General features: G+C 38.0%; 5 protein-coding genes and 2 long non-coding RNA genes across 22 annotated transcripts in view; 3 read left to right on the plus strand and 4 right to left on the minus strand.

Annotated features, from left to right (window-relative positions):
• The first annotated feature begins 427 nt into the window (after positions 1-427).
• Positions 428-70,394, plus strand: LOC129721545 (protein sprouty). Of its 3 annotated transcripts, XR_008727426.1 has the most exons (4): positions 428-1,022; positions 62,768-62,924; positions 67,838-67,864; positions 70,114-70,394. XR_008727426.1 is itself a non-coding variant. In XM_055674247.1 (2 exons), exon 2 carries the CDS (start codon positions 32,471-32,473, stop codon positions 34,223-34,225), a length of 1,755 nt encoding a protein of 584 aa, XP_055530222.1. In that variant the 5' UTR covers positions 432-1,022; positions 32,392-32,470; the 3' UTR covers positions 34,226-40,113. The 3 variants fall into 3 exon arrangements, 2 of the variants coding, with proteins under 2 accessions (XP_055530222.1, XP_055530221.1); XM_055674247.1 differs by lacking the exons at positions 62,768-62,924; positions 67,838-67,864; positions 70,114-70,394 and adding an exon at positions 32,392-40,113 and having other exon boundaries at positions 432-1,022; XM_055674246.1 differs by lacking the exons at positions 428-1,022; positions 62,768-62,924; positions 67,838-67,864; positions 70,114-70,394 and adding exons at positions 8,752-10,347; positions 32,392-40,113.
• Positions 58,842-76,588, minus strand: LOC129721551 (uncharacterized). Of its 3 annotated transcripts, none has more exons than XR_008727428.1 (7): positions 63,292-76,588; positions 61,786-63,205; positions 60,695-61,720; positions 60,477-60,628; positions 60,044-60,182; positions 59,909-59,988; positions 58,842-59,853 (listed from the first exon to the last, which is right to left on the minus strand). It is a non-coding gene; the product is annotated as an uncharacterized LOC129721551 (long non-coding RNA). The 3 variants fall into 3 exon arrangements; XR_008727429.1 differs by having other exon boundaries at positions 61,786-62,141; positions 62,741-76,588; XR_008727427.1 differs by having other exon boundaries at positions 61,786-76,588.
• A 6,337-nt stretch (positions 76,589-82,925) lies between these two features.
• On the minus strand, positions 82,926-84,566 carry LOC129721549 (RNA 3'-terminal phosphate cyclase). The gene is made up of 5 exons (XM_055674252.1): positions 84,408-84,566; positions 83,780-84,349; positions 83,598-83,719; positions 83,143-83,401; positions 82,926-83,092 (listed from the first exon to the last, which is right to left on the minus strand). Exons 1-5 carry the CDS (start codon positions 84,447-84,449, stop codon positions 83,009-83,011), a joined length of 1,077 nt encoding a protein of 358 aa, XP_055530227.1. The 5' UTR covers positions 84,450-84,566; the 3' UTR covers positions 82,926-83,008.
• Positions 84,567-90,062: 5,496 nt separating this feature from the next.
• On the plus strand, positions 90,063-126,089 carry LOC129721725 (receptor expression-enhancing protein 5). 4 transcript variants are annotated; one of them, XR_008727453.1, is made up of 5 exons: positions 90,063-90,224; positions 90,491-90,659; positions 124,993-125,225; positions 125,289-125,446; positions 125,548-125,707. XR_008727453.1 is itself a non-coding variant. In XM_055674632.1 (5 exons), the coding sequence occupies exons 2-5, from the start codon at positions 90,530-90,532 to the stop codon at positions 125,625-125,627; spliced, it is 543 nt and encodes a 180-aa protein (XP_055530607.1). In that variant the 5' UTR covers positions 90,063-90,224; positions 90,491-90,529; the 3' UTR covers positions 125,628-126,089. The 4 variants fall into 4 exon arrangements, 3 of the variants coding, with proteins under 3 accessions (XP_055530607.1, XP_055530608.1, XP_055530609.1); XM_055674632.1 differs by having other exon boundaries at positions 125,289-125,388; positions 125,548-126,089; XM_055674633.1 differs by having other exon boundaries at positions 90,182-90,313; positions 125,289-125,388; positions 125,548-126,089.
• Positions 111,187-123,932, minus strand: LOC129721727 (uncharacterized). 2 transcript variants are annotated; one of them, XR_008727455.1, is made up of 8 exons: positions 123,837-123,932; positions 114,796-114,980; positions 112,577-112,725; positions 112,409-112,508; positions 111,853-112,189; positions 111,684-111,798; positions 111,502-111,626; positions 111,187-111,446 (listed from the first exon to the last, which is right to left on the minus strand). It is a non-coding gene; the product is annotated as an uncharacterized LOC129721727 (long non-coding RNA). The 2 variants fall into 2 exon arrangements; XR_008727454.1 differs by lacking the exon at positions 123,837-123,932 and having other exon boundaries at positions 114,796-115,508.
• A 7,696-nt stretch (positions 126,090-133,785) lies between the features above and the next one.
• Positions 133,786-134,734, minus strand: LOC129723310 (probable 28S ribosomal protein S16, mitochondrial). 2 transcript variants are annotated; one of them, XM_055677454.1, is made up of 4 exons: positions 134,501-134,734; positions 134,292-134,441; positions 134,081-134,240; positions 133,786-134,016 (listed from the first exon to the last, which is right to left on the minus strand). In XM_055677454.1, the coding sequence occupies exons 2-4, from the start codon at positions 134,406-134,408 to the stop codon at positions 133,883-133,885; spliced, it is 411 nt and encodes a 136-aa protein (XP_055533429.1). In that variant the 5' UTR covers positions 134,409-134,441; positions 134,501-134,734; the 3' UTR covers positions 133,786-133,882. The 2 variants fall into 2 exon arrangements, with proteins under 2 accessions (XP_055533429.1, XP_055533427.1); XM_055677452.1 differs by having other exon boundaries at positions 134,292-134,733.
• Positions 134,735-140,268: 5,534 nt separating this feature from the next.
• LOC129725165 (protein lingerer) overlaps positions 140,269-144,179 on the plus strand; it is an 11,702-nt gene continuing 7,791 nt past the window's right edge. For 5 of the 7 annotated variants that reach the window (XM_055680667.1, XM_055680670.1, XM_055680671.1 and 2 more), the window contains exon 1: positions 143,223-144,179. This exon is cut by the window's right edge and continues 314 nt beyond it. In XM_055680667.1, coding sequence (XP_055536642.1) covers positions 143,257-144,179 — 923 coding nt within the window. In that variant the 5' untranslated portion in view covers positions 143,223-143,256. Of the gene's footprint in view, positions 140,292-140,460; positions 141,215-143,222 lie in introns of those variants that run through there. The other 2 variants (XM_055680669.1, XM_055680668.1) reach the window with 2 other exon arrangements.

The raw sequence follows: 144,179 nt of genomic DNA on the forward strand, positions 1-144,179 counted from the left end.
TAATCGGAACTACTACAAAATTTTAATGCTGTTATTCCCACTGTTCAATGACCGCAATGGGCATGCCGAGATTGATTGCTAGTGCAGTCCGCGTCAGTCTTTCTCTGTCCCGCGTTAGGAAGTCCAGCCCATCAAAAGGGTTTTTGGCACTGACGATATCCGCGGCGTTTGCCTCGGTTAGTTCGTCGATCGGTTAGACTGTCATCAGTGCTACGACTGCTATATTGTAGGCCAGCCAAATGGAAGCGCGTTTGCACTACATAACACTCAATACACTCAGCAGCAGCTACGCTATGCTTAAACTGCGGATGGACGGAGATGAACAGCATGAATGAAACGAAGCTAAATTGGAAAATTACTCCTCATCTTGCGCTTGCGGGGTTGGCTCTATTTGCGCGACCGGTTGTGTCACTTTAGGGCAGCTGCACATTCGATGCAGCAGGTTGACTTGACCGAGCTCAAAACAGAAAAAAAAATATCACGAAACTTGCGTTTCACGATATAAACAGTTATTCAATGGTTGAGAGTTTTCAGAACTGTTCCCACAATATCCTGTAAATGAAGGAAGTGCGAAGAAAGTAATTGACGCTGGGATAATTGCATCACGAACCTTTTTTTTGGAACATCCATGGTGTAATTCGAACGACAAAGAACTGGAAACAATATAATAATAGAACTGTTGAAATCTATTTGGTCCAGTGACCTCCAAAAGCGGACAGTTTCTTATATAGCAATTGACACAATTCTACAAACTAAATGAACATATGTGAAGTTGTATAGTTTTCACAATTTAATAGATTTAAGTAATAGGTAAACAGTAAAAAGTAAAAAAATAAAAAGTAAAAAGCAAAAAGTGGACAGCAAAAAATAAACAGTGAAAAGGAAAAAATTATAACAAGGTAAAAAGTGAAAGGTAAAAGCTAAAAAGTTAAAAGTATAAAGTATAAAGTGAAAAACAAAAAGTAACAAGTGAAAAGTAAAAAGTAAAAAGTAAATGTAACGCCAAAAGTAAAAAATAAAAAGTGAGTATCGTGTAAAAAATAAAAAGCATGTAAAAAGTAGAATATAAGCAACAGAAGGATAGCGTAAGCTTCAATCTATAATCTATAAATATCTGCAACACTCGAAAAAGAACACATGACTGTTTTGCAATCTGAGCGGATATGATAAATCGTTTCAAACCGAAATTGTATACGTGCGCAATCACATTTATCTGGGTGTTGAAACAAAAATATAATTGTTTTACTGGCAACGCGCTGATAAGACAAAAATAAACTTTTAATTAGAGCATTTTATCGGTGTCTAGGCAAGGTGTATAATATTTACAAGTAAACGCAGGTCTCTCGCTAATGGAACAGAATGAGCTGTCACACGTAAGAGGGACGCAAATTGAAATGAAGGTGTTGTCTTATCGATTTCGGCAGACAAAATGATAAGGAGAGAAGCTGATTACTGTCACTTTATTGTTTTTGTGACAATAAAAATTTTCATTCATAAAATAAAACCAACTCTGTTATCAACAAAGTGATAAGGAAAAAACATTCATTAAGAGTCTGCTTCCGTTTAGGGACAAGGATATGATAAAATTGTTAGCTCTCTGGCTCGATATCTCACCATGAATATAGTAATTCTCGCGGTGGTTCAGGTATGACCGGATGCAGATTACGAGTCTCGTATCAAACACGAAAGATGCTAGTCATTGCTTATGTTCAGGTAGATATTTTGTCAGACATCAATATTTTTTTTTTGAAGTAAATGTGATGTGGATTTAACAGCAGTAAAAATTTTAAATTCAAATTTCTTAGACCTGGTCAGCATCACTGATATAATAGTTTGGATATTATTTCTTTCGAATGGTAGTATTTTTACTCGATTTGGCATAGCATAAAATCAAATTTTTTTTATTGAGCTTCTTAGTAGAATGGTTTCCATTGATTTCTTCTACTTTTGTATTGAAATTAAATGTAAACCTTGCCTATTTTAAATATGTAGCAATACATCGCCCAGATGCTAACTGCCATTTATAAAGTTACGTCTTCTGCACAGCATCATTTATTATGTTATTTCTAGCGAATGGGCAAAGTCGATACGTTACTGCACATTGCAAATCTTAGAATTCAATGTCTTATTCTTCCATGTGTTTTGTGTTTTTGTATATACTCTTAGCTTTTCATTTTGATCCTCATTTGTAAATAAATTATAACTTTGCAAGGCATTATTACCATATTGAAAAACCTGATCACTAGCTTTCTAAATTATCGTATTTCATCAAACCTCTTAGTAAGAAGCAGAAAATACGACACATTTATTAGGCTAACAAAAAAAAGTTAAGGTGATGAAATTCGAATAACGCGTTGTACAGAATATGAGTATGAACAACAGGTACTCTTTATGTTGTTTTCAAAGGCCTTTAATATGGGAATGACTTTATTGCTAATTGTACTAAATGCTTCAGACAATCGCACGCAACATTATTCGATTCTGTCACTTACCACGGTGATACAACCTTTCCTTCCCGTCGCAGTCGTGGAGATGCAGAGGTAAACTCGGTCTCCGACATCAACGGCTGTTACACCTCCTTTCGATCCGTTGTCGATCTTTATGAAGCGGTAGCGGTACTGAATTGTTGTACACTGAAGATAACAAACTAATCACAAGTAGCCATATACGCGGTTCCTTGTGTAACTTCACTAGCTCAGATCGATGACGGAGGAGAAACTACAAAATATGCTGTCGTCAAACTTAAGTTCAATTGTACTTAATGCTTCAGACAACTCAATTCACCAAGCAGTAGAGTGCTTCAAATTATAAATAAGATTATTTAGGGCAAAAACTGAATAGGCGTGATCGCACCACTAAGTGGATTAAATAATCTTTTTTCAGTTATTCATCTATCTATCTATTTATTTATTATATTTCAAGATCATGTCACCGAATTGATGAACAGAATATGACTATAAATAACAAGTGCTCTTTATGCTGTCTTGAAGGGGATGACTTTCTTGCTAATTGTACTGAATGTTTCAGAAAACTCATTTTACCAAAAATTGAATAGAAAGAGTAGAAATATAATGTGATAAATATCACACCGATACTTGAATATGTTCATGACAACCGATTTCCTTACTCTAAAAACTGTTCCGACTCTGAGTAATGTTTCGAGAGTTAGAGTGTAAATAGTTTTCAGTTTACCACTGACTAATATAAATATTGTCTATTCTTCTATTATCTAAGTCATTGTGTTAGGATATATTGAAATATTTTTTCTGAATAACAACATGTTATAAAAAATGGATAAAAGCAAAGCCTTGGTGCTACATCCCGTATCGGAACTTGACCTTCTGTTTATTCTACACAGACTTCGCAGCCAACTGTTTAATGTACATGACAATTGCGGGGCTAGCGCTACGATCCTACTGACACCAACAGTCTCTCCCGAGCCGGGACTCGAACCCACGACGACTGGCTTGTTAGGCCAGCATCGTATCTCAAGACCAGATGGAAGGTTAAAAAATGAATACAACTCAAAAAATATTTGTGAAAAAATACATATATGTACGGCATGCGGTAACTAAAATTGGATTCTCCGTACACATGACCGATGCGGCGCTTTGCACATTTATATCAAATCTCATAAGGGAACATACTTAAATGACGTAGCATTTTTTTCATGATTTTCAAACCCACTACCCCTCCCCCCTCGTAGCATTTGGTCACAAAACTTCAACTCCCCCCATGAAAAAAAAACGTAGCATTCGATTGCCCCCTCCCCCTTTCCCGGTTTTGAGAAAAACATACAAAAATTCTTGAAAAAAAATCACTGTGTCTAATTCAATCTATTTATCACTTATACACTGGAGACAACATTCCTTTGGATGTTAACTTCGCTATGGATTGATGTTGCTTCGAAGAGATTGTGCTTTGGTACGAGGTGGAAAGATGTTTATACAACTCACTCCGTATGATCTATGTCTGTACAAAACACAGAAAATATTCCGAATTTCGCAAAAAAACTAATCGCTGCACTTACCAGTTTTGAACAGAAATGAGTATCTTGTAATTTAAACTATTGAAAACCACAATGAAACAACGATTTTTGTTTTCAAAACAGATTGTGTGTTTACACAAAATTCCAGAATAGAAAGATTAGACAGATAGAAAGATTTCGACAGCTCTCGCTGCAAAACTTTGTGTAATGTTGTAGTGTATTTTTTGTATGCATTTTTCGTACGAAAAAACCGGTCTTTCAAAATAAATGCTACGTCGATTTCAATCCAACCACCTCCCTTGTCAAAGCTTGTCACAAAACGACGATATCCCCCCCACCCCCTCTTATGCTACGTCATTTAAATATGGTCCCTAACATAAAAAACAGCTCAGTAACCACTTGTATACCGAGCGCTGCAATTATACCAATTACAAACCATAACCAACACATTAGAATTTATTCATTTGAGTTGAAAACAGTTAAACCAAAAGTGTTAAATCGTCTCCTGTTCACTACTTCGCAATTATTTTCTCCTCAAGCAACTGAAGAGTGTTTCATTCGGAACCTATCCGTTCTATTTATTCATAAATTACAATATTAACATGGAAATCGTTTCTTTAGTCGTTAAAAGCAAAAAGACACGTTCGGGCTCTCCTTTTCAAATAAACCGAATGCGCCTAGAAGGCAAAAAAAACTGTAAAACCAACCAACTTATGAATCGTGTAGTCTCCGAATATAGTCAACATATTTATTCCATATTATTTTTCGTCTTCTTGCTCGAAGTCTTGACCGTATCCATCGTTATCGTCATCGTCGTTGTCGTCGTCGTCGATTTCAACGTACGGTCCTATAGAGTGTTTCTAGTGGGGAAAAACAAGCCAGCGACTCTCAATCGAATCAATTCAATTCAGCTTTTCTGCAATACGACGGCTGCAGCAGCCGTACCCCACAATCCCCGTTACCGCATGTTTCATTATACTCGTGCCCACTTCAGGCCCTTACGGGTACCGATCGAATCATGCCAGCAAGTTCTTTTCCTCCAACGCGTGCGATTTGCTTCTTCTCGAGTATATGTCCCCTGTGCCCACCAGAGTCCTCGGGACCTACACTGCACACACCCGTACTCCCGCCAGTTGTTCGCTTAACCCGTCATTCCCCATTAGTTCACCGCTACATACGTCTTGTCCACACCATTGCTTCCGTTGAGCGAAAACAGCTTCACTGCGTCCGAGAGAGAAAAACAAAAACAAGTTGAAGATCAATCCCACTAATAGGATTTTCGTAGCAGAGAACTCAAGACCTTTGCATAGCACATATCAACAAGGCTGCAGTTACATTAAATGTTGTTGGTTTGTTTGGTGTCATAGTTTTATTTTTTTTCGCCTATGCTGCGCTTACGTAACGTTAACCGTGTAGGGCCAAAATTTAAGAATAAAACGGATGTATTGATTAACCCGGTAAGACCCGAGACGGAACTTTTTTTTTGAAAATCGTCGTTCTCAGCACTGCCGCGGTCGATTTGGGAAAACTTGAAATGTTATTCAAGGGGAATAGTTTGGCAAAGATACCACCCTTCTGGTCCCCACCCTATTTCCGTGAGACGCGAATATGTCTGTGTGTTTTTTTCTACTTCATCAACCAGATTGAGTACAGTATGTCCCATAAAAAATGGGAAAATCCATACCTCAGTTTCAAATAAGTTTTTTCAAAGAAAATGATAACAAAATCATAATTTTATTTGAGAATCGTTTATTAAGCCTAGTCAATAGGTCAACCATTTTTCGCGATCACCCTTTCCAAACGAGGACGGAAGCGAGAGTCAGTCAGTCATCGAGCTTTCAGAGCCCCAACACTGGGATGAGAACGTTCACAGGCCTCAGCCTGGATATATGCCAATATTGAGTAATCCAAAGTATTCATGTCCAGGCTGCTAGGAACCCAATTGTCATTTGGTCGAAATTCCATGTTTTCGTTCAGCCACGCTTGAGTCCTTTTTGAGGTATGACACGCTGCTTCGTCCTGTTGGAAAATGAAGAATTGGCTGTCATCCATGGCAGAACGTGGTCCGTCAAAATGTTCCTGTAAACCTCGGTGTTCTTAAAAATCCAGCTTTAATAATTACTGGAGGCATTTTCAAGCCATTGGAAGCAACTGCCTCGAAAATCATGACTCCGGCCGGATGTTTGGTTGTAAACTTATATTTCACGTTCTCTGGAACATCCTCAATCTTCTTCGGCAAAATAAACCTATCTATACGCGTGTTAAATTCGGGATCGATGGTGAACATTTTCTCATCGGAGAATACGATTATGGTATGCTTCTCTCTAATGCAAACACCAAACATTTCGAGCGCTCCAGCCGTAGTTTTTGATTCGATCTGTTAAAAGGTGGTGCTTTATTCTTGTCCTAGCCGAACATTTCAACTCATCTTTGACCAACCGTTGCATGGTAAGTTTTTGAAATATCGATTTCCTTAACCAATTTTCGAATCGATCTGATAGGATTTTGCCTCACTTTGTCTCTCACTGATCTGATGACCTTCGGTATGCGAGCGAAACGTGGACGGCCACTTCCCGGCTTCCGTGGATGGGTCCATCATAGAGTGCACGTTGGATACGCTAAAAGGTAGCCAGGTGGCATCCCACAATCGTTGCAATTTGTTTTACGGGCTCTTGATGAGCAGCAAACTAGTCACAACCTGGCTAAAAAAGGACGTGAAAACTTAAAATATGATTTAACAAGACCGTTCGTTTTGTGCGTTTGTATCAGTGAATGCATTTTATGAGACGGGTCTTTTAAAAGATGTTCCCTAAAACGTTACGTCCTAAAAAGGTATAGCAATCGCTGGCAAAACCGAAAGTATAAAAGTGCTCCAAAGGGCCGAATGGCATATATCATACGACTCAGTTGCAAATTGCAAATGACAGGTCTTGTGTCCCATAAGACCCTATTCCCTATTTTATTGTAATCGGATTTTTAGTTTAGAGATTATGTATCAAAATGCAAAAATCATAAAACATCATTAACTCAGAAAATACACAACCGATTTGAGCAAAATTGGTTTCAAATGAACGGGCTACCTGAAATACCCTTAACTTTTGAATTTTATAAAAATTGAAATTGTGGTTCAAAAGTTATGAAAAGAAACGTGTTTTGAAGACTGGTTAATGTCACTCATGTTTCTCAGAGATGGCTGAACCGATTTTCATAAAATCAGTGTCAAATGGAAGATCTAGTTGCCCCATAAGACCCTATTGATTTGTTTTGCAATCGGACTATTACTTTACCTGTTATGTTTAAAAATGTGAAATCAGCTATGAAAAAGGAACATATTCCGAAGAATACTTGAATTCACTCACTTTTCTCAGAGATGGCTGGCCCGATTTCCACAAAATTAGTGTAAAATGAAAAGTCTAGCTGACTCTTGAAACCCTATCGAATTTTACTGTAATCGGACTGTAACTTAGTCTGTAATGTATCAAAATGTGAAAATCACCTTCATATCGCTCTAACTTTCTTCCTATTGCTCAAATCTCCATGAAAATTTGGGGAAATGTTCACAAGAGATTGTTCTTTCAAATAGAGCAATATTTTTTTTCGATTTTCGAAAACTTGAAAGGTATCTGGTAGTACATCACAAAAGGCAAACAGAAGAACACACCTACAATTCATCAAGGATACCGCCAACGGGAAAAATGCATTTGGCTATTTTTTTTCTGAAACGAAAATGATTCTATAGGCATTCGCGGAATGTTGAATGAGATAATTATTTCCAAAGACTACAAGGCCTGTCTTGTTGTAGCAACAGTAACGCTCAGTCCGTACATGATCGACTGTGAAACCGTGGCAGTAGCAGCAGCAGCGGCAGCAGCCTTGCACATAAAAAGCAAACGCAAAGAACACACACTGGCAAACTGTCTATCCCTCGTTGTGGCACTTTTCCGCTGCTGGCCGATCCCCCGGTCCGTTGATGTCGTAAGCGCTTAGCTGTAATGTGTAGCACGGAGCACAGAGCCAAGCAATAAGCCAGACAACCATCTCCGGGTCGGAGCATAGAGAATGGCAACCAGCGACAGCTTATACCATGAGTGGGAAAGAGATCGAAAAATACAAATATCATGCGCGCGCAAAAATTTCACTCGTGCCAAGCACTAGTTGAGTGAATGAAACGGAGCATTGAATGGTAGGCCGAATGAATTAAAATAAAAATGTGGCTGTGTGGCGAGTCGGGCAGGTCTAGAAATGGTCACGGCAGCGTCAGCTTTAGGTGGAAAGAAACAGCGAGTAGTGAAGTGAAGGAGAGCTGTGTGCACGACGATGTGGCGACGGCTATATCATCGAGCTTGAGTGAGCGCAAGCGAGATAGGATATAGTCACATTTGGGTTTCGTTCGATACTCCATTCATTATGGCCGTGGTTTTCATTCATAAAAACCTTTTCAGTAGTAACGAATTTGCCCGCTGCGTGGCATTGTTGTATCGAGTTGGGCTGCCGAAGTCAACTTCGTGAAGGAGCTGAGAAGGTATGAGTACGGAATCCGAACAAAACCGAGTGTACCACACTCACCTCCGATTGAATGAAATCACGCATACACACATAAGTTGCCTACTAACACTACTCAATGCTTGTGTAGGACAGCGTATATGGATATGGTTTCCTGTCATGCACACAGCGCCAATCTGATGAAGCCGAACACAAAACGAACGAAAGGCCTCGGAAACGCCCTCCCCTCTGACTGCGCATGACGTTTTCTAAATATACGAATTGAAACGAAATTATTTATCAGTCGTTAAAGAGCTTTGATCGTAGATGGACTGTATTCATAGCGACGAATAGTAGGTTTTTTTTGTGAATTAAAGAAAAATTACTATAATTATCATTGTGTATACGTATAGCACACACACGGTAAACACAAGAAAAGGTAAAAACACACGGTCAAATAACGAGAAAGAGTGTAAGATGCGAGTAATTGTGTCCGCTGGTGAACGAATTTCGGGCGAAGTAAATTCTATGAAGTGAGTAGAGAGAAAATTAACCTCCACCGAATGTAACGAAACGGGATGTAACATAACGGAAGCTGCGGTAGGAAGTGATAAGTTCAAGTTTTGTACGAACCAAAAAAGTAAGAACAGACGTACAGCAGATAGTTAAAACCTGAGCAGTGAATTGTGAATAGTTCTTCTTTTCGGATAATATTCTCACAGTTGAATAAAATGTGACAGTATAATATTGGCAATTAAAAAGTTCACCAAGTTGGCTGTCGAGCAAAGGAAAGGAGAGAGCTCGGCAGTAATCTCAGCGGTTGCGACGCGGCAGCATTTTCATGCAGAATAGTACGCGCCGCGATACGCACACTGCTGCAAAGCAATCCATAGCCACAGACACCACAGCACGGCAGATGTACCACAGAGAACAACGTCGCGGCCGTCTTCTTGTTGGTCGTCATCGCCATTGCCGTCAGATCAGCGGCAGCGGTAAAAAAACAACACCGTCGACAACGTCGTCGTCGCCGTCGTTGCGGTCGTCAGCAGTAATAGCAGCGATATTAGAAGCCGCAGTACCAACGACATACCAGCAAAAGCATGAAAAGTGCTCCGAAAATACGCAAACGGCCACAGTATGCAGCAATTGAAGCAAATGTTTTGAAAAGTGATTTATTTTTGTTCATATTTTTTTTTGGTTACCAAAAAAGAGGATGAAGAAAAAGTAAGCTGTAATGCGAAAGTTTACAAGTTCAAAATACAACAGAAAGCTACGCAAACAAAGCGCAACGAAACTGTCGTTGCCGGAGTTCCGAATGAAAAGATTTTTTCTTCACAGTGATTAAATGATTTCATGAATGAAAACATCAGTATAAAAAAGAAAAAAAAAATCGTGAGAAATGTTCTTTGTTTTACTGAAGAGTGGATACATGTAAAAGAGTGGAATTTGATGCTCAACAGTAAAAGTAAGTGAAAGCAAAAAAGGCAATAAAAAGTGATGTGAAACGAGTGAAATGCAAATGTCAAAGTCGCCCTGAGAAAGCCGAAAAGTGAAACAACATAAAAATTTGCAATAGCAGCTGCAACAACAGGGAATGAAGCAGAAATAGTGCAAGTGTGAACGTGCGAAAAAAGTAACGAAAATTCGATTGCCGTGTCTTGTGGCAAATCATGTATCTTTCGTTTTTGAGCAAAACTTGGATAAATATTGGATGCAACGCGGTAAAATTTGCGATAGCCTGTCAAGCAACACTGTCACCGGAACTACGATCAGCATTAGAAGCACCATCATTTCCATCTACCCCAATATTACCATTAATGGTAGTGACGTGGATTACGAACCCGAATCTAAACCCGATTTAATTGCTTATTGATAATGTAAGTTCATTCAGATTTGTAGGGAGAAAGTATATATGTTTACAATAAATGGTTTAATAATTTTGTCAGTATTGACGGTACCAATGAATTGGTAATTTAGTATTTCATGTTTTATGAAATCTGAACGATTGAAAAGTGATTTGATTTTTTAACTGACTGTTTAATAGCTATTATGATTAGTTGTTGCTTATCAAAAACGATAATAACTTTGAAAGAATGCAATGTTGATGCTTGAACCGTTTGTGAATTCACGAAAAATACATATGTGTATAATACTTTTTAGTTTTGATGGTTAAATATTTGACAACAGAATAAACAACAATTAAATAATATAGCTCGAAACAACATTACCTCGAGCCTTATTTTACTAAAGATAACATCATTAATGTGATAACGAAATAATTAATAATTTATTTTTACTCAGTTTTTGTCTGCTGCTCAAATCTTTCGTTCCTTCAACGGAATAAAACATATGACCAAGATGAAGTTTAGATTTGTTTTGGTAAACGTAAAATATCATTAATTCTACTGAAATAAGCCCAAATTGCATTTTGTTACAAAATCGCCGAATATATGTTGCAGATGATATTGTCTCTCCTATTTTTGCTCGAGATTCGGTTATCTATTACTTGGGGTCATTATTAAAACAATATTGTATTAACATGCAATACGAAGATTTTCGATTTCTATTAATTTTTGGGTAATTGGGAAAAACACTGTAGTAAAAATCATTAGTAAATAATCACTCAAATGTCAGCACCATATGAGAACCATATGAGTTGTCATTTTGATACTATACTGCCGGTAACCGGATAACTGTCCCATAATGAAAAACAACATGTTGAGAAAACGGCGATTTAATATTATCCGTGAATTTTTAAATTTCAGCAATTACATCCAGAACCAACGACCATAACAGTTTCATGGCACCACAAGTTTATCGTTGAGAACAAAAAACCATGGATGGAATTGGTTTTACGTTATATAACTTGAAAATAAGACAAAATGAAACAAAATATGCGGGTACATTTCAAAAGTACTCGCATATTTTGTCCCATCACATATAAATTCAACCAGCAACCGGTAGTATCATTGGCAACGTAGATTGTACTACAGAAAAACAACATTAGTCTAGGTAATTAAATGACATACTTCTATATGCCTAAAATAATCCGATATACACTAATCTGGAGCAAAATGATATGTTTGCAGTTTGCACCACTATGCAGTGGAACTGTAATGCGGGTACTTTCAATATGGGACAAAAACAACTTGGCATTTTTCCATGTTTTTCCATACAAAAGTATCAATTTTTTTTTTCCAGAAAATATGACAACATTTAAGTCGATTCCCGATGATAACTCAAAAGTGACCAAAATCAGTATGGGACAGTTATGCGGGTACCGGCAGTTATAGCTTTTGTGTCTTCTCCCCAGCTGGTCTCGAGGTACGATGCTGGCCTAACAAGCCATTCGTCGTAGGTTCGAGTCTTGACTCGGGAGAGACTGTTAGTGTCAGTAGGATCGTAGCGCTAGCCCCGCAATTGTCCTGTACACTTAACGGTTGGCTGCGAAGTCTGTGTATAGTAAACAGAAGGTCAAGTTCCGAATCGGAATGTAGCACCAAGGCTTTGCTTTGCTTTGTCTTCTAATGATCACATGATAGCAAACTTTCTGCAGAACCACATCTCGAATTTTGCAGAGTTTGCGAAAACTATTCGTTCAAAATTCACTGGTACCTAAGATTAAAGCCATACTATCGAAACGACCAAGCGTAACCGGTATATTAGATCAGTTTCATTTCGCGTAAATATTTGCCAAGCTAAATGTATGACATATGTATACGGTATAAAGGAATAGCATCAATAATATTGAACAGAGTCAGTACCAGTTACATGCATCGGTGACATTTAAAGTCTTTGTTCTGATCGAACGAAATGTTTTACACCTCTGCAGAGGTATAAACTGCATAGCACAGCAAATGGACGGAGGTACACTGTTGCTACTACTACCGCTAAAACATATCAAACACCAACTATCTAACACACAGGACTTATGAGCTCTTGTTACACCTTTTGTCGATTCTATTCACGGACAACACGAATCGAGCTAACGTCATCGATCCACACTAGAGTGCTGTTGCTTACGAAAAGGACACTCCTTAGTTTGCAACTTATTCAGTGGCTACCGTGCTAAGGGGTATCCGCAAAACTGCAATTCTCCAAAACAGTGTTCATACGATCGTTTTTAGTGATGTAAACAGAGATCGGAAATTAAAAGCGACAATATCGAACGGTTCTCTACGGCAATACCCGTTCTATTAATCACAGTTACTTTATCTCACATTTATTATTATCCGAGCCTAATGGAAGGAGAACTATGCGCAGTTGATGAAGTGTATGATTATTATTATTATTTTTATTATGTATTAACCAGCGCAGGCCTTACAATCTTCACTATTACATAGCAGGAGTGTTGAAGTGATGATAGTCTATTGTGGAATTTTAACTCCAACGTCGAGACGGGTGTTCGTTCAAAACCTTTATGCTAGGAGGTTTTTTTGCATTTTATGACTTGCCGCTTGTTTGAAACTAATATGGAACTAGGTAAACGTGACAGATAATCGGATTCCGGCGGTATATTCGTTATAATCTTTTACGTTAGTCAAACATAACAGCCAACAAAAATCATTTATTTATCAGCTGATTTTTAGAAAACAGGAAACACGTGTTCATCCAGAATCAACTTTTATTTATACAAGGCCGACGGTAACAACAGCCAGAAAAAAAAACAACAAGATGCAAAAAGTTATTATTATAAGCGCTTGTACTACAGAAATCAAACGCTCGCTTCATTGTTGATAAGAGCAAACATGTCGAGCGAGCTGAGACTGAGGGAGGAAAATACCACTCGCTCCCGATAGCTGAAATCGAGAGTTGAGAAACGTAAGATGAACTTCCAGTAACGCGGCTTGGAAGATGATTACGAAGATGACCGGAAGTAGTTGCTTCCGTTCTAATGACGTGATGCGGAAAAAATGTAATGTATGCCATGCTGGATGCCATTATCAGCGGACAGTATGGAACATACGGTTTGTCGGTTGTTAAAAAAGAAGAAAAATAATTTGTTTTCGCTTCAGACAATTTGTCCCACATGCGAATAATTTTGTTGCAATTGGATATTGGTATTTCCAAGTATGACCAAATCTGCAGTTGAGATTTTTTAGAATTACCGAGAAGGCTTCATTCTAAAAATATTGTTTGTGGTGTCTTTCAATACCTATTATGCTAAAATTTTATTTTACATATAACACTGGTTAAGGCGAGGGCCTAGCGTAGTTGTTAACGTCTCCGCCAACCATGCTCGACGCCTGGGTTCGAACGAACACCTGTCTGGTTGTGGGGTGGCGAGATCCACTCAAAACCAACCCAACTGGTCTAGATTCAATTCTAGCCGACACCGGGATATTTTCTGAGGCGAGAAATCTCTGGGATCACGCCTTCCATCGCATGAGAAAGTCACTCTGTTGGCGCCGGTTCGTTAATCAACGGGTCGTAAGTTAGGGTCCTGGGTAGAGTCGCCTCCCTGTGCGTCGGTGATTAGCACAAACAACAGTGGCCGAACTAGACCGACGGAAAATAAGCGAGAATAAAAAAAATGTAACATTGGTCGAGAGTGGGAGTTCCCATGGTGGTGGTGCTGAGGTGGAGATAGATGGAGAACGATTTGAAGTGGTTGACGAATTCGTTTGTATAGGACGCTGATACTCCCGGTGGCCCTTTACGGACATGAAGCATGGACGCTGAAGGAAGCTGATCGACGAGTGCTCGGAGTTTTTGAGTGTAAAGTTCTGCGATCGATACTTGGCGGTAAACTGGAAGATGGAGTGTGGCGCAGACGCATGAATAACGAGTTGTACCAGGTATACAAACATGCTGATATAGTGAAGGTAATACAGCGGGGCAGGCTTCAGTAGGCTGGCCATGTAGCCAGAATGCCTGACGAGAGAGCCGCCAAACTATCTTCAGTAGAGAACCAGGAAGAGGCCGTCGACTCTGTGATAGGCCTCGCACGCGGTGGATGTGCGCGGTGGGAGAAGATGCACGATCTGCTGGTGTACGAGGAGACTGGAGAAGGGCTGCCCAGGACAGAAGAAGCTGGACATCTTTAATTCGTTCGAGCTTAGACCGGTGAACGGTCCGTTAGCCAAAAAAGTAAAGTAAAGTAAGTAACACTGGTCGACAAAAACGAAAAAAGATGCCCCAAGACTCAAAACAGTTACTCTAGAAAGATAAAAGCCGCTAGTGCCCATAGTGAATGCAAAAGTGCGTCAAGAGGCTGCTGAGTAAGTGCTCGCCAGGTACGTCGCTCCTATGTTGGCTTACGGGAAACCCCGTTTAAATCTCTGAAAAAGTTATCTTTGCTAGGGGCACCAAAATTCCCAGGAACGGCCAAAAAGCTATAATCTTACTTTCTTTTACTTTTAGCTCTAGGAAAAAAACCTGTGTTTGCCAATGTTATTAAGCATATCAGTAATATTCACCTGTTTTTATATCTTAAGTTCAAATAAATTGAATCTATGTATCACAACATTGTTTTTTTCTTATAAACACTATTTGAGAAAACTACAGTAACACGGAAAATTCAACTTTAAATCAACCGTAGTAGCTCTCGTTTACTAACAATACAATTACCGTTCGACCAAATTAACAGTAAGTTTGGTTGAGTAGGTATGTAATCGCTAAAAATCGATTCGACAAAAGGGGGGGGTTGATATATAATAGTATATAGGGACTGTGGACAGCTTGGGGGGGGGTTCATAATCGTTAAAAATCTGTCCACGTGGTATGTGGATGGTCAAATATAACAAGCATAAAAATTTATATGGAGTAAAGCAAAATCCCAGTGCTACACTCTGTTTTGACCTTTTGTTTATTCGAAACATCCTTCGCTATGATCCTACTGACACCAACCATCCCCATCGAACCGAAACTCGAACATACGACGAATGGCTCGTCAAGCTCTAAACCAGCATCGAAACTCGAGACCAACTGGGAGGCAGGGTGGCGAAACCCCGGAAAATCAGGGAACGTCAGGGGTTTCCTTTTTCGATCAGGCAAATCAGGGAATATCAGGGAAAAATGAAAAATAATCAGGGAAAAATTTTTAACCCATACGCGATCCTTTTTAAAACGGCTTTTCAGTACAAAAACTTATTTTTTAGCATAAAAGGCAGATTCGGGACCGCTACCCTTCGGTTCCATATCTAATCGAAGACTTTTTCCTCTGAGATTTCAGAGTTGCGTTCATCTACGTTGCACTTTTTGTGCCAAATTCTGAAAAATATTAGGGAAATCAATGGTATTTCAGGGAATAGCAGAGAAAATCAGAGAATTTGATAAGCAAAAAATACCCCCTGGGAAGGCTGAAACCCACCTACTGCATTTGGATTAGTGAGGGACGAGCTTAATGTCAAGTATTTGATTGAACTACAAAACCTCGGTTAACAGACTTAAAGTTGCATGACGCGTATATGTCAAAAATATTCACAATCTAATAAGGTATTCTAGTGTGTCACGTTTTCACGAATCGTTCATAAGGTGTCAATTTGAACAGTTTTATTGCCAGTTTTATCGTGTAGTTACATTTACATAATTATTATATTCTAGAGTAATGTGGTTCTCAACACAACAGGTGCTTTCAAAAATTCTTATAGATAAATCAATCATGCAACGGTAATGTCATATTTTGGATGTCCTTTACTGGATTTTCGTTTCAATTCAGAATAAATCATCAGATTAAACCCAAATCGATTAGTTTAGGCAATTATTTATGTTTTATACACTACTTTTTCTTTATGGAGTATGGAATACAATAATATATAAACATCATTATATACCGCCCTTCAGTGACTTTATACTATTATGTATATTTCTCAAACCTATACTGTATTGCTCAAAGTGCATATTTTCGCCGTCCTTTCTGCTATTTGTTTCCGGATAATCTAAACAATCAGCCCGATAAAGTGTTTTGTGCAAGGTCCACGTGGAATATCACTCTCGAATCCAGCGTCAAATTCGGTCAACCGGTGAGAAGTACAAAAACCGTCTCGCCGTACCAGTTTAGTTTGTCTGCCTGCCGCCACCACCGTTACCCGAGGGCCAGCCTCGGTAAGCACAATGATTATGTTTACTTTTTCGTCGCTATCACCCCAAGCTACGGGTTGTTTCAACGAGCTCAAAATCCCGCAATGCTAAACTGCTCTCTGCTGAGCGCAGTCTCGCGCCATCTACCCGCGCCAAAGTAGGTAGGATTGAGATGAAGTTAAAAATAAATCGTTTCATCGCACACGAGATCTTTCACTCACTGCCTCTGTGCTTACCCCCGTAGATGGCGTGCGACGTCTTACCGGTTGCAAACGGCACAGGATAAGAGCGTACTTTTGCTCCAACATCATCAAAATTATAAAGTGCAGCAGCTTGCCACCACCCCTAGCAGCTATAGCAGAAGGAGCGTGAGCTGGAGTGACTAGGTAAGAAAGCGCATCTAGTGGAAAATGCAAAATCTTGTGCTGCTCTGCGTAAAAATTATCGCGAGGGCGGTTGATTTGACGTGGTTTAGATTTTTAGGATTGAAGAAGACATAGACTGGGTCAGTTTGCACCCAGTGTCAGTGTAGTTTCCCATTCAGTACTGCCAACGATTTCTCAAAGTCATTCACTACATGTGTTTGTATGATTCAATAAAAATCATCTCTACAGCAGTAACTGTATGCATATATGGAAGCGCATATTGATGCACAAAAAATGACTATCTCTGCTGACTATTACACTTAGATAAAATTCATCAAACTATTGTTATTCTAGAACATCTCGCCAGCCACAGCCCTTCCGGCAATAGAGTTGCAAACTTTTACCTAGACTCTGAAGTTCTTCGCTAACAGAGTTATGCGAATTTAAATTCCTCTTACCCAACACACCGTCTTGGTCTTACCTAGCCATCGTTGTGTTGGTGACCGATCTGTGATATTCCGTTGAATGAATTAATGTTTCCGTTCAAACGGCAAAGGCCTACAACTACAGGACCAGCAACAAATCCGCATAGCGCCCACTCGTATGCGAGCTCATGATTGTGGTGGTAACGGAGTGGAGTTCTCTTTCCCTTGGAACCCGCTCGACAAACTCGTGGTTGCCGCCAGTCAACACAGCAATGCATACACACTAGTCGACGATTTCCTCCTGTGTCGGTATTGTGTAAAGATATGCTCGCCATGCAGCAACGCAGAGACAGTCAACAGCAACATATGTGCTCATCCTACATTTCGTGTTGACTTCCATCGATGAAAGGTCAACGCTGCTGCTGCCTGCTGCTACCTCCGCTGAATAAATGATTATCTCGCTCCGTTTGTTGGGTTAGGCGGATGTTGTGATTTACGACGAATTTTTCAACGTTCGTAAATACACAGCGGTAGACTCCGGGATTCCAAGCAATCGTTTGTCTATTGAAACTTCCGGTTTGCGAGTTAAGATGCTCGATTTATATTGGCAATATTTCGGAACATTTAGTTCAATGTGAAAGGAAATATCTGATACTAAATGCACAATTTAGTAATTCAATGTTTGACTCTGACTTTAATAAACTTCCCAAAACGTTCAGCACAGGTTAATGGGAGGTCTATCGTAAGTGCACAATAAATGAATTTGATCGGGAAGTCAGTATAAACTCTCCCACCAAATAAGTACTTATTCGCATCCGCAATCACAGATCCCATAAGGCCGTTCGCCGTCCTCCTCACAGGAAATAGACATAAATGCAACGCTGCAGTCGAAATCGCGAAAGCAAGTAATTCTGCACACAAATCTAGATTGATACGCAAACGAAGACGAGTAAAAGAGAGGCCAATGTGAGGCAAGCGAAACTCCGAGAGCGGATCATTCCAGGAAAAAGGAGGTTCTCAAAAGCGACTTGTGTGCATGATTGCAAATGGGTGGCGATGCGACTGTGTGCGAGTGTGGGTGTCTATTTTTGTGAAGTGCGTCTTTTTCCCGTTCTATAATATCGATGGTGTCGCTTTTCAGTTGAAAGATTCGGATTCCAGCGTTGAGTAGGAACCTGACTTCCGGTCTTTTGTTGATCGAGCGTGGGAGTTTCCTGCCTACACATTAGCATGGCTGTCTGCCTGTGCTTGTAGGATATCATCTGTCGAGAGGGATTGTTTTTGCAGCTGTAAATCCCGAATCGGGCGCAAATCGAAAGGTACCGTGGGAATACGAGTACACTTCCTGACTTGTGCATTCGTATTATGTCTGCAGTAATTTGTGTTCAGGATATCCGGAACAATCGTAGCAGGTGTTTTTGGTTATGGGTACATGTTGCTATATCTCTGTAATACAAATAACTGTTAAGCATTGAATATGTAGGATTTTGTTATGATAAAAATACATTTACAAAAGAATCCCAAGCACGGCTCAGAACAATCCCTTATTTTTAAAAATAAAATCAACTTCAATCGTATCGCACAGAAAGCACTTCCTCATATGCAGTACCAATAAGTGAGTAACTATGCGATACATCATTTATTTTTCGCTTATATTCAGATACTCCACTCTGCAAAAATCGAAATAGCTTTTACTGTGGCTATATTTGCTACAGCATTTAAAAAAACAGTACTCTGCCACAAAAGGGCAACATAACCAGTGATTTTCATGATAATTGATTATTGAACGAGCTGCAAATGAAATCCATCCATCTTAGACAAGCGATGAATGAAGGCATAGCTTTTCTTTATCTCATGTTTTACAATATTTCTAAATTTGTAACTCAATTAGGTACAGCCTTTATTTCAATAACATACTTCTCATCCAAAAAAGATTTTATTTCCAGTTCGTAATGAGGAATTTGATACAATGAACAATCATTCAAACCGATTCTCTGGAAGAGTATCGTAGTTATACTGTCGATTGCCTATTACGAATAGATTAGGGTCACAGAATCAGGAGTATCAAAATTTCCCGGTTGCAAACATTTGCTCACTTGTGGTAACAAAGTTTTAGTTCTTCTCGTAACAAAAATAAGTTTATTTTAGCTTCGGATATTTTAGTAACAATGTCGGTAAAAAGATTTATATTGTTTACGGTTGCTTCTTGAAATAACTACAATGTTTTACCTAAGCTATCCGTAATACTGAATTTGCATTGAAAAAAAAAGCGGGAAAAACTGGATAAAATTACAAGTTGGAATATATTTTTGCATGTCGGTTGAGAAATACTGACTTTTGCGCATAAGCACTGCTTTTAAAATACTACATGTTCATGAGCGTCGGGTCCACCTGTGCAACATGTGCACTGCACAGGTTTTCTATTCCCAAATATCCGAGCACATGCAATTGTCGCTATATTATAACCAGGGCCAATGTTTGATGTGGGTAGTATGGGTAGTAGTACACACTCAGAAAATATCCCTGTGGGTACTTACCCACACGAAATTATTAGACAAAGTTGCTCTTCTTTCGCTCCAGACTGGCCGTGAACTAGCTGGATCTGTCGTCGACCCACTAGCAATCGTTGGACGAGATGGAGCGTCCCCTAGCTGGCTCCATCGAGAGTTTCATGGTAAAACTGAAGAAAAAGATCTACTCCAACAATTTTGTCGCAAAAATTGATAAATAAAACGAAGAAAGAACTCGAAATATGCCTACACGCATGTTCTCATCCGCCATGGCGATTGTTCTGGTTAACTACCGGAAGGCCACCCATTAACCTTCTCCATTCTTAACTACTACCCATTCGGAAAAACAGTGTGACACCGTCCCTAATTATAGTCTATAAAAACAAGTAGGCATACTAGCGAAACCCTTAAATTTGGTTTGATTTTCTTATTTTGTTTAAGAAAAAAGAACTTCAATAAATGTTTGGTGCACATGTGACGAAATCAGCCACGCGACGCCTCATTACTTGCTAGCAAAAAAAAATGTTGAAGTGCCTATCCAACTAACAAAGAAAAACATCTTAAAGGTATAGGTCAGTGGAAAAACCATTCAACTATTTTGAAAAAGGATAATAGTGTCATACTATGCTTTTTATTTATACCGATACTTATGTTCAAAAGTTTTCGTAAGATTCAAATTGCCAGCTTAGACTGAAACCGATTGAAGATGCCCATTTTTCGAACCAGTATGTCAAACTTGAGTTTTACAAATATTTTAGCAATTTGAATTTAAAAATGAAACAAAAGAAGCATAAAAAATCATGCCAATATACAATACAGTATAACTTTGTACAACGCAATTTTGTGAATAAAATCATTCGTTTTGGTTGTAAAATAAAAAAGAAATCTAATCCGAGATACAAAACTATATATATCGCCAGTTGTGAATCGTTGGACTGTGAATAGCTACTGTAGTCAGTAGGATCCTAACTGAGACTATATATTCAATAAAAATTCTATAAGTCCTGTAAGTTTGCAAAAACTCACTTTTACCTTAGGGGCCATCCACATACCACGTGGACAGCTTGGGGGAAAGGGGGGGTTTGTGTGATGTCCACGGTCCTTACAAAAAAAAAAGAATTTATATGGGCATTTGTCTAGGGGGGGGGGGTCAAAATCGTAAGGGGCCATCCGCGTGGTATGTGGATGGCCCCTTACAGTTAACAATACAAGGTTACTAATGTAACTACATCAAGCTATAAAACTTAGTAGGGAAACTGTATTGTGCATAATACTCATTTTGGTCTAATCTAAAGCAAAGCGCAACTATATACTACACGGGCTAACACAGGTTTGGCCTTGAAGCTCAAACTAGGAAAAAATGAAAGATTATAGGTTTCTAGTGAATTTTGGAGACCTCAGCCACTAAATTTTTTTCAGAGACTTAAATGAGTTCTCTCGTAAACATAACGTTGAAGCAACTAATCAAAACTAAGGTAATCTGAATTTTTCGAAATATCTTAACTCATAAAGTATTACAAAATAATAAATTTCTATAAACAACTATTAAACTACACATCTAATAGAAAAAGCTGTGCCCAACAGAAATTTACTCAACAAAATATAGTCAAACTAAACGATTAAAGCGTTGCTGAAGAACCAAGAAAAGTGGTTGATTATTATACATTTGAACGGCATTTTTATCCATTACTATACTAGAACTTGCATAGTTGTCGCAGTTTGTAGGGAGTTTTTTTATAAACATGGGACAAATATCAGTAGAACGATAGTATCCCTATGGTAAAAAGGTGTTACATCTATGCAATAAAATGTTCTTAATACAATATATGGGATTCCTTTGCTAATTATAAATGGGATTTTTCCTAATTAAAAAGGAATTAAAATATCGAATTTATGAGTTGTATTACAGGAGATTCGACGAGCAACTCATTTCATTTGAAATATATGGGCGAATCGAATCGATTCGACTTCTGGAATGGGGCCTCAATTTGTTGGATCCAAGTAAACATTTAACATCTATGAATAAATTAGTTCTATGCATTTCATAAACCATACATAATTACAACCATTCCAATGTGAACGGTAGAGATTTTACTCCGATTTATTTCTACGAGAACCAATCATTTCGCATCCCATGTTCTAAACACAATAAGGTTAAGGTTCAATATTGAATTTTAAAGCTCTATATTATTTACTTTCTGGTCGCTACTTGGTCACTATTTAAATGTCACTCCCAGTCTTCCTCCAGTTGATTCATTGTGCATCTTGAGTGGGTCGGACCCATCACGGAGTAGCAACCATTGATATATACAGTCAGAGCTATGCTAAGTTGAGCTATTTGGTCACCATCTAAATGAAAAAAGTAGCTAAAGTCACTTTTATTTTTTTCCAAGTCCGCTGAATATGGAATATGAATATCGATAGTTTCAAGCACTTCCCCAAAAGGTTTTGGGATGCTCTCTACCATATTCTACAAATGTTGTGGAATAATGTCCTCTCAGTTTCTCGATAATGCTGCGAAGCACATGTCCTTGTCCGTCACACTGTCGCATTATTAATAATTGCCCATCTAATATTCAAATACTTTTACTATTTTTTTGATCAAAAGACGTTATGTTTCGATAAAACTAGACCATAATATCTGTAAACATCTGCTAACATCTTTGACCTAAATTATTTGTAGTAAAATTACCCTTTTCATTTATTACTTAGATTGTGTAAATCGGCTTTGAAATTAATTAATGGGTCGCATGAGTAAAGAAATTTGAAGTGAATGCCTCCGTATGGCCCTTAGCTATACTTCCTACACTATACTTGCTTCCTGAACTATTTAGAAAGTTTGAAAAATGCACACTCCCGAAATACCCGAGTACTAAAAAAAATAATCGGATTGATTGATTGATTCAGTATGAGACTGAATAAGCCAAGTCGGCATTTCCTTTTAAAGCGAAATGAAGTCCTGAAATTGCCAAATTATTCATGTTTACTAACTAAATTGAATCTCATTACAATTCTTGAAAACCCTTGGGACATAATTATCAAAAGGAAAACTTACTAGTGTTGAGTTAGAAGCTATTTGCAATCCGCGTATACCTAAATTGAATCCATTGATAATTTAATAGTACGGGTGAGTCAGTTTTTTCCATTTCTGTGTCGCACATCAACACATTATTATGATAAACAAATTATATAATGGTAAATATAATGCAAATCTGCATCAAACTTCGAAACCCCCTTAAAAAGGCAGCGAACGCAAAACCATGCGAGTCAGAGGTCAACAACCTTGGCGTGGCGAAGAAGCCCCTCGAGCCACCGCCACTTACAGCGCGAGTGGAACCATCCGATACGGGCACGAACGTGCTGCCCGCCGATTTGTTGTTGTTGTTGTTGTCGTGGGTTATTTCTCTTCTCGCCTTATTTCGTTATGTTATTTGTTGTTTTCTTTAGCTTTCGCTTCCCAACCCCGTCAATCCGTCTTTTCGCTAAAAGTGGTTTCCTTGCTTATCTGCAGACCATAGGTTCACTGTCGACCTGTTTCTAGAAACCCGGGCACTCGTCATGATGGAGAGCGTAATAACAACCTTTATTCCTTCGCTGGTAGTTTCATACAAAAGTTTTCTTCTTCGCTGCTAAATGCGTTTGAGATTGAGCATCGGCGGTCATTCCGGCAGAGTTACTCCATGTATTACACAGAGCACGTCCGAGAGGAAATCAGCTTCTGTAGTTACGTCCACGTCTCCCGCGATCGGATGATCCTCAACACCGAACAACGAATGAGGAGGCTTTGGAAGAAACACGCACGCGTTGTTTGCGCTTTTCTTCTGATACGTTGCCCCATGCACTGGTTCCGTCCCACGACCTATATGTTCACCAGCTGCGTACCAGCTGTAGCGTGCGGACATAATTACGAATGATGATGATCGAGATGAGATTTCATTCTTCTTTCTGTCCTAAGGCATCGAGTATGGTCAAACTGAAGGAGCAATGCCGATGTATGGGTACGTTTAAGTTGTTACGGATGACAACAAAACATAACTTGTAACACAAGCGTCTCATTTCAACCATCCTAAGCAAAGGTTTGGCTGCGGGAATCTAATTTAATTTGATGATAGACAGATTTCAATCGGATTAAAAATCTCAAATTTGGAAACCTTTGCTGCCACTTATATGATCTGCTTTAAAGACCATTCACTGCGACGGTCGGTTATGTTCAAACCCTGACACTTGGGCTTGTTTAGATTTTAGTTAGTAACGTCCACTAATGCTTCACTGTAATTCAAAACTTGTCACAAAAGCAGCGTTTTTCAATTTTTGGATCGCGCTCGAAAATCAAGTTGTAATCAATACATTTTACCTAGGCACACCAGTTGCCAGTGGTGGTGATTGGGACAGGCGATCTTTTTTTTTCAAACCAGTTAACCCGCGCCATCCCTCCTTTCCCACACGCAGAATTTGGATTCAGTTTCACCGCATAGGCAGCTGAGGGCATGCTGAATCAGGTGTAGTATAACCTGCAAGCTATTCAGATATCGTATGGCGTGACCTGAGAAGGTACGGATGAGGTCACTTTTCAGGAAATTCGAAAACTGGCTTTAGAAGAGAAGACCTACTGTGTGTCAAGTCGTAAAATTTAATCCATCCCTGGCCTGGCGGATGGCAACCGGTACTTTGTCGTGGCAAGTTGGGCGAATCGGACAACGGGGGGTAGTATTTCAAGTATCTTTGTTTTATGACACATTGTTTCGTTCACAAAAATGCAAATTTCTTTGCTTATGCAGCATGAACTACCGAGCAAAGTTTCAAGAGTTTAAACACCCAATGGGATTTATTTGCTCAATAATAATCATAATTACACCTCTCCAGAAGGTATCATTTTAAGTTGTTGGCTTTGTTCAACTGCGAGGAGGAAATATATTCTTGGCATGAAACGAAAATATGTATAAGAAAACGAGAGAAGGGTCGGTCAGCGGTATCTTCCAGCTGTGGGCGAGTAGCTGAAACAATGACCCGAGTACTTGAAGTAGAACAAAAGGATCAATAAAACCGGTACCAGTCGGTTACGATACAATTTTCAATGCGTCACGCAGTGGAAAAAAAAACTGGCGCAGAAAGCAACAGAAGTGCATTGAAGAGGTGCCAAAATATACCTGTCCATGGATGAAGAAGTATCATCTAGCTTCGTTGGTGCTCACTCCATCACTCAAACACAGCTTAGGGTGACTGGATATGTGAAACAGTTCTAAGGACTGTTTCTACAAATTGTCGAAATTGGGGCATGTTACGCATTAAAAATTAAAAGGCATCATTTGCAATTGAATGTAGTCATATGTTGGCCACCCTACGATTACCGGTAATCTGTCAGACTAGCCTACACGGTGTACAGACTCACCCTGAGATCTCATTCTGTACATCGAATACGGGTGTGTATGTGTGCCTGTCTGCCTGTTAACGGTGTTTTATTATTCTATTTTTTCGATGAATGCAAAGATTTTGTGTTTGCCAACCAACAAGATCAATGAAATTCCGGTGAAGAAGAGGATTTTTACGATCGGGTGGAGAAGAGGAAAATCCCTAGAAATCAAGAATGAAGTATTCATCTTATTTCCTTAAAAAGACTAGTCATTTTCGAGTATTGTCTTTTTTGTTACCCCTTATGTAGTGTGTCTCGAGAAAATGATCATACTTTTTCGGCATGAATATGCAGTTTTGCTGTGTTTTGGCAATGCATTGGTTTAGAGTTTTTTAGAAACACAACAAATCTCCATAAGCGATTATTGTTTTATATCGCGTTACTTGCGAACTCAACTGTTATACTGTTGAAAATGTGTTCACTATTAAAAATTAATGAAAAGTTCTACTGATATACAAGGTGAATAAAACGAGAATGTGTAACTAGGTTTATTTCGTTTTATGGTTTATTTCGAAAATGTTATTACACGTGACTCAAAGTATTGTCATCGTTCTCACTAGTTTTTGCCATCCATTTAGATTTGTTTAGACAAGCCATGTTCCATGGACAAGAACGAGCGAAAGTTAATTGGAGCGATGTCAGATGAATAAGGCGGCTAGAGAAGAATATCCCATTTCAGCATTCCTGAATAAGTTTTCGCATTTTGCTTAGTAACACACTTTCAGCTCACTTAACATGGAACACATATTTTGTGCAAATATAGTTTCAATGCTATTTTTGTGCATGATTTCTCAAAATAACACAAATTTTATACAACTTCGTTCACACTGTGGTGAGAACATTGACTACTGAACCAACATTTTTCTTACCAATTCTTTATTGGTTGTAACGTTTTATAGCAAAATAAAATAGCTTAAACGAACAGACAATTAATAAAGTTTCTACTTTTCTGCAGTTGAACATAACTGAGAGTGTCATAAATATGACTCTCGTTGATTGACGGGGGACGCCTTGCCAAATTCCTACTGATTTTGAAAGTAGCTAAAATGTTGTTGAAATTAAAATTTGCATAAGTTACTCTGAAGTTTTCCTCTAAAGAATCGCATATTTTCTATTAAATTCCGTTGTGTCATAAATTTAAATACAGCAATGCATACTGTATCAAAATAAAAACTGAATGAAAAAATATAATAGTCAATATTTGGTGAGTGAAGGTTATTTCTAAGTAATCAAATTTCGGGTAAAAACGGTAAATGTTTACAACAAAAGTAGCGAAAGCATAAAAATTCAAAACTCTTGAAACAATGCAAGAAAAATTTGTTTTTTTTTTCACTAAAACTCCTGCATAATAATGTTGTAACCACTTCACTCAATGTTGACCACTAAGCAGAGCGTTAACCTCACTTCCATTTGTCTCCTTACTATTTGACCTCCCTCAATAGACACTTTCTCCTTCCGCGAGCTTTTAGAGTACTGTGAAGAAACAAGCCGGCCAGACCTGAACACGTGCGCGATCTTTCGATTACATCCCTGCTGCCAATGGATAGCAACAGGTAAACCTGAACGAAATAGTGGTCGCGCATGGTCGTGGGCGTTGAAGTGTGTTCGTCAAATATTTACTCACTCATCCTGTTTACCACCATCGAATACCCACGCATAATGAATCCAATTCGTCGTCTTCGACCCGAAGTAAAATCGCGTGGATCAGTAACACAATCGAGAAACGGAGATCGAAAGAAATGCCAAAACGCGGACATGCGGGGGCCGATAAATGGAGCCAGTACTTGTTGTATTATTTCACTCCGGTGTTTTTGTATGACACGCTCGTAGGGAAAGCTAATGCGTTTGCCAGCATCCACCAACCGAGATAGTCACCAAAGAAAAGTGGGGTATCTGTGCTTGGCGACCGCATACGCCTCTACAAAGTTTCAATGTAACAAAGACATGTCAGTTTCCCAGGTGAACATCATCATATACACCTCATTGATAACGATACCCCCCTGTCTGGCTATTCTCTGTTTTGTTAGTTTACTCCTAGTAAGTTTTAGTAAGATATATTTACATAAACACTTGATGTCGGCGCAGAAATACAAAAAATAATCTGGTTCGGGTTTATTTTCGGCTGTAATGAAATGTGTATTCTCTGGCAGACGCTGAAACAAACTTTTCTCTCTTGTGTGAAAATGACCAAACATTTGTTCATTGACGTAGGTTGGTATATGTCGCATGGCAAATCCGCCCTGCTCTTCTCGAGATCCAGCACCCACAGTGCGCGATTTGTTTGGACAGCGTTGACACCGGCTACTAGCGGATGCCGAACAGAAAAGACAAGCGACAGGATTACCCCGTATTCATATATTTTTTGCACTATTCAGAGAAAATTTAGCGCCCTGTGTATATAAAAATCTTTGAAATGACGGCTATGGCTATTTAACGCATGTAGTTACGTCAGCGTTTTGACAAACCCAACACATTTTAAATATTTTCATTTATACCAATTTTTACGTTACACTATTTTTTGATTATATATATAAGTAATTGCGATGGAACCAGTTTCTTTCTCACTTAGCTTCAACAGTGCATATATTTTTCTATGTTGGTGCACAAATTATATTGAACTACATATTAGAATACACAAATATTACAAATAGCTTGATCTGTGTGCTATCCTGCTGCAGATAATTTCTTATGCGAAAAGCATCCGCGCAATGAATAGCAGAAATTGCAATAACTATCCGAGACCGTGGCCTACCTACATACAGATTTACCACTAACCTGCCTATAAGAAAATATAGAAAACAATTTTCTTTCAGCCACATCTTGTTACAGTCAGGCAAACAACCAAAGGCCGGCTGTAAACAGGCGGAAATATTCATTCATTTATGCAAAAAAATATCATCACCGCACGTGCCCAAATCCGCGACCTTCGCCTCCCTATCGAATTCGTTCGGACTCAGTTTTAAGCCTGCCAAACTATGAAACTATTAAAATTTGTATGGTCCTCTTTTAACTGAAATTGACACGGAAACAGACGGACGTATGTTTTTTTCCCTCCATGATTGTGTTGTACCGTCACGTTGAGTCTTGGCAGGATAGATTCCTGCAATTTTTCTACCCTACACAGGCGATCGAAAACTGGTTTCAAAGAACATTTGTCGCCGGCGACAACAGTGGCATTCGATAGTGTCAATTCACATTCACAACGATATAACACAACGCAAACGACGATCGTAGCTACTTCTGACCATCGCCCTGTCACCGAACGTCTCACATAGATCTACGTCTGTATATCTGTGTCGCAGACGTCCGTCACTTCTCATTGTCGTGTGCAATTCCCGATGGCAGCACAGCACACACTTCGGTCGTAATTTTCTTATTAAGGTGGCGTCAGTAATATTTCATTAAATTTTAATCTGTTTAGCAGATTCTGTGATTCCGCTCACGTTCGCCAGTGGAATCTTAAATAAAGAAATGAATGAAGGAGAGGTGCGTGATGACCATCTCACTGTCTTATTATATTGGCCTAGAATTTGTGCTTTCTGTCCACGGACAGGCAAAAATAACGGATCGATTAGATCTCTTGTGTAAAAATGACCAAAAATTTGTTCATTGACGTAGCAATGCATCGAAATTTGGACTGATTATTGAAATTAACAAAAAAGCTAAATACATATTTTGGACAGAATTAATCTAGTTTTGATGGTATAATTGAGGATTATCCCACTTCTGAAGATATGAGGAGGGAATTTAGTCACAGGCTCAAAACTTGTGATAAACGTGGTTCGCGCTTGTCGTGAACAAATAAATTATAAAATTAAATATAGCTAATGATATTTAACGTTGAGTTTTAAGCACCACTAAACACGGATGCTTTAAGTAGAAGTTTGATAAATTCACACAAAATCCCATGGCTTTGAGTAGAAGTTTTATAATTTTCATTTTATTTCATAAATACGAGCATTTTAAATGATATATGCATTAACATATTTTTCATGTTTTGATTTTTCATGGATTGCGCGATAAAAAATTTGCTTCTTAGTTTATGAGATACTTTCAGAGAGTAAGTCACTAGATATAATTGGCTCCAAAAACCTTATTATGTATTGTGCCGTGTCAAATAAATGTTGTTAACAAAAAAACTTCATGGCAAGTTATTCCACAACCTGAAACGATTTTTAAATATATTTCCATGTAGAAACTTTTATATTTTTTAAGAAATATTTATTGATTTTTTAGCGAGCATTAACAATAACAATTGGTCGGCATGCGACCAGACCGAACCAAGTAGAATAACACTGGTAAACAAAGATTTTGCTTTAGAAGTCAAACTGGAAAAAACGAAAGAATGAAAAAAAAAGTTGCCCTAAAGCTCAAAATTGTTGTCCTAGAAAGATAAGAGCTTTTCAATCATTTCTGTGAGTTTTGGTGCCTTTTGAAGACTTGGGCAAGAAAAGAAGTACATGCTTCTAAGAAAATGGCAAGAAAACACATATTTTTTCTAGCACATCTAACACATTTTTTTCTAACAAAATTCTAATAGAATTTGAAAGAAGCAATTCGATGTCGAAAAGAACTTAAGCATGGGTTTATTCTTAGGCTGCTTCACAACTTACCCTTCCTTAACGCTGAGTTTTCTATAATCCTTTAGTGTGACTTCCTCTTAACAAAATAAGTATCTTTTATATTAAATTTGGCCAGAAGGATGCCCAACGAAACTTCTCCAGGGAATTATAATTGTCGATGTTTGGCGGAAGGAACGAGGCTCGGTATAGTAGATCAGCAAGCGTGTAAAAGTAAGGGTAAAATCATATTACACACAAGCACGGATGAATGATAAGCATACCAGTGCTCAAGCGGTATATTGCTAATAATAGAAATGCGGGATATAGCAAATACCAGGGCATATCTCACAAGAGATTGACGATACTGAGCGCAGTGAGCAAGTCCATTCTGGAAAAAACTATAGTCTTTAAAAAACATGCAACTTTATCGGATAAAATAATCGGAAAATACCGAACTGTGTTCAAGAAAATTATTTAATGAAAGTCAATTGAAGATTAATTTATTGAAAACTGGTTCGCCACCCTTATTGAAAACTAATTTTGTAGTATGATAATTTAGTCAAGAAATACAGCACGCACCCGAGGTTGGAAATTTTGAACAGAGTTGCTCTAGAAACGTAGGCTTTAAGGGGTTATATACCTTTTTAGTTTTCAAAAAACCGAAAAAAAATTATTGTATTATCTTCAAATACAACACCTTGAGAACATTTTCACAAATTTTCATAAAGATCTGAGCAATAGGAAGAAAGTTAGAGCGATTTGCAGCGCGCCTCGCCACGGCCCCATAAGCTAAACTTGAAACTTTACACGCGATTATCTCGGAATAGTGTTTTCCGAAAAATGACTTTGCCGTGATCCTGATTGCGGGAAAACTACTGAACCGATTTCCTTCATCTTTTTTTTCAAATTTCGTTATTAAATTCGCCGGTCCTTGAACGATCGCTTTTTGAAACATACAGTTACATTTTGCCGCAAAAAAAAAATTAATGCAATTTTTAGCGCTCAAAACGTGCATTTTTTGGGAAAAACGTTCCCATTTGCAATGAAAACAAAATACTCATAAAAGCGATCGTTCAAGGACCCGGCACACTTCTAAACTAATGAAATAATATGAGTTTTTTGATTTCGGTTGACCCGCTGAGTCTCTATCAGGATCACCGCAAGCTTCTGCAAAAAAAATAGCGTTTCGGGAAAACGGCCATTACTCCAGTAATAATTGGTATATCTCAAAATCAAACGTATTTTGTTGTTGTTGATAAACTGTACTTTCAGAAAAATACCCCTTTGATGCAATGAAAATGGTGCTATGCACTTAAAAATAGATTCAAACTTCCCTCATTTTTCTCGACAAAAAAGGTATATAACCCCTTAAAATAGATACATAGCATTTATTACGATGCTCCCGCGTTGCTTAAAGTTCAACTCAAAGAGTTCAATGAAGTGTAAATTTATTTTACCATTTTAATTATCTATCTCGTTTGCTTGCCAGTATGGGCAAACATTAACTCTCAAGAAAATCAAACCTACTACTAAAAATGTAGTGTTTTTCAGCTGAAAAAGGTTACTATTAAAAAAATCAATGAAAAAGCAACAGTTTAAAATTTTAATTTTAAGGAAGTCATGCTTCTTTTGTGTTATCCTTCTAATCCGATGTTTTGGGATTTAAACTCTTACTTTTATATTAGCACTAGGAGCAGTTGATGAAAAGCATCCTAAAACAACAATATTTGGCTTGGTTTAAAGCTATTGCCAAAACAAATGTGTAAATGTTCAATTTTGTTGAATTCATTATTTGCCAGTCTGTGCAATCCTATCACGCAAAAAAAAGAAATAAGTATGCCCCTCATGATATATGACAAAAACTCCATAAAAACCGGCTGTGAAATTGCTAAAATTGGCAAAAACCTGTACCGGCGTGGTGCTAAGTCAATAATGTTCCTGACGCCAGTCGGAATAGCTTATAATTAACCGGACTCGTTATCCATTCGGCAAACGAACTTACGCGCTCTTTCTCTCGTATGCCCACAGACACGCGCGCGCATTTCCACGGTGTTATATACAGACTAGACATTCAACATTCCATTCTTATACGAATAACTGAAAGAAAAGAAATCAAAAAATTAGCAGCCGGAATTAAAGATTCGATTTTTATTCCCTCTTTCCTCCGTCTCCATTCATCTCGGTCATCATTAATCTATGAATACGGCGTGTTTTTTGCTTGGAATATATATGGCAATTATATACCTATAACATTTATATATAGGCTTTGTATATAAAAATGTCTGCTTTAAATACTAAAAGTTACATTTTTAATATGACTTCCACGCTGAAAATCACCCCATCAATTCAGTCCTAACTGTCGCTAACGATCGTAAAATATGTTGCTGGCCTGCAGGGGGTCGGACAACTGTGAATGAAACCCAATATCTGACTGCTCAAATCACGCTTCACTGTCTGGCAACCAAAAGTGGCCTGGCGATATCAGTAATCAATTTCGTCTCTGTTTATTTGTCTTGGATTCTATAAATATTTGACATCGACAACAAGAACAACAAGCAGCACTCTGGCGACACCGTTATCGGTCACACGACATAACTAAAACTTTCTTTTCTCTCATTTTCTCGTAGATGGCGATTGAAACGATGACGGATCTTGGTGGACCACGGCTGGAAAAGACGCTTCGAAGCCGTTAGTGTATCGAGCTACATGGATCGCAGAAATGGCGGCGATCCTTTGGCGCCTCCTCGGCCCCCTAAGTCTTTACCCCGTGTTCATCGTCCTCGGGCTCCAGAGCCGACCATAATGAGCGCCACTGTCGCTGCTAGCAACAATCACAGTAATCAATCCACAGCAAATAGCTCAAAAACGACGATCAGCACGACTACGAACCGAAGTCTTAACAACGTACCGCAACTGTCACCAAAACCTAGAAATCTAAGCTTGTCTCCTGCACGTAACATTAGTAGCAATATTAGTTTATCAAACCCTCCACCGCTGCCACCTGCCCCACAAATAGCACCATTGACACCGCTACATACCCGAAGCAACAGTAGCAGTCATCGTCATCCTCACCACAATCATCTTTCTAGTAGTAATACCAGTAATAATAGTCTAGCCCAGCCAGCAAGTACCTTCTCACGACAACGTCCACCGGCAGCTTTACCATCAGTTTCGATACCGAGCATTTTAAACCCTAGCATAGACACGACCGGATCGAATACCACGACCGCGTCCGCCACATCCCCGGTCACCCTGGCTGCACCTAGACCAGAGAACGAAAGGCTTACTAACGAGTATGTCGATACACCGTTTAGTAGACTCTCGCCTGCAACGAACCACCAGCGACAACAGCAACATGCTATTGGATCCACGACGCCCACCAGGACGGCGACGTCTCCGGTGCTGTCCTCGTCCGTCAACTCACCCGCAACCCAACATCGACAACTATCAGTATCGCAAACAAATAATAATCGGTTACGTACGCCTAGCACTAACAGTAGTAGCAATAGTACAACAGTGTCGACACTTGGCAAGCCAATTGGATCCACGGCAACGGCTACAACGTTGCATGGCAGCAGTAGGAATTTTAACAATAATACTATCAACCCTAGGCCAAATCTATTACCACTGGGACATACGACGACTACGACGACGACGACAGCGAGCACAACACCACTGTCCGCTGGTGGGTCTCCAACAATACAGTCAACATTGCCAATTACCAAACAACCAGTATCAAATGCGTTCAGTAAAGACCCACCGGCAGCCGGACTGCACGAGCTGGACATCGATTTGCACCCGGCAAACGGTGATCTACTTAATTCCATCACCTGTCCGCAGTGTAAAAAGTGTCGATGTGAAGAATGCCAACGGCCCCGACAGCTTCCCTCACGATGGCTCTGCGACAATACATGTCTCTGCAGTGCAGAGACCGTCATCGACTACGCTTCTTGCTTCTGTTGTGTTAAGGCACTGTACTATCATTGTTCCAAGGATCATGAATTGGAACGAGAAGGTGATACTATATCCTGTGCTGATGATCCCTGTTCGTGTCTACCGCACAAACGAACTACTCGATGGGGTTGGCTTGGTGCTTTATCCCTGGCTTTACCCTGTCTCTGGTGTTACTGGCCCATGCGGGGCTGCGTTGCCCTTAGTGCCAAATGCTACGCTAAACATTCCCGACACGGTTGCCGATGTCAGTCACAGAGTGGAGGCAGTCTCGCTGGAAGTATACTGGGTGGAACTGCTTACGGTGGCGGCGGTGGCAATGGTCATAATGGACCGCAATCTGATAGCAACGATAGTGCGAACCATCATCATAGCAACACCATCAGTAACAAATTCTCGACAGTTAACAGTACCAGCCCCTTCGGGAAAGGACACCATCACCACCATCATCATCACCATAGCGATCTTACACCCGAAAAGCGTCTACTCGATTCCAGCCCGGAATACTGATATATGCTGTATCTGTAAGCGGGTAGCCGGAATCCCAGAAACGACACCGTTTCTGACCAAATGGCGTAGCGGCAACAGCGTCTATGAAGCTGCGGTTGCTTTCGAAAAACTTCACCCGCTGGCAGAGATCACTATCGCATCCGGCGTTCAACGGTAAACAATAGTGGTAATAATAATAAACTCGGGCGCGAGCAGCACAGTAAGCAGCTCACGCGTTTCTAAAGTATAGAGACACAGTACAGCCAGACAGCACGAGAGAAAAGAAGAACGAATTGAAAAAGGGCGAAAATGTTTTTTAATTATAATTTAACCAAAGACTGCAGACTATTATTGAGTTATGTTTTTTGATATAAATAATAATTATTTTTTGTGTTACGCAAGCAAGCAAACGGAGAATAAAAAAAAACAAGAAATTGCTCTTTTCAATTTCGGTAAATCACTCGCTAATGCATCAGCCTGAAAGGTAACAAAAATTACCGATATCATCGAGAACAAAGGTAGAACTAGAATATCGGATGTAAACTAGTGTTCCAATGCGCAGAAAGGTATAGGGATGAGAAAGACGAATAAGTTCGGTCAAAACAAACGCTAATTTATTATAACTATAATGTTTAAGGGTGGGAATCTCTCAATTTTCCGTAGAGATTGAGTTTTTTTTATTAAAGGTGTATTCTAACGCTTTCGCTACTGGAAGCAATAGTTCGCCTGAAAAGTAAGAACGTAAACTAAAATGAGAGAATGAGTGTTTAGGTGACAGCTCACGGGTAGACCACCGGCAGATTTGCTACTTGTTATCCGCCGTCGTATCAACTAGGTCAAGGACTATAGATAGGGCATTTCCGAAAATTGTAAATCAAGAAATACTTCTAATATAGCTTTGGTTCGTACAAGTATCTTCTTTTTCTTAACGATACGAAAAAAAAAACAGAATTATCATGACTGTTTTCTTGATATTTTAAAAATATCCAGGAAATCTAAAAGATATTCTGTGTGTAGAAAGGTTAGGTGCTAGATTCTGGTTAAAATAGTTACTCCCAAGAGTGGTAGCAGTCTTTTACATAGGCCGGAGAACATATAAGTCGAAGCTAGTAAGCGGGACTGGAACAGAGAGCTGAACAAATCCTTGTAGATACATATTTATCCAAATGACTAATTTAATGTAGCGACCTCAAGAAGAGAAAAAACCGGAGGGAAATATTTTCTTAAATTGTACGATATGGACGCATTTTTGCGAGATATGTATATATTAACTATCAGGTGGAATGACTGAGCAGAAAATTCATACACATATTTATATTTAACTGCACGCGAAACAACAACTGAAAAATTGTAATATATTTTCAGGAGCGTTCAAAGTCAGTGCGTTTAACGTGAATGCTTGAATGAATGTGTATGTGTGTTAAAGAGAGAAAGAGAAATGCGATAGCTAGTGAACAAGTAAAACAAGCGCGAGTTTTAAAGAATGTGTAATTATATTGCTGTATAAATATTTACCACGCAGGAAAGAATGCAAGAATAAAAACAAATCAGCATTATCCGGTATGAGCAAATTGTATTTCAGACCGGTAAAAACCCCAAAATATTCAGCTAAGGAAGAAAAGAGGACGACATGCAGATTTGAACTATAGTACTAATCAAAAAGCTTCATGTTGCAGCAATTTCGATACGATGGAAAACCGAAATAACAAATATTCAATAATTCATTTTCGATACATGTGGCCGTCACATCAACCGTTAAAACATTCAAAATATAACTTAAAAGATCTGTTTGCCCCCAATTGACCTGGCCATTGTACAACAAATAATGAAAAAATACTTGGTAAAACATTAAAAGCAACGTCACAGCATATTTAGGGTTGCTAGCGCTTGATAACAAATTGTTTCCCACCACGCAAATTATTTCACAATCGAACGTAGATTGGAATGCGAGCGCTACAAGACGACGTCTTATTATTATTGCTGCTAATGTTGTTGTTATTGTTAGTGTACAGACTGGCATGGGCTGCGATTTATGGCATGAAAAATATGCGAAAATCATCACGTTTCCAATCAGGCAAAAACCGATGGCGAGTGTGAATGTACTTTTCGTCGCTCAACGGCCGGCGACCGATCGAAGCGCACTAGTGGTCGGTAAAAACGTTGTACATGTTGCTGTCTGATGTGAAAAAAATCAGTTCATTGTTATTTAAATTGATAAAAGCGCTGATTGAAGTGGTACATTCACCACATCGCGCAAAAGAAAAGCTGATTACCGCTGACAGTAAGGCAAGCAATCATACTGTGTGACAACCTAGGGGCACTCCAATGTGTTGCTGTGGTTCTAGCAATCGGACATTCTTTCGTTAATGGCTAATAATCAAAGCACGCGAATAATCGAGCATCGGGATTCCTTCATAAGGGGCTTGACCGATCAGACGGAATGTGTAAAACAAATTCAAGCCACGCAGTGCTAGCAGACTGAGAGAGAACACATAGTGTATAGACATAAAATATTTATTTGGCAGTGATAACCTACATGTACGCTTCAAAAATATACAAAGCAGATAATATTTTAGCTGGTATGGGAAGCAATGTGCGTGAAAAGAATTTGTTAAAAACAAAAAAATGAAACGCTACCTTCCAGTTATGTGAATTATTTGTTTATTTTGCTGTGTTGACTCGACCTTACAATTTAATACAATAAAATTACTATCAAATCAATCGCTGTTCGCAGTGATGGAGTAATTTTCAGAAAAGTAACATTTATGTGCATCGATACACTTCCTGATAAATATATATATACATATATAGCGTGGCTATGAATCGATAAAAACTGGCAAAGTACTTTGAAATCTGAAATGAAAATTTTAACCATCTGCTGCCTCTCAAAAATACGAAGGTCGCGGAAAGAAGACCGTGATCCACAGTTCGTTCATTCGTTTTCCTTATCTTCGCTTGCATCTTTAGTCAGCAGCAATGGTCGATTTTTGGAAGGAAAACATTTTCTGCTGTTTGTGTCTTTCTTCGTTAGCTGGAATTCGAGTCAAAATACTTTCAAGGGTCGCGCAAAGCATCGAACGATGGAATCGACCGTATAGCAATAACAACAATCCGTTGTTTGGGACCCCGTATATTAGAAATTTAGGGTACCGGTTTCAGATCTCTACGTGCCTTGTACGCACGATCGTACAGTTTTTTTTAAAGAATTTCCTGTCTAATCTATCAAAGCATGAAAGTCTGCCTCTTTTCACTTCGGTCTGTGGCGGCCTGATGTTTCGTAGTCTCATAGTACCTACATTCTATGGCACGACATCGAAAGATCTAGTGCGCAGAAAGAAAGAAGGAAATCTTAACTCAAGTAGAACATTTATCTTTGGAGATTTCCTCTTACGAAAGAGAGCATATTCACCCAGCAGCATTACGACTTTTTCAGAAACAGGAAACGACTGCCATTTTCGTTCATTAAGTCTCGTTTCTGGATGGAATGTCCGAGATGACTGTATGTGAGGAAGACTTAAGTGCACGTAGCGAATTATATGATGGATCACATACTGGACAGAACTTGTAACAGCACCAGTTTTCGTTGCGCGGTCGATATTCAATAATTACTACTTGAACCGTCCGAGGTAGATTTCCAAATGAGCACAGCCAGAAGTTCGCAAATGCTCACATCGCAATTCCCCCGAACCTGTTTCTCGCCAATGCTTACGCCACTCGCATGTGACAGTCAAAACACAGCGCATTCTCCTATTCGGCCGCCTCACACACAACACTAGGCCCCTACAGACCCTCTCGTATATTTCTGCACTTTTTCTTTCTACATGTATTGCTGCCCGCATCCGCTTTCGCGGACCAAAAAAAAAAACAACGTGGTCGACGACTGCCTCAATGGTTTCTCCCTGACCGATCTGAGCATGCTCTGTGTTTTTATTTCTCGCCTTTTTATAAATAAAATTCATTCACAAGACTTGAATATGAGTTTGATGAGAAAAAAGCGGATGTTGTAAATTCTCGTGCTAAATTTAAATGAAAAAGCGCCCATATCATGCTAAGTTTGACACAATGCAGCAAAAATTTATAGAACACAATGAATGTTTATTGGTCTCATGTTATCGTATCACTTGAATATAACGAAGTTGCTGCAGCAAATGTTTACGCTAGAACACATGCTTCACGTCAACCATGAACTAGAATGTACAGTATACAAATATTATAACAGAAAGTCGAAAATGAAGAAACGTACCTAATTAACCCGTTATGAAATCCTTAAAAGCAAATGATACACCAGGAAATACTTATAGTACTTTTAAAAAAAAAATTGGAACATTTGATTCTATTTCAATGATACGCAAAGTGAACATTGTGTAAAGAGAAGAAACAATTGAATTGCCTTAGAAACAAAATTGCAAGATGGAGACAAACCAAAACTTATGACTTTTTGTACGCTTGTCTAAGTGAAGTAAAATGTGAACAGTTAAAAAAAAAAGATTTTCCTCGCATTTTTTCTCTTCTTTTCCTTATTATTGAAGAATGCTTTTGTTGACATTTATATACAAGTAACAGGAAACAAAGAAGCGCAGGAATGTAATGTTTTTAATTTAGGATTCAAATGAAAATTCGCATAGAAAAGTCTCTCGAGTAAGTAGTGAAGAAAATGAAACAGAAAATGATTTCGTATAGGATTTAATTTCCAGTATTATCTAGTCGTGCATTATAATGTAGCAGAAAAAGAAATATAAATAAAACAACATTGAAAACACTATAAGAAGAATGAATATTATCGAATAAGTGAGTAACTGGAATGCGAACAGGAGAACAAACTTAACTGAAACAATTTAAATTTTTAGAATCTAGAGTGATTGTATCCTTTGGCGTACAACCTATTTGTTGAATATTTATCTGCTAATCTTTTTGAGAAAACTTTGCTGTTGAAACTAAAAATTACCAAGCAAAACAAAAAACATTCTAAATTTAACAGTTAAAAACAAATTCAAGAATAAGATACACTATATGGAAAAAATGTGTCCAAAATCTCGATGTCAGACAGCAAACGAAGCACATATAGAATCTTATCAGCATTAATACAAACTATGAAGTAAAGATAACGATAAATAAAGAAAAAAAGAAGCGCTATATAAACATTAACTAAAGTGGAATCATTACATTGTCAACTGTACCTAAGCTGTTATTTTTTTAATAAATGGATGAAATAAAACAAAAAAGCAAGGATGATGTCAAGTATATTCAAATTCCTAACACAAGCCTCTTATATGCCTCCCTAAATCCAAGGGTAAATGTTGTAAACATTTGAAAGTAACAGTATGAATATTCAAAAACAATACTCCAATAATCCTTACATTGCTTCATTTAACAATTGCACCAACAACACCCAGTCTAAGGTACCACTTCAATTTTCTCGTAATGAACAATAAACAAATAAACAAAAATAAACAATTGAATAGACAAGAGATCAAGACATACCGAAAGAAAGTAAAAAATATTGCCCAATATATAGAAATCAGTTGACGTAAGAAGGCTTACTACTACTAAAAACCGCAAAAAAAAACAGTTAAGGAAGAAACAGGCAAGCATGAAACCGCTATACCAGAACAGTTAGAGAATCAAAATAAATAAAACCGAACTATATCATCGTTATTCGAATGACAAAAAAACGAAGTTCAACATACGATTTTTCCCTAGGCGATAGTATATTACGTATGTGCATGCAAACCAAATGCGCTGAGATGAGATGGGCAAAACCGTATAGCAATATGGAAGGGAAAATAAAGGTGAAAATTCTTCTGCATAAACGCTGTGTAAATTTCTGTATATAATTATATTATTTTCTTTTTTTTTTTTTGAAAATTATTATCTAATGTTAAAAATAATAACAATACGACCAATTCAAATCACATTTGCTTCATTGTTTTATCACAAGTCCATTCTATCATTAGTAATTGAGAGGGGTTTTTGGAATTCGTAAGTATCTAAGCATTTTGAAAGAGAACTGCATCTACTTAAATAAAAAATCTCAGTTACACGAAGAATATGATGATGGTAACACATTAGCGGTTCTAAAGAAGATTAAAAAACTCTTAGAGACCTAAATGAGTTTTCTCGTAAAAATAACGTTGAAGCGATGAATCCGGCGAACAATTACTATAGACACTTTGACGTAAACTGACGCATTTCTACTCTGGCTAGAGACCCCAAATTTCACAGGAATAGTTAAAAAACTCAAATCTTCCTAGGGCAGCTATTTTCAGCTTTAGGGCAACACTTTTTTCGCTTTTGTCGACCAGTGTTATTAAGGCTCTAGAAAACGTGTCCAATTATTATTATAGCGCATTTACGCCATAATTATTACCATTTGAATGAGGAGGAACTGGGAAGGTGATTACACTCTATCATCCTGAAAGTATCCAATGAACCTTTGTTCCAGGTGATGTAGGATGATATAGGATGAGATTTCATATATCTAGTTTAGATATTCCGCTGAACTCCGCAGCACTCGATCTTAACTGTTGGATACTCTCAAGGCCCGAGGATCAACCCCAGTTCGTTAAGCCAGACACATCATATAGGATGCCAAGCTACAGCAGCCTATTACTAGGAAATTGAACCGCTGATAAACACACAATAGCTTTAGATTGAAATTTAGTGTTATCTCGTAGTTGGAAAAAGTACCCGTAGTTCATAAGATATCCTAGACAATATGAAACATGAAATATTGAATTCGTTTAATATTAAATTGTTTGGTAACGTATCAAATAAATGTTTCAGGAAAAACAAATTTAATTTCAATGACAGCGATAAAAAGAAAACTTGGTCTTTTACGAAATTTTAATAATAATCACAAAAATTCTATTCATAAAGTGATAGTTTCATACATCTCACCAGAAGTGCAAATGTACCTGTATGAGCTATGTTCTGACAAGAAGCTTGGCACTTTCGGTCCCAGTGTATTACGCAGCAAGTAATAAAGTGAACGGACAAGATGTTTATTTATATTTTCTAAAAATACCTCAACTTATAATAAGCAACAGAAAGACGAAAGACGCTCTGTGTACCGGGAAAGAGTGAACATAAGAGAGGGGACCGATGCAAATAAGAATAAGGCAAACAAAATATAAATGAAAGTTGAGGAAAAATCTACTTTAGCGATCACCGAGTATATTTTGACTCTTGCCAATTCGTTCGAACCAGAAGATTTTCACTGCAAAACGACAATTATTGCAGCAAGGGAATACTTTATCTCCATTCCATCACACGCAATGCATACTCTCAGTATCGGTCGCAATAAATCGAGACCATTTAGGCCTTCGAACATCCCAATATGTTTTTGATGTAAACAATCTATTATTCATGCATGCTCAGTAATGACCTGACTGAAAAGATAGACAGACACTTTGCGGCATGATAAACCATAGCCGTCACAGGTACTTGAACTCAAAAGACAGAGGAACGCCAAAAATGTAATTTGGTAATTAAATTTAATCTTAAAAATATATAGATTATAGGTAGTTGACGTGGGCACCGGCCAACCCTGAGAAAATATGAAAAAGCGGTGGAAAAATAATGAACTAGATGGACATATTTGAATTGCATACTTAAGACAAACGTAACACTGTCTCAGAAATCTTCCAAAAATTATGGCTCAGAATAAAAAACTTGAATGGTCCCTACCTAATTAAAAAAAAAACTCTTGTTTTAGTAATTTATGGACGGTGTGCAATTAAATGAAGAAATGAAGATTTATCGAGTAATTTTTTTAATGTGTGTACTAATTTTTTTTTTAATCAAGAATAACGAAACAGTTTGAAAAAAATTTAAAGAGCGTAATTCCTAATCATTTTAATTGCTTTGTTTTATATTTCTAATTTAATCAAATTTGAGATAAGTTATACTAAAACAAATGCAAACATTCGTAATATTCTGATTTTTTTTTTTTCAATAGAAAAATAAATCTTGAATGTGACCTAAAATATTAGTTTTGGGAAAACAGATAATTTTTTTCTGATAAATACAATTTCATTCCACAAATGCCTACATGCCGGCAAAGATTTATTCAAATCAGTCTTAGTCACGTTTTTATTCGACGCTGAATAAAATTTTTATCAATTTTTACTCGCAGCTTTCGTGTTGACGATTAAAAAAAAACATTTTAGATCTAAGACAATAATCCACTTCCTTCGTGTGTGTGAAATAATACTAAATTTTTATATCAGTCTTAAACCAACTTGAAAGTTAAACATCTTCTCGTGGTCCTAACTACGCTACTGATCAGAACTGTGGAGTAAGAAAATTACGCGCGTACATACATTTCGGAGAGGATATGCGAAAATGTAATCCATTGGTACATTGCGAGCACGTTTTTCCTGTGCGATGAGTAGCATAAATGTGACATGAACGATATGCAGTACGTATCCCGGCACCAGGTCCCTCCTACTCGCAAGCCGCTTACATTCATACATCGTGTAGGTTCCCTGCGGTTCGAGAAAGTCTTGGTGCATTTCCAACGCTTCAATTTAAATAGGTGCGATTGAGGAAATTGGGGTTAGGTGAATGTTTTGAGAAATTCTAGGCTGAAATTAATTATAAATAGTTCACAGAGTAGAAAAGAAACTCTGATTATTCACTCTCATATGTTCTCATGAGCGCAGTTTTTGCACAGATTACGTATACGAAATATGATGTGAAAAATCACGATGCTAATGACGTCGGTATTTTGCTACAGTGAGCTTCAGGCCTCAGTGGAAACCCTTGTTGGTATTCCGTTCAACATTATACGTCCGTTCGCGCAAAGTATGAATGCTACACACAGATAGGTGAGACCGAAAAAGAGACACTGCTGCTTGCTGTAGCAAATCATCTATTCTTAAATGTGATTGTTTGATTCTTAGAAATTTGTTATCCTATATTTAGTTACATGAAGTTGGCTGATTTGCTATGGGCTGTTTGAATAACGATTTATATTTGAAACTATTGGTCAATTAAAATTCACTTCAGTAATGGAATGTAACTAGTGTGGAATAAAATTTGTACGGAACCAGTTTTGATTTTCTCCATATCATATTTATGATTAAATATTAAAATTAAATAAATATTATAAACATAAATGCGTTATTTTGCAACGAGGTGGGGGATCGACGCCAAGTTTGTGCTTTTTCGTGGTCACTTCGTATGGAAAGATCCATATCCATATATTCACCAATAGTGCGAAACGAGTTTTCGCAACGAAACTATTGCGAATAGCAATCATAAAGTTCGGTTTTGCAACCAAATGGTAGGGTAGATAATATAGTTCGGACATGCATATATTTTGGACAGGTTTTGCGATAGAGCTCAAATAAATTATAGATTGTAGCTTTCCAACCATTCCTATGAAATTTGGAACTCCTCTAGCAAAGATAACTTTTTCAGAGACTTGAATGAGTGTTCCCGTAAGTCAACGTGAAAGTGACAAGCCCGGCGAGCATTTACCGTGCGGCATTCTGACTCAGTTCTGCATACACTAGAGCAGTAGTTTCCAACCGGGGGTCCGCGGCCGGAAAGGGGGCCGCGAGGCTCATCTAGGGGATGGGTAAAAAAATGTTTCTGGACGTTTCTGTGAAAGCAGATTTGTAACTTATCTTCGTATTGGGACCAAGACGTGAAATAAATTAGACTTGGAGGACGATATGAGACTGAAAACGCAGCCTCGACTTGCAAAACCTGTATCTGAGATCCTTTTGGGGGGCTGCGAAGCTCTCTCTGTTTAGCAAAGGGGGCCGCGGAGCCAAAAAGGTTGGGAACCACTGCACTAGAGGATCTAAAACTTACAACTATTTTGAGCTTTAGGGCAACATATTTTGGTCGAACAGTGTAATTATAGCATAAAATCACCATACCAGTATTCTGAACGAATAGCAAACCTGTATGGTAACCCGGGCGAGATGTTTCATAATTACAGGAAAAAATCATAAATCAAAAATTGTTGCCTCTTGACTTTGATTTTCAGCTACAATCACGATGGACAAAGCAAAACCGACCTCACTTAGAGATGCTATAAATCTTAATAAAAACCGTCAAACTATTTGGCTTACCGCAATCACATAAAGTTAATGCACAGTTTCGTTAACTAACTACTTTTAGTACATGTATGATTTAAAACCTTCAAATTGGTAATCTCCAAAATGTATTTTAATAGAGCGTTAAGATAAATTTTGGACCTTATTTTGATCGGAGAAACAAGAGGCACAGAAAAAAGCCGAAATGGAAGCTGAACTACGAAAGAACTAATGCATCTACCTAGTGGTGTGATCTGGCCTTTCTCACACGCAATTATTAAATTATTCAAAATTTTTTTCTCATACGCAATCTATTATTTGTTAGACTATACTGCCGCTCCAATTATAACTGTCCTACCACCATGCATATGGTTTGTATAGAACATGGGACAATTATGCTCGAAAGGGTAGTAAATTATCATTTGTGTGATCAATTGGGTCCTAAAGTTTAAAACGGTTTTCTGATTTTTATATATCAGCTGAAAGAGTGCAATTTTCTGAGCAAAACGTGATTTTTAAAAAATGTTTATCGTTTTCCTTCAATTTTTAAATGAAATATAAAAAACTGCTCGAAATGCCTTAAATGACTGTTCTCTCATATACCGTACATGGGCGAAACGTCAACTTAGACCTTTCGAGCAGTTTTTTTACTCTTCATTTAAAAATCGAAGGAAAACGATCAACATTTTTCAAAAATCACGTTTTGCTCAGAAAACGCGGCTTTTTCAAATGATATAAAAAAACTGGTATAGCTTTAGGACCCAATTATCAGAAATAGAAATTACAATCTAATAATAATAATAATTCCGGCAACGAGATAATGCAATCAACTTCAAATGCCATTTTGATTACTAAGATGGCGACCTCTGAAAAATTAATTTAAAAAGGTCGAATATTACCCAATATGGGTATTGCCGACACCCAGAAAAGCTGCTTAGATTTTATGGCTCTGCAAGCATTCCGGTCTCTTTTATGTATACGCCTCTGCATTAGGGTGTTTCAAAAAATCGATGTTTAAAAAGTCAAGGTGCTCAGCCCTTAATTGAAAGATAATGTTATTTATTGCATTTTTGTAGAACATTTCGACTTCCTATAAAAATGTATTCAGGTTGCCCAAACGTGATTTATGAAGGGCTGAGCACCATGACTTTTTCAACATCGATTTTTTTTTGGGATAGCCTACTGTGCATGTTTTTCAATGGTTCCCTACTTCGTATGCCTTGAAACATTTCATTAAATGCATTAAATCATAAACAAAATGACAGATGTCCAAAATGTTTTTGCCTGTTCAAAATATTTCTTATTTCAATCTCTTTGCTGTCAAAAATTAATTGTGTTACATCGGTAGTTTATTTTAATAAATTTTCATTTGTTTCTGTAGAACTACAAATAACTTACAAAAAAGACGTATTTTCACAAAAAACTGAAATTTTTCAAACCTCATATTATATTGAAATATTTCAAAACGCATACATGTGCAAAGTTAGTCGCGAAGAGCTTTAGGAGTTTAAATTACAACTAAGGTGGGCCCTAGTCTGGAAAATAGAAAAAAATGGGTTTTGTTGAAAAAAAAATGTTTAGGATAAGGTTAAATGTTCGGGTATTTTAACTATTGATTAAAGTATATTTACCGATTTGGCTGAATTTTGTTTTTCTAGCATGGAAAAAAATACACAATTTACAATGTTTTATTTATTTGAAACACCAGTTTTTCGTGAAAAAAATATTTTTCTACTAAAATGGCCGCCGCTGTGGCATTTTTCGGATATTTCAAAAACGGCTATGTGAAAAATAAATAATCCATTTTTACATTCTGGAAAAAAAAAAATTCAGCCAAATTAACCACCAGTTAGATACTGTTTTAGAGAAAGTATCCACGTTCCGAGCTGTCAACAGCGTACAAAGTACATCTTTACCTTAATCAATAACCAAAATACCCGAACCCTTCACTTTACTCTAAACATCTTTGGAAAATCACGAAAATTCACTATTTTTCGACCTTCCAGTGTAGGACTCCTAATTTCGAACACTTTAGTCACGAGCAATACCGGGAACGTACAATACCAAATTTAAATTAAGTTGAGGCCATATATTTTGATCAAAGCAGGTATAGTTTTAAAAAGTCTTTCAATTTCTTTTCTTCCCATAGCTATTAAACAACATATCAACTTGTTATGAAGTTTGTTATTTGTATATTTGAGAGATAACTCGTTTGTATGACATTAGTTATGTTGAAATAAGTCGTGTAATCTTTGAGATAATAGACTTTCGTTATTTTCACAATTTATTACATAACGGTCGAAAGTCCGATTATAATCAAAAGTAATGGGAACCTATAGGTCAGCCAAACTTTGGAACTACGTGTTCAATCATTATGATTCATCAGTTAACCCTCAAATGGCCCGTTCATCTGATATCAATATTGTTCAAATCGGTTGTATAGTTTCTGAGATAATGAAGTTCCGTGATTTTCACATTTTGTTACATTACAGACGAAGTTACAGTCCGATTACAATAAAAATCAATACGGTATTATGAGGCAATTAGAGCTTTGACTCTGATTTTGTGGAAATCGGTTCAGCCATCTCTGAGAAAAGTGAGTGAGCTTAGGTAGTCTTCGGAATATGTTTCTTTCAATAGCTTTAGATAGATTTCACATTTTTAAACATAAGATTTCACATTTTTGAACATAACAGGCGAAGTAAAAGTCCGATTGCAAAAATAATCGATAGGGTTTCATGGGGCAACTAGATCTTTCATATGACACTGATTTTATGAAAATCGGTCCAGCCATCTCTGAGAAAATCGAGTGGGATTGAAAATTTGCACATACACACACACATACGCACACACATACACACACACACATACAGAAAATGCTCAGCTCGTCGAACTGAGTCGAGTGATATGCCATTCAGCCCTTTGGAGCACTTTCATACCTTCGGTGATTGCCAGTGATTGCTATACCTTTCTAAGAGAAAGGCAGAAATTATTTGGAGGGAAAATTTTATACGTTTTGATTTAATTTTTTCAACTTGCATTCAAAATAACTTAAAAGTAGAGCAATTCACGAAGTTATTTATTATGAGCTTTTCAATTTGAAATGACTATCTAAATTGTTTAAAATCATTTTAATACACTTTTCAAACCGTGCTGAAATTGAATATTTTTCGAAAAACTAAACAATCCATAAAAAAAAATGTTTTTCATTTCTCTTTGCTGGACTTTTTACCAAAATTTGCGTTATAACTTCAAGGTTCATTGAAAAAAATCAACTCTTGTTTTGTTAATTGAAAATTAGCGTTAATTCCCAATTTTTCAAATCGGAACAAAATAATTTCGGTGTATATTTTTACAAGGTATTCTTAATTTTCTGTAATTTATTCTCAGACCGTTTTTCAATGCAACCAACAGTTTCTGAGCTGCAATGCTTGAATAAAACGTAAGCCAAAATGCATACACCCTTTTAGAAAATTACTCTCGATTCTAAAAAAATTCGCCATCAGTGAAAAATACTCAGTTTGCTAAGTTAAATATGTATGCAAAAGTTGGTCGGTATTTGACCGTGGGTCCTTTGGCGCGATTTCCCTCCACTCTATTTATGAGAAGATTGTTCAGCCAATGAGAATTTCTAAAACTTAACAGTGAAAAAATCAAAAATCGCCTTTTGAATAGATTTCGCTAAGGTTAGGAAACAGAAAAGTACCTTATAATGGCTGCAAAATTGCTTTACAGTTGGAATTATTGGTTAGGGTTACCATTTGGTCGGAGTTAAAAATCAGGACAATTTTCTCCGGTACAAATTTAATATGAGGTGTTTTTTTAGGTATCAATAAATAAAACACGTAATTTGAGATTTACACTTCAAAATACGCCACTCGTTTATTTATTTGAAGTATTTCTCGGACAATACAATTTTGCAACTTTGATTCATTAGGCATTAGTGAATACCTAAAAAATACAGCACACGTAAACTGTTTAAAATTACACGGTTTTCTGATTTTTATATATCAGTTGAAAGAGTGCAATTTTTTTTAACAAAACGTGATTTTTAAAATGTTCATCATATATCGTTTATGAAGAATAGCAAATACCTCAAATGACGATTCTCCCATATACCGTACGTGTGCGAAATGTCATTTAAGACATTTCGAGCAATTTTTTATTCTTCAATTGAAAATCTAAGGAAAACGAGGAACAATTTTTAAAAATCACATTTTGCTCAGAAAACGCGGCTTTTTCAAATGATATATAAAAACTGATATCCAGCTTTTTACGCGCCATAATGGCGGACGCTAAAATGCAAAATTAAGTATTAAATCATCCACCCTTTTGACAACTTTGCTCATGTCAATTTGAAGTCTCCACGTTTTTTATCAAAAGAGAAATAAATCTGGCAACATTTGTGTTGCGAATTCCTCAGAAATCCCAAAACTGACGTAAGCAGTTCGCATATTACGAACCGCATTATAGCGACCGCCATTATGGTGCGAAAAAAACTGGATAGCTTTAAGACTCAAAAGTCAGATAGTTGAGGGTTGCAAGAACTAGACAATTTCTTTCGATAAAATTCAACCAAAGAAAAAAAAATCGTTCAGAATGAGTCCGTTTCATTCCGGAGTCAAAATAAAAGTATTGAACAATCTTCAACATTTCTGAACATCCGGCATCATTCAGAAAAATCAGGACAAATGCTAAAATATGAAAAATAAATCAGGACGCTCCAAACGGATCTCAAAATCAGGACATGTCCTGCTAAATCAGGACGGATGGTAAGCCTATTATTAGTGGAGTACCCAAGGTCTGTTTTGTATCATGGCCGGACCAGCTTACTTCTAAAACTTCAAGTTTTAGTCAAATAAATTGTCTATCAAAAAAAACTTATTGTTTCTGCAAACTAGACAGGTAGATTGTTTTGAAAAACGTATTTTGTATATGATAACTAGGGACAGTGGTAAATCGCGATTTAGCGGAAGCCGAGAATTCCGCGAAATCTAGCTTCGACCGCGAAATTCACAAAACCCCGCGAAATGCCGCGAAAGTAACGAAAAACAGCAACATTCAATGACAATCATGAAACATTTCGATTTTCAACCTATGAAATTCATGAAAACCAGCAACAAGGACAAAGCTAAAGATTACTGGGCACCTAGAAGGCAATGGAAGGTCGTTTTCTACGCAACCAATAACATGAAACAGTACTACAACCGCTCTCTTACAACGCGATTTTGTCAGTCCTAATTGAATTTTGCGATTGGTGACCTGCATGATAGAATTCCTGAGAGTGCAGCCATAAAATCCAAGTTGCAAGATAAATGAGAAAGGCCTACAAGCCAGCATCTTTTTTTAAAATAATCGACCGTGAGAGTGGTGTTCAAATTTTGGCAGGTATTCGAATCGCGGACGTTTTCCTGAATTTTCCTGGTTGGCAATTAAATATTTATCGATTTCCGGAAACTCGGTAGATACGGAACGCAGCGTGAGCCAGTATAACATGAGTAATACGTGCCTACCGACACCACAATATAACCAAAAATAATTTGACACAGCACGTGCTTTTAGTTAGTAATGCAAAGAAATTATGGACTGTGCGTTAAATTACCGTCCATTAAATTAAAAAAAAAAAAAAAAAAAACAAGAAACAACTTGTTTTCACCAGAGAAAAAATCACTTTACTCAGTATTTTCTGAAGAAAAAGGATGCCGTGAAACTATCGCGAAATTTGAATATTTTCTATTTTGCCACCCGCGAATTTTCAACTTCTTTGCCGCGAATTACTACTGTCTCTAATGATAACATGCGATATTGATGGCGAAAATGTGACATGAAAATTATTGTGGGTACCTTGAAATTATGAAATGAACATCTAAGGCTCATCCAACGTTCATTGAAAACTAAACCCAGAACTGAATGCTGAGCCAAACGACTGAAAATCTATTAGGTTAGCAATTCTGACAGGAGGTAAAGTTCGAACAATTAAACAATTTTGCAAAGCAAGTTAAAGAAAATTGAATTTTAGCCCTGTTTCAGTATGAATCTTTATGCCAAACACTTTATTTATATGTCTAAAAAAAGTACAGTGAAATAACATCAAAAATTGATATACATATCAGTTATTCGTAGCAGTAGAGAAGTAATCGAATGCCTCGATATAATTTTATTCGTGACTAAGGTCAATTCCAAATGCTCCGTCGAAAGAGAATTTAGAAATTTGATCTTATGAACAAATCTTCGAACTTTGAACTCTTTAGTTAAAAGAATGTAATCTAAACATATGCTTTTAGCTTTCTAAAAAATCTTTATAAGCTTTTTTTAGAATACGATTTCATAAGCTAAAAAATAGACTTTTGAAGCAGAATAGTTCGAATGGAATATTACTTGAATTTGTACAGAGATAATTCTTTATCTTCCTTTTCGTAGTAATTGAGGGTTTTTTATTTAGCTTCGGTATAACCAGGGCCAGATTTGGGATTTTGAGGGCTCGAGCGCCAAGTACCTTGTGGTGGCCCCCTTCCAGTTGTCAATAAAGGAATGTCACAAAAAATAAAAGTTAAAGGAAGGTCAGCATAGAAGTATTGTGTATACGAGATGTTTATATCCTCTCATTAACAGGAATTCTAAACTTTGTTTAAAGAACAAACTTTTGATTTACAAACAAATTTTTAGACCAGCAATGCTTTATGCTGTACCGATCTGGTCAAGTTGCTGTTCAACAAGGAAGAAAACGCTCCAAAGGATTCAGAATAAAATTCTGAAAATGATTTTGAAGCGTCCTCCTTGGTTTGGTACACTCGAATTACATAGACTTACTGGTGTTGAACCATTAGAAGCTATGTCAAATAAAATTATTAACAATTTTCGACAAAAATCGTTTCAATCCTCAATTGCTACGATAAGCTCTCTTTATAGCCAATAAGTTAGCAATTAAGTTAGTTGTAAGTTTACTTCCCCTTTCCTGACAAGTAGGTTTAAATCCCTACGAATGATAAGTCCTAATTGCGAAAACAAACAAATCCTAACAAGTAAAATTACAAATTTCTAACAGTGTTGAGAAGTCACCATTTGTGATTGGACACACATACCCATTATTTACTAATATTTATCATAAATACTTAAGCTACTAACAAATCCCCCCTTAAAAAAAAAAAAATAGAAGTATTGTGTTAGCTTTTAAAAATTTCAGTTATTGTTAAGTGTCACGAAATATTATGGAATTTTACTTTTTTGTATTTAGTCATTAGTCATGAGACGGGAAATACGAAACACAAGTAAATCAAATAGACTTTATTTTTAACAAATGCCGATGGATTTTCTAAACTTTCATCTGATTTTATTCAATCTAAGCATTTTGTTTTTTTAGAGTCTTTGTTTTTTTAGTTTCTTACAGTTTCCATATGACCCTTCCAGCCGATCCTAACAAGCCAGTCGTCGTTGGTTCGTGTCCCGGCTCGGAAGAGACTGTTAGTATCAGTAGGATCGTAGCGCTAGTCCCGCAATTGTCCTGTACACTAAAACAGTTGGCTGCGAAGTCTGTGGTATGCGTGAATATGTGCAGTAAAGTCATTCTGAAGAAATTTAAATGCGCTAAATTTTTGTTTTTTTTTTTTTCACATTCCACATCCTTGGAAATTGATTGGTATCGTGTTTCATTCGGAATAGTCTTGAATTTTACTCTAATGCACAGATCATGCAACATGATAACTAGTTGAGATATTTTTGAGACGCAGGAATTTGTTTGACAGTATTACAAACGGACGTAAACATAATCTATAAAACTAGCTTCCCAACAAATTCGTATTTTCGACAGATTATCACCTTTGGTATTGTTGTTATGTCATTGTGAATCGTCAAACGGCGATTTTCTTCATTTAAATCCAGCTATTCAGCTTGATCTCTCTATCCAGAATCATGGGATCTTATATGAATGATAGGTAGCTTTCGGGTAATTAGATCTATCAGAAATAAATACCGAGACCAGTGTTGACATCATTCGGCAAATTCCTCTACACAGAAGACAGGCGATAAATCAATGTTGAAATCAAAGCTTTTTTGACACCATCTTTTCTCATATAATATTTCAGCAACTACATAAACGATGTATGTATAATTCCCGGATAGCGTGTACATACCTGGGAGGTACACTGCTCAACTTCCCTCCTTGCAACATACGCTGCAAGTTTGACCGATAGTGTCCTTCACAAGGTTATAAATTCTTTTATTTTTTATTTAGCCTCACGGTTCATTCAACATGCGTCTCCTCTCACTCCTCCTGCAACTGGTTGGAACCGGTCGCGAACCTGCCGATCCATTGGAAGACTGTTTTGCCTTTTTCGGCCTTAATCATCATCACGATCTTCGACTTCGTCGTCGCAGCTGGACCCAACCCCGTTGTTGGCCCATCAAGTTGTTGCAGACCGACCGGGCAGCAGCCCGGTGGAGCCGTTACTTTCCAGCATTTTTATAGCTTGCTTCCTTCTGTGAACGCGAAGATGATCGTCTTATTTCGCCTTTTCTTCTTTGTGGATGCCATTTATATGCCTTTCTCCATCCGGGCAGACTCGATCGCGCCCAGTAGTATACGGTATCATCTTTGTGATCTACAACATCTTTTGCAGCATCTAGTTACCTTTCTTATAATCGCAACATAGTAAATGATAACCAGCGATGCAACTACGTAAGGACATTCTCATCCAAAGCAAAGACGTACATTCAGGTTTTTGTGTGTGTGTGTGTGTGTGTTTGCTCGGCTCAGACCTGACAGATCTAACTCGCCACATCCAGGTTTGGTGGGAGAATTCTGACCAGAGGAAGATTTTAAATGCAAGAATTATTTTGTTTCTGAACAACATAATCAAACCTCTAGCTCGTAATAAATATCTTAATATGTATATAGGTATGAAGGTATATAATTTTTACGATAAAATAGTTTCTAGCGTATCCAAGAATTTACAACAACTACATCGTTTCCTTACGATACTGTTGGTGTTGATTTCGAACAAATTTTACACTGAATCATCAACTAAACAGTCGGGTGCGAAGTCTGTGTATAAATGAACAGAAGGTCAAGTTCCGAATCGGAATGTAGTACCAAGGCTTTGCTCTGTAAGATAATTATCCAACTACTACTATTTATCATGAGTGAAACAATTAATCATGGAATAAACAATAAACATCCAAATGGTTGATAAAAGTAAAAACGCTTGCAAAGTGGTGAGTGCGATCTTTACTGTGTTTTATTCAATTTCATTGGTTACAGTTACAGTTACAGTTTAAAAAAAAAAACGCAATTTTAAATGCACGAAAAAAGTGTCTACAGATATTCGACTGCAAATTAAATAACTAATCGCATATCAGTCAAGTTACTCCACTTGACTCCAGTCACTATCGAATCGAGCAAAATATCTATTAGGGAGTCGACTAAAACTTGGGTGATGACAGCTGAGGCACGAATTGTCAAGCAGCCGATTCTACTACTCGACTGAAATTCGATCCACTCAACTACTATTACACCAACATTGGTTGGTCTCGGCTCGTTTTATGTAATAGGGCCTCATTCTGATAACACCTGCGCAACTTACGAAATGGAAACAAATCGATGTCATCTCAATGAATGGTTTTACTTTCTTTTACTTCAAGCAATAATATCACAATTTTCGAGTTCAGTTATCATAGCATGCCTTTCGAACACAGTCCTCTGGTATCGACAACCACGTGCGCGTTATGTCAGACTTTAAAGTCTTCAAAACAGGATGAGAGTTTTCACAGGTTTGCGTAACAACATACGCCCAAATCGAATAACCCAATGGGTTACGGTCCGGAACTCTAGGCAATGAATTTTTCGACCAAAACTTTAAGTTTTACATCTTACTTACTTTACTTTACTTTATTTTTACGGCGACAAACCGATTATCAATTCAATGCCGAATCCAGAATACGTCGCCATGTCACACGGTCTTGGACTGCTATCCTCCAATCTCCTTTAACACCTGTTTCGAGGGCATCCTCGTTGACAGCATACATCCAACGAATGCGGAGCTTACCTCGAAGTCGACGACCTCTCTCGGGAGTTCTGCTGAATATACTCTTCACTGGTCGTTCTTTCGGCATTCTAGCTACATGCACAGCCCACTGCAACTTCATGGTTCTTGCGTCTGCGCCAAATACCATTTTCTAGTTTGCCGCCAAGGATTGAACGCAAACTCCTACGCTCAAAAACACAAAGAGCTCGCCGATTGGGGGACCCTGCTTCATAGCCATAGAGGGCCACGGGGAGGATTAGTGTTTTGTAGAGTGCAAGTTTAGTACGGGTTTGCAGACTGCAGGACCTCCACCTTTTTATCCCACAGCTAACCTCGTTGCCACATGTCACTAATGTACCCAGAAAAAAAAAATCGTCGACTACTTCAAAAGTGTCCTCATCTACCGCCGACTAAGCACCAACATCCGTCAGACCACAACACTCTCTACTAGCCACCATGTATTTCGTTTTGGCAGAGTTAATGACGAGCCCTATTCTCGCACCTTCCCTCCTGAGAGGTCGGAAGGCCTCTTTCACTGCTTTACAGTTGATACCAATAATGTCGATATCGTCCGTAAAACCTAGAAGCACGTGAGACTTTGTAATGAAATGCGAAAATTACATCGGCAATGGGCAAGTTTCTTTGGCGAGGCATGGTGGCCCGCGTCCCAATGATACAGCTAGCTCGTAGCATAGAAAACGGTGGCCTAAAACTACAATTACCGGCATTGGAATGCAAAGCACTCGCTATCAACCGACACCTGCAGGAGATCGATTCACTCCCCTTCTACAGATCCCTTCTCTTCAACGCAAATCCGCGCCTAACGATACCAACGGATCTTCCGGATCTTAGGCAAATACAGTCGAACCTGAGACTGATTCCGGACCAAATTCAACAAAGTCTCTCCACCGGCCACATTCATCAGCACTATCAGTGAAACAGACGTTCCTAGGGTGGAACAAAAATATCCAGACAATAGATGGCCCCGCGTCTGGCGGAATATAGCAACGAGAAAGCTAACGTCAGCACAGCGAACACAACTTTACCTGATAGTCAACGAGAAAGTCGAGCATCGCAAACTGCTATTCGTGATTCAGCGAGTGGACAATGAAAACTGTACACATTGTGGAAGCAGAAATGTAGAAACCTTGATGCACAAATTCAGTGAATGTGATCGCGTCCGGCCGGCATGGACTAACTTACGGCAAAGAATAGCAGCAATCTTGGGTGGCTGGAGACACCTTAGCTTCATTGATTTAGTCAAACCTGCTCTAACAGGAATAAGTGAAAGGCAGAGAGTGAAAATATTAAAAATTTTTGCAGAATACATATGCTTTATAAACCAGTGTAATGGTAGAGTTGACACCTCAGGATTAGATTTTCATCTTGATTTAGTGAACTAAAGATTAAAAAAATGTTTTTATGTACATAAACGACCTGACAAATAAAATAATTTTACAATAAAAAAAAAAATGATGGGGGCGCTTCTTTGCACGCCAGCCCTCCGTATGGCACCCTCCAATGCGATGTTGAACAATAAGTTTGACAGCCCGTCTCCCTGCTTCAAACCATCTAGAGTCACGAAGGAATCCGATACATCACCGACTATCCTGATGCATGATGTAGAGCCTTCAAGGGTGGCTCGTATCAGCCTAATTAGATTTGTTGGGAAACCATGTTCGAGCATAATTCGCCATAACTCATTTCTCTTTACTGTATCGTACGCTGCCCTGAATCCAATGAGCGTATGGTGCGTCTGCAGGTTGAATTCTCGAAATTCATCGAGGATCTGATGCAGAGTGAACATTTGGTCCGTAGTGGAGCGTCCCCCTCGAAAACCACCTTGGTAATCGCCAACAAAGGTCTCCGACAACGGCCTCAGTCTATGGAACAGAATACGGGAGAAAATTTTTTAAACGTTGTTGAGAAGGGTTGTGCCCCGATAATTACTACAGGCCCTTCATGTAGATCGGACATATGAGACCCTGTCCGAGGGTAAGTCTTCAACGGACCACACTCTCAGCATGATCCGGTGTAAAGCACGACACAGCTGTTCGCTCCCGATTTTGAAGAGTTCGGTTGGCAGCTGCCTTGCATTTCTTTAGCTATTTCACTGCTCTTTTCACCTCGTCGATGGATGGTGAGTTCACAGATTTACCACCATCCTCAATCACCATCCTGCTCCTTTCAACTACGCTGTTTTCTTCACCATTCAACAGCACACTGAAGTGCTCCTTCCAACGCTTGGCCATCTCCGTTCTTTCAGTAACCATGTTCCTCTCTCTATCACTGCACAAGACAGGAGCTGCCACGTTTCGGTTACTGGTCCATTAATCTTCTTGTAGAAGCTTCTCGCACCGTTCGTGGAAAAGCAGCCTTTCGCTTCCGCAAGAATACGTTTCCAGTGCTGTCATTTTTTAACCGTTGGACCACCATGCCAAACATTATGAAATTAACCGGATGTGAAACAAACTAATTTGTTCAGCTGCAGGACACAGCATCAATGCTAACAGGATTATATTTTTTCCAACTTAAACAAAACAAGCACTTTCTCCGAGAGCCACTCGTAGCTCCTTTACTCGCTTCGTAAAAAAGCGGAGTCTCACTCTAGCTGGAAGATGCGTGAAGTCTTCTATGATGATTTTTCGCATTGATTTTACAGAAATGCTGGCTTCCTCGGCATTTTTTCTAATACACTGTAAACAGAAATAAGTCATTAGTTACACAAATTAACCCAATTTTAAAGTTCGAACACTTTCAGAGACATTTTTTCCTCCCGCACACTGTTTATGTATAAAAAATCTGCAAAATTGCCGAGATATTGAACCTACCGGGCACCCCTCGCCTCCCATTCCGTAGGGATGGGAGCGTTTCGCGCAAATTTGTTCAAAAACACAAATCTTCAATAATTGTTTTCAAGCCCAAAAAACAATAGAAACTGTTGATAATAATACATTCTAGTAGTTACCATATGACATTGTTTTTGAACCATTTCTCAAAGCTCTGAAAATATATTTTTTCACCTTTGGGCCCACTGTAGTGTAAAACGACCAGTTAAAAACTCGGTTGTAGAAAGTCGAGAAATTTTTTTTTCATCATTTTTTTTTCTGATTAGATCAATACAAGCCCGCATCATGGAAAATACGTTGGAGAAAAATAGGGTCTAGGTCCGGTCCATAATGGGTTTTAACATTTTTTTTCACTTGACGATTTTGAGAGTACAAAATTCAGTTTGCTTCTAATAAATCGCTCGAGCTGGTGCCCTATGCATGCATCAACGGGGTGCAATCAATCGATCAAAATTTTACACACGTAATTTTATTGATTTTCGAGGAAATCATCTTGCAATGTTTGGGCCAAAATTCGAGCACGGAGTTTCACCTTTATCTGATAAAAATAGTAACCCTCATTACGAATACTCTATGTTACACATAAGATCAACAACCCAGAAATGATTCCTGACCAATTGAATTCTTTCCATGGTTCTGCATCGTACAAACCAAACATTTTCCATTTTACCATTATAAATTATGTACACGGTGTTCAACCCGTTGGCCTGTTGAACACCTTTAAATTTACTGTTACTATCCGAATGACATCAAGCGAGTCATAATTATGTGGTAACGGCCGGCTGCCATAGTCTGTGAGTGCAAGTGAGATAAAATATAAGTACACCGTAACAAATGAAGCAACAAATGAGATAATAAAAAAATGCCGGTTAAGTTTTTTTCTGTCTGCGGATTGCAACACCTTCCAAAGATCCAGGCAGCAAAGGCCAATAATCGATCGATTTTTTCGTGTTTTTACGCGAACTGATTATGGCGATGATGGTATTAGTGGACTACTCGCTACTGGTTTCTTTTTTTGAACGATCAGGACCCACCGCAAGACCTCCGTGTGGCTCGACGCCAAGCAGATTATACTTAGTCCTCGGAATATCGACTGCGCTGCGAATGATGGCAAGATACGATGCGTGAATGCTTGGCTCGCTTTGCACGATGACGATGATGACAGTGGCAATGACTGCACAATGATTGCGCTGACGATCTTCTCTTAATACCTTCACACAGAAAAAAAACATGGTAATTTTTACTATTTTAGGGGTCAGCATGAGCAGATTTGATCGGTGGTTTTCAACCGACTATTTTATATGGTATAGATAACAATTCTGTGGTTATTACAACAATACCAAGACCAAAAATCGAATGGTGAAATCGACCATGTATGATTAAGATGACAATGTTTTTTTTTATACTTTAAAACTGTCATAATGACCATGTTTAGTTATAATGAACCATCTACCTAATTGTTCGTACGACAAGAGAATAGTCATTTTCAGATACCAACATGAGAATTTGTTGCTTCAACCATGTATTTGTTGTTTGAACCAAATCAAGCAGTCGGTTGAAAACCACCGATCCAATCGAGTCAAGCTGACCCCCAGAATGGTAGAAATGACTGTTTCTACCATTTTGGAGATAACTCAACAATTTATTTTGTTTTTCCTCCTCGTTGAGGACATGTTAAGTTCTTGTCATCACACTGATTTGAATAACGCTGATCGAAGTGTATAATATATAAAATATTGTATTCTGAACTTAGAATTAAACTGAATTGTTTTTGTTATGTTTATATAGTTCCCTTATAGTTTCCTATGACAGACGTGATATATTTCTGTTATTTTTTTTGGAATTTTGGACAACCATGACCTTAAAAAAGTGAAAGCTCTAAAATGTAGTAAAGCGGGCAATGTATGTAGTTTTTCGAGAATGTGAAAATGAACGAGAATAGAAGGTGTGACTTTTAGTCTTAGAAAATTTTACTGCAGTTCATCGTGGCATGCTGGGATACGGGAACACAATAGTAGAGGGTGATTCGACTTTGGCTCAGAATGAGTTATATCTTTCCCAGTAGTTTAATTGGCCAAAACACCTTGCCGGAGACAACGGAGATTGCGGGTTCACACCTTCTATTCTCGTTCATTTTCGCATTTTCGAAAAACTACATACATTGTCCGCTTTACTAAACTTTAAAAAATGTAAGTCATATGACAAAAATGAGATTAGTTCGTAAAGTCCAAAATGTAGACTATCAAAAAACTATAACCTGGTGACTAGGCACTATTTCGTCCTGACCGCTCTATGTTATAGATTATTTGGCAGTCTACTGTTTAGCGCTCTCGCTAATTGTTTATGCTTTTTACGTTATAGTTCATACTATATGAAAGAATTGTTTCTTATATTCCATAAAAACTATGACATAGAAATCTATCACGTCTGCCAGAGGAAACTATGCCACTGTGCATCGTGTGGCAGCACTTTTAGTTGAAATGTACAATGTCCCTAGTTTTTATGCTTAGTTTTATTATAACTATAACTAACTTTATAACTAATCTGTAGTTCGAATTAGAGATGTCAAGGTTGGAAGCGATTCAAGCATTGGTGTCGGATTTCGGTACCATATCAGCAGATGTGCCTTCAGTTATTTCTACCTCAACAAAACGCAAAATGCTGTCAGCTTAGTCTGGGATGGTTTATTACGAGCCACGCCAAACACGTTTGGATTCCCAACACCCGGTTTCCTAAAAGTAGAAATTCAATGAGTGGCAATTACTACTTGTCACTCTTACACATTACCTTTAGGTGTACTAAAAGTATGTTTATACCACTACACTTCATTAGAGTTTCCGATGTTCTTTTGCTCTCAGTATCTGAAACTGTGAACATATACCTGTGAAAAAATACCTGATTCATTTTCACAACCGTGAATACCGTGAATGATATCCGAACGTTCTGTACGATTCGCGAGAACGAGTCGGTAGGCCGTATGTCTCCAGGACACTTATAAGATTATCGAATACATGCTCGGTGGAAGATGTCTGCGTGGTTTACTGTATGATGCTTTTGGAATCTTTCGGTTAATGGACAATATATATAATAAAAAAAAAACTATTTCAGTGCAATTCAAAATAAATAAACCTGAATAGGATTACAGCAATTTTTTTTAAAGTATCGATATAAATAAGAGAGATTTTAAATTTAACAGAAAAGATTGAGAAATATATAACTCCGAAAAGATAATCATAAATATTTTGATATGAAATAAGATTATGACATAGAAATGGTTGATAAAAATAAACGGATTGTATTGAGGGATTTCATGCAAACTTGTCTATGCAGTTAAATTTAACAATTTTAAACATACCATTACTCCGTAAAGCTTGAGGCATACTGAAACTGATTCCAACGTTCTGCAGACAGAGATCGTGGTTGTTCATAATTTTTGTCGTAATTTTGTAAAACTTATTTGTCAACATTGGTTGGTTGTTTAGTTTGGTCTGTGATCCAAGATGAAGCCTGGAGAAAAAAATTGGCTTATTCTTCCGTTTGGTACATGCATAGTAGTTTAATAATCCCACTTACGTTGGAATGATATAGCACGAACTGATGACCGATATTTTCTCCTAACAGTCACGATGCGGATTGAAGTGTTCGAATACTCGCTGAATGTTCAGTTTTTCGCGCAGCGAAAGAATGGCCTTGGTTCGGGCCGATCCCATTTGCACTTCCAAGCGGAAAATATGTACGTTAACATTCTCAATAAACTGATAGCGTTCTCCACTAAATAGTATACGGTAGCATTTATTGGGCTCTAGTATGAATTCTTCTATTGGCTTCGGCTGTACCTGTCCAGCTTCGCTTTCCTCTAACACATATTCACCATACTGAGTTGCTGGCACTCGACTCGAACTTGACTTCAGATCTGTTAACAAAACGGAAAAGTTTCCAACTTCAAAGAAACTTCTACGACGGAACGAACGTACAGTTGGAGATGCAGTTTTTCGTCGTTCCTCAACTGTCGTTTATCGAAACTTATTTTGCATTCTATAAGGTCGTGCAACCGATCTATGTCATGTTTTATGGGATTATTGAAAGAGGACAATGCGGTTTGACTACTCGACACCGAGACACGTTGTGGAATGCTTCGCAGAGGTTTTCCATTACCAGAATGCGATCAGTTTTTTCCATTTCAATTTGCGGCGATAACGCCTCAATGCTGCATGCCACAAAATCGGGCATCGGGATGCGGAAAGATATGCAGACCGCAATGTTTTCAACAGAACTTTGGCGAATATCGTGTACCTTTCGTTCACCCGTCAGACAGCATGAGCGAGTAGAGCGTAAGCGCTTTCGAGTGATCTCCACTTGTCAGATATCCGTCAGCCATATTGATTGCCTGCGTCTTGTAAAAGCGTAGACATTTGTAAACTTTATACTGAGCCATAGCCTGTCCTAGTAGGGTGATGATAGATGCCGAATGTTTGTGGGTTTTCTCTATCTCGTGTACCAGGTAGATAACTTGTTGCTTGGTGACAGGTTCACCTGTTTTCGTGACTCGTTACCGAAAAAGTGACTGTACAGCATCACGTTAGAATTTGTGGAAGAAGCCTGCAGGTGTGAATCAACAAATTATTGAAGAAATAATTTCAGTACTCAACCATCTGCTAACTTACCTGCCCAGCGCCACCGGTTTGAGTCTCGCTCGGGGTCAGTGCGGAACATTGAAAAACGCCTCCTTGGCTTGCCTACATATTCGACCGCCTCGTGGAAGTAAATACCAGGATGTTGGGTTTGTAGTGACGCCAGCCCGTTCTTGACTGCGTCGCAAAACAACCCACCGGAGGCACTGTACTGCACAGTCAGCCAGACGTAGTGCTCGAAGAGCAGCTTCTTGGAACTGGTTCGGTTGCGATATTTGACGACGTGGTTTTTGAAGCTATTGAATCTCCTTTGAGTTTGGAAAATAGGCGACAAATTTTGAAGCTCACGAAACCAGCTATGGTTTTGACTTCGAGGCAGTTGGTGTCTACTAGAGATGCACCGAATATCAGCAAAAAATGGATTTTGCCGAATATTCGGCTCACCGAATAGTATGTTACATTAGAAATAATATAGAAGTGCAGTGCATAAAGTTTTATGAACGGGGGTAAACGAGAACTGAGGATATGACTCAGGTTCATATAGGAATTTACCACATTCAGACGGAACACGAACCGCAAACTCCACTCATGGTTCATGTCCGGTCTGGATGAGGTATATTTTTTTTGAGCCAAATTCACATTTTCAGTTCTCGTTCTTTCTACGCATTGCATAAAATTGCATGCACTGCATACTTTGCAAAAGCACTTAAAATGTAATCCTACACAAAATTTGCAATTATGCTCACGAACCATAATCTCAAGAACATTTATTTTTTTGTTGACAAGTCGAAAAGCACAAAATTAGGTGCGCCACGGATCAGGGTACTCCATTCAATAAGCGCAAAATTAATTATTTCGAACAATTTTAAATTATTTTCTTACATGAACAGTCAATAAGCGAAAATAACAATTTAAACATCAAACATAACCATTTGCTTATTTAGTTATTATACGATCAACAATGTGTTCAACCGAATATTCGTCTCACCGAATTTGCTTCATTATTTGATTACAGTAAGACTGAGCATGTTCCAGGAAGGCGGATTGCAGTCTTAGTATGCGATTCATTATATGATCGTTGTGAGGAAGCACGAAGAGCATTTTTGCGGTAATCTCACCGGTGCTGGTCAAGTGGGATGCCCTCTCGGAAGCAACAAAATCATCTCCTTGAGGTATGCTAGCACCTTTTTGAATTAAAACTACCGCTAGCCGTATATAGTTTCTCTACGCCTGATTAATCGAAGCACACTGCAACTGCTTCTCACATCCCTGTAGATCGTTCCATTCTTGATCCCGAACCAGGGCTACGACTGCCGGCAAAACATGCAAATGTTTCAGCATTCAGTTTTGTTTTAAGATTCCTTTTTGGTAATACCATTCGTAGGATTGGTGTTTTGGTTTTGATACAGCAAATTCATAACTGGGTGTAAGAAGCTTATATTCTATAGATTCGCTAGAATTAAAAAAAAAACAAAAACGACTAATTTTATAGTGCACATCCAAGCCGGATAGCCCAACTAGTGGCTGAGCGGTGGTTACCAGCTCTGATGGTTGAACGCTGGCAGCCGTCATTCTCCTGCACTACTCGGGCCTTGTTCGAACAATTTCGTTAAATCCCGGCACGGTTCCTTATCAGTAGGTTTCGTTACCAGCCTTGCCCGAAAGCAAAAGATTTCACTTCTGTTTTTTCATTTTTTTTTTCACTCACAAACATCGGCGCTTTCGCTGTGGGCCTGGTAAACCTAATCTTATGCCCACAGCAGGGATTATATTTTGTCTAATGACAGACACTAAGAAATGACCGATAAGGAGAAAATTGTTCTCGATTTCGAGCAACTACGAGATGATGCAAAATTTTTGCAGACAACGTTTTGACAGTTTCAGATTACGGTGTCAGAATATATTGCAGCTCGAAAAATATTACACGTTTGTTCGCATGACTACATGATTAGGTAAATTTAACCGGTAAACTAGTTCTATTGCAAATATCGATAGTTTTGATCACCAGATAAAACATGGTCGCTATGACCACTGCGATTGGGTTTTTTTGACAATGTAAATGGTTACTGCTCTTTAACTGTCATGGTATTTTCAACCATGAACTATTTCAAGGTGACAATTATTATGGTAATAACTACAAAATTCTGTGATTGTTGCGATAACCATGGGTGTAAGGTCAATACTAACATTTTATTTTTCTCTGTGTTTGCATTGCCTTTTCATTTTTTTACTTCATTCTTCTATGGTGTTCCCTGGACTCAACAATGGCCACCACTATTTCTTCTTCTTCTTCTTCTTTAAGCAAAACAAAACGCGTAACGCGGTAGCTTATATTTGATGTTTTCTTGAAGCAGTTCGTATGAAAAAAAAAAACGACGATCGCGGGCTCATGCAGCTTCGGATGATTGGTAAGGGCGCAAACGGTAGGTACGGCTGAAAGGAAATAATTCGATCGATCCAACTAGCAGAGCTTTTACACGGTAAATTCGCAATGGAGTTATTTGTGTAAGGTGCTATATATCTACATATTTTCGTTGGTAGGAGGAAACGCTTGCCAACATAGGGATTACATTATTAAGAAAGTTAATTTTTGTCTCTCAGGAAGTTCGGCATCATAAGGATGTAAAATGAAAATCTAAAAACGGAAATAGTGGAAAATATGTCCAATTTTGAATGCTGATAACTCGGTTGTTTTCAATGGTTTTTCTTCGTTCTTGCAGCAGTCGATTGGAAACCAAATGCCTAAAATTGATTTTGATTTTTCGAAATATTGTACTATTGAAAATGGTCAAGCGTTGTCAAACGCAAAATTCGACCTCTGATTGGTGGCTTAACCCTCTAGTGCCCAAGTTAATTTCTAGACGGGCTACGGACAAATCACTATGAATCATTATAAACATTTTTTAAGTATTTATTGAAGCAGTATTTATTGAAGGCGGCATCGGGCACAAGAGGGTTAATGCTTACTTTCCCAAGTACGGTCGACAGAATTATAAAGCAAATCGGGAATGTACTATTTGGCCTATATAAAAGCCTGCATCAGTGTAAATTAGTCATATTAGTTCTGGACAGCGACTACGACAGTCTTTACTTAACAGCAGCAGCATGATATCTTAATTGGGTTGTATAGCTATACTGCCGTGATATAACATTATGACGTACATCTGTTTGATCAGTTTTGCAATACAGCCCAAAATCAAACGGGATATTTGTCCCTTTTGTATTGAAATGGTGCATACGTCATTTTGTTTTCTTGGACGCAACGTCCAACGTACGAACAAGTAACAACTAAAAAAAAGATACCAAAAGATGGGTCTTCGAATAACGAACAAATTGGCATAAGAACCCCATATTTTAAAAAAATGGCGCTTACGTAATTACGTCTGCGAGATTACGGCAGTATATCAGTTTTTATATCATCTAAAAGAGCTGCATTTCCTAAGCAAAAAATGATTTTCAAATATTTTCTATTGTTGTCCTTCAATTATTAAATCACGAATTAAAACTACTCGAAATTTACTCGAAATCGCCACAATGACAGTTCACCCATGTACCAACTAACATTGTAGCGATTTCGAGCGATTTTTATTCTTCATTTAAAAATCGAAGGACAATGATATAAAACTATGAAAAATCACGTTTTGCTCAGAAAATTACACTTTTTTAGTTGATATATAAAAATCAGAAATCCGTGAATAGCTAAACAACCCAATTGATTCCAGGATGAACAGTATTTTGATAAAAAAATTGATTACCAAAAACGCATTCGTCTCCTTAAAAAAACTGAACATAATCAAACGACCAGGGCAAAAAATAATCATTTCAATGGGTAATATTTGTAGTAAAAAACGTAGCTCTTTGCGATCAGATTTTGATTTTAACGACAGTTTTCTCAGTCATTTCACTTCTTACAGGTGAAACGACTGGGTCTGATTTCAAGCAGTTTCAAAAGTTTTTGAAACCATGTCGGCAGTCAAATTGACTGTCTGCGAAATTTATGAACAATCGGATCAAGTTCGAAAACAGACACAGTCGGTTTTTTACCTGACAAGATAAAAAAAAAAAATTACAAGAATTCTGTTAATGTACATGATAGCAAACAATATGTACGTGAAAAAAATTATTCTGGATACTGTGAAAATAACAACAGAAACAAAAAATAATCACCATGTTGCTTTTAAAAACGAAATTATATAGGTAGTTTCTCGACGTAGAATAACAGATAGCAAACGAGTTACATCAATGCATAAAACTCCTTTCATTAGGTGCCGTTGACCCAGAGTTCCTGGAAACTTTCACCCAAAAAATTCTCATTTACGCATCTAAAATTATTTTTATCATTCATCGTTATTTTCCGAAAAAATATTAGTACACTTTTTGTTTGTTACGAACTTGAAGCTTATTTTACAAGTCAATTACAAGAAACGTAAAATCGTTGTCCATAGGACGATGTGGAGGCTGTGTTATTGCCATCAGAAAAAAAGTCTGCACTAACAGGACAACGGGTGGAAGGGAAAGAATTAAGAAAGAGGCTATGAAACAGAGAAGCAAAAAAGTTGTTTACCTCTCATCTTGATGTCGAGCATGTTAGGCGTTCCGTGGGCTTGGAAAGCTGCCTCGAGCGCGTGCAGTGCTGCCGAGGCGCGGAGCGCAAAAGAAGAAGAACGTAGACGCGCGCGCAGGAGAACTGGTCTGGTCGTTACTGCTGACTGTTAGCGCGGATTCACGCGTGGACCGGACCGGTTGTTGAGGATTCAACTACGCGCGAGGTTAACTCCATCGATCCGACAGCTCTGAATAGCACGACAGACCAGGCCGGACTCTGGCCAATTCCGTGCCACACAGCCTACGAACAAATGAACGGAAGAAGTGTTTTTCTTTTCGCTCCGTGTTGCGGTTTATAGTGCTAAGGCCGCCGTCACTATTCCCTTCTTTTGAAACGAACGACCGTTTTAAAATGGATTTATGCGTGGCGAATAGGTATTTCTTTACTCTTGTCTTTTGAAACCTCTTCCACACTACCGAAACGCTTGAGAACCGATGGACTCTGGGACTTACATTATTACCTTCTCACATCGCGTCAGATTCGCGTTTCACCGTTAGTCTAGCCTTTGAAACTATGGAGGTAGAAGTTTGTAGATAATGTCAAATACTACACTCTGCTGCAGGCATCGTAGCCCTGCTGCATTAGTTGCAAAGGAACATGTAGTTATAAGCTTGTAATTGTAAAAATAATTTAATATTGTGAATAAAGTCAATGCACGAATCATTGAAAATATTATCCAATGAGTTAAAATGTTACTTATGTTTCTTTGAGTGGTGTACACGTTTACGAAACTTTCTAATTTCAGTGAACCTAGTGACAATTTTATCGATTTAGTCCAGTTTAAGAACATTTTACGTCTGCAAATAACAATTTGTATATTTTCCTGTCAGACAAACAGATGTGCCACTCGACGATGATCTCATCGACCCAAAAAATAACAATTATTTTAAAATTTTGCTTAGTGGGCAATTATGCCGCTAGTGTCGCTATAAGCAAGTTATAATGCCGCTGGTGTTGATATAAGCAAGCGTGCACAGAAATCTATATTCTATTTTTTGAACTCCTAAACCACCATCACCTTTTGTATGCATGGCTATGATCACTACATACTGCATAAATCAATTTTCTGTTACAAAAACTCGAATGAACATCTGAGAAAAATTAATCATGTTTTACATTACACTTTAAAAGTTTAATTTTGTGAGGATTGCACAAAAATTTCAACAAGATTGACACATTCTGTCGTGGCAATTTCATTGCTGGATCGCTGTTCGTTTCACTTGGTTAATTTGTGTTTCTTCATCGCATTCCGATTTCTTCAGTTCACTTTTTCAGATTGTAATATTTTTATTACTTATGTTTTTGAAGGTGTTTTTTCATACAGATATTTCTAGAGCATAATTCAAATTTCCAGAGTTTGCCTTCCAACTAGGTGAAGAGCCTGATTTTTTTTAAACATCATAAACTAGTAAATTCCAAATATTACCAATTAATAGAATTCCAAAATTTTTGAATATTAAGTTTTTTATATTTTTTCAGCGCATCAGTTAATATCCTGCGATTTTTGTAAGTACTCCCACTAATTCTATAGATTACTCGCGGCCTGACGTTTTGTTTGCCTATATTTCGTATTAAATATAAAAGCAAATATATGGTATATGGTTTTTCATTAAGTATTTGGTACTTTGCAGATTAGTTTTCTTTAGAATACTTAGTTTTTTGGAGATCAATATGCGGGAATTCACTGAAAATTTTGCGCATATTGAATATTTGATCATATTGCAAATGATCATCATTTTTTGTAGTTAGTTTTTTTGTCAAAATCGATAATAAACTTTTTGTCAAATTTCACAATGAATGTCATACCAATCAGAATTATCAAGAAGAACATTTTCAAACACGACTATTTTTTGCTGATTTCTCGTAATTTTTTTGCTGTGTGAACTCATCACTGCGAACAGTGACATTTGATCCATTGTGACATTGCCCAGGTGTTTTCTGTACTCCGCACTTCATAGGGGAACTGCTCCATTATTCATCTCATTAAGCCGATATTCACGAAGAATGCACGGATTAAACACCAAATTTTCACGAAATCATTGAACAAATAAGCTAAATATGCTTACGTACTCTTATGGAATCGTTTAGCATTGTATATTTAGTGAAATTAGCTGGATTTATCCTGAATTTTGTAAAACAAACCATTTTTCACAACGCTTCCATATCCATTTCAAAACTTGAATCACTGCTCAATTATTCATATCACGATGCCCCCATATTCAACACACTGTTAATCATGAATGAATCACATTACAATGAATGAACGTAGCCGCAGCCCGTCGTAGTAGTTACCTAGATATCCGCTGCAGTTGTTTACGTGCAAAATAGGTAACCCTGAGCGGGGGCCTAGTGTGGTTAGTAACGTCTCCGCCAACCACGCTCGACGCCTGGGTTCGAATCCCACCGCCGACATAGGTGTCGATGGTTGTGAGGTGGCGTGATCCACTCACAACCAACCCAGCTGGTCTAGATTCAATCCTAGCCGACAACGGGAGATTTTCTGAAGCGAAAAATCTCTGGGATCACGCCTTCCATCGCATGAGGAAGTAAAGCCGTTGGAGCCGGTTCGTTAATAAACGGGTCGTAAGTTAGGGTCCTGAGTGTGGAGTCGTCTTCCTGGGCGTCGGTGATTGGCCATAACAGTGGCGGAACTAGACCGACGGAAAATAAGCGAGATTAAAATAGGTAACCTAGGTAACCACAACAGTGCTGTAGATTTATGTCCATTATGTCGGAATAATTCAACATTTTCAGTATGATTTTTTCGTATTAACAGAAACTGATTTGGCAACTCTTGATTTTCTTCAACGCAGTGAAAACAGATGAGAATACATACAGTTGAAACTTACGAATTGTAGAAATTGATCTCATATATTTCTGCTAATTCAAGCTTGTTTTAGGAAATTTGAGGTGAACATTTCAAAGATTAAAGTATTTTTAGTGTAGTGAGTGATTTTGTTTAGTGATTAAAATAAAAAGTGGTCCGCTAGTGATGAAAAAAACATTGGTTGGCTGCTGAACGAGTCCCGTTGTAGCCGTATAGAACAATGCGCGGATTTTGTTTTCTGAGGTAGGGTAACTGCTCCTATATTCATCTCAGTACCTATACCTATATTCATCTCATCACGCCTTTTTGATCAGTTTATCGTCAAATTTAACCATATTTTCAACGTTAAACTTTCAGCCACTTGAGAAAATCGAGAAGCAAATAGATTTTCATTTAAAAAATTTGTAGAAATTTGACGGTAAATTGGACAAATGAGAGAAATAAGATGAATATAGGTGCACCAAGCTGTTGAGATGAAAAATGGAGCGATTACCCTAGGTGATTGAATTAAATGAGTTTTCAAGTGCAGATGCCCGACTATAATATCAAATTCAGTGCTTTTAAGTGAGTTTTTGAGGATTATACTTTATGAGGAATCTAAAGTGAACTAAGAAGAATCCATTCCATGGATTAGCAGATTGGTTCAAGAAGAAAATATGTGTTTTTTCCTGTTTTCAATTGTGTTTACATGTTGAATGAGATGAATATACGGGCTGAGATGAATAATGGAGCAGTTCCCCTATTTTCGGCAGTATCACTATTGAAGTAAACGATACGCTTTTCATACATATCCGTACTTGTGTGTGAGAGTTTACCCTTCCGTTTCAAGCTTAATGCTCTACTATACCGAGCCTCTTACTTTCCTACCAATATTGCTATATTACAATTCCTTGGAGTGAGACTACACCTAACGTTCCTCTTTGGCCAGGTTAATTCTAAGAGGGACCTATTATGTCAAGATGAAGAAGCCTTATCGAAACCTCGTTTCCCGTGCCACTATCGCCAATTACAATTCCCTGGAAAGGATTAATATTCCTCAGAACAGTTTTATTTTAAGAAAGACTTATTTTGTCAAGAGGGAGGAGTCTTAACGAAACCTCGTTCCTCCTATCAACACCGCGTCACAATCACAATTACGTGAGAAGGGAGGACTTTATGCTTCACCTCTGGTAAGTTTTATTCCAAAAGTCGCAATAGAAAATAAAGAATCTGTGGTGTGTATCGAAGAACTCTATTCGATTGAAAAGAATTTCCCTTTTTTTTTTTAATTTTTCCATGGGTAACCTAACAAAATATATGAAAGTTGAAAACGACTCTCTAACGTAAGATATATAGAAATTTCTCAAAGTAGGTCTACGGTTATTAAAATGAGCATATCAAAAAATTATCTATCTTTTTTCCTAAACTGAACGTTTCTGGGAACAGTATTCCATGTATTTTTTTCATTGTGGGCTCGTTGATGATTTTTTTGGGATTTACACTTGTTTTTACTTTCTCTGCTTGGTTTGATATTTTCTAGTTATTCAATTGTTTGTTTACTTGATATCTTTTCATTTTTATTCCTATTCCTATTCTTACAACCCTGAAGCATACATTTTTATTTATGAACGTTCAAATAAAAAAAAATCCGAACATGAGAGTACAAAAGCACACATTATGCGCAATATTTTATAAGTGGTAATTAGTGTCACGCCGATACACGCCGTCGCCGCCGCCGTCGATAAAATTCAACGGCGTCCCGCCGGCGCGCCGATCGCCGCCGAGGTAAAATGTTTTCTACGCCGCCGCCGCCGATAATATGGTCGGCGCACAGGTCTAGCTACCAGCCATCCTATGCCCAGAAACCGTAAAGTACCCATTTTGTGCGCGAATTTGTATAATAACGGGAGACAACTAAAATAATAACGAGTGACAACTAAAAAGTTTGAATTTTTGATACAAGCACGCTCAGAGAGGAATGAGAGTAAATGTATGCGCTCTCCTCTTTATGCCAGTATTTTTCGTTGTTTTTTATGAATGATCTTTAATATGCAATACAGTTTGTTTCAATTGTGCGTATAGTTGATGAGTACCCCTAATGAGAGTTTGAAGTTTGTTTTAGGAGGTAAAAACTGATTCCTTTTCGCCGGGATGGAGTTAACTTAATTTTAATCATCTCAGTGCTCTAGTTTTTATAATTCTCGACTGCGAGCATTCTGTCGATCCCAGTGATGCAAAAGTTTAGGACATTGATACCTACACTATCCATGATTAAAAAATGGTGTAATATGCCATTTTTATTAAAAATGAGAAAACAGTTTCTCGTGATAGTAAACATCGTTTTTATAGAAGCCGTTTGCAAAAAAAAATACATGTGTAGAGGCAGTACATGCGGGTAAAAATACATGTGTAGAGACACGATTTATGATAATAACCATAATAATTGAGAAGTTGGCTAATATCTAAAGCCTGTAGTACACTCTTTGTCTAATGGTCAAATATTTGACCTTCTAACATAATGGTCAAATTTATTTGACATCATGGTTGTTGTTTGCCCGTGTTTGACCCATGTTAAAATTGGATAGTGACAAACAATTATCTTTGACCAAATTTTTATCTGTCAAAAAGTGCCAAATATTTGACGATTGGTCAAAGAGTGTAATACAGGCTTAAGAGTTGTTGTTATTGTCAGGCTCGTATTCCACAGACAGCACACATTCACCACTAATGCTTCTGGGAGTCGTTCGAGGGCGCCTCATTACTTGACGTTCGCAAAGTATATGAGAAGATCGGACACTTTTGTATCTTGTTCTTTTTCATCTTTGCTAATATTCAAGATATTTTCTACCCGCATGTACACCAACCAGTGTGTTGTGGCCTGGGGGTTACGGGCGTCAGGTGGGCGATCGGAAGGTTCTTGCATCGAATTTTGCTTTTTTTACGACAACTTTTTTGCTGCGACAAGATTTTTTTTCGGACCGCCAAGCTTATGTTGATGATTCTATGATCAGAACTAGTGACTGTTTCCTTTTGTTATGAATATTTACATTCTTAGACATGCTACTCAGCTATTTGATTATAAGATAATATAAATGTGACCATTCAGATTTTTTTTAGGATTTGATGAGAGATAACAAAAAGTGAACTTGAAGTCCATTATGAATTATTAATGTAATTGTTATTGTCATAGTTATTCAAATTACAGTTGAAATGGTCATAAAAGATCTTATCGTCGTGCTCATCCTTACTTGTTATTCCATACTGCTTCAAATAGTTTGAAGTCATTTTAATCACAAGCTGAGCACGAAATTATTCTCAAAGTATGCACATTAGCACTTTCTTTGTACTTATAGTTGGAGAAAACGACTTTTGCGTTTGAAATACTTGCCGGATGGAACTCAGCTGCAGAATACATTAAAAAAGCTGTTGTGGACGTTCAAAGCGTTTTTAGCAACAAAACCATTCCCCCTCTTCAAGTATGGGCAGTACATAACTTATCATATAATTCGTTCACACTACAGCGGATATCATGTGATATCGTCAATCTTGATACCATACATGATACACCAAGTTTCTCATTCAACTAGATGTTTAGATATTGACATCAAGAAACGCGATATCACCAACCCGGTGCACAGTGGGGTGACTCCATACAAAGGCTGGCCAAGCAAAAGAAGTCTCGATAAATGCGACAAAAACTTGGTATTTACATAATTTTGGGGCGCTGAATACGAATTTGGTATCCATTTTTTGTTTGGGGCCGTTTATAAAGTACGAAACCCAATTTTTAATATTTTTTGGAACTTTTTTCCTTTTTTATAAAATTGTATGATCTTTGACCACAAGTAGTGCCACCAGGCGTCCTCCCCATTAAAAAAATACGTAATTTATGGACGACCCTTCGAACATAACAAATTTTGCCAAAATATATATATTTTTTAAATAAACTAAAACAACATAAGTAATACAAACTATTTACAAATTGAAAAAGTCATCATCATCATCAACATCATCATCTTCCGCTGTGATCGCTTAAATCTTGTGTTGAATTGTTTCCAGAAAATTTGTAGTTCATTAAACTTATCAGCAGAAAAAATGTCTTTCGCTGCAATTTTCATTTCTTCTAGTGATTTTCGACGTTTCATTGTTTCATATATATGTTATCTTCCTAATCCGGTTTCTATGGTTGAAAGAGGACATTCAAATACATGTATAACACCATGAATTGACAACTTACTAGACATTGAAATAGGTGGTGCCGCTGAAGTTGAAAGGCTCCATAATAAAATTCATCAAATTTATGAATTCGAAAACCAAGACACTGGAATGACACAACGTTCTAAATGAATACGAAAAAATGCGGAGGGCGACGATTGTTCTTTGTTTTTTTCTCATAACGCAAAATATGTGCTCTACTTTTGTATGCAAACAAGTGCGAAGCAAAAGCAATCTTCAAACGAGCTATTGTTAGCCGGAGTTTGATGGTATGGATTTGCTGCTAGCATTTGACACTTCAATCAGTTTAGCGAATTTGATGTTCATAAATTGAACAGGGCTGAATGTTTTTAATATTGTTTTAAATGTGCAGAAAGTGATAAAGTTTGACATAATTAAAATTTCATAGATTTGTTTACTGTTTTCTTGTTTAGCACTTATTTTATAACTTTCATTGATAAATTTTGTGATTTTTGCCCAAATTTATATTTTATCCTTACGGATTGAGTACGATATCATAAATTTTCATTAATGGAGTATCATGGTTATGATTGAAATTAATCCTGGATGAAATTTCAACTTCAAAACACAAAAACTAAAAAAATCTGCTATCGCTTTTTTCACTAAAGTGACAATTTGCGCAGTTTTGCGCTACAGCGGACAGTATGCATTTGAAAGCTTACGTTTTTACCTAAATTTTGAATGTAGTCACAACCGTGGCAAACTGCGGCAACTAAACTTTTATGCTACTTTTCTACAAAAAATCACGTTTTTTTTTTAATTTTTCTTAGTGTCAGGCCTACTATAACCAAATTTTACAATATCTAATGAAAAGGGTTTGTTTTGCACAATATTTACAACAACTTTTCCATTGACGTCAAAAAAATCCAAGCTATCATTGAAGCTACAGAGCGTTTCAAAGTAATGTACTTTTTTCGTAAAAAAAGACAAAAAACGTCAGTTCGCTAAGCTTTGAAAAGTCATAAAACATTCAGATTTCATGATATTGCGCTCAAATTTTGGATTAAGACACTTGAATGTTAAAGCAATAAAGGAAAAACAATATGATACAGCTAACGAAAAAAAAATTTTTTGGCTGATGGCCAGCGATTCCCCACTGTGCGGTGGCATCGGCCTTGCTTCCTGAAGCTGCCGTGAAAGACAGTGGCGCTAGTCTCATTTATGTTTTTGAAGGTTTGTTCACACAGCAGAGTAAGCGTGACGAGCGAAGCATAATATATGTTGTACAGAGTTATGCGCTTGAATCATTTTAAATATTAAAAAATAGCTTGGCTTGGCTTTGTAAATGTTTAAAACTAGCATTGATACGCTTTCTCTTTTACACATACATTGAGATCGTATTCCTTAAGTCATCGCATGTTTGCCAGCTAACTGCAAGAAACACCGCCATTCGCAAACGGCAAGAACAAACGTTGTGTACATTCTATAACAATGCAACGCCTTTTTTTTTTTTTTGTTTCATCAAGTAAAGCACTCACGTTATGTGCAATAAATATATCATGCGAAAACATCACGTAAGTACACTGCCACTGAACACCGACACTGTGTGCACGTATGAACAATGCTTTTGTTCTTGTTTCGATGAATCAGCTGTCAAATTGCATGTAAAATTGATCCAGTGATCCAGCTAATGCTGGCTCCACTTGTTTTGTACGTAAACGTCAGTGATGCCACCGGGTTGGATATCACATGATATCCGCTTTACAGTTTGTTAAAAAATTTATATAAATCAGATATGTAAACTTAGCGTTTTTTTTGTGTATTTTTTATGGTTATTCTAAATCTACTATAACAACTTTCGCGCGATAAATGCACGCTACTGCCTAATTCTTTACCTTACCTTACCTAATCTAATGATTATAACCATCACGGTAAGAAAAAGATCGTATGCGATTGGTCCATCCAACAGAAAATGACTCGTTGCCTTGGAATGTCAAAAATGTAAAACGATCTACGAAAACAGAAAACTTCAGCAATAGAAATTCTCAAACTCAACCATTATATAATAAATAAGCGGATTCCTCCACCCATGATTTACGAGCATGAATTATCAGTAATCAGAGAGCGGACGACTGCGGTACCGTACAAACCTGTTGAAAACTTTAGCTGCTCAGCATTTGTTACTCATGAGGCGGATATCAGTTTCAAAATTAAACTAAAAACTTTATGATCAGTTTCCTGAAAAATTCTAAAATGGTAACCTGATGTAGCTGTTGAAATTTTTATCGCGTTATCTTGGTGTTTATGTGAAACGCTAACGGACTAACATATTCACATGAACAAAACATCTTCAATTAGAAACCGTTTGTTTGTCTCTAAAAGAAGATGTTTTGTCTGTGCAGAAGCTATGTTGTTGTGTCTTTTCTAAAGTTCCGTGTTTCTATGATATACAAATATATGATGAATGTATCTTCAACAACAGAGAAATAAGCAGACGATTGTTTTCGGCATAGTTTTTTTTGAGACAACATTATGTACAGCTTCGCTTAAGACAACTTTTCTCAAAAGTGTGAGACTGAAAACCACTATCGGCACAGTTCCGCACTAAAACTTGTTATCATTTTTTGAGTCTTTTTGTATTAAATATATTGTGAAGACAGTATGTCAATAAAACATGTACCGTTGTGCGGGGCTTTTTTTATATGCAAGGCTTCTTTGGACACTTCAATTTTATAATGTTTTTATCCAAAATACATTTGAAACTTATACATTATATTCTACATTTTGATGAAATAATGTTTTTTGCATAATTTTGCATTTGCCTTTTTTTTAAATCACTCGTCCGTACTGAACTTAACAGTAAAGCTTTAATAGCTGTGCGACAGTTAATCATAACTACTAAAACTTTTGTTTCAAAACCGTTGTCGTTGCAGGCCATTCATTTCAGTGAGATTGTGAGTTGAATATTTTTTTTACAAAAATATTGGATGCGATAAATTTTTTGTCAGCCATATTGCAAGGTTGTGTGTGTTAATATGGTACGAAACTACCGAAAGGCCAGTAATTATCGGAAATATATTATTGTTTCAGGCATACATTAAAGACCCAGCTTTTGTAGAAAATTAAATTTAACTTAATAATTTGGTAAAATGCATTTTTGTGCGAAATTATATCGATTTTTTAAAGTGATACGGATAAGGTATAAGGGGATAAAGGGATAAGGGGCCGTCCACGTTCCACGTGGACAGAAAAATCATCATTTTAGACCTCCCCCCCATCCCCGTCCCACCTCGTAGACAACCGTGGACATTAATTAAGCCACCCCCTCCCCCTCATTGTCCACGTGGACATTTTTAACAAAAAACTTTTGTTTCTGTGGTTTATTTAGTGATTTAACACAAAAAATGTCAGCAAAGAATAACAAAAATGATTTCCGATTTAGTTTCAAACAACCAGGCCAGACCAGAAAAACAACACAATGGACTCCAAAGGCGCCTTTGATTATAGTGACGCATCATACAATTTATTGGGCCATTTTTTGAGTACCTAGTTAGTTCTGTGGGAGTTTCCCGAAAATATTTTACGATTTCTGAATTGACGAGTGGGTGCATAAAAATTTAATTGCAATAATAATTTAGAAGATTGCAGCGTTGAGAAATAATGTCATTGATAAAATAAACCATTGAAAGCTCGCGGCATTCTTTAAGTGCTGTTATGTCTATAAGCATGCAGCGTGCTTCATATGATGGTAAGGGAAATGCTGTCCAATTTAGATAACGAAGCGCGTACAAAAGAAATTGTTTTTGGACAGATTCAATGCGTTCTTCATGTATTACAATATAGGGATTCCATACAATGCTACAGTATTCCAGAATTGGTCGGACGTATGTAATATATGATAGTTTGATTGTATATGGGTCTTGAAAATTATGGCCGAAGCGTTTTATAAAGCCCAGCATTAGGCTGGGACACGGTTATATGGGGAAAAAGCGATGGTGTTATTTTTTCGCTCCCATGCACTTTTCGTGTTCCTTCTAAGTCCTATAACAACTGTGTAACTTTTCAGATCGATCGGTGGAACGCCCGATTTGCGCTCGATTTTTAAAGCTTCCATACGATTTTATATGGGAAAAATCACTTTTTCAAAACTGTTTTCTATAGAGATGTCTTGTTGGCTCCTAAAAATATATCAATACATGATATTTATAGGAAATTTTCCTGGGAAAAACTCTTCTGAAGACCGCAAGGCGCTACCTTGCTTGTGAAAGAAGATATTTACCCCGGACTGATTGAATATCTGACGAACGGCTTACCATTGAATTTTACGAGCAATACTGCTGCAGCATGCTGCTGTTGCAAATTCAACCATGTGATGAGAAATGATATCGCCTAAATTTATCTTGGAGGCTTCCCCGAAGATACTATGAGCAAAAATCACACTTCGAAAATTAATTCCACGCGAAATTATTTCTCATACTTAAGCAAGTTTGCAATAGCAGCATGCTGTAACAGTGTTGCTGGAAAATTTCAATGGTGAGCCGTCCGTCAGACATTCAATCAGTTTGGGGTGAATAACTGTTTCTACAAGCATCGTAGCGCCTTACGGTCTTCCCAGAAAAATTTCCTACAAATATCATGTATTGATATTTTTTTAAGAGCCAACTTGACATTTCTAGAAAATAAGTATTGAAAATGTGGATTTTCCCATATAAAATCGTATGGAAACTTTAAAAATCGGGCGTTTCACCGATCGATCTGAAAAGTTACACAATTATTATGGGACCCATAAAGAACATGAAAAGTGCATGGGAGCTAACATTTATTTTTTGTCCCACCCTACCCAGCATACTTTTTGTTTTGTTGATTATTGTGTTATAAAATGACTTCTAGCAAAACAAAACTGGAGCCCAAACAGAAAATAGTCAAAAAATATCACAAAATTCATGAAATTATGATATGTCCAAAGGAAAAATAATATATAATAAAGTTGTAAATCGCTCGAAAAAATCGAATGAAAGATCAAAAACAAAAAAAAATCTCAAAAACAAACTGACTGAAACCATTTAAAAAAGAAAGTAAAAAATATTACTTCAATTTCAGTTCAACAAGTCCTCAGGAAAACAGAAAATCCTTAAAAATGAACATCAGATAAAAGTCGAAAGCTGCTATCAAAAAAATATCTCAAACTAACCTCCAAAACCTTAAAACGTCTCTAATAGCAAGGATGAAAGCATACAAAAGGTTATGTTGAAAAACATCCCTAAAATTCAGAAGAAGTCGAAGAGAAAGGAATTTTGAATAGGTGAAGGGGAAAAAATTAAAAACGCATCGAAGGTAAGAAAAATTGAAAGCAAAACTAATCATAAATTTTTCGAACCGGTTGAAATATTTTCTAAACAAAAAATAGTTCTGAATTTAGTCCAAAAAAAAAGAAATTACCTACTTTTAATAAACAGTTGAAACCAAAAATTAAAAAAAAATTGTAAAAATTTAATTCTGCAATAGCCATAGTATATAACACACACCAAACATACAAATACCATACACAACAATCCATGAACAAAAAAAACCACATACACCTGTCATAAACCATAGCGTACAAACTAATAGGAAAAATAATTAACTTGTTGCCTATAAAAGTGCTCTGTCATACATAAATTTACCTCGGATGAATGCATTTTTGCACACATATGTTATACACACATACACGTTTTACATACACGCTATATACACACACTACTCACAAGCACACGCTCTTCAGACACACCCACGCTACTTACACACACACGCTACTCACGCTACATACACACGCTACTCACACACACACATACACACGCTACTCACACACACACATACACACGCTACTCACACACACACATACACACGCTACTTACACGCACATACACACGCTACTCACACACACACACACATACACACGCTACTCACACACACGCTACTCTCTCTCTCACACACACACACACAAACGCGCTACTCACTCACACACACACACGCTACTCTCACACACACATACACACGCTACTCATACACACACATCCACAAGCTACTCACACACACACATACACACGCTACTCACACACACACACACACGCTACTCTCACACACACACACGCTACTCACACATACACACGCTACTCACACACACACGCTACTCACACATACACACGCTACTCACACACACACGCTACTCTCACACACACACACACACGCTACTCACACACACACACACGCTACTCACACACACACGCTACTCACACACACACACGCTACTCACACACACACACGCTACTCACACACACGCTACTCACACACACACACACACACACACACACACACACACACACACACGCTACTCACACACAAACGCTACTCTCTCTCTCACACACACACACACACACACACTCTACTCACACACACACACACTCTCTACTCACACACACGCTACTCACACATACACACACCCACACACACACATACACGCTACTCACACACACACATACACACGCTACTCACACACACACACACACACGCTACTCACACACACACACACACGCGCTACTCACACACACACACACACACCCACACACACACATACACGCTACTCACACACACACACACACACGCTACTCACACACACACACACACGCGCTACTCTCACACACACATACACACGTTACTCTCACTCACACACACACACACACACACACACACACATACATACACACGCTACTCACATACACACGCTACTCACATACACACGCTACTCACACACACACATACACACGCTACTTACACACACACATACACATGTACTTACACACACATACACACGCTACTCACACACACACACACGCTAACGCTACTCAGACACTCACACACTTGGTATACGACACTATACCTACACAAATTACTATCGGTAGCATCCAAACGGCTTCCAAGTCTTCCAATGGTCCCCAGTGCCGATCACGTCCTGTTTCGGGCTGTATTCCAACAACGATATCTGAATTAGATTACCACTGGTGGGGTCCAACTCAGATCGAAGGAAAGTCGAACTGCTCTCTTTGACGGTCGACCAGGGAATGATCTTCTCTCAACACGCAATGTCCTTTTATAGCGTCACTCAGTGTTGGGAATTTGGGTGATTGGGGGAAGAACCAATCACGTGGAAGCATCTCTGCTTTCTTTCTTCGTCGCTAGCGTTGGGTGATGAATGCGATGCCAATTGGCTGGCATTGCTAGGCAATGACTGAATGCGTGAAATCATTTGGTCTATGTTTTTGAAGTCTGCGTTAGGGAAATATACCAATCGTATGAAAAATGTATGTGGATATTCGACCTTCAAACTTTCCCGCAATTTTCACGGTGTAATGAGAAAATAGCAACTGAAATTATCATGTTATACAAATCTTGTATGTTTTAGCTTCCCAACGGTATATTAACTATTGAAATCGGAACAGTTGTTTGAGCGCTATTAGCATCTAAAATCTTCCATTCCGCCAACCAAAAACGTTACATGTTCAATCCAGTTTTCTCAGAATGTACCTTGAAGAAAGACGTAGTCCCACTTCAAAACAGGACAAAACAAATATAAATTTCTAATTTAGTCAAAAGTGGTTTCATAGATTGATGAGACTAATGACAAAACTGAATCCAAATTTAGCTCAGAGCGAAGTTGAAAGTGCCTCAAAGAGTTAAAACAAAGTTTATGAAAAATTATTTCAAACTAGCCTAAAAACATACTGTACCTTTGCTAACAAGAGAAAACAAAAAAATATCAAATTTTAAACGCAATTCTTGAAAAGGTTCTCAACATATGCTCAACCTGTCTGAAGAATCTTTCCGAAAAACGAGGAGGCCAAATTTATCTCAAATACAGCTGACGACTCTAAAAACCAGAATATCTGTAGAATTTTTATTATAAGCCAATGTATTTTTATTACCCCCTCTCCACCTTCCGTGAACAATCGTGGACATTTGCACCAAAAGCTGTCCACGCGGAATGTGAACGGCCACTAAAACACGTTGGGCTACAGTGGACTGGGCATGTCGCCACAAAAGTAAAGTAAGTGTACTTTTGAGCCCCCGCCTAAGCCAACAATTAACTTTTTGAACCTTTCTTTCATTTCTCAATAAATTCAACTCCAATAATTCATAAATGTTTCATACACAGCCGTGTTGAACACAAGTAAAAATCATTGAGTTTCATTCATTATAATAAGCAAAGCCCTAGTGCTACTCATTCCGATTCGGAGCGCGACAGGCTTCGCTTCCACCTGTTTGATATTTAGAACAGTTGCGAGGCTAGCGCTACGACCCTACTGACACAAACAGTTTCTCCCGAGCAGAGACTCGAACCTGCGACGCCTGGCTTGACCAGCATCGTACCTCGAAACCAGCTAGGAGGGCTATACTATAATATAGATTATAATAACATTAAGATGAAAAACCTTGAAGTAGATGAAAAAAGCTCACAATTTTAAGCTCGCGTACAACTGTGGATTGGCTATAAGCGATCTCTGAAAATCCTGAGGTTAATGGTCGACGACAAATTCACGTTCGGGAGCCACGTAGAGTACGCCTATAAACGGGCCTCAATAGATATTGAATAGATGTGAACTAAAGTGCTAGGTATTAGCAGACAACAAGGTGAGCTGGCAAGTACCTATAGACTTGTTTGAAGGTCGCGAGTGTGTATCGCCTTGATGCAATATGCATCCTGGTTGGATGTTGCTTATCAGCATCAAGGATTAAGGATAAAAAAGTACGACGTGGAGTAGTTGATACAAGGGGTACGAAGAATCATAAGGTGATGACCCAAGTGGCAGCGGGAATGATCCGATTCCACGGTGGGTAAATGGACCAAAATAACCAAATGTTCTGATGCAAGTAGATTTTCAGCTATATCAGCCAAACTAAAGATCTGGAATAGGACTCAATTTAGCTTATTTTCAAATAACTAATCGCACTCTAATTGAACTCCGAGAAGCACGCAAAGCACCTTTGAAACAAAACTAAAAAGTTCACGAGAAGTTCGCTCGGGTCGCTTTACAGAACGTTGTTCAGCTTAAAAAAAAACTTTGAAAAAACTGAAAACTAAGAACACAAATTTCCCTCTTCTCTGTAACTATAATAGCATTCTTGTAGGTGGTAATCCATGGTTAAGCGTACTTTCAAATTTATTCTCGCAACATACCACAGCTTTCGAGCTCGAGTCCTGGCCCCTTTGAAACCTGGATCCATACCACTGTTCAATTTCCGCATTATGATTTGAACCTCCTAATTCAGAAAAAGTATATGCAAAACTCAATGTGAACCTAAATTTGATCATTTTTCCAGTTTGTTTCAATTTTGCAGCTTCAGCAGCAGGTGGAATAACGAAGAAACTTGATTTTCTACAAAAAAAATATGCTTTCGAAATTATGTGATACCGCAGCTTTGACTCTGAAAATTAGGTTATTGACCTAGATTTCTTTGGCCCCAGTAAAACAAATTCTAGTCGATACTTGTAATGTCTCACTTGAAATACAGCCGCTATCAACAGTTCCCAACAAAGCTTTCATTATAGCATTTGGTATGATACTTTTTTATTTCTTTCAAGAAACTCGTGATCCTTCACTCCATGCTAAGAAATTAGTTTTTTATCTATTTCACTAGTGAAACTGATTCTTGATACCAATTCCAATACAGTCTATAATAAAGCTGCCGTCATCTTGCTCAGATATTGTGAATTTGGCCTGTAAATATGCGTGGGTCAGTTAGGATATTTGGACTTCACAAAACTCACATTAGTCATTAGTTTTGCCACATAAATTGCAGTTTGTGTATGTAACGTCAATGGTTCCGTTTTAATTCTGCTATGGCCTTCTGCAAGCGCCATTAGCACGACCAGCATGTCCTGGACATGGCGATCAACACACGCTCGTGAATTATAAGCAGAGGTGATTGCGCTAGCGGCTTCTTGGCCTATCAAGAAAGAGTCTTTTTGGCGATTGCCTAGTGCTGCTCCTCCTATTATCGATCCAGTGCTTGTTTCGATGCCCAATCTGGAAAGATGGTTAACTTTCTTGTGTAGTGTTTTTTTTTATTCAAACAGTACTTTATTTTAATTAAATCATCGATTGGTTAAATGATATCTACGCAGTCTTAGCTTAAAAATTGTTGTTCCGGAAACGTAAAAATGAAAAGATATAGTACCATATTTACCTATTAAAATAGAATGATTCTCTAACTTGTACTCACATAATTCCAGAACAATTGTCTGTAGCTATATCCACACTTTCCTGATATTCTTCTATATCTATATTTTCCTTGCAAATGTGTATCAATTCATTCTTGGCTCCACTAGCTAACTGATTAGCAACCTGTTAAAAAGTCAAATTACATTTGCCTATTCTGAAATATTTTTATTTACAAATATGTACTCTAACTGGGACGGCACCGGAAACAAAACTCCAGCCGAAGCAGCGACTAATTGATCCGACCTCTACCAAAGTCACAGATTTCAATGATCGGATCGTTCTCACTTTTACTATGCAGTGTCCACCTCCCCTTGGAAAATAACCTCGTCGAAGCAGATCAAAATCGAACGTGGCACCAAACTTTTCCATGTTGGGTCGAAATATCTCTGTCATGAAATCCACTTGCGGGGCCATATCTACGTTAGTACCTCCTTTGAGATCTAACGTAATTGGTCCAGCTCCAAAAATTGCTACTGGAAGCGCAGCTTGCATTAACAGACTAACGCTACCGGCTGTTTGCACATGAGCTATAAACGTTCCTTGGCCAATTTCTCCAGGATAGAATTCAATTTCCATTGATCCAATCTTTAAACCTTTTACCCGCGCTCTGCACATATCTCTTAGCAGTTCTATACCTTTGGTGTGCTGAGCCATTAATCCTGGTTTTTTTCTCCCTCCGCGAATATTGTATATTCTAATCGGCTTTTTACATAGTATACTGAAACAAAGCGCCATTCGCAAAATTTGACCACCCTAAAACAATTTAAGCATTGAAAACATATTCTCGGAACTATTTTGTTGTAGAGAGTACCCCTTCATGCAAACTTCCGTCTATATTTAAAGTTTGGGACATTTTTATTCACGATCTCTATCAATAATATCTTAAATTACTGCTCTTTTTCTAAACTTGCATAAATGACATTATTATTTACATATGCAATGCACTGTTCATATTTTTTGCTTTAAACTGAGTAAGATATCACTCACTTTTGGTAAAAGAAGCTGTACCAGGGGAGTGTAAACGTCAAAAATTTGCCTTCCAATCAAAATTTTGGTTTCACATTAACAGGAGGTAGAAGTGACTGTCAAACACCCATATACTAAAACAGTGTACCCGGCTCCGGCATCGTCATTAGTTTTGAATGGAGTCAAGGTTGAATTTCAGTTCACAGATTAATCATAGACTAACAGACGTAACATTGGAACCCAGCTCCATCGCCACATAAAAACGGTCGTTTCAAATTTTCAATCGAATAATCGTCATCGCGCGATAACAACGTCTGGGGCGCTGTCATTCAATCTCATACATATTTTGTAGTTCCTAATATGACGCATGCATGTACGCTAGCGCTGATGTTGAAATACAAGACGCAGCACGAACACGGCAGCAGATGGTGCTACACACTTAACTGCATAATGTTTTCTCGGTAGAGTAAAATACCGAACTACTTGAAAACATTTTCGTTTACCGTTGTTCCGTAACAAAATTACTGAGAAATCGGAAACCGACTGTGTTTACCGGAATACCGTAAATTTGTTTGCCGAAAAAATCCGTAAAACAGAAAATTTCCGAGTTAAGTAAACTAAAATACCTAATCTCGGAAGCTTGACATCATTTAACCGAGATTACGTTGAATTAAAAAAGCTCTTACCGAGATTCCGAAAAATAGAACTGTCAAAATAACGAAAGCTTCACCACAGACAGACGTCCAAGCAAGAACAACATTGATCGAAAATTCTGTGTAAATTTTCAAAGAGAATTGCGTTATAAATCACTTGTACACTAGTGCCGCTACATACATAAGACATACGTAACACTGGCATTTTTTCTGGTACACGTTGCCCCATAGTACTCCGTACCTCGTCCTGTCCAACTGCTCGACAAATAATGAACAAAATGAATTTTTTTCTCGGTTTCATCGAGCCCCAAAGAAAATCCCATAAGGAACTGCCAAAAAGTTGTTTACAAAATCAATGCAGCATTTTTCGAGTGGGAACGAGACAAATGCAGGGCTGCGCAGGTACACTGCCTTCGAAAACAACTCAAACAGTGATTTTATTCAGAGTGTGGTACCGTTCGAGTAGTTCATTTTGTACCAATCTTTTTGAAAGATTTCTTCCTAAGTGTTACGTATGTCTTATGTATGTGGTATGGTACCATTCGAGTAGTTCATTTTACCAACTTTTTTTTAGAAGATTGCCTCCTGAGTGTTACGTATGTCTTATGTATGTGATAATACACTAACGACTGCTGTCTTGTGGTGCCTTTGCACTGCATAAATATTGCTGTATCGATATTTTATCGATATCAGTGCTTGGTTTGTCACACATAACGGAAGCATTACCACTCACGGTTAAATGACGGTTACAAGTTTTTATACATCCTTTGAAAAGCAGATAAACGTCTGTTCTCTGTGGTCTAAATCACACCCTCAGCCTATGTTCATACATTGCCTACTTTATAGCTTAAAATGTAAGTCATAGGACAAAGAATGTAATTAGCTGATGAATTAAATATAATAGTTATCTAGCTATTTTTTTTCGATTTTTCGAGCAGTTTCAGATATTTTTCAAAAACATCTAGCATCTCTGTCATGAATAAAGTTTGGTACAAGGATAGCGGTTGTGAAGATTTGACTTTTATAGCCCGTGTACAGATTTTTATTGTTTCGCAGATAATCACAGTTTTTCTATAGTTTCTGCAGATTTTTTTTTCAAGCAGTAGCTGACATTTTTCGGAAAAATCTGGCATCTCTGGTTTGGTATAGCTTGTTTATAGGGTTGTCGATATTAAAAATAAAATATCGATATTCGTTTTATCGATATTAAAAGCGGCATCGATATTGAAATCGATATTGCGTGTTGATATCGATATTTTATCGATATTTTCCTTCATATATTTTTTGCTTGGATTTTAGTTAGGCCTGAAACAAACTGAACGCCGACGTGAGCGATCGGGCGAGATTCTTGCCGAAGGTAAATAAACAGCCGTGAGTAGAGTTGTTCATTAAGCTACAGCGAGAATCTCACCCGATCGGTCGCGTTGGTGTTCAGCATGTTTCATGCCTTAAGCAGGTATTAGACGAAGCAAATATTTGCTATTTTTTAATACAGATTTTATTTTGTGCAAATAAAAATCGTACCAAAAATAGCAAATATTTTCGTCGTCTAATACCTGCTTTAGTATTGCATATTCCGGCGAAGGGTTTGCTATTTCATCTCGTCCGTTAGGACAGCGGGCCGTTTGCTGATCGCTTTACGCAAGGTGCATTTTCCAATCAGATTAAACCGACGTTTCGTGAGCCGCGTCTCCTAATCGTCACTGATCCATTGACTAATCAGCAGCCAGTTACTGAAGCATCCTACCTGGAAATTCGCTCTATACATGCTGTCAATAAAAAAAGAAAAATGGCAACCATATTTCTGTCGAACTGCTTACATTTTCCATCTAGCACTTATTGATTCTAATACCAACAATTCTGGTACCTACTTTTTAGTTGGTTTGCCCCAAAATAGCTGAAATAGAGTAAACGTCCTTTAATTTCTATTGACCTTTTTTCGAATAAATATATTTATCAATGGAAAACCCAGCCTTAACCAGGGTGGCCACCCAACCGAGAAAACCGGGAAAAAACCTGGAATTGTTTGGAACCGGGAAAAAACCGGGAATTTCACTGAATATTACAAGCCGGGGTGAGATTGTCAGCTATCTCATGGCGATCACTAAAATTCTTCGAATAAGTTTTCTTGAAAACGACCAAGGTCTTCTGACCCGGAAGAGATGGCTGACAGGTCACGGGCTGGATGGCACAATCTCACCCCGGCTGCCAGTATATTCAACTCATTTCTCACAGTGCTTATATCAGTTTTGTTTTTATTCATCTTTCTCTTGGAAACTAACTTGACCACGGTAAGCTCCCCGGAATTAGCAGTGAAACGGCTCGAATTTTGCCTAGAGCAAATGGTTCACGAAGATAATCTCACGGGAACTGTAGTTGACAGATTTCGCCAAGAATACTCACAACTGTTGGGTATGCATTCGACGGAGACATTGCTGACTTCCTACCGCCGTAGTGAAAAACGCCTTGAAACTTTCTGTAGAGATCTGATAGCTGATTTAGGCAAGAAACGTCCTAACTTGACCGTGTTTATTATGGAGATTTTGATCCAGCGATTGGTGTACGATGCAGTACAGGATGCCGGTGGTGAAGACGAAATTGATATCACCAAGTCGTTAATCTATTACGCTCGCGTTTCACATAGCCGATATATTGAATTGTTGAAGACAAAGAAGAAGGAGAATTCAGATCAAGATGAAGAAGCCAGAAAGAAGAATGCCACGGCCCGTGCTCTTGAAGCTAATGTGTTTAAGTGTAATTCTTTTATATATTGAATCTTCGGTGGTTGAGGTAAAAACGGTTCCTACAAACTTAATTTGGCCTAGGAGTCCCCGGTAATGAGTATTATATGCGTTGTTTATAAGTTTTAAAAATTCTACGCCCCTGCGAGCGGCCTTCCGGCAGTTAACCGGAACATTCGCCATGGCGGACGAAAACCTGCGTGCAGGCATGTTTTCAAGCTTTTTCTGTGTTTTTTATTAATTCCTCCTCCGTTTTCGCGACAAAATTGTTGGAATAGATCTTGCACTTCAAGTTTGCCCAGAAATTCTCCATCTCCTCCAAAGATCGCTTCGAGTAGTGGGCTGACGCCAAATCTGGCCAGAACACCGTGTCTTCGCCCTTATGGTATTTCTTGATAAACGACACAACTTCTGGCAGGCACTTCGTACTGGAAATTTCCTCGTTCACGGCCAGCCCGGAGCAAAAGAAGAGCAACATTGACATCCCTTTCTCGCTGATTGTCAGCCACAGCCGCACCTTCTTGGGGAACTTGGTCTGTGAAATATACTTCACCTCGGTGCTCACTTTCTTCGTAGGGGAGGTAAAATACAAAGTGCCCTACTAATCGTTGTCATCTAGGGTTAGAAAGGTCTCGTCGTCCATCACCACTGTCACATCGCGATTTGCCAGGGAAATCGACTTGACCATCTTAAACCTCTGTCGCTGCGTCATTGCCTGCAGCTCCGAGACTAGCACCAGTGGACGGGACTGCTGCTTCCTGACATGTATGCCCATGTTTTCCAACAACTTTTTCACTGTTTTACCGCATGCACCAACCTCCCGACCAAGTGCACGCAGTAATTTAGCCACTTTTCCCTCGGTTTCCCTCTTCAGCATCCTTTGAAGCTTCTTGTCGTTCAGGGTCGTTGGCCGTCCAGAACTGGGCTTTGTTCCGATGCTTTGATTGTTGTCCAATTGTGTCAAGATATTGTAGATGCCGGAACGGCATACCAGGCGTCTACAAATGGCCGCACGATGTCCGTTTTTGACGTGGCGGGGTACCATTTTTTTTACCGCAAACGTTATCCTCTTGAAAAAGATGACGTCCGTCACATTTTTCGAATTTCTGCAACAATATTTCTGGATTATAATAAGCCTGAACACGCTTAAAAAGTGACTATATTAGAATGTAATTCGATAATGGGATGTAAATCGACAGTCACGCTTTTTTAACCCTTAACTGTATGAAAAAATGCATAATTCTGAAGTACAAATAACCGACAAAAATATTTGAACGAACCGGGAAAAACCGGGAAAAAAACCGGGAATTTAATTTCGAGTTTTGAGTGTCACCCTGCTTAACGTTTGTTTTCAGTATAATGTGCACTTTTAATGAATATCTTATATTGTGTGTAAGCATTTTAAATTTAATTTTGATGCCATGATGAATTTATGATCGGTAGGCAAAATTTTGCCGGTAGCACTCCCCTGATGGCAACCGAGAATATCGGACAGCAATATCGAGTCGCAATATCGAAATATCGATAATACCAAATGCGCCAATATCGGTCAAAAATATTGATATTGTGACGAGTAAATATCGATAATATCAAATATCGATAAAATATCAACAACCCTATAGGGATGGGAAACATCGACTAAAATGGCTATCGATAACTATCGATAAATTTCCTACTGTCATCGATAGCTATCGATAATTATCGATAGTTTGACAGCTAGAACCAGCTAAAGAAAAACAACAAAGTGTTGCTTCCGTTGTGGACAGAAACAATATTTAAAAGTTTATTCACACACATAATTCGCACTCATGCGAAATCACGTCGTTGTCCGCACAAGTTAGAGTGAGCGAAAATGATTATCTGTCAATTTTCTAACAATTTTAAACAGGATTTCGTGTGAGAGCAAACAAGCATCGAAGTCTTTCAACAATGGCAAAGCCAATTTTATTTTTTCAGTCCTGGCATCATTGTGGAGTATGAGTGCCAATGAGAGGAAAATATCAATAACTATCGATAACGCTGAAAGCTTAACGATTCTATCGATAGCCGGCCGCTATCGATACTATCGATAATTATCGATAGGTTTCCCATCCCTACAACCCTACTTGTTTAGCTTATTCACCTTTACGAAATTGACAAAATAGGAACGCTTGCTTAACCTGCTGTCATCGTTGTCATTTATTCACCATTTTTTATCGCGACGTATCGTGACTCAAACAAATCATTAGCCATTTATTAAACTGTGATTACTAATATCGCAACGAAAAAGTAAGTAAACTTCTGATGAAATTATGTCTTTAGTCGTGCCAATCCAGTGATTCACAGATAAGAGTTTCCTACACTTGTTTGCTTTTTGAGTAGGTAGCATTTTTTTTTTAAACTACGTGCGAGTCATCTCGCACAAATTTTTTTTTTGTCAAACCTAAAAATAATTTTTATGTGAAAATCTAGCTTTTCTTCTAAAATCATCTGTTTAGTTGTGTTAATAGTAGAACAATTTTCATTAGGCATTTGCTTTTTTTTAATTTTAACAGTAAGCCGCGTGCATTATTGATCTACGAAACAACATTAACATGGCCAATAAAATCGAAGAAATACGGACATCGATCGAGGCATCGCTGAAGGATGGTTCAAAGCCCTGGACAAAAGCATTTAAACTAGCGGAAGAGAAGTCCGGCGTACCAAGGATGTACATATTCTTGGGTAAGTGAGAACACTACAACCGGTACGAAATGCAGCAATTTGAGGTTAGCAGCTTTTGATGTAGCTTTATAAATGTAAACATATTTCACCTGTTTGATTGCTATGTATTCCGTTCGGCTTCAAGATTTCATCTTGTATCTTACTCCAATTTCAAACTTATACAAAAATTTGAAGTAAGGTACCTACCTACAAACGTTTTGTTTGTTTTGATAGTGCAAAAGCTTTTCACTAAAAAAAGACAACATAGGTACATATCGATATATTTTTTCTAACCGGTTTCAAAACTAACATTTTTTTTTGGAAGAATTCATTGTGTCCTCCCAGCTGTCCTTGTGGTATGATGCTGGCCCAACAAGCATGTACGAGTCTCGGCTCGGGAGACATTATTGGTGTCAGTAGAATAGTAGCGCTCTAGCCCCGCAATTGTCTTATACACTAAACAAATTGAAGGTCGAGTTTTGAATGGAAATGTGTAGCATAGAACCAGGGTAAGGTTTTGCTGATTGTTTTCAAGGTGAAAATTATATATTTCTCATGTATCATTTTATGCATTCAATGATTGAAACTCTTCTTCAGCAAACAAAACCACCAGATGTTACTTATTTTCACTGAGACGGTTGTCGGTATGGAGTTTCTTTATGCCAAATATCTTGAAAATAAATGGAACGTCGGGATCTGGTATTATCTCCAAAAAAATGAAAAAAAAATTGACTTTCTTGGACTTGAACTGGGGCCAATGGAGAGTTTTCCTGCTCAAAAATTTTTAAGTTGCAGAGAGCCGGTATTAGTCGAAATTTGTTCTATTTTTAGATAACACCAGATCTCGACGTTTTATGCATTTCTAAAACATTTACATGCAAAAAAATTCTATATGTTTGGTATATATTCATGAACTTCATCAGTCAAGAAAGTGAAACTTTGACCGGTTCGAGGCAACACTTCTCGAAGTTCGATTGAGCTGAACTTATGTATGAAAAAATTGTTCAAGAAAACGAAACTTTTGAACCCCATTGCTGAACGCACTTCAATGGTCATTTTTTTTTCATACAATGCACATTAGAGTGCCAACTTTCTGGGTCTTAGAAAATTTTCCAATGGCCAATGGCATATATCTTCTTCTTCTTCTTCGGGTGGGTTGTCTAGCTGGTCGCTGTAAGCGAATTACTTCTACACTAGGCCCAGGTTATAATGTCAAAACCTCCAGGAGCAATTCAGTCTGACGAACTGGTCACTGGCAATCAAAAGAGCACATGTGAGCGAATTTACTCTGGACTGAAGCTTTCAACGGCAATTATGTGTTGTAAATGGAGAACGTACCTGTTGTCACCGGTTCATATCACCTTACTCACCACATCGATACTAATGCCAACGGTCTTACTCGTGTCACTGGTCGTTGCGTCTGTTGCTCTCATTCATGCCGTCCTCCCATTCTGTCCTCGGTCGCGCCTTTCGACATGTCCCATGCAAGTCCGTGTGCGTTACTGCTTTGCTTGCCATGGTTCTTTTGGTCGTTCTCATTGATCTATAAATATTTTATCTCGCAACCGCAAAAAAAAAAAAAATCGGAGTGGTTCACGAGAAAGCCGTGAAGTACTGTCACATACATCCACATTCAGACTGCCAACATATACCACCACCCAATAAAATTCATTTTACCAAAAACGTATAACTGATAGCGAAGTTATCCACTCCACTGGGTCAGTGCCAACACCTGGAATAATGAAACGATACTGCGACTCACGACGTAAGCTAAAGAGTTGCTAGGCAGTTGCCTACATTCAAAGCTCATGTATTGGTGTGCCAAAACTGAATCGAAATACGCTGCGCAACTATCTTTTAGGGTGCCAACTGCGCAATAATGGGTCGAATCAAAGCGAAAAAGAATCGTTCTGACAGCAGTTATGGCGTTTTTTTATTCCACTGGGTCAGTGCAAATCTACCCAAGAATAAAGAAACGGCATCACGATTTAGAACGCAAGTAAGATAGAGATGCCAGATAATTGTTTATGAACTAAGCACATGCGGCGGTGGATTGAAAGTGACAAATTTACGAATTTACGCGCCGTGTTAATACTGGGTCAAAATCAAATCAAGCGAAAGTGGGTGGGCTGGGTGGAAAAATGAAATTGCCATTAGATCGCAACTGGGATTGACACTGGGAACAAATAAATTCGCGCAGTTAAAACAGCTGAATGAGAAAAAAATAAAACATACGAGTGAAAACACATATGCATACACACTAGGCTGTCCCAAAAAAATTGATGTTGAAAAAGTCAAGGTGCTCAGCCCTAAATTGAAAGATAATGTTATTTATAGCATTTTTGTAGAACATTTCGACTTTCTGAAAAATTGTTTTCAAGTTGCCCAAACGTGATTTATGAAAAAACGACTTTTTTCAGCTACAAACCCACTCTTTTGGACTTTTTTCAATTCTGTTCGATTCCTAAATTTTTCCATATGTTATTTATTTTTTGTGGGGTTGTTTTGAATATTTTGCATGGTTTGGTTCAGCATCGCATTCAATTATTTGACTTCCAGAGCCCATTGAACATCACAAAAAAGTGAATTTTTCTCATAAATTTCAGATAAAACCCTTCAAAACACATAGAAAAATTTTTTTGATAAAGAACTGAGATTTTTACTGCAAAGCGGGATTCAAGACGAAAATTTACATGAAAAAAGATCCTTGATATCTTATCGGGGGGCTGAGATATTGGCGTTTATACATGTGATGGAAAACTATGCATTTTGTCAAAAATACCACTAAAGCTCAATATCTGCACAGTGTTTTATTTTGCCGTTTGTGCGTATAATTTCATAATAGGGATTCAAATGATGATTATAGCCATAAGGTATGTTCGGAGGAGTGTCAGGATATTCTAAAATGCATCTTTTAATGTAGAAAGATGGGTGATCAATCCACCTATGAGTGAGATAAAAAATTTACTTTTTAATCAGAATAAGATAGACGCACGGTGTCTTCGACAAAGTTTTAGGTTATTTTAAAACAAGAAACTTTACCGAAGACATCATGTTTCTATCTCTTATATATTACGAGCAACATTGAGTTTTCAAATAGAAGGCACTGAAAATCACAATTTCCGTTCTAACTTTTTTCGCAAATTTTTCCGAATTTTTAAAACCTTCTAGTAAGTTATCAGCCATCTAAAAATGCATTTGTTTTCTGAACATTGTTATTTTTTATCTCCCAAAATAAAACAGTTATTCAACATATTTTTTAAAATGCATAGTTTCCCATCACATACAAAAATGCCAATATCTCAGCTCCACGATAAGATATCGAGTATCTTTTTGCATGTAAACTTTCGTCGTAAATCCCGCTTTGCAATGAAAATTTCAGTTCTTGATCAAAATTTTTTTTTCATTTGTGTTTTGTAGGGTTTTATCTAAAAATTATTCGAAAAAATATTTTTTTTGTGATGTTAAATGGGCTCTGGGAGTCAAAAAACTGAATGCAATGCTGAACTGAACCATGCAAAATATTCAAAAACAATCCCACAAAAATAAAAAAATATATGGAAAAATTTAGGAATCGAACAGAATTGAAAAAAGTGCAAAAGAGTGGGTTTGTAGCTGAAAAAAGTCATTTTTTCATAAATCACGTTTGGGCAACCTGAAAACAATTTTTTAGAAAGTCGAAATGTTCTACAAAAATGCTATAAATAACATTATCTTTCAATTTAGGGCTGAGCACCTTGACTTTTTCAACATGGATTTTTTTTTGGGACACCCTAATACACACATGTATATATAGCAGAATAATAATAACGAGAGTAATAGTAGTAGCAGTTGTCAGAGAAGTTGGAAGGATTAGTAATGCTACATTATATCTATGAGTGCAATGGATGGACGTTAGTCACGAGGTTTTATTAGTGGTTTTAGGGTTAGTATAAACCTCTATTAAGCCCTACAGACCCCGACAGTATTTATTTTTGTTAGGTCATGCGAAACTTAGATCGGCGGTCATTCTGTACCGAACGTTCGGCACTAACGGACGCGTTTTGTGATCTTCTCGCTATAAACACCGCGTGTGAATAAAACAACAAAGAAAAGGCATTGCTTGCCTGATGCTGTGCTGCTGCAGATAATCCGATAATCCGCCTCGAAGGTCATCCTATTGTATAGCTGTGTCGCTGCGAAGCTGCTCGCTCCAGCACCGTAGGATTCGGTGATTTTGCTGTTGAAGACAACAAAAACTTCAAAACAAAGAAGAGAAGGTACGTGTTTCTTGTCCAGTGTGCCAGTGCGCTAACTTAAGCGCAATGGATGTGGATACCCCATCCCCCGATCCTCCGTCTCCGAGCCCTCCTGACCCTGTCCCTCCTACCTCCTCTTCCTCCGAATATCTTCACCTTCTCCACGTGTTAGGCTTTACCCGGACCAAAAGACAGGCCCTTTGATAGTGTTGTAGGCCCTTTGAAATCACTGAACATAATTTAAATTTCGAAGGACCTGACGTCACATTTCAATGCAGTGACTGAAATTTCGAAAGTCAGGCCAAACAAGCTCCGTGTCGTGGTGAATGACTTGAAACAGGCCATAGCTTGTTTGGAGCTTTTACGAGGGAGTATCGCATGTACGTTCCCGCGCGAGATGTGGAGATCGACGGTGTTGTGACCGATTTGAGTCTGTCCGTCGAGTGCCTCTTGAAGGATGCTGTGGGTTGTTTCAAGAACAGCAGCCTACCTGAGGTAAAAGTACTTGATGTGAAACAACTGCGGTCAGTATCACTCGTAGGAGGTAAGAAAACGTATACTCCGTCAGACTCGTATCGTGTCACATTCTCCGGATCCGCGCTTCCTACCCACGTTTCGATTCATCGAGTTCGTCTGCCTGTGCGGCTGTATGTACCCCGTGTAATGAACTGCACTCATTGCGAGCAGTTAGGTCACACTGCCGCCTACTGCTGCAGTAAGGCACGGTGCGGTAAATGTGGGGAAAACCATGCTGAGGATTCTTGCAATGGAAATGCTGAAAAATGCATCCACTGTGGGGAGAATCAGCATGAGCTCTCCACGTGCGCGGTGTACATACAACGCAAGGACAAATTAAAACGGTCTCTCAAAGAGCGTTCGAAGCGCTCTTACACTGATATGCTCAAAGAGACCAGGACCACTTCTACCATAACAGTGAACCCCTTTGATCTCTTGTCTTCAGATGAAACCGACTCGGACGATCCACCTACGGGAACACCTTATGCCAATCCTGGGAAGTCTAGAAAGAGAAAAAATCTTTCCTCACCTAAACTTCCCAGAAAAGGTCCTAGGATTTCCAAAAGTGGAAAGAAAAGTACAACCAAAACTAAAAGTGCTGCGGAAAACCGAAGCAAACTTCACCTGGGCTTGGAAATTTAAAGTCCCAGAAGGAGTTCCCAGTACTCTCAGGAACATCTAAAACCCCAGTTGTTCCTCTTCCACATCCAGTTGATGAATCAAATGCTGGATTGGTGAATTTTACAGACATTGTGGCCTGGATGTTTGAAACTTTCAATGTACCCGATCCGATTGAATTTTTTCTTACAGCATTCCTCCCAACAGTTAGATTATTTTTGGAGCAGTTGACTGCCAAATGGCCCCTCCTAGCAGCGATTGTATCCTTCGATGGCTAATTCATCTGCCGCAATGAAGGACTCTATCTCTGTCGTACAGTGGAATTATAGAAGTATTATTCCGAAAATTGATTCTTTCAAAGTTTTGATTAATAAATACAAATGCGATGCATTTTCCCTTTGTGAAACTTGGCTTACTTCAAACATTGATTTCAACTTCCATGATTTTAACATTATTCACCTTGATCGAGACACCCCATATGGAGAAGTACTTCTAGGGATTAAGAGTGCTATTCTTTCTATCGTATTAACCTCCCCTCGATTCCAGGCATTGAAGTTGTCGCTTGTCAAATGACAATACAAGGTAAAGAGCTTTGTATTGCCTCAATGTATATTCCCCCCAGAGCACAGATTGGGCAACGGATGCTCTTTGATGTAATAGAACTTCTCCCCTCGCCACGTTTGATTTTGGGAGACTTAAACTCTTATGGCGTGGCTTGGGGTTCTTCTTCAAATGATAACCGCTCCTTTTTGATCTATAACCTTTGCGATGACTTCGACATGACAATTTTAAACAACGGTGAAATGACACGTGTCCTTAAACCTCCAGCACGTCCAAGTGCTTTGGATCTCTCCTTATGTTCGACGTCGCTACGGTTGGATTGCGCATGAAAGGTAATCCTCGATCCCCACGGTAGCGACCATTTGCCTATTCTTATTTCAATTACTAACGGGTCAACTCGCATGCGGCCAGTTGATATTCCGTATGACCTCACACGGAATATCGATTGGAAGTTAAACGAGAGGATGGTTTCAGAAGCTGTTGAGTCAATTCAACATCAACATCATCCACCACTTGAAGAATACAACCTTCTCGCGGGCTTGATTCTCGACGCCGCTTTGCAAGCCTAGACGAAGAAATATCCCGGCGTAACGATCAAAGAACGGCCTCCCACTTTATGGTGAGACAAAGAGTGCTCTGATGTCTACACGAAGAGATCCGACGCGTATTTAGCTTTTCGGGACATAGGTGATGCCAAGGAATATATACGGTATTCGGAGCTTGAAACCAAGTTTAAAAGCTTGGTCCGAGCAAAGAAACGCGGGTATTGGCGTCGGTTTGTAAACGAAACATCGAAGGAGCCATCGATAAGCACTCTTTGGAACACAGCCCGAAGAATGCGAAATCGTTTAACGGTCAACGAAAGCGAGGAGTCTTCAAGTCGGTGGATATTTGATTTTGCCAGAAAAGTATGTCCGGACTCTGTCCCTGCGCAAAACTTTGTTCGCGATACGTCTCCGGGCCAGGACGCGATAGAATCACCTTTTACGATGGCAGAATTTTCAGTTGCCCTCCTGTCCTGCAACAATAACGCGCCTGGGTTCGATAGAATCAAATTCAACTTGTTGAAGAATCTACGCGGCACTGCCAAGAGGCGCTTATTGAACTTGTTCAATAAGTTTCTGGAGCAAAACATTGCACCGCAGGATTGGAGGCAAGTGAAGATGATCGCCATCCAAAAACCATCAGAACCAGCATCTGATCACAACTCTTATAGGCAGATTGCAATGCTATCCTGTATCCGGAAATTGATGGAAAAAATGATACTCCGTCGTGTAGACCACTGGGTCGAATCGAATGGTCTACTGTCAGATACTCAGTTTGGCTTCCGCCGTGCCAAAAGGACGAATGATTGTCTTGCATTGCTTTCAACAGAAAATCAGCTGGCGTATGCTCGCAAAGAACAAATGGCGTCTGCGTTCTTGGACATTAAGGGGGCTTTTGATTCCGTTTCTATTGACATTCTTTCGGGTAAACTTCACCGACAAGGATTTTCTCCAATTTTAAACAATTTTTTGCACCATTTGTTGTCCGAAAAGCACATGCATTGTACGCATGGCGATTTGGCAACTTTTTGCATCAGCTACATGGGTCTTCCCCAGTGCTCATGCTTAATCGACGAATGTCTGGCAAATTCATGCACGATAAGACAACTTGCGGACGACAGCGTGGTTTCTGTTACAGGATCCAGAGCTGCCGATTTGCAAGGACCATTGCAAGATACTTTGGACAATTTGTCCGCTTGGGCTTTTAAGCTAGGTATCGAATTCTCTCCGGAGAAGACTGAGATTGTATTTTTTTCTAGGAAGCATGAACCTGCTCAGCTCCAATCACAATTAATGGGTACAACGATCTCTCAGGTTTTGGTGCATAAGTATCTTGGTGTCTGGTTCGACTCTAAAGGCACCTGGGGTTGTCACATTAGGTATCTGATGAAAAAATGTCAACAAAGAGTGAATTTTCTTCGTACAATAACCGGATCGTGGTGGGGAGCCCACCCAGGAGACCTCATAAGGCTTTACCAAACAACGATATTGCCTGTAATTGAGTACGGGTGTTTCTGCTTCCGCTCCGCAGCAAACACACATTTGATCAAACTGGAGCGAATTCAATATCGTTGTTTGCGTATCGCCTTAGGTTGCATGCAGTATGGGTCGATGAGTTTGGAAGTTCTGGCTGGGGTTCTTCCGTTAAAAGACCGCTTTTGGAGTCTATCTTCTCGTATTCTTATCAAATGTGAGGTTTTGAACCGTCCTGTGATTGACAGTTTTGAAAGGCTAGTCGAATTGAATTCCCAAACCCGTTTCATGACATTGTATTTCAATCACAAGTCCCAGAATATTGATCCTTCCTCGTATATTCCAAATCGTGTCAGCTTATCTAATACTTCTGATCCCACTGCGTTTTTCGACACTTCCATGATAGAAGAATCTCGTGGAATCCCGGATCATTTACGCGTGCAGCGGATCTCCAAAATTTTTAATAATAAATATCGAAACATCAACTGCGATAATGGGTCCACTGGCTTCGGTATAACAATTTAACCGTCTCCCATAAGCTCGATAATCCTGCATCAGTTTACGTCGCAGAATTAGCTGCAATTCAATACACCCTAGGGATTATCGAAAAAATGTCCACGGACCATTACTTCATCTTTACGGACAGTCTCAGTTCTATTGAGGCTCTCCGATCGATAAAGGATGTTAAGCACTCTCCGTATTTCTTGGGGAAAATACGGGAACATCTGAGTGCTTTATCCGAAAAATCACTTCAGATTACCTTAGTGTGGGTCCCTTCGCACTGCTCGATACCGGGCAATGAGAAAACGGACTCTTTGGCTAAGGTGGGCGCAACAAACGGTGAAATTTATGAAAGACCAATTGCTTTCAATGAATTTTTCGCATTTGTACGTCAGAATACGATCATCAGTTGGCAAAATTCTTGGACCAAAGGGGAACTGGGAAGGTGGTTACATTCCATTATACCCAAGGTATCGACGAACCCGTGGTTCAAGGGGTTGGATGTAGGTCGAGATTGCATTTGCATGATGTCTCGGCCTATGTCCAATCACTATAAATTTGACGCGCATCTCCGTCGTATTGGCCTCAGCGAAAGCGGTATCTGTGCCTGTGGTGAAAGTTATCACGACATAGAGCATATTGTTTGGTCATGTCCTGTACATCGTGACGCCAGGTCTAAATTGATAGATTCCCTTCGGGCTGGAGGTGGACTACCAGCTGTTCCTGTTCGTGATGTCTTGGCGAGCCGTGACTTTCCCTACATGTCCCTCATATGCGTTTTCCTGAAAACCATCCATGCCCCAGTCTAGTCCCACTCCCTTCCGTCTACATTCAACAAAAAGACAAGAATACGTTGGACCCTCGATTTTGGAATTATCATCTGAACCCCACACGAATTCGTCAGGACCGAGAACCCGAGACCTTCCGTGATATCGTGGCTCAGTGACACACACCATATGGCTATTTGAACACCAACGAACAAAAACATAGAACCACTGATCAGAAACAACATGTTAACATGATTTAATTAGATTTAATTTTAGCTCCTAGTCGGCAGCGAGGATAAAAAATTTGCTCTTAGTTTATAAGATACTTTATAAAGTAAGACACTAGAAATAATTGGCTCCGTAAAACATAAATATGTATTGTGCCGTGTCAAATAAATGCTAATTGATTAAAAAAAATAAGACCGGCGGTGTGATAAGTCAAGCGTAATCAGAAAAAAAGAAAAAAAAAACAAGCGAATTCAATTATTGTGTTGATCTTAATAAATTGTTACTATTCTGTTATTATTATAATGTTATTTATAATATTATTTTTATAATTAAGCTTTGTGTTTGGAAATACGCTTGACGAATCACCGCCAAGTCCTCCACCCATGTGTAGGGCTTGGGGCCAACGGCATAAAAAAATCTACTTTCGTTTTGCGGTAGGGGTCAAAAGTTTCGTCTTCTCGAATAGAGTCCCCATGCCAAATTTCAGCTCGATCGAACACGGGAACACGTGCTTTGTGGCACGTCAGAGTTTCAAGTCTCCCAACTTAAAAGTTTTCCCAGAAGTCTCAAAAACTCGATTTTTTTGTAATTTTTTTTCGAGTGAACACCAGATCTGGACGTTTCATGCATTTCTAAGACATTTGGCATAAAAAAAATCGATATCGACAATATCATGAACTGTGCATTAAAAAGTTGAACATTTGACCACTCTGAGGCACGTGTTCCCGATGTCCGATCGAGCTGAAATTTTGCATGGGGACTTTTTTCGAGAAAACGAAACTTTTGAGCCCTACCGCTAAACGATAATCGAAGGTCAATTTTTTTAATACATTTCATTAGCACTCTAATGCACGTGTAATTTTTGATTATCACAGAATTAAATTGTTGTTCTGCGTTCAAAGTCTAATTATCTGGTTACTTTACCTTATACCATACAATTGTAAGAATCTCTAAATTTTAATACCTTTCGAGATAGGTACAATGCTTCGGGTTAGGTGTAAAATTGGTGTGAAAAATCGACCCCAAACATGAAATCTCGATTTCGGATTTCACAGCTTCGGGTACGAGCTTCACGAAAATCAAATTTTCGGGCGGGGGTTAGCTACGGGTTTAATAAATATTAACCCTATCCCCGCGGACAGAAATCAGTTTTTACACCGAAAAATGACATTCAATCGGCACAAACTACTTTTAATTGTTAGAAATTTCAAATATAGTTGTTAAACTGTTATCAAAATTTATATGTCAGGTGATACCATATGGCATCACCCGCCGGGAATGGGTTAAACCCGACACATACACTGTGTTGTGTTAGCGAAAAAAATTGAAGGCACGTTGTCAAGCAGCTGCTAACCAAATAATCAAGTTCGTCTTTCGGTAGTCGGAAGCTCAGAAACATCACGATGATCGCAGAAACATAAGCTTTGCAAAAAAACAAGTTAAAACTCCTTTTTTTCGTGGTTTCCAGACCTCTCAGGACCCTCAACTCGTGATTTTCTCGAATTAACTATTTGAAAAGATAAATTGAAATCGCAAAACAGTTATCGCTATTAGTACAAAATGCTTTACAATGAGATAGTGAAATACACTAAAGTCTTTTTGTACGCGGTGTTCGAAATTTACGTAGTTTTTTTTTTGTCGATTTCGGAATTTACGCGGTTTCTCTACGCGGAATTCCCGAAAAAATCGTTTCTTACGCGGCATGTTTTAAATGTTTTTGCCTTTCTCCTAGAAAGGTATAGCAATCACTGGAAAAACCAAAGGTATAAAAGTGGTCCCAATGGCCGAATGTCATATATCACTCGACCCCTTCCGACGAACTGTTCATTTTCTGTATGTATGTATGTATGTGTGTATGTGTGTGTGTGTGTGTGTGTGTGTGTGTGTATGTGCAACTTTTTTTCTCACTCACTTTTCTCAGAGATGGCTGAACCGATTTTCATAAAATTTATTGCAAATGAAAGGTCTAGTTGCGCCATAGGTTGCTATTGAATTTCATTGTAATCGGATTTTTAGTTTGGAGGTTATGTATCAAAATGTAAAAATCACGAAACATCAATATCTCAGAAACCACATAACCGATTTCAATAAAACTGATTTCAGATGATCTGGCTGTCTCCAAAACTCTTAACTTTAAAATTTCGTTATGATTGAACATATGGTTCAAAAGTTATGTAAAGAAAATTTATCCTGAGGTTGTTTAAACTCACTCATTTTTCTCAGAGATGGCTGAACCGATTTTCACAAAATTAGTGTCAAATGAAAGGTCTAGTTGCCCCATAGGTTGCTATTGAATTTCATTGTAATCGGATTGTAACTTTGTCCGTTGTTTATAAAAATGTGAAATCACATAATGAAAGTAAACATATTGGCTTTCTCCTAACGATCACTGGCTAATTAAAAGGTAGAAAAGTGATCCAAATGGTCGAATGTCATATACTACTCGACTCAGTTCGACGAAACGAGCATTTTCTGCATTTGTGTGTGGGTGTGTACGTGTGGATGTTTTCCAGAAACCGAAAGCTGCAAAATCGGGTTTCAAAGTGAAATATGGAGTTTACTCCTGGCTTTCGAGCCCGGAATAATGTTCCTGAAAAACATTGGGAAATGTTTGTCCCTTTAAGGTTGTTTTCCAGAAACCGGAAGCTACTATGTATCTAGAAATTTAAAATGGCGTCCTAAGTTGATTTCTGGCCTCTGGGTGTACCGCTTCCGCAATACTCATAATGGATGAAGTCGGCATCTTCGCCATCGAAATACCCGGATTAGGCAAAATTTCGCCATTTTATAATGTACTCCGGTAACCAGAAGTAGTCATCTGGATTTTTGCGTGATGTATTTGAAGCATATTTATTTCATTATATTTGCATATGCATGTTTCAGGGCTGGTAGCAGGTCTCTATTTAGAGACTAGGTCTCTATTTTGAAGCTAGTCTCTAAAAAGTCTCTTTCTTTAACGAAAGGTCTCTAAAGTCTCTTTTTTCTTCTAAAATGGTGTATTTTTCACCTAAAAGTCTCTTTTTTGATTTCTCGTTCAAATTATCAGACGAGGTTGGAAGGAGTATCTGTTGTGCTACAGGAAATGACATCACAAATGAGGACGCCCGACAGAATTCAAGAAAATATCCTGAAAAAGAAAGGCTTTCTCATCCCAAGTTATTTTTTCGAAGCGATCAAAAAAGTAGTTGCCAGTGTGCTGCTTTTATGTGATGCGGAAGCAAATCCCAGGTACATTCCGTTTCGAATTTTAACCTTGTGTTTTTATTTGACACAGATTTCGCAGCCCACCGTTATATTGTACAATACAATTGCGCGGTTAGCACTATGATACTAACCCGATCAGAAAGAGAAAACAAAAAAGTAACAGAAGCTGTTAGCTTGTTACGAGTAAAACCTTTCAGGTTGCGTTTTCAATTTGGTCCCGTTAGGTGTTAAAATAACGAAAATTATAACAAAAATGATTCTACTGGTGTCAAACTCATATCAAACTTTGTTACGAACATATCAGCTTTCTAACCAAATAAGGTAGTATATAGAACAATTTTATAACAAAAATTGTTAGATATAACTGGTTTTGATTGAGACGACAAATTTGTTAGACTTGTTCCAGAACAACTTCATTTCAGGATATGTTATTATAACTCTTTCAGATACAATTTTGTTGTCAGAAGCTTGCGGGAAAATACAAAATCGTATCAGAATATAATATTCAAATCTACTGTTGATATAATTTTGTAATATTTTAGTCATGCTCTTCAGATCGGGAAATGTCTCTTCGTCGAACTGGATTCAAACCTCCGACGACTGGCTTTTTAGGCCAGCAACATACCTCGAGACCAGCGGGAACCTTTTATGATGCAAATCCGGAAACTAAACATTCAAACAATTCGGAAATGCAGTAGTAATCATGCGCAAGGATGGAAAAAATCACTCACTCGGAGAATCACTTCCGATTTTTTGTCGCATGGAATCGTTTTGTTAATTTCCATTTATCAACAATGATACGGCTGCTTAGTTACGGAAATGAAAAAGAATCTAATCTTAATGATAATTTCAGGAGAATCAATACTGAAAATTTTCGCTTCCTGAAGACGAAAATTCTCTCACCGATTTTTTTTCAATTCAATAATTTTAAGCTGCAACTTAGGCAATACATTCAACATTGAATCAACGACATAAAATAAAGCCATACTCTAAAGATTTGTCTCACAATAGTATAAAATTGGATTCATAAAGTATAGAAAGTATCAAACTAGTCTCTCGGTAATTCTCTAATGTATTTCTTGGTTAAAACCTCCAAACTATGAGGCAATTCAAATCTCAATCTTGCATGTACTTCATGTAGGGTAGCAAACGCAGGGTGGCCACCCAACCGGGAAAACCGGGAGAACCGGGAAAAAACCTGGAATCGTTTGGAACCGAGAAAAAACCGGGAATTTCCCAGAACATTACGAGCCGGGGTGAGACTGTGCCATACAAACCCATTATTTGTCAGCCATCTCATGGTGTTGCGGCAGAACGCAGTTTGTCGCAGCTCCCCAGCCGGTGATCAAATCTCATTATTGTATATCAAGACGATCAGAAGAAACACACAATAAACTAATTCTAGTCAGTTCACTCGCAGCCACCGCCGCTGGCGGCTGGTCATGCTACCGACAGCAGCTATTGTTTTATTTTATATCACCGTTCCGTTTGTGTGTTCGTTTGCTGCTGTTGGTTTTAACAACGGGTCCTATCGTGCGCGATCATATTTGGTGCCGTGACCAGGATACCAGCCTGAACACTGATACTAGCCGCGACTTCATTACCTGCGTTTAAACTGTGCGCTAGTAGAACGCGTGTGAAATTTCGGTAATCGAATTGTGGAAGTTCCCGGCAAAATCGATAACAATGGCCGACTCAACGAGAGTGCGGCATTGTTTGTAACTGGCTTCGAATATAATTTCTTGGCACTTCAGCTTTTGCCGGTACAGGCGATTGCGCAGCCGCTTAGCAATAATTCCCCCAGCGGAGCTATGCCGGTGTGGGCGATTCGTAACCGCTTAGCATGATACATTCAGCTCCTGGATTCACTGGTCTCGGATTCAGCGCAGTAGTAGGATGGCTCTACGGCATCGAGGCTTACAGCATCCGAGAGTGTACTCAACCCAGCAAGTGTTCAGCGGAAAGATCATCCGGAGTCAGGTCGGGATATACCATAATCAATCATCATCTTTAACGCAATATTCAGCCAACCCGATGGATATTCAATTGTGAACCGAATTTGAAAACTTTCGGTTTTGGGGGGGACTATGTTGCGGCAGAACGCAGTTTGTCGCAGCTCCCCAGCCGGTGATCAAATCTCATTATTGTATATCAAGACGATCAGAAGAAACACACAATAAACTAATTCTAGTCAGTTCACTCGCAGCCACCGCCGCTGGCGGCTGGTCATGCTACCGACAGCAGCTATTGTTTTATTTTATATCACCGTTCCGTTTGTGTGTTCATTTGCTGCTGTTGGTTTTAACAACGGGTCCTATCGTGCGCGATCACATGGCGATCACAAGACCAAAATTTCTTGAATAGGTTTCCTCGACTCCTTAACCAAGAAAGACTAGTCTTCTGACCCGGAAAAGATGGTTGACAAGTCACGGATTGGATGGCACAATCTCACCCCGGCTGACAGTTTATTCAACTCATTTCTTACAGTTGTGTTTTTATTCATCTTCTTCTTGGAAGCTAACTTGTTACTTGACCATGGTAAGCTCCCCGGAAGTAGCATTTAAATGGCTCGAATTTTGCATAGAGCAAACGGTTCACAAAGATAATCTCGCGAGAAATGTAGCTGATAGATGTCGCCAAAATAATCACAACTATTGAGTATGCATTCGATAAAGACATTGCTGACTTCCTACCGCCGTAGCGAGAAGCGCCTTGATACTTTTTGTAGAGATCTGATAGCTGGTTCAGGCAAGAACTTTCCTAACTTGACAGTGTTTATTAAGAAGATTTTGATTCAAACGCATGGTAATACCACGTTGGAGCGAGGTTTCTCCGTGAGCTAGGAGTGCGTAGTCATGAATCTAAAAGGGGAAAAACTTTTAGCGCAGCGCTTGATGCACGATGCAGTACAGGATGTCGGTGGAGGAGACGAAATTGATATCACCAAGTCGTTGATCCATTACGCTCCCATTCCACATAGCCGATATGTTGAATTGTTGAAGACAAAGAAGAAGGAGCAGTCAGATCAGATTTTGGGATGTAAATCGAAAGTCACGCTATTTTGATCCTTAGCTGTATGGAAAACTACAGAATTTAGAAGTACAATTAACCGGGAAAAATAGTTGAACGAACCGGGGAAAACCGGGCATTTTATTTCGGATTTTGAGTGGCCACCCTGCAAACGGATTCGTCAGTGGTTTTTTTCAGCAGGTTTTCTACAGCAATCTTATGCAGGAACCTGCCGAAGAAAACCACTGCCGAAGCCGTTCACTACCCTATATTACATGAAAGCTTGCATGTAATATACATACTCGAATACATGCTTTCTGGAAATCTGTTTTATGCACCCCGGCTACACTACCAGTATCTAATTTCCTATTTCTAGAAGACAACACCCCGTAGAATATCCAGCTTTCATTCTTGCTTAATTATTTCAAAAGAAGAAAATTAGCTTCTCGGTTTGCGCTTGTTGTACCGTGCTGGATCGAAACCCGTACAGTATCGAAATCCGTACACCTTGACGTTTTTCTTCAATTTGTAGCATTATAAAAATAAAAATTCATATGATAGTTACATGTATATGTCCGTTGAGCTGTTGGCCTTCTGTTAAATTAAACTATGCGTCAGTAGGCCATGAAATAAAAATAAAAAATCAATCGTGTATCGGTTTCAGTTGTCATTTCGCTGTATCGTTAGAAAATTTATTAAGAAAACGTTCTTCAGATGAAAACATTTTTCAAGTGGGATATACGTGTTTTACTCTGTGAATCTTTTTGAAATTGATGGAAAAGGTAAGTCTTCGTCATTTTCGAGCTGTATATTGTTTGGTGAAAAGTGTAAATTGTATTTATTCAACAAAAACTGTGCCGTACGGATTTTGATCCTTGTTAATTGCTTGAATCGAAACCCGTACAGCGTGTGTATCATGCATATATTGTTGAACTTTCTTCTTGTTTTCAGCATATAATGGAAGAAAACAAGTATAAATATACGGCAAACAATTTCGAAGGAGCTGTGACTGAGGTGCGCAAGGGAAAGTCGTACCGGGAACCTTCGAGAGGTTCCGGCGTTCCGGTTACTACGAAACGCTACGAAAAATTGCACTATTTCAGCTGATATAAAAAAATAAGAAAACCGTGTGAAACTTTAGGAACAAATTGATCCTCAAAATATATTTATTCGTAAATTTAAAGATAAATTATAAATAAAAGATGTTCATTTATGTACTCTAATACTCTAATGGACTCTAATCCAGTCTATATCGCGTGTGTGCGGATTTCGATTCAAAAATGTACGGGTTTTGATTCAGACAAAAAACTGTGTACGGATTTCGATTCGAAACATGTTCTATTAAAACATGATTTTTTCGAGTTTCAGAGTGATTTTAATCATTTTGCTTGAAAGTAGTGATAAAATATAAGTAGACTTATAAGTAAACATGACAGTTTAAAGCAATATGTGATTTCTTGATTTTATGTTGACCGTCGAAGATTATCATGTGCTTAGATGTACGGATTTCGGTCCAGCACGGTACCTATCTACACGTGTGAAAACAAATCGAAAGCGCGAAACGAAACAAACAAATCAAAGTAATCGCGAGTGAAAATTTTTCACCCATATCCTTTAGAAACTATCGAAAGCGACAGAGAAAGTTTGGACTACTGATTAATTATCACTTGAACGATTTCTCCCATCCTTGATCATGCGACCAAAGTAATAATATACAGGGTGGCCACTTTCTCCAGCTTCATTTGTTTAACCTTTTTTGAAAAAAACATCAACTTGAAAATCTGTGAGCCAATTGGCTCTCTGTTATGGAAAACCTGGTTGTTGGTTTAAGCCAAAATAGACCTGCGAAATCTTACTTAATTACCCGGATAAGCATCTTTTGTTTCTTAACAGCTGTGAACATCGGCGTGAACATTTGCTAATAAGTGTGTACGTTTGTTTTTAGCAACATCAGTGGCATTACTGTCTAATAAACAAAACTTCAAAACAATATTTATTTTTCTGGACAAAGAAATCGTCATCGAGTGGCTCGTCTGTTTGTCTGTGCCAAAACTGAGGCCAAAAATTTATATCGGGGAGGCCCTGCTCTTGCATAACTTTAACTATAACTCGGTGTGTGTACGGGTATTTATTGCCTCCTGCTTCTTTTTAATGTGTAGGAGTCGTTCTAACACAAATTCTGACCATGATGAAGTCTATATGACAATAACCAATTCCGATGTAGAAATATTCGATTCAAATCCTCGTTTAAAGTTGTCCCAGGGGCGAAAATGTAATGTAATGTACAGGGGATAGTCAAAATCAGTAGGATAGGCAAAATTTTGATGAAATTTGCAATGCTATAGCTTTGCTAAATGTTATTCGATTTTAATAATTCGAACACCATTGAACTGGATAACTTTTGAAATTTCATTTTCTGACCTCAGATCTTGCCTAGGTCACCGGATATAGGAAATATTCCTGAGTTCCGGTAGGCATGTCAAACCTGCTAATTTTTGGATGGATTTGGTAATGGGTTACCTGATTAAAATGCTTATTTGCATCATTGACATAAATGACAAAATCATTTCTGAAGCGAATGGTTGGTTCATCAAGATCCGGAATCGGCCAAGAACTCATCGAGAAATGGCTATTTTTCATCCGGAAGTCCTCAGAGAAACCTTTAGTAGGGGACATTTACGTTTTTGCACCAAATATAGCGTGTTACACCTCTATCTTCAGGATTTTTTATCAGGAATCTTTAAAAAGACATATATCTGAATATAAGCTGCATTGGCCACTTCCGGAACGACCTGGAGGCCCCGAAGGAACCCGTAGTGGGAGAATTTACATTCCTGCATCAAAATATAGCATGCAACACCTCTATCTTCAGGATTTTTCATCAGGAATCATCCAAAAGACATATTTTTCAAATACAGATTACGTTGGCCACTCCCGAAACGATCCAGAGGAACCCGGAATGGGGACATTTACATTTTTGCATCAAATAAAGCGTGCGACACTTCTACCTTCAAGACTTTTCATCAGGAATCTTACAAAAGACACATTTCCTAATATAGGCTGCATTGGCCACTTCCGGAACAACTTGGATGCCCCGAAGGAACCCGTAATGAGCAATATCGCGCCAAATGACCTATGGTCGAATATCGACCACTTTTGATTTGAATGAAACTGCGCACGTATTTGGCTTAGCCAACTGAGCATTTTTCACAGATGGAGAGATTTTTCACACCCATGAGTTACATTCTAAAAGGGCGTATGCCTTTTGGCATAGGTTTTATTCGAAGCATTGTAGCCCACAAACCGTTGGTTGTATAGAAAAACTGTCTGAGAATGAGTTGTAGGGAATTAAAAATGCACCATGAAAAAAATATACACTGTACAAAACAAATTTTTTTTGACAAAAAAAAAATTAAAAATAAACATTAAATTTCAATTTAAAAAAAAAGAGTTGAATTTTTTTTATTTTTTTTTTAAAGAAACTTGACGTTAATACACAACTTTTTAAAAAAAGTCCAGGATGGAGAAATGAAAAATAATTTTTTATGGTGGATTAATTTTTTTTATAAAAATTCTAATTTAAACATTTTTCAAAATATTTGTATTCTGACGATTTTAAAAGATGCAGAGAGTCATTTTAAATCAAAAAGCTCTTGGCAGTAAACTTTCTAAATGCATCGGTTTTCGAGTTATTTTTAATTTAAGCTCGAAAAATTATTAATATTCGGAAAATACACATTTTTCCTAATTTGTCCATGGTTCTCCAGCAAAAACCATACGTTCATTGGAATGCTTGATCAAAAATATACAATTCATTCTTTGACAACAAAACGATTTGATAAATAACTCAAGCGCTAAACCTTAGCCTGCCTACACGTTCTCCCTTGCCGAATGTTTAATAAAAATATATGTTTGTCGTGCAACACTACCTACTTGTTTACTAATAATAACTGTTTGTAAAGTACGCAACCAATAACTACTGGGTTACCTATAATATCTGTTTTCGTATATAAATACGATTGCACAACTCCAGATGTGTTAGTAACAGTTTGCATTTTGTGAAGATGAATAAAGTGAAAATGGAATACACCAAGCCCAAATGCTGTAATCCCTTTCCAGGTCATCGGTGCTCATCCAGCTTACGCAAATTAAACGAAAACGTTATTGCAAAATTGAAAATATTGAACAGTCAAGCTCATTTTAATACGTCTTTATCATTTGTGATTCGTGTAGTTATTGGAATGATACACGCAAAAGTTGAAGTCTTATACAATCATTGTGTCTTCCCGATTCGCACAAATGTTGCACAGAAATCGCACAATAAATGTGTGAAACGCATAACGCAACAGTTGTACTGCGAATACATTGACATAGAATGAAATCAGAATATGTATCATATACCGACACTTTATTTCTCACGTCGAGTGTATTAGTGACTGCACGCGCTTTTTTTCTCAAGCGACGAGAGAAATGTCTCTCTCGCTCGTAGAATTTCCATGTATGTTCTCTTTCGGTTCGGATTGCGACGCGCAAGGCGATATCTCGTTGCTTCACGAAATGAGCGAGACACCCGGGCTGTACATTTCACGGTAAGAAAGGAAAACCCATTAATGGGTACTTTTTTCAACCGTTTCGCGAAAAAGGGAGCCAACCCATTTAATGGGTAAACTCGATTTACCCATTAATGGGTATACCGATCAAACGTCAAAAACTGGGTACAATTTTACTCATATTGAGAAATGAATTTTCTCAAGAAAATTGGTGAAATTTTACCCATTATTTTATACCTGCATCCATGCAAAAATGGAAATTTTGTGATTATCACACAAAAAAGTTAAAAGAAGTGAAAGTGAAATCAATTATTTTTAATTATTTGCAAATGTATGAGAAAGGCTTATTAACGAATGTGATAATTTCAAAAAACTCTACAACCCTTTTTCAAGAAGGTGGAACTTTCAACTTAAAAACGCAAAAACATTTGAAGAGGATGTCCATAGCATGAAGTGATGAAGTTCCACACTCCACTATCTCTCCTTCAACATATAAGTAAAAGTTTGTACCATCAGTTATCAAATGTTGATCTACGGGCGAATCCAAATTCCATGCGACGTATTTGGCTAGTTGTTCTGGAAGGGATGTTGATTGATCCTGAAAAAAGAGAATAGTCAAACAAGCCATACAGACTTTTTTAGAATAGGAATACCGAAATCCATCTAACCAGTGGCGCTGCAATTTGTTCCTCGGCCGACAAACATTCAATTCCGCCTTGGCTTTTGACACCTTTTCTGCTCAGAGTCATCAGAATTCTCAGACATCCTCGCAAATTATCTATTGAGAAGTAACTAGTTTTTAAACAAGTCATGTAACAAAACAAGTTCAACCTACCATCTCCAACTGTCGCGAAGGTTTCATTTTCAATCAATAGTCCTCTTACTAGGACGTTTTTCTGATTAGACTCTCTATCAAGTGTAGGGTTCATTCTTTCGTATGTCTTTTGGATCTGTTGTATTTAATATGTTAGAAAATATATCAACTAAGCTAAGCAATAACTTACCATAACGCCATTGTAGGATTTTAGATGCGGGAACACAGCAAAAATTTCTTTGACAGTTTTTTTCTCTTCTAAAGCATCATGTGAAGACTATGAGTGTCGTTCATACATTTAAGTATCGTGCTGAAATTTTTAGATACCGGGTCTTTGCAAGCACAGTCGTGAGCTGTTTGAACAACTTCCGTGGAAACGAGCACTTTCTCCGTTTTTTTTTCGCTTTGTGAATAAACTTTCGTTCTTCTGGCGCAAGATTTTTGCAAGCATTTCTTATATGCGATTGGATTAGACCAGTGTGTTCGAAGTTAGGGCCGCGTCCACCATTTTTCCAAAAGAACATTGACTGAGAATGAAAACAACTATTGATGTATTACTGGACATACACAAACAACCACGAAAGCACTAATTATCAAATCTATTGAAAGCAAGGTAAATGTTTGGGGGTGACTTCCTCATTGGCAAAATTAAGGAAATTCTCACAAATCTTGTGTACATGTAGGGGTATAACTGTTTCATTCTCAAATTAAGTATTGATGCTTTCATAGTTTAATAATAATCTCACATAGTCCGGGGACGAATCTGCCACTTTAGTTTCCTGCAGTATTGGAAAGGTTTCTACCAGTTCTGACGCCAAAGCTTTCTTTTCTTCAAAAGAAGGGTATCTGGAAAGAAAGAACGATTCCTCAATTTTTGATGAAAAGATTCATATAGATATAACCAGTGTTCTCACTTTTTGTTTTTTAAAAGATTGGAAACCATTTCAGCGCACACCACCCTGGTTATCAAAAGGAGCTCCTTATGTGTAGGTATTAAGTTTGCATTCAGCTTGCAGTACAAAATTTTCATGGTCTTTTTATTGCCTTTTAGTGCGTCACGAATCTGTGAAACAAAGGATATTAATATATGTAATTATTGCGAATTGCGTCGATATTCTAAATAAATTTTAACAGTAAGCCGCATCTGTTACTACTAGCGGTATTTTCATCCGAAAACTAGATTAGTCGTTTGTCCATGAGCAAAGAGTTGTATTCATATACTCTCTTCGTTTTCAATCAAATTGCAGAAAAAAAATTTTACTCTATCTTGAAGTATAACTTCTTGAGAAAATTCTCCCAAATTGTCGTATAGAGCCGGGCAACAGGGAGAAAGTTAGAGCGATTTGAAGCGTGCCTCGTCACGGCTGCGCAAGCTTGACTTGAAACTTTATACATGATTATCTCGGAATGGTATTTTGACGGAATAGGAATTGGTTTTCAACCAAAAAACTAACGCAGATAGAACAGTCTATTTTGTGTATGAAAGTATCAATTAACTTCTTGATACATAAATCTCTTTTTGCATATGTAGTGAGAGATTTAAACTCAAAAATGAGTGTTTTCAATTAGGCGAGTTATGCTAAAACAAAACAACAGATTGAGAATGTAGGGATGGGCGATACTGACAAAAGTATCGATACTTTGGTATCGCGATGCTTCAATGAACTTCGATACCAGGTATCGGAGTATCGGTTGAAGGAGTATCAATTATCGATGCTTCGATAGTATCGGTATCAGACCTGCAATTTTTTTTTGAAAAGCGTCGTTTAGAAGGTATCGATACCGGTACTCATTTCAAGCGGTGAGTATCGATGCCAAAATGCTCGATGCCGCGAACCCTAGTATCGATACCGCTGGTATCGATGCTAGTATCGCCCATCCTTATGAGAATGTTTGCGCTTGAAAACATATAATAAGTGACGGTGCTTGTGTTCGATTAACGGTAAATTCCCAAGCAAAATAAGTCAACACACAGTCTGATGCATAGGAACTGCATTTAAAAGCTGTAATTACCAAGGTATTGAAACCGGTAGTTTGTCGGCATTTCTCAAAATAGGGGAATTTCCGAAAAAAGATTTTCGTAATCGCCATGACAGTAGCCGTTTTCAAAGAGCGGGTTCACTTTGAAATAGCAGCCTTAAAGAATAGCAAAAGAATACACAAGCCTTCAGGAAGGCTTCCGGGTAAAACCTCCGAACGAAGATAATTTTTTGGAATTGAGAGTGACTATATATCCGCTTGATACTATTTTTTAGAGTAAGTAATTCAAGCTTCGGTGGAATCGATGGAGACGATAGCGGAAACGGAGAATCATAAGATATCCACTGAGCTAGTGGGTTTCGAATGTTTTTTTTTGTGTTTCGATGAATATTGCAGAGGGCAATACTGTCGGAAATTTCAGGTTGCTGTAGTACAAGTCGCGGTTGCTGCTAAGGTGAATAGTGCGTAGTTTGTGTTATATTTATCTTCAATTCCCCTGGCAAAGTGTAGCACTGTTTTTTGTGTAAATCATGCTTAATTTTCGCGCAAAGAACTTACAACAATCTTTTTAGAAAACAAGTTTTCCGCTCACGAATAGTGCAGTAAATTTTCGAACTACCTAATACATAATGACATATTTTATAGAAAGATTTTCGCGGGAGACAACAAATAGTTGCAAAAAACGAAACACACAGTGTTCATTGTTTTGATGAACCTGCGTGCAAATGCAAAACTGAAATTTTCCACCGTTGAGTTATGGAAGATAAAAATTTTGCCTAACAATCATTGGCTCAAAAATTGCAACTTGCAATCGTCAGTCTACATACCGTTTACGATAAGAAATTTCCACAAAATGCGAAGTAAAAATATAAAAAAGGGGGTACCGTCCGACAGAGAACCTCTGTTGCTGGTGCTGCTGACCGTGGAGTAACTCAATTTGCCGTTTGGCTATTGATTCGGGTGAAATTTGTGCTACGTGTATTGCATTGTTTGCATTCAAAATTGGTGTATAATCGAAAAGGGTAATCTTCGAACAGTCCCTATCATACATTGTGCGCAACAGAATAGTTCCTTTAAAATTATCAATGCTCTTAGTGTCAAATCAAACACCTGCTGAAACATGAAGCATTGTTGTTAAGTGTTAGTAACTTACCGAAGAAAAGGATGATTGATTTGATGATTGAGATGGCTCCGCTGTTGGCTCTTCGGACTTGTATGTCATTATGAGTTTCGCTATCACAGATTTTACGATAAGGCGTGGTTCCATTTCTGTTATGCCAACCGTCGTCAAATCTTCGTCCGTTATGTACATAATGGATTCATTAGTAAATTTGTGCGCTAGAAAGTAGAAAATAATGCATTGATGCTTAGTTGATCAGCATATTAATTTAAACTCATTGTTCAGAACATATGAATGTGAATGAGATATTTGGTTACTCCATCAACACCCTGACATACAAGCGGGAAACAATTAAATGCTTCTAGTAAATATACGAGAAGTTTTACCTGTATGAGTTATTCTGTACATAAAGCTACGTTTTTTCCGGTTTTACTGTCATAGTTGGTCCATTCAAAAGAATAATCAATACTGCTGTTGAAATAATATTTTCGTTGTTTTTGACACAATTTATTAATTTCTTTTTGACACAGAGATGACACACATTCTTAACAAGAATCAATACTATGTTAAGCTAATAACTGCGTTAAGCTAATAAAGTTAGCGTTATTTTTACCATGAAGTTGCCACAGACTGTATGTCTTCTTACTGAATATGTTCTGAACAGATATTCTCAATGTTTCCTTTGTTGGTAAAACTTTGTAGCTATTCAAATTTTTAACGTATTCAGCGATGGTCAATGTTTGAACAATAAATACAAGTTCAATGGTGTCACAGCTAACGATAGCTTCTATAATGCCATATTTCATGTTGTTGCATGTTTCGAATTTTGCTACAAGCCCGGGACGGAAGCTTGTTCCGTTGAATATGAGGTGTTCATACCAAATGATGGCTTCCGGAAAATCAAACAGAAATATGTTGCATGGTAGTGTTGCTTTTAAAATTGTTTTAGAAGAAATAACTTTCACGATGTTAGTCTCATAGTTGTGATTTATAATGGCATTAATTTGCTTAAGGTTTACTCTGTTGGTTAGGCTTAAAGTGAGATTGCGAAAATTGTTGCATGTTTTCGATTGCGCCTTGGTAACTTTAAACTTTGCCTCAAATTGAAGACAACTCATTTTTGCTATTGGCCCACTTTTGCGAATTATTACTGGGTAGTGAGAAATATTATGTATCTTATTGATTGGAATTTTGTTCGGAAAACAACACTTAATTTTTTTCTAAAAACATTCAATTGCTGACTCCAATCGATTTACCATATTTCTCGTTAGCACTGTTGAAAAGGAATAATAAATGATCAATAGCAAATCGGAGAAAAGTTCGCAATAATCAGTTTGTCCATCTTGTAAATCTGCAAACAAGAATACAAATGCTCTTAGCAACAGCCAAGTCTGAGATGCTGATTGACTTATAACATTTCCGTTCCTTCTAAGTCCTCTAGCAGCGAAACTTCCTACTGGTCTTCTTCTACCCCATAATCGAAACTAACTATTCTATCGTTCAAGTCTGCATCAGAAATCAATTTCAATTGATTGACTAAATAGTTTAGTGTTCCTTTTATCACCAGACTTGCGACGCCTTCCAAAATATCGTGCATTGGATCGAAGCTAGCATACTCGGCAAAATGAAAGTAGCGCAATGAGTTGAATATAGCGGCACGGAATAATCCACATTTTAAAGAAGCAATCGAATTGTTACGAAGAGCTTCCAGATCATTCGAAATACTCTCACGAGTTCGCAGTGGATACTCTGCTCCGAATCATCCTTCATGAAAAGCAGCGCGGGAAATATAGCACGCGCGACAAAAAATTTTGGATTGTGGTGGCATCAATTCGAACAGCTCATGAATCGCTAAAGTATCGCCCAGAACGTGAACAAGTGTAGCTCGTAGCGTATAGCTCTCAGCGTTAGATAGATGCAGCGTCACTCCATCAGTTTCCAAAAGTGTTAGGTCTTCCATTAGTGGGCGAAGAATTTTTTTAAACCCGTACTTTTTGAGCAGCAAGGAACGAACGAACAACACATTATAAACTCTATCAAGATTTGAGTTAACTCGATCATCGAAGTTCTGTACTTTACAACTTATAACTGTTATTTTCTGTTTCCCTTTACGTGACCCCAGAGCGTTGCGATACTCCACGTCGTCGATGTGAATTGACAAACGTACAGATAACGGATATTTCTGCAAAACAGATGGTTCTGATAAAGAGTGCCATCCTTAAAACCTCGCAACATGTCTGGTGACGATCTTTCGTTCGCAATCATGCTACGAGCTAAAGGATTTTGTATCAGAAGTTCGAGGATGTTTGTGACAGAAATATAATGCATTGAATCTTTCACTAGTTCAACCGGGGTTTTCGACTGTAATACTTTTTTATTTTCTCTCCCTGTGATCTGGTACTTTTTAGTTTTCCTGATTTTTCTAGTACCTAGAGCATATTCTCTGATCTCCGGTGTTTTACGCTCGGCAACTCCGCACAAATATGCCAGATTATCATTTGGTGTTTTCACATCAACAAATATATTGGTTATTTCTAAGTCGTTGATCATTTTTGTAACATTTTCATCATTAAGTGAGATGTTACTATTTTTCACGAAGTTTTTGATAACATTTATTGAGAAACGTTGGTTGTTATCCAGAATTTTTGTGCACTGTTTAACAAAATCTTGAATTTTGCGTTCCGGCAGAGCCACATCACATCGAAATTGTGTAACTGACTGCGATGCCTGTTGGAAAATATGTTCTTTTGGAATCGCAGGTACATAAAAAAATTGGTTAGTGATTTTGTTAGTAATACTCTCAGCGTCGACAATAGGTTCAGGTGGAAGCTCTTGCGTGGGTAAGTCATTATGGCCCTTACATAACCTTGAATCCGGAATTGGATGATGACGTTGAACGTGAGTTTTAAGCTTGGAAAAAGTTTTTTGAACAGAGTAACAAATTTTGCAGATATATGGAATTGGATTTTTTCGACCCGTTTTCATTTTGTGATGATTTTTCACGTGATGTTTTATTTGAAGAAAACCTGTGACAAAGGTATTACAGCCAGATAGTGGACATTCCAGATCTAATACAAGAAACTCTCACATTGTAAAATTCAATGATATTACATACTATTTACCTTGCAACTTCTCAAACGCCGCAGCATCTAGTCTCTTTTTAAGTTCTTCCATGGCAATTATTGCATAAATACAGTGAACAAAACAGCTCGTTAAAGTAACGCGTAAGAACAAATCGACAGAACAAACTCAAAAGACACTCGAAGTTTTTTTTCACCCATAATTGGGTAAAAAAATGACCCTTTTTTTTCTAAGAATATGTCTTCCTAATGCGTAAAATTTTACCCATTTCACATTTTTAAATTTACCCATTTTTTTGACAGCTGCATATGACAGTGAAAAATGGGTAAAAAATTAACCATTAATGGGTTTTCGACTCCTACCGTGTTGATACCAGTGTTGTTAATCTCTCACTCATACTGTCGGTGCGTGCTTGCTGCTTTCCAGAGGAATGCATGAAGAAGAAAAAGTATCTCGAAAGCGTGTGTGCAAAAGACTTGAAAAGCGTAGCATATGTCTCGTCCTCAAGCAGAAAGGAGGAGAATGGTTTTGCTTCTCGCTCGCTTTGCAATGCTGCTTGATACCAACTGAAACTGTTTAGGTGTAGTAGTTTGGAGCTGCCAAATACATTGGAGAAACGCTAGAGCATTAATTGCGTTATGCCCAACACGCAATCATTGTACTGGTTCCGAATTACATCAACAATTGCGCTTAAAACGCACAAGTTTGTACTCACCATCCAACTTTTGCGTGTAGTCAAGCCACCATTCATCCCTTCGTTGTTTACTATTCAGAATCTGGAACACTTAAGAATATCAGCTTCATCATAATATCGGAAGTACTCCATCATGATACTGTTGCGGTTCAGGTGTTCATTGCCAAATTAATGAGTTTTTTGAAAACAACAATAGAGTTGAAAAAAGCGATATTAATGTCTGATGGAGCTGGGAATAGAAAAAACCTTGCAAGTCCTTGCAAGTTCAAAACAAAATATAACGTCGATGCAGAGTGGCATTTTTTGCGACTTCTCATGTTAAAGGCCCATGCGATGCAATTGGTGGCATATTAAAACGAATGGCAGGAAATACAAGTTTAGCTAAAGAACATGAACATCCCATTACAAGCGCAAAAGAATTGTATGATTGGTCTAACCAGAAAAGTAATAAAAATTCATCAAAAATGTCATTTAGTTGGGTATCATATGAAGAATATGAACAAGGAGTAACAGAATGGAGCAATATTTTCAAAAAATCTATAATAATAGCTGCCACACAGAAGTATTACTCTTTTGTTCCGATTTCAGAAAATAAGATACAAACGAAGCTGTTTTCAAAAGATGACGAATCATTTACTTATGATGTATATAAAATATAAGGTGAAACTAGTTCTGTAAAGTATCTATGTCATAAAAAAATATGTTCCTAAGATAATAAAACTCGAAAATAAATATTTGATTCTAATATATATTTATATCACTTAGAACATTTAACTCTTTCCTTGAGAACTGTTCGCCCAATTGTTTTGTTGTCAAAGAATGAATTGTATATTTTTGATCAAGCATTCCAATGAACGTATGGTTTTTGCTGGAGAACCATGGACAAATTAAGAAAAACGTGTATTTTCCGAAATATTAATAATTTTTCGAGCTTAAATTAAAAATAACTCGAAAACCGATGCCTTTAGAAAGTTTACTACCAAGAGCTTTTTGATTCAAAATGATTCTCTGCATCTTTTAAAATCGTCAGAATACAAATATTTTGAAAAATGTTTAAATTAGAATTTTTATAAAAAAATTAATCTACTATAACAAAATTATTTTTCATTTCTCCATCCTGGACTTTTTTTAAAAAGTTGCGTAATAACGTCAAGTTTCTTTAAAAAAAAAATAAAAAAAATAATTCAACCCTTTTTTTTTAAATTGAAATTTAATGTTTATTTTTTAATTTTTTTTTGGTCAAAAAAAATTCTTTTGCACAGTGTATATTTTTTTTATGCTGCATTTTTAATTTCCTACAACTCATTCTAAGACAGTTTTTCTATACAACCAACGGTTTCTGGGCCACATTGCTTCGAATAAAACCTATGCCAAAAGGCATACGCCCTTTTAGAATGTAACTCATGGGTGTAAAAAATCTCTCCACCTGTGAAAAATGCTCAGTTTGCTAAGCCAAATACGTGCGCAAAGTTCCATGCAAATCAAAAATGGTCGATTAAATTTCCGCGTATTTCCAGGCGATTTGAAATGATGCAGAAATGTAAATGTCCCCATTCCGGGTTCCTCCGGGGCATCTGGATCGTTCCGGGAGTGGCCAACGTAATCTGTATTTAAAAATTATGTCTTTTGGATGATTCCTGATGAAAAATCCTGAAGATAGAGGTGTTGCATGCTATATTTTGATGCAGGAATGTAAATTCTCCCACTACGGGTTCCTTCGGGGCCTCCAGGTCGTTCCGGAAGTGGCCAATGCAGCCTATATTCAGATATATGTCTTTCAAAAGATTCCTGATAAAAAATCCTGAAGATAGAGGTGTAACACGCTATATTTGGTGCAAAAACGTAAATGTCCCCTACTAAAGGTTCCTCTGAGGACTTCCGGATGAAAAATAGCCATTTCTCGATGAGTTCTTGGCCGATTCCGGATCTTGATGAACCATTCGCTTCAGAAATGATTTTGTCATCTATGTCAATGATGCAAAAAAGCCTTTTTATCAGGTTACCCATTACCAAATCCATCCAAAAATTAGCAGGTTTGACATGCCTACCGGAACTCAGGAATATTTCCTATATCCGGTGACCGGTGAGTTATCCAGTTCAATGGCGTTCGAATTATTAAAATCGAATAACGTTTAGCAAAGCTAGAGCATTGCAAATTTCATCAAAATTTTGCCTATCCTACTTATTTTGACTATCCCCTGTAACTAATATGATATAAATTCTTGCCGAAATAGAGACTTACTGTGTCTTATTCAAACTTATTACACGTTATCAACACAAAATGTACAATTTACAATCAGTTTCGCGATAGAAATTCATGAAACAAAACTTTCTCCAACAAATTTAATCTTCTTGTAAAAGTGCTTGCACTGAATTGAAAAAAGAGCGAGCATGAAACAAAAGTACAGCTTGAAAAATAATAATAGCAGTACATCATCAACGACCGAAATGATGGCTCTTGTTTCATCTTGTTGCAAAATTATTCTGAAAGAAGGGGTCCTTTAAGAGAAAAAAAAGTTTTTTGTTAGAAAAACTTTTTTCCTTCAAGAGGACCCCTTTCTTCAGAAGAACTTTGGGCAACTGAATTGTCTGTCTGAAAAAACTAATTTAGATAAAATCTGAGAAAATCGATTTTCTGAATATCACTTCTTGTTTTTTTAGTATAGAATCTCAAATTCAAGTATCTCAATATTTTAAACTTTTTTGAATGTCATCCCTTCGCAACTTTCCTCTATCTCGGTTTTTTTATTCAGATATGTCGATTTATTAAAAAAAACAAGCCCTTTTCAAATGTTAATACATATAGATTGAAAAACAAAGTTACTCAGGGTACTAAGGCCCACACACCCGCAAAGTTCCATTGAATTCTGAAAAGCTACTAACAACCCTTCAGTCGAGTTGGCGCGAAACCCTTCTCATCTTTATCGAATTCTTGTAAAACCGTAATGATTTGTTTGCTTTTTATGAATTTTTTACCGTGTTTTTGAGCGACTTCGTGTTTTACTCGGATTATTTAGAACAACATTTTTTGTTAATCATTTATTTAAAGTGTCGGTTTAACTTAATTTAAGGACCTTGAAAAAATTGCTAATACATTGCATTGGCCTCAGCTCGAAAATTTTGTATGTTCAAGATATCGAAGTTTTTCGATAAAAAAATTTTTTTCGAGATAACAAAAGAGCTCGACGGTTAATGCATTTCTAAGATATTATTTTTTCATCGGTTAAACAAGTAGGTAAAACTTGAACCACTATTCGGTGTCTTCTTCCCAAAATCTGATTGAGGTCAAATTTTGCAAGGAGATTTTTTTTCCAGAAGACAAAGCTTTTGAGTTCTACCGCTAAACGAAATGCGACATCGGAGATTGCGGATTCGTGTCCCGTTTGGACGAGGGAAATTTTTTTAAAGTCTAAATCACATCCTCAGCCCGTGTTCATTATTCGCATCCTCGAAAAAATCACATACGAACGATTTGGGGATAAAAAGAGCGAAAATTGTCCTGGACTTTATGTAGAAACTTGTCATAGTCGACGAACAGCTGAATATAGTTTTCATAGTTTTCTAGCACTGTCTTTTTCTTATTTTCAAAATAAATCAATGGAAAAAATCAAGAAATATTGTTGGGAAAATCAGGAAAAAGCGAAAAACAAAACTTGATTTTGAGTGGTCATTCTGTTATACGTTTGTATTGCCTTTTTAATGCAATCATTTTATATCCTAAAATTTACAAGCCTTCTTTGAAAATTAATAGATTTTTCTAAAGTTCCTATTTTTGAGTCACTTAGTCGCTGCCAGCCTGATATTTTAATGTATGCTCATATGTGTGTGAATGTTAGGTTTTTAATTTTAATTTAATAATGGTACACTAAGATCGCTTTTTACGCGTGTTTTTACGCGGCTTTTTTTTTCGCGGATTCCGGAATTCACGCTGTTTTTTTTCGCGGATTCCGGAATTCACGCTGTTTTTTTACGCGGATTCCGGAATTTACGCGGTTTTTTTTACGCGGGTTCCGGAATTTACGCGGTTTTTTACGTGGGTTCCGAAATTTACGCGGTTTTTTTTTTGCCCGGATTTCGGTTCCCCTTCCCTCGGAATGCAAAATTAACGATGGGTTTTTTACGCGGATTCCGGAATTTACGCGGATTCCGGAATTTACGCGGTTTTTTTACGCGGATTCCGGAATTTACGCGGATTCCGGAATTTACGCGTTTTTTTTTTTTACGCGGCACGTATCCCCCGCGTAAAAAGCGACTTTAGTGTATAGTATTTAATAATGGTATAGTTGTGCTGAAACCAGCAGAAATTTTCAAGGAGTATTTTTTCTCTTAAATCGTGTAAATCTATTTTAACATATAATAAGTTTGAATGAGAAAGGCTGGATCTCACCGCTAGGTGGATTAATTTGGGTTTTTATGTTCAAATCGTTTATTTAGAGTGTCCGATAAGTTTACTCAATCCAATTATTAAATACACTAAAGTCGTTTTGTACGCGGGGGATACGTGCCGCGTAAAAAAAACCGCGTGAATTCCGGAATACGCGTAAAAAAGAATGCGTAAATTCCGAAATCCGCGTAAAAAAAAAAACGCGTAAATTCCGGAATCCGCGTAAAAAAGCCGCGTAAAAAAAACGCGTAAAAAGCGACCTTAGTGTATTCACTGATTTGACCTAACTTTTTTATATGTTTTCTTAATTTTCAGTTCGATTTGCAGGTGAAAATAACACTGCTATTGATTCTTTTTCGAAAGTTTTTAGCAAAAATGATTATAAACCTTTAACAAATAAAGTTTTTCACGCTGATTTCAAAATTCACGCGTTTTTTATGTGGGTTCCGGAAATTACTATTCTTACCTATTGTTAAGATGTGTCCTAGCGATCGCAAGCGCGATTTTCGCAAAATCACTCATTCACCAAGATGAGTCTGGATCATTTTTCTTTTCTACTGATACTACACTTGCCCTGAGAAGCTCGTGTAGATGTATTGGTACTTGCTGTCGCTCGTTACAATATAAATCGGATTATCATATCAATTTCGGTTTTACATACTAATGTTTGCGTATTTTTCGTCCAAAACTATGGGATATGGTATATTTTATGTGTAACGTGATGAGTCTAACCAAATTTTTTACAACAGAAAGTTTAAAATCAGACATTAAAAAACTTTAGTCATAATGTTATCATGCGATACAAGATGATGCCACATTATTATAATAAAACAACAAACGGCGGAATACGGGCAGCGAGTTGTTTCGCAGGTGATAAACGGCTTAGAAAAGCCGTGTTTATAATTAGATACTCACAGTAATCTCGGAAGATACACTATGTGCATGGCTCAGATTGACAGGGCGAAGCATGCGAAAAATTCTGTTTGCCAAAATGTTATTGCGGCGTTTTCTGGGTGGTAGACTAAGATCTTCGAGCTATCCCGGGATGTCAGATTGGCACAGCACATATAAGAGCAACAAAGCGAAAATTTTATTAAGCGATTGACTTTGTGTTGCCACCAGCACTCGATCATTGTCCGAATAGGTTTTCTGGTGATACGCGGGTTAAGTGAGCTGAAAGACAGCTCAGTATTATCCGGTGCTTGTGACGTCTTTTAATTTATCCTGGATCTTGAATGCATTTTGTCTGTTTTGACGTAACATATATTTTTGAAATCTAACTACAAAAATGCTGGGCGAAAATATCGCACAGGACGTTTTCGATGGTGCAAAAAAGTTGGATATTCGTATGCAATGTTTGGCTGTTGGTAAATATATTCTTTTGTAAATGTGTTTGATATTAGTTATCGTGAATTGTTTTAGTATAGATCTTTGTAATTAGTACGTTGGTAATCAATTTATTTTGAGTACACGCGTTGATTTTGTCGTTTAAAGTAGTATAGGTAATAAAATTACACTATTCCTGCTTTACAATACCGATATGGAAAATATCTGTAACTTAGGCACAATATTCTGGATACAAATCAATCTGCTACCCTTCGTTATTAACATAAAAACTTTAATCAAAGCTTTGGATCAAAACAACCAGATATTGTGTTGGGTTTCACTTTGGATTAAGTGTTTAAACTTCCCACTATTGCGCAGCTTTTTCCAGTGGTGGCTCTCATAAATGTATTGCTAGGTACAAATCTAGCTCTTTGTAAGCAAATTCATGAAACAATGGATAGTGAGACCGCTAATCGAATATAAGTCAATAATAGTATATTTGACGCGGCACGCACGTTAATCGAATCACTAGATAATAATTGTGAATTTGTTTATTGTATGCTCGCAGGTTATATATTACATATTAGCGAAGATCTCAAGTTTCCGAATTGTTTTCAAGAAGAATGACTGGTTCCATGAACTTATTTATTGGTTGAAGTAGTGGAATACAAAGAATATTAATCTATTACCTATTACGATCTATTGTGATTATATTAATATTTAACATATGCTTCATATTATTCAGGTGGCGTTGCTATCGTGGTTCTCTATCTGGCGTTTGGGTATGCAGCCCAAATTCTTTGTAACGCGATTGGTGTAGCTTACCCTGCATATATCTCCATGAAGGCAATAGAAACACGCACCAAAGAGGATGATACTAGATGGCTCACTTACTGGGTCATCTACGGTGTGCTGTCGGTTATTGAGCATTTTTCATTCTTTTTGGTACAGATTATTCCATTCTACTGGCTGCTAAAGGTTTGAAGAATACGACATTGAATATGCAATCAAATTTTTCAAAGTAATTATGTTTCCTTCCAGTGCGTTTTCTTTGTTTGGTGCATGATACCAATAGAGAACAACGGATCTACCGTTATGTATCACAAAGTAATCCTGCCATACTTCAAGAAATATGAAAAAAGTAAGTAACGAGTCCGTTTATTCAAAAAAATTGTCGGCGAAAAAAAAATATTAAGTTGGTAAGTTGTTTTTACTCATAAAAATATTGAATATACCACTTTAAAATTGTTTCATGATTACCATAGACCTTCCTATGTTAATGTTAATTATTCTATTCAAGGTGCAGACAATTTACTAGGACAAGCTACCGATAAAATTAAGCAGGTGGCCGGTGATGTGATCTCCAAGAAGCTGTCTTAAATAATGATACAGCAGGTTAACTTTTTTCTTCATTGAGCATGAAAATATGAGCTTTTATCATTTCTTTTTATTATGAATAATTTTCAAATGGGTCACTTCAAAATAGTACATATTCTGCACAATTCATACACCCGTAATTTACTTTCAGAGTTGGAGATGGTATTTTTCTGAATATACACGGTTATAAATGAATAATCATAATGAAAATATTTATTTTAAGAATACCCTCGCATTGCGTGAAATTGTAATTTGAAACAAATCAGACCTAAGTTAGGTACTCAGTTCAACATTGAATGTCATATTTTGTAATCAGAAATAATTCGTTTTTATCCGATGAAAAATTTGAAGCCATTACGAGATCTTTTAATAATTATTTGCAGGTACAGTAAAAAACATAAGACGTATGTTTGATATTTTTGTTCTGTTTACAATAAAATGAATAAAAGGCGAGCTTTATTTGAACAGTTTACTGAAATATTTGAAAGAAACAAAGGATACAATGAGATCTGTGAACAATTAGAATTCGCTCTAACGAAATCGGTATCACTTATTGGTTTAGCTAGTTTGAGTGCGAATGATTTTCTTTTCTTTTTAACTTGGTCAAGGTGAAGAGATTTCAGCTTTATGTTTAGCCACAAACATTTTTTCCTATCGCTAGTCCCTGGGCTTGGTGGTTGAGCTCCTATCTCGGGTTCTTATAGCTCTATGGAATCCTAAGATGGAGCCACAAAACTATTGTATGAGAGTTTTGACAGCCCAAGGGCGCGTGCTCCCGGGTGGCGGATGGGAGCTAAGGGAGATGATGAGAGTCAGATACCTATGTTGTAGTCTTTCCTACTCTGATCTCGGCAATCTCCTATGTGAGAAAGTTTCTTAACAATATCAATTAACACTAAAGAATTTTTCTCACACGTGGACCAGACCACATAGTGCAAGCTCTTTTCTTGTCTATATCCATGAATGCATTACAGTCCCACATGATACTTCGTTACCTATTAGATAAAATGAATAAATGCTTTTACTTTTTTTCTGGCAGTGTGACTCTTATGCATTCATGGATGAACTGTTGTTAAGCGTGAAATTAAATTCTCACTTTTTATTGTTAGTTCCATGTGCAAAGTGTATTGTTGTATGTAATATTATTTAGTAAACGTGTACGTGGTTTCTTTATCGACTACATCGTTCATATATACATTCTGTTTTATTTTCCCTTTTCGTTTTTTTTTTAATATTTTCATTTTATTTTTTATTCCGAGTTTCATAATAAAATTTCGAGTTTAGATGTCTAGATATGTATTGAATTCACCAACACAGCGAAATTTGATCAAGGAACCACAGTTCTTCGTTTCCAAAGCTAAGTATTATTTTATCATGTCTGTTTTTGCTTATTGATAAGCATATGTTGTTATTATTATGTTCCGTTTTTTTAATTTTATTGTTACGGTTATTATTGTTATTATCATTATTTTTATTATTTTTTTTTGTTCATCTATAATTTATTTGACACGGCAAAAATACAATTTAATGTTTAACGGCGCCAATTATATCTGGTAGCTTACTTTCTAAAGTATCCTAATAACTAAAAGCAAATTTTTTATCCTCGCTGCCGACGAGCTGAAACTAAATGTAACTTAAAGCTATAATATTTTGCATTAAAAGCACTGGTTTACTGGATGATGGTTTTCATTGCCATAGGTAAGCACATGCTCCGCTGCTGGGCCAAGATATTACGGACTGGCATATTGGGTTGTCTCCCTCGGGATCTGAGAGTATCGTGCGGGTCTAGTTGCTGTTTCCGGATCCGGGGTCTTAACGTGTTCTTGTCGTTTGGTTGGATGTAGGCGGAAGGGAATAGGATTAAACTGGGGCGTGGATGGATTTCAGGAAAACGTATACAAGGGACATGTAGGATAGGTCACGGCTCGCCAAGACATCACGAACAGGAACAGCCGGCTGCCTACTTTCGGCCTGCAGGGAAGCTATTAATTTAGACCTGGCGTCACGGTGTACAGGGCATGACCAAACAACGTGCTCTATGTCGTGATAACCTTTACCACAGGCACAGATACCACTTTCCCCGAGCCCAACACGAAAGAGATGCGCGTCAAATCTATAGTGATTGGACATAAGCCGGGACATCACGCAAATGAAATCCCGACCTACATCCAACCCCTTGAACCACGGGTTCGTCGACACCTTGGGGATTATGGAATGTAACCACCTTCCCAGTTCCCCTCTGGTCCAAGCATTTTGCCAACTGATGATCGTATTCTGACGTACAAATGAGAAAAATTCATTAAAGGCAATTGGTCTTTCATAAATTCCACCGTTTGTTGCGGCCACCTTAGCCAAAGAGTCCGCTTTCTCATTGCCCGGTATCGAGCAGTGAGAAGGGACCCACGCTAAGGTAATCTGATACGATTTTTTGGATAAAGCACTCAGATGTTCCCGTATTTTCCCCAGGAAATACGGAGAGTGCTTAACATCTTTCATCGATCGGAGAGCCTCAATGGAACTGAGACTTTCCGTAAAGATGAAATAATGGTCCGTGGGCATTTTTTCGATAATCCCTAGGGTGTACTGAATTGCAGCCAATTCTGCGACGTAAACAGAAGCAGGATTATCAAGCTTATGGGAGACGGTTAAATTGTTATTGAAAATACCGAAGCCAGTGGACCCATCAAGAAGTGATCCGTCAGTGTAGAACATATTGTCGCAGTTGATGTTTCGATATTTATTGGAAAAAATTTTGGGGATCTGCTGCACGCGTAAATGATCCGGGATTCCACGAGTTTCTTCTATCATGGATGTATCGAAAAACTCAGTAGAATCAGAAGTATTTGATAAGTCGACACGATTTGGAATATTCGAAGAAGGGTTAATATTTTGGGACATGTGATTGAAATACAATGTCATTAAACGGGTTTGAGAATTAAGTTCGATTAACCTTTCAAAATTTTCAATCACAGGACGGTTCAAAACCTCACATTTGATAAGAATGCGAGAAGACAGGCTCCAGAAACGGTTTTTCAATGGTAGTACTCCAGCTAAGACCTCCAAACTCATCGTATGGGTCGACTGCATGCAACCCAAGGCGATACGCAAACAACGATATTGTATTCGCTCCAGTTTGATCAAATGTGTGTTTGCTGCGGAGCGGAAGCAGAAACACCCGTACTCAATGACAGACAATATCGTTGTTTGGTAAAGCCTTATAAGGTCTCCTGGGTGGGCTCCCCATCATTGTCCGGTTATTGTACGAAGAAAATTCACTCTTTGTTGACATTTTTTCATCAAATACCTAACGTGACAACCCCAGGTGCCTTTAGAGTCGAACCAGACACCAAGATATTTGTGTACCAAAACCTGAGAAATCGTTTTACCCATTAATTGTGTTTGAAGCTGAGCAGGTTCATGCTTCCTAGAAAAAACTACTATCTCAGTCTTCTCCGGAGAGAATTCGATACCTAGCTGTAAAGCCCAAGCAGACAAATTGCCCAAGGTATCTTGCAATGGTCCTTGCAAATCGGCAGCTTTGGCTCCTGTAACAGAGATTACACTATCGTCTGCAAGTTGTCTTATCGTGCATGAATTTGCCAGACATTCGTCGATGTCATTTACATAAAAGTTGTAAAGAAGGGGGCTTAAACATGAGCCCTGGGGAAGACCCATGTAGCTAATGCGAAAAGTTGCCAAATCGCCGTGTGTAAAATGCATGTGCTTTTCGGACAGCAAATTGTGCAAAAAATTGTTCAAAATTGGAGAAAATCCTTGTCGGTGAAGTTTACCCGAAAGAATGTCAAAAGCCCCTCTTAATGTCCAAGAACGCAGACGCCATTTGTTCTTTGCGAGCATACGCCAGCTGAATATCTGTTGAAAGCAACGCAAGACAATCATTCGTCCCTTTGGCACGGCGGAAGCCAAATTGAGTATCTGATAGTAGACCATTTGATTCGACCCAGTGGTCTAAACGACGGAGTATCATTGTTTCCATCAATTTCCGGATACAGGATAGCATTGCAATCGGCCTATAAGAGTTGTGATCAGAAGCTGGTTTCCCTGGTTTTTGGATGGCGATCACCTTCACTTGCCTCCAATCCTGCGGTACAATGTTTTGCTCCAGGAACTTATTGAACAAGTTCAACAAGCGCCTCTTGGCATTGCCGGGTAGATTCTTCAACAAGTTGAATTTGATTCTATCTAACCCAGGCGCGTTATTGTTACAGGACAGGAGAGCAACTGAAAATTCTGCCATCGTAAAAGGTAATTCTAACGCGTCGTGGCCCGGAGACGCTTCGCGAACAATGTTTTGCTCAGGAACAGAGTCCGGACATACTTTCCTGGCAGAATCAAATATCCACCGACTTGAAGACTCCTCGCTTTCGTTGACCGTTACGCGATTCCGCATTCTTCGGGCTGTGTTCCAAAGAGTGCTCATCGATGTCTCTCTCGACGTCTCGTTCACGAACCGACGCCAATATACGCGTTTCTTTGCTTTAGCCAGGCTTTTAAGCTTGGTATTAAGCTCCGAATACCGTATAAAGTCGTCGGGTATACCTCCCTTCTGGAAGGCCAAAAACGCGTCGGATCTTTGCGTGTAGACATCGGAGCACTCTTTGTCCCACCACGGAGTTGGAGGCCGCTCTTTGATCGTTACGCCGGGATATTTCTTCGTTTGGGCTTGCAACGCGGCGTCGAAGATTAAGCCCGCGAGGAGGTTGTATTCTTCAAGTGGTGGGTGATGTTGAATCGACTCGACCGCTTTTGAAATCATTTCCTCGTATAACTTCCAATCGACATTCCGTGTGAGGTCATACGGAATGTCAATTGGTCGCATGCGAGTTGAACCGTTAGTAATTGAAATAAGAATAGGCAGATGGTCGCTACCGTGAGGATCGAGGATTACCTTCCATGTGCAATCCAACCGTAGCGACGTCGAACATAAGGATAGATCCAAAGCGCTTGAGCGCGCTGGAGGTTTCGGGATACGTGTCATTTCACCGTTGTTCAAAATAGTCATGTCGAAGTCATCGCAAAGGTTATAGATTAAAGAGGAGCGGTTATCATTGTAGGTGGAACCCCAAGCCACACCATGAGAGTTGAAGTCTCCCAAAATCAAACGTGGCGAGGGAAGAAGTTCTATTAAATCAAAGAGCAGCCGTTGCCCAACCTGTGCTCTGGGAGGAATATATATTGAGACAACTTCGATGCCTGGAATCGAGGGGAGGTTAATACGATAGAAAGAATAGCACTTTTTAATCCCTAAAAGTACTCCTCCTTATGGGGTGTCTCGATCAAGGCGAATAATATTAAAATCATGGAAGTTGAGATCAATATTTGAAGTAAGCCAAGTTTCACAAAGGGAAAATGCATCGCATTTGTTTCTATTTATTAAAACTTTAAATGAATCCATTTTTGGTAAAATACTTCTAGAATTCCACTGTAAGACAGAGATAGAATCCTTCGTATACGCAGGCATCGAAGGATACAATCGCTGCAAGGAGGGGCCATTGGGCAGTCAACTGCTTCAAAAATGATCTAACTGTTGGGAGGAATGCTGTAAGAAAAATTTTAATTGGATCGGGTACATTGAAAGTTTCAAAAATCCAGTCCACAATGTCAGAAAATTTCACTAAGCCAGAGTTTGTTTCATCAACTGGATGTGCAAAAGGAACATCTGGGGTTTTAGATGTTCCTGGCAGTGCTGGGAACTCTTTCTGGGACTTTAAATTTGCAAGCCCAGGAGGAGTTTGCTTCGGTTTTTCCGCAGCACTGTTTGGTTTGTTTGTAACTTTCATTTCACTTTGGGAAATCTTAGGACCTTTTCGGGGAAGTTTAGGAGAGGAAATATTTTTCCTCTTTCTAGACGCTGGTGACTCGTCAGAATCGGTTTCATCAGAGGACAACAGATCAAAGGGGTTCGATGTTATGGTAGAAGTGGTCACGGTCTTCTTCAGCATCTCAGCGTAAGATCGCTTTGAACGCTCCTTAAGTGACCGCTTGATTTTATCTCTGCGCTGCATGTACACCGGGCATGTGGAGAGCTCATGCTGATTTTCCCCGCAGTGAATACATTTTTCAGCATTTACACTGCAAGAATCGTCCGCATGAGTTTCTCCACACTTGCTACATCGTGCCTTATTGCAGCAGTAGGCGGCTGTGTGGCCTAGCTTGCAATTGGTGCAATTCATAACACGGGGTACATACAATCGCACAGGCAGACGAACCCGATCGATCGAGACGTGGCTAGGGAGAGCAGATCCGGCAAACGTAACACGAAACGAGTCTGAAGGAGTGTACACTTTTGTGCCGTTGACAAGAGACACAGACCGCAATTGCTTGCAATCTATGATCTTTACTTTTACGTCGTGACACAAAGCATTTTTGAAGCAGCCAAAACCGCTTGCCAAGATACACTCGACCGACAGACTCGAATCGGTTATGACACCGTCGATCTCCACGTCTCGTGCGGGTATATAAACGCGATACTCGCGTGTGAAAAGCTTGGAGCGAGCAATAGCGTTGGCCTGTTCCAGGTCGCTGACCACGACACGGAGCTTGTTGGGTCTGACCTTGGAGATTTCGGTCACGGCCTTGTACCCCTCCGTCAGGTTTTTCGAAATCTGCAGGATGTTTAACGGTTTCGATTTCGGTCCTGCTTTTGGCCGAAAGAAAACAGTAAAGCTGCCCTGAGATCCGTCCGGGTAAAGCCTGGGGCGAGAGGGGACTGGAGAATTAACAGATGAAGGGTTGGCAGGAGGGACAGGGTCGGAGGGGTTCGGGGATGGTGGCACGGGAGGCGAGGGATCTACATCCATCGCGCTAAATCTAGCGCACTAGCGCCGACAGAACACGTACCTCTTTACTTCTCCTTTCAGCAGGGTTGGTTGTCCGAACGGTCGAAGCTGCAGCCGTTACAGCCAGCAGCACCAATACAGCAGCTCCAAACAGCCACCAGCAGCGAGCCGGGTGTGTGATCACTCAGCACAGCGACACAACTCGCTGTCAACTGTTGGCTTCTTCTTTTTCCTCCTTTTGTTGAGATTCTCGTCCACTGCTGTAGCACAAATCACTTAGCAGCCAAATCGGCTTACGCACCAGCAAACAGCCACGATGCGAAACAGTTGCACAAAGGCGGGCGACCTTGAACCTTCACTCGACCAGGCAAACAATGCCAACACTTGCTCGCGCGTCTTTTGTTTTATATTCTATCGGAGCGATCATCAAACACGTCCTATACTGATGCGTGTTCGGCACAGAATGTGAATGATTATTTTTATTATTATCATCATTGTTTTTCAGCATAGTAAACTCAACAAACAAACAGATGCACATACATTTACACACACATGCACTCACACTTACACACACTTATTAATCTTCAGAGATACTTGCCTTTCCTTATCCTTCGGCAGTTAACTGACTAGTTATAACTCAGGAGTCTTGTCAAGATGCTACCCTAACAAGACAGTATTTTTGCAACTTGCCCAGGGTTATTCTAGTTATTTACACAGAATTTAATGAACCAGCTGGTTACTGAGGCTGTGATGCCAATCCTCTTATCACTGGTATAGCATGAATGGTGCCTCATAACACCAGTGACCCGGCCCTTGGCCCCCTTCTATACCTCACAAATACAAACTTTTTTCCTATCGCTAGTATTAACATTAATGCATGCATTTACTAATTGTGGACACATTAATAACTGAAAAAAATCGAGTACTTTCCCAAATAACAATATTTCATCCGAGTTTTAAGCAGGTTTTTGGTTGAAATAGGTTCTTTAACAGTTGAAAAAACTTTTCTACTGTACGTGAATGCACAGTATAGTTGCTGCTTAAGAAATCATCGAAGAATGTTCATTTCTATTCCAATACTAACTATAACCGTTTCCCAGATTCTTCTGCTTTCGATCCAGACTACGCAGCAGTCGTATAAGAACAGAATGCATATTATGTAGGTACTGCAGTGATAGTTAATCAAATTCAACTTTTCATTTCATGCCCTGAATAAAAATTGCGGTATAGTTGAATTCAATTTTTTTGTTCACGCCGATTCTGATAAATTTGCATGGATAAACTTGTTTCATCAGCATCGAAATAAGTTTAGTTAAAATCTAGAATCAAGGTGATTATGGAGAAAGTAGAACCCACAAAAAGACTTGCAAACACGCAATGTTAGATTATTCATACGATAAAAAATCTACTTGTATAATTCCAACTGATTCACTCAAAACTATTTATTTGCTTACACCCTCAACTGTTACTACGTTCACTAGCCGGTGAACTATTAGACGTTTCGTTTTCGTTTAATATTGTTTCTTTACTTTGACGTTGTCTCCAAGCGGTCATATACGTACGGGGGTTGACTGGAAGTAAGCCGGAAATACCTACAATCATTGAAATGTTTAAGCATATTACAAAAAGTATATCGTGACAGTGTCGTGTCGTTACCTAACAATTCAGCTACCGGCGTGGAGAGATGAGCACCGCTTCCTAACCAGTAACGCACTCGTTCAAAGTTAAACGAGACGAGTTTTTCGTTATGTTCATTTGGTATGGGATCATAAGTGCCAACTTGTTCTATCACCGGCTGGTGCTGGCATTTTCTTCGCTAATAATTGAATGGTTATAAATTCATCAAAAATTATTTCAGGAATCTTACCTCCATAACAACTATATGGTAGAAAGGTCGATTGGTACATCCATGCCGCGCGAAACGAATTATTTTTGCTGATCTCGCCCAGAATCGTCCGGTTCCACTTGCCGGAATCAATGACATTTTACGAAAACAATAGAAAATTTACGTTTTCTGCTGCACACTTGCAAATTTTTTTTAACAAATTTATTTATTTTTTTATTCCACCAGCTCACCTGGTTTTGACCTGGAAGCGCACTAACTGCTGTCAAAACCCTTCTTTATTCGCTCGATTTTGACCCAGTTTTGACCTGCCGTGCTGCCCGAAGCGCACTGTAAAATTTGTCAGCTTCAACCCACCACCACACGTGCTAAGTTCGTAAACAATTATCTGGCATCTCTTTCTTACTTGCGTCTTAAATGGCGATGACGTTTCATTATTCCTTGGCAGTTTTGCCCGCACACAGTGGAATAAAGAAATTCACTATATGATAAGACGGATAGAACCGAAAGCAAAGATGCCAGTTTTTCTGTAGAATGTATTCAACTGCTCGAAAGCAGGGGAGTATGGAGAGTATGAAAGTCAAAATTTTACCTACCAAACCAATCATAAATTGAGTTGATTATTGTGAGTTTCACTATAAACCGCAACTCTAAAACCAAATGCCCTTCTTGGTTGCCGAGTTGATTTTATTTTCTTCGGGACACTGTAAGCAACACCCAAAATTAAATCTACCTGTTTTGGCAACCCTTTCCAAAATCAAAACCATCAAGATCAAAACTAACTTCGATTTTGGCAGCACACTGGAGCTAACACGCTCATTATTTGTTACTCTAACGTGAGTTAGATATGACCCATTTTAGAAAAAAGTGGAGGTACCCTAATTTGAGTACTTTTACGGTTACTCACTTCTGAGTAAGGGCGTCATACGTCAAAAACTGATTAGAATCTACTCTGTTTATGCAAACCAGGAATTAACGAAAATGAGTACAAGTTACCCAGTTTGCCTAAATTTGGAAACTTGATGATTTCTGGTTTTTGTAAATAAAATAAATTCAGAACAATCAAAATCATAGATTTATTTTTCATCGAAACATTATAAAAGTTTTAAATCATTCACGTGTCTTTATATAATGCGGCAACCAACCGGTTCACAGTTGCCCGTGAACTGTGGCTCATGTTTTTGTACAGTATCATCATCCGCCACCAAACACTGCGAAGGATTTAAATTGTATCGATTGCATGTATTGGGCACTGTACATCGATACAAATGTTTCCGTTCATTATCACGAATAAAAGCCCGACTTAAAACGGCATCGCAGGACACACAACATGCGGTTGTTCATTTTGAGGAGATGTTTTTTATGTTTTCAAAATCCAGTGCAACCAGAAAAATTTATTTATTTGATGTTTTTATTTAAAAAAAACACAACAATGAAAATTGGATTACAAACAACATATAAAACAAAACAACAAAACTTCGTCCATATTTATATCATCATACTACCACTGCCAAACTTTTTTTTTGTTTTTCTGACTTCTCCGGACTTTTTATAGAGAGCTGAATGAAAAATATTTGGCGAAACACTTAATTCCTTTTGCAAAATCAAGGGGAAAATTGCTTGTTTTCAAGAAAAGCTTGATTTCACGTTACCACGAACAACTAAATAAACAACATAATAATAAAAAGAAAAACCTTCACTGCATTTTCGACTATTGCGTGAGATTTTAAAATTTGGAATATCTTTTTCAGATTTTTCGCATATTTTTAGCCACTGTCGATAAGGTTCTGCATTCTTGGGAAATCGAGAAAATTTCACGACCAAACTCTTGGCACTTCATTCAAATTCTTTTTTGCTTTTTTTGTCGCAACGAAAACAAAATTGTGTCCACAATATTTCACTTTTACTTACTCAATGATTGAATATTGAATATGATTGAATTTTGAATATTGTCACACACGCGTGCTGTCAAAATCAGGGGGGATTTACCGCTGTCAAATTTCATATATGTGTGCGTTATCGCAGATCAACTCTGGTCCATGAAGTTTGTTGGTCCATGACGTTTGATAAATTACCAATGTGACGATAATCCATCAGCAATTTTCGTTAAAAACTTGCTGCTGTCCCAAAATTTCACTACGGAACGCATTATTAATAAAAGTTTTCCGCTATTTCTCGAGTTTTGTTAAAAGAAAACGTTCCATTTTACTTCGATCAAAACGACAAAAACTAAAACATACAGACGCCTTGTTGCTAAATGTGCTGGTCACGGTTTCACGATATTTGACAGATAGATTCCCCCTGGTCAAAATCAACCAATCACGTTTGGAGCAAAAAACCTGGAGCAAACCGAGGTATCATCTTGGCCACTCTTCTCTTAGCACTGGAGACGACGTCAGGGGTGCCAGGTTTACAGATTAATCTAATATAAATATCATAATGCTCAAAACAGCAACCACAAAGTGAATATATGATCCGATAGATTTTCCTCTGGTGATTAGTAATCCTTTTTAGTCTCCACTGTCTCCAGCAGTGATTTTTTCAAGGATTTTTCTGATACTTTAACAATGAAGGTTGATGCAAATAAAAACAGCATACACACTCAATCAGATAATAAATGTTCGGTAATTATTATTACAATTTCGATCGGTAAGTTTGAGAAAATACAGAGTAGTTTGTAAAATTGATATAACGTTACATATTTTCTGTATTCAGCAAATTATTTTACTGAATACTGCTATATTTTCTACTGAACTGTTCGGTAAATTAAACTTTTACCGAATATTGGCAAAAAACTACTGGACCAACTATAGAGCTGTCAAATTTTTTCTATTCTATTTATTCTCGTTCTGGTTGTCAAGTCATATTCTCGGTTCCGTTTGAACATTGAAATTTTTACGAAAAAATGGAGGATATTCTCCAACAACTTCAGCTAAAAGATGATCGCATAGTACAAATTTCTCGTAAGTAACAAAATAACAAAATTTATAAATATTTTAGGCATCAAACCGTCACATAATTTGCCTCTACTTCCGTGCATCTGTTGTATGCTACGTAAATAGTTCACACCGCCTTGTTAATGGACACACCCGGAAGATCTTCGGGTTTGAAACTATGAGCACAACTGGCATGAAGGTTAATTGATTTTCACCCTGACAAATTCGGTGCGGCGAGCGTCAATTTTGGTTATTTTTTTATTTTTAATAGGTAAAAATTTTAATAATATTTGAATAAAAATATTTTTTTATCAAAACAATGTTACATCATATTACTGGTTTACTTAAATAATTGAAAGTGAACAAATAACAAATATCACAGATCTTTCGGTATTGTCTTACACAACTTATAGATTTGATCGGTGGTTTTGGCAACTAATTGCATTTGCCGTTTTCACAAATTAGGTCGGTAATAATGACAGAAAGCAACAAAAATTTGATTACTGATCAATCGGTAGTGGTTTATATTACCGAACGTTTTACCGAGCGCTCAGCTGTTGAAAAGTCGGTGAAAAAAAAGACGAATTCGGTGATTTAATATAAGTGTGTACATCTTGCAACTCAGCACGCACGGTGTTTGGATTAGACCGCGTTTAGTTTTGGGCAATAATAGCTATATCAGTTTTTTATAACATCTGAAAGAGCTGCATTTTCTAAGCAAAACGTCATTTTCAAAAAAAAATTTGTTGTCCTTCAATTTTTAAATCACGAATTAAAACTGATCGAAATCGCTACAATGTCGGTTCGCCCATATACCAACTGTCATTGTAGAGATTTGGCACATTTTTTTTCTTCATTTAAAATTGAAGGACAATGATATAAAATTTTAAAGTCACGTTTTGCTCAGAAAATTACACTCTTTTAGCTGATATATATAATTCAGAAATCCGTGAATAACTAAACAACCCAATTCAGTGCTGGCGCCATAATCAAAGGCGTGATGGCGATCACGCCTTCCAATTTGTATGGAGAAGGCGTCATTAAGAGCAAGCCCACCAGTGGCTAAATTGAAGTTTCTAAAGCTAGTCTGACAACTCCCACCATAACGCGGCTACCGCACCGGGCGTTGCTATGTTGGTTTGGGAAATAGCAATCCCCACCTCGGGTAGTAGCGAGTTATTAAATTTGGCAACGCGATAGTAACGTGCCGCATCGTTGCTATTTGATGAATAATGTCAAACTATTGTTTGTTTTGTTGTTCTCGATAGTAAATGTTCGTAACAATATTATGAAAATAATGAGTGTTTCGAACATAATTGGTCGGTCCCGTAAGACGAAACGCTTTGCCTTGGTTAAACACGTCGTAGGACGCAAGTATCGACGTGAATCAGTCTATTTTAATTCCGATTGAGCTGAAATTTTACACAGGGTGTTTTTTTCTGGCGGGTAAACATTTATAGTTTTTTTTTTTTTTTGAAATTCGAGATGACCATTTTGGTTGGCACTCTCATCTACACGAAGCATAAAGCACAAGTCCTCACAAGATTGGTTAACCTTGTCATTATTTCAATAAAGGTTTGAGCGAATTGCTCGGGAGTATTACTGACTATTACTGCTGACTCTTTTGAAGGCATGTTAGTCTCAGTTTCCCGTTGCGTCCGGTTATTGAATAAAAAACCATTTTTCGCATCTACAGCTCTTTTAATTTTCGAAAACAAAGTAAGACGAATTCGAGAGCGGCGTCGGAAATGGTCATCGGTATAGACCGGTGTTTCCGAAAAAAAAATTGTTAAAACGCTGGATGGCAAACTTCCTCAGCATAGCAGTCAATATTTTACCGTTTTCCAGGCTGAGAGCCACCCCGAATCTTTCCAAAAATCCCTTCCATACTCGCGTATAAAAAGATTTGTTTCGCAAAATCATTTTCTTCGTCACTAGAATCAACCAAATACTCGAGAACAATTTCCGCGTTCTACATTTAAATTGTGTTTGGCTGCAAATTTGCAACTATTTATAGCAAATTGTAGGAATCGAGACAGCACAAAGTACAAAATACAATTAATGACAGTTCGCCAATTTTGAGTATAATAGTTATTGAAGGCAACGTTGTGAAACGTTCCACGGTCTAACGCAATTACTTTAATTAAACATACAAGGATAAAAAAATCCATGCACGCACAAACGAAGAAACCTGCAACAGAATTGTGTTATCGATAATTTGGGAGAACGCAAACAAAGTTAAAACAGAGTTGCTTGAAACAAAGGGGATATTTTATGGAGCAGAAAGAACGCAGATCATTCCGGAAACAATTGACGGACAGATAAATTGGTTATTACTAGATGCGCAGAATTTTTTGAAAATACGACACACACAAACATTTTGCTAATGCTAGCTAGTGACGTTCTTTAGAAATTAGCAACTGCCGGCGTGAAAAAGAAATAGATGAATTGATAATCCCCAATAGCAGCGACCGGTGCGAACATCGGTTGCTATCCGAAATAGCAACGGCCAGCGTTATGAAAATAGTAACTCAAATGGCAACTCACCGGTGCGCTTGCTCTAAGCCGTGTGTCTAACTGGGTCTTTGCGTATATCTTGTGTATGTTTGATGAAAAATAAAAATTGTTTCACCCCAAAACCATGAAATTTTGCCATAAGTAAACTTTTTTTTTCTTAACATTTCTATAATTGCAAAAATGGTCGATTTTAGTGAAAGTGGGGCGACTTAACCTCATCCTAGGAAATTTTGCGTATCTTGTTTATAGGCAATACATATAGTGTTACGCAATATTTATATTAGACCCATCTTTCATGTCGGCTCAGGGTTTTCATAAACGTGTACCCCTCGTTTGTCGATTTAAGCGAATTTTATTTACTTCAAAATACTGTACTTATCGATGGTAGAGCAAATCAAGCAGCTTGCCATCTGCAGCGGTCCTGTTTTCGCTAATGCTTTCGAGTGATGAGTAATAGAGATCGACAGTGTTTCACATTCGCCGTGCGTACTAAAGCGCATTTGCAGGTACCTATCGTTCACATCATTATTAGTCAACAGTTTTTCATTGAACATTTTCACATTGAAAAAGTGTAACTTCAGTGTTAAAATTGCTCTTTTTCGACAGCGGAAGGAAAAATCTCTAGATTATACTATTTAGTGACTGTGTTCTGCGGCCGAGATATATGAAATTTTTATTCGCGTCTAGGTCAGACTTTCTCCACTGCGGTCCATCTTTTGTAAGGATTTTTTTTCTCATCTACTTTCGCTCTCAACTTGTGCTCGCTCTGATTTGTCTGCGACATGGAGATATTGTAAAAGAGCGTGAAATCAACGAATGTTAATGTGTTAGTGCCATGTTAGTTGGATTATTGGTATGAATAGCGGGTTGTCAGCCGGGAAGCTGGAAACAAGTGGAACGATCTTCAAAGTTGTTCATTGTTGTCAGTTCTGCCTAGGAGTATACTTTGCGCCAATTGACTTAATCTTTGAGTTTTTGAAGAATAGCTTTGGCGATTAGTTTGATGCGTAATTAAATGATACCAAATGAAGAGCTGATGTGTCAAGGACGGTTTACATATTGGGTTTTCAAAGTTATTTTGAATATAATAAGAGCGATGAAATGAGAAACTACCCACAAATAACAATGTGCCTGGCAACACCGTTACAGTACGGTACATCTCCGAGAGAGATTATTTGCGCTCTGTCCGCTTTCTTACAAATGATGGCGTCCGCAACTATCTGAGGGAGCAAGAGCGAAGTAGCGCGTTCAGTTCAAGGAGTCATCTCTACTCGCTCCTCTGTGACAGCTACCCTACCTACCAAAAACACCAGCGTAGTAAGAAAAGAAAAAGAAGATAGCGGGTTAGCAGGCAGCATAAAGTAAAATTTGGCACATGGTCTATTTTCTGCGTAGTTTGTGAGTGCAAGTTCTTGACAAGTTAGTGGAAATATCCCGGTGATAAACTTGACACTTGCATGTGGACAGAAGCTCTTCAAACTCCTTTCAATATTGGTAAAAAATATTCGTACGCTACCATGTTAAAATCGATTAACTCAGCGAAAATTACCTTCACCCTTAAACTTTGTTCCGGTCTCCTGAATACACCGTTTCCTAATTCATCTGTTTTTCATTGTGTTACTCATATTCGCCTTGATGTCTGATTTGTTCAAACGAATTTGAGTGGATTTCATCATGTTTCGGAAAATTAATGGAATACATTGTTTTAAAACAAATTGTATTATTCGTAGAAGCAGAGATTTTTCCTTCTAGGAAATATAACAGCGGTGGAAATCTATGGTGTACTGCATTTGTCACTTAGTCGTCATTGTCTTAAATGATGTATTGACAAATATATGAAATAAATTCAAAATTCAAATATGTAGGCATATGATAAACAAACAAAATTCTACAGAATCATCAAACTTTTTTTACATGAAGAAAAATATGATGCTGAAATATTGTAAAGTCATCCTGGAGTTCCACAGTTGTTATTATTTTTAATAAATTAATGCATGAATAATTATTAAATTGAAAGCTCCGACATTGGGTAAGTAGAAATAGTGAACACAGTTTGGTTATATAAATTGATAGTTCAGGTTAATTTGGAATCGTACAAAAGTAGGTTTTAAAATAAATAACTTTTTGTTTGTACTTTTTCATTCTAAATCTTAAATGTTGATTTCCAATTGTTAGAAGCGGTATTTATATTCTGAAATTCAGTTATAAAACATCAAATTCCAAATCAAATTTATTTAATAATAATGTAGTGCGTTTAAATTCCTTGTAGAAAAAATCCTAAAAGTAAACCTAAAAGCTTGTGCTTCAATATTATTTTCATACTGTAAAGTATTGTTTTTACTATCAATTCAGTATCATTTCTCTCTAAGTTCTTGGGAGTTAAATAAATATTTCAAAGGTATCTTAACCTATCACATTTAGGATCATGCCAAATACCAGCCAGATTCAAAATCGTACCTGAAGTGAAGAGGCATTCACAAGTTTCAGAGATGATAGTATAAGTGTTAATACCAGTTTTTTAAAAAATCCTTTCCCAACTAGCATTATACTGTTTTCTTGTATTTATTGTTAAATTATAGTCCGAATGTACTAGACTGTGTCTTACAAGCAAAGTCTAAAATACCCATAAACTTACAGGCCAGTATGAAATTTGTACACTGTATACTCTTCTTATTGTTGTTAAGAGATAGCAACCATACTTCGTTTTTATAAGTCGAATATATTGTAGACACTTGCTTAATTGCAACGCCATGCTGGTCTGAGAGGGGGCATTAGAATCAATAATATCGTAGCGTTGTCTGTTGTCTCCAAGATAGTTGGCTGCAAAATATGTGTTGAAGTCAAATTCCGAATCGGATAGTAGTGACCTAGGATTTGTTCGAATATGACCTGCTTCTTTCACAGATGTTTAGAAGCCAATCTATGTACCGCTGCAGGTCTAATACCTAGATCTGAAATTTATTACACCAGAACTTTAAAGCAGTATCGTAGCTCGAGACTAGCTGGTTAATTGGTATGAAGGAAAAATAGAGAAGCGGAAAAGAGTTTCAATGTGGTGGAAACTAAGGCAAACCTGGAGACAACGATGAAGAAACAAAAAATGTTCCCAATATTAAACGGATCTCATTTGTTGAAACTATATTGCGCAGAAATTCGAAGATTCTAAGGAAATAGACTGAAAGACTTTATAGGAACATAGCTTTTTCCAAAAATCAAAGCCAAATCTTAGGTGCAACATTATTCTACATAGATTTCGTAGCCAATGGTTAGTGTTCATATTCCAATGATAGTTGATGATAGCTTGCTCGATGTATTTCGGACCTTTTTGTGTACGACTTAGTGTTAATTCCAACTGTGCCTTAATTCAACCAAACACAAAAAAAAAAATCTGAGCATTCATAACAGTGAGTCACATCTACTGGAAAATAGCAGAGCTTTCAATTTACATTGAACTTCATGTGTTGTTTATTTCAAATATACACTTTTTTCTATTCTCAAACAGCTACTTTGTAAATACATTTGTATATATAGCGAAGATGAGCACACAAACCCGTTCCGGAGGTGGTGGTGGCGGCCGTAATAAGTCTAAAGTTGGCAAAGAGAACAAAGAAAATGCTGGCGTGGACGAATCGCAACAGCAACAGCAGCAGTCTTTGCAGCAGCAAAAAAGCGGGGCTACAAACAACTCTGGAGGCGGTGATAAGCAGAAGAAAGGCACAGAGACAGCCGGTTCCAAAGGTAGTGACTTGAAGGATAAACAGCATCAGCAGACAACAACACACACTATCAAGGTCAAGCAACCGACTGCCGAACAGATTCGCATTGCTCAAATTACAGATATCAAAAGTGGTATGGATGACCCGAAGATACAGGAGAAGATCCAGAATTTGATGGAAACAACGCAACGTTCGGAGGAAGAGGTATGCTGCGCTTTGCAGGAGTGTGACAATGATCTCGATCGAGCTGTTATTTTTCTTCTGGAGACGCTTCCAGTTGGAGCATTTGCCACAACATCTAAGAAAAAGAAAAACAAATCGCAAAATAAAGAGCAGAATGATGCTGCTCCCAATGACGGCGATTGGGATAATGTAACGGCAAATGCAGGCTCCGCGTCAGGAGGAGGAAGTGGCTTGAGCGGTGATACTAAAGATCGTCGTGGAAATCGTTCCGGTAATGCACGCTCTGGTGGTGGTCCTGGAGGTCCGGGAACTGGTGGTCGTGGAGGTCGTGGCAACTTCCGTGACACAGATCGGAGTGACAGAGATCGCAACGGTTTCGATCGCGGTGGTCGAGGAGGTCCACGTAATCGAGATGGTCGGGACGGTGGTCCAGGTCGTGGAAGCTACAACGGTGGATCTCGAGGCGGCCGTGGCGGTGGAGCACGCGTTGGAACCCGTGGTCCTGGATCACGAGATCAAAATCGAGGATCCCGCTTAAACGATCATCAGGAGATCGATGC

Source organism: Wyeomyia smithii, chromosome 2, assembly GCF_029784165.1.
Source record: "Wyeomyia smithii strain HCP4-BCI-WySm-NY-G18 chromosome 2, ASM2978416v1, whole genome shotgun sequence".
In the NCBI taxonomy this organism is placed as follows: domain Eukaryota; kingdom Metazoa; phylum Arthropoda; class Insecta; order Diptera; family Culicidae; genus Wyeomyia; species Wyeomyia smithii.

Coding starts and splice junctions, on each gene's coding strand:
- LOC129721545 (XM_055674247.1), top strand. CDS start 32,471: ATGGATCGCAGAAATGGCGGCGATCCTTTGGCGCCTCCTCGGCCCCCT.
- LOC129721725 (XM_055674632.1), top strand. CDS start 90,530: ATGGCCAATAAAATCGAAGAAATACGGACATCGATCGAGGCATCGCTG. Junction 90,660..124,992: donor AAGGATGTACATATTCTTGG/GTAAGTGAGAAC, acceptor CATATTATTCAG/GTGGCGTTGCTATCGTGGTT. Junction 125,226..125,288: donor CATTCTACTGGCTGCTAAAG/GTTTGAAGAATA, acceptor GTTTCCTTCCAG/TGCGTTTTCTTTGTTTGGTG.
- LOC129723310 (XM_055677454.1), bottom strand. CDS start 134,408: ATGTCATTGATTCCGGCAAGTGGAACCGGACGATTCTGGGCGAGATCA. Junction 134,241..134,291: donor ACCATATAGTTGTTATGGAG/GTAAGATTCCTG, acceptor TTCAATTATTAG/CGAAGAAAATGCCAGCACCA. Junction 134,017..134,080: donor GCCGGTAGCTGAATTGTTAG/GTAACGACACGA, acceptor CAATGATTGTAG/GTATTTCCGGCTTACTTCCA.
- LOC129721549 (XM_055674252.1), bottom strand. CDS start 84,449: ATGTCCCAAACTTTAAATATAGACGGAAGTTTGCATGAAGGG. Junction 84,350..84,407: donor ACGGAAGTTTGCATGAAGGG/GTACTCTCTACA, acceptor AAATTGTTTTAG/GGTGGTCAAATTTTGCGAAT. Junction 83,093..83,142: donor TGGCAAAACTAATGACTAAT/GTGAGTTTTGTG, acceptor GCATATTTACAG/GCCAAATTCACAATATCTGA.